Below are 135,557 nucleotides of genomic sequence, written 5' to 3' on the forward strand. Positions count from 1 at the left end.
TTATGTAGAATGTATGAGGTAACAACACATATGAATGTTAATTATTACACCTTTATCTATTAAAAGGTAATACGAAAAGGATTTCGTAAAACCATTGCTTTCTTCCAGAAATAAGGTATATTTTAAAATGTTCCGGAAGAAACCTAAACAAGGCCTTTTACTATACTACTGACACGAAAAAACCTTAAAATTAGACGCTATCACCACTAATATCAAGCTTTGTACTCTAAAATGTATTTAGTATTTAGAACATATTATTATTATTTAGAACATAAATATATTTAATTTCAACAGCTTAACAGTGATATTGATAAAAAAGGTCAATGAACTCGTCCGAGCGTATTATTTTCGTAATACTTTAAGATAATGGAGCAATAATAAATCAAACAAACAGGAAATTATAACAAACAGCTGAGAGTCGACCTTGGAAGTTATCTTCGAACTGTAGTTAGGCAGTGTACTAACTACTGGTTATTGATGCAACTAATAATAATGCTCGATTTAATAGATTATGTTATTTGAAATGCAGGTCTTATTTTCACATTTATTTTCTTACTAGATACCACCATGACTCAAAATATAAAAAAAGTCTTAAATAGTAGCTTATATGTTCTACTAGATAATGTTTTACATGGTAAACGTTCTGGAGAAACAGCAACAAACAAACATCCATCCATCTATCCATCCAACATTCTCCAAGATGATGTTTATTAATTTACGTCAAAAACTGAAAAATTAATTCTGAAGTTTTTGTCAATTATCAAAATATATAATATATTTCTAATCAACTTTAAGTCAAAACATAAATACTGATTGAAAGGCGTTTAATAACTCCTGACCTTACAACATTAGAAATGTACTCGTAACACAATCAACGACCAAATTAACATCTTACGTATCATCGGTGACCCCTAGAGCACTGGCTTACTGACCCGCGGGTTACTTTCCGCTTGTATAATTCTGCATTACGCGTTCCCTAAGCCTAGTTGCATTACATACTTTGCCCTTTAAGAGACAGGACCTATCAAACCCACATTCTCTGTTAAATGCTCTCAAATAATAAATTTTTGGAGCCAGTATGCGTTCATAAACGTGTCAATATATGCACTTGTGCGATTATTATTTTTACTTCACGTTTTAAGTAGCAGACTTTATTTAGTACAACGTCGGCTCTATGCCTTATCCGGTTCTATATAATCAAAGATTACATACTGATTCAAGATACTCTCTATACAATAGAAGTTTCAAACGAGGCCGGATTATAAGAAGCGAGTTTCAAATAATCCTTCGATGACAAAAAGAGGCTGTCGTTACGCCCGATGAAACTTTTTCAATAACCCGATAACAATGGCCCTTTGGCTTTTTTTCTTTTTAAGTCATGCTAAGCATTGAAATTCTTATAAGATACTGTTGAATGTTGATAAATCTCTGTTGATTTATTTTTATTTGCAGATTACGATGATAGATCATAGAACGAAATTTCCTACACTTAATCAGCGCATAGAATATTACGAATGAAATATATTTTTGAAACTGCAAAATTTCTTAGAAACGTTGGTATATTTTTTTCTCATCACACATTGTTGTTCCCATTATTACAATTCATTACTTTTATAATATTTATAGATACTATGTTCATCGATATTATATTTTTTAGACGTTAATAAAGTTAAATAAATGTTTTCATTAATTATCTAATTATGTTTTTTTTTTTAAATAAAATTTGAATATTGGGAATAATAATGAAGTATATCATCGCATATTGCATGTGTTCTATTCGTTTATAAATTGAAAATTGGTGTTATTTAGTAACTCCAAAGATACTACAAACAAAGACTATAACTATCACCACGGTGCACTTTTCTTTTCAATTCAAACACACACACTCCTTACGCACACCGAACTAAACGACAGTACGAAAATAATCTGTATATTACGTCCCATATTCCGGCTCATCCCGTTTGCTCTCTCAGCGAGATTCGAACGAAACGCTATCCTCCATTGTCGGGAGAAAGTCGCTTTTCGCAGTGCATTTGCGTCGCTTTGGAAGGGCGGTCGCGTAAGCTACGGGCCACGTGCAACTCGACAACTTGCGCTTAGTTCTTCACGAACTGTGTGGGAGGCTAGTACGTTACATGAATTATACGCTCGAATGTCATGCGCTTTAGAGAGCGCACTGCGAAAAAGCTTTTTTCGCTCGCGACCGAATCATGCGTGTGTGAGTGTTGAGACCACGTGATTTTGACAGTAGCAACGTTTTAATGCCGGTTATTTGTGTATTAACAACAGAGCTATGTATACTACATAATTGACGACAGTGAAAGTGTTTTATTTTGCTGATAACGAACGAATACGATGCATTTTATGAAGCAATGACCGTTTGAATTAGAAGATATCGCGAACAGGGTGACTGAATTTTTTTGGCGCATTCATAAACCATGGAGTTTTTACGGTAAGTAAACAGTCTGTATTATTATTGAAATGGTTTTGATATTGACTTAATTTATCTTTAACTTATAACTTAAAATAACATGGAATTAATATAAAAGCTAAATATTTATGTGCGTATACAGTTTATTTTTTCGTACATCGATTAAAAATATGAGACATTAGTCTTATATATTTTCATTATTATACGTTCAGTTAGTAGACAGGAAGTTGTTAAATTTTATATGTTTTTTAGTAAACATTTCGACGAAACTGTGAAAAGAATTATTAGAAACATACTGATTGATGTTATTTAATCTTAATATAATATATATTAGCGAAATAACTCCTGTAATTAGTTCTTTGTGCATGATATAAATTATGTAGAGTAAGTATCAGAGCATTTCAATTTCTGTTCTCATTGTTTATAGATAGAGTATCCAGTGCGCATGTCCGTTACTATGTCAACAAAAATAACACACAAACCGATGAAGTTTATTATAGATGCGAAATCGAACCAGTTTTATTTTAAATAATTAAGCGGATAATTCTATTTTGTAAATTTTAGCAGATTATGCACATTTGTCAAAATGGAAAATAATTGCGTGCGTTTTACTTTAGTTTCATATTCGAATAAACAACGTGAAACATTCTTTTACAATGATTTTTTTTTTGTTTCCTTGTAAAATTTAAATTGATTTGGTGCATGATAATACGACAAGAAAACTATGTATAAATTGGTTTATTTTTATAAAATAAAGTTATTCGGTAATATCTTTTATTTTCAAAAAATTTAATTTTATGTTGTTGAACTATGTTGAGTGATAATATATTATAATGTTTTATTCTGTTATGCAAACAGATTTTGATAATGTCTCATCGGTTGATTTAAAACAGACGCTATTATCTTTGCATAATATATATGTATAGCGGGCGCACTCACTCGTTCCCAGCGCTCCTTGCTCAATAGTTCGAATAATCAATACCATCGGTTGTTGACTTGCCTATAGATTTAAACAAACATACTCGATTTAACAATCAAAATCTTGATTCGAATCTGAACAAGATTTCTTTCGTATTTTAATACCGCAGTGTTATCTGAGTAGTTAAACACTCTATGCACGTTCGAAATTCAATTTCATTTTGTTCAACTTTTTTTTTATCAACTGCCAGTAACCTGCTTTTACTGCAACAGCTATAAGTTCAAATTCTTTTCCATTTCAAAGGTTTTCGATTTGTTAGAAAACATTTTAGGTGAACGCATCGCTTTAGATAGCTCATTATTAATTTAAAACGTATACTAAACTTATTCAAAACACGTCATTTGTAGATCAAGAGAGATGATGTCAGGGTATTTTTGCATAAGTCTATAATTAAACGTGCCATAACGGTCGGCTGCGAATAATTGCGCGGGCGTTGGATTATTTGATATTACTATAATATCGTACTGTATGCGGGTTTGGAGTGTACAGAGATGAGAAGGACACATTCAATGCTACTAAGATTTTTGCGTACAAACGGACAAGAAGGACAAGTCGGTGAAACTATACTAATTTTAAAAGTAACATTTAGTTTAGTTGTATTGATACAGACCTGTCCATCTAATTTTAGTCCTCTTTTTCTTCCCACACTTTTCTTATAATAGAAGGATGGTAAGGGAAATTGAATTTGACGGAGGAGGGACACATAGGAAGTGAAAATATTCTCTTTCTATTTTACTTATCTTTTGCATTTAGATTACGGTTGTTAAAAGGTTATTAGTGTAACCGTACCTTTATAATGCGCATGTCTGTGAAGCTTCACCAAACACTCAAAACACTCAGACTAATAGCGTGGCTTTATACAGCAGTACAAGGGTTGAGGGGAACCTTGACTCAAGAGTACCAAACATGACCGAAATACGACTTTCATGGTAAGAATGTATTTTATGAAAGAGCTTCGAAAACGTATTTGGATATTTTTGTGTTTTGAAGCGTTTTTGTTTTGCGATTGTCATTAATTATTTTGATGAGCCTAAAATATTTTAAGCTAATTATAGTTAATAGCGACTTATAAATCTTACCATTTCTTGATTTTAAAATGTGTTTTAAATAATGAAAGGTAAAAATTAAAAAAAAAAACATTACTAGGCGTACACACTACGTTAAATTGTTAACACGAGTCCATTCGGTCAATTTTGACGATTAAAGAACAAATTGTCGGCGACGTGTGTCTTTGTACGAACGTCTAAGACATTGTATTTATCATAATCAGCTCACTATACGTCCCCACTGAGGGCCTCGGAACCTACCCTAAGTGGGGTGAATAGGCCATAGTCAACTGCTGGCCAAGTGCGGGTTGTTTGACTTCACACATATCTTTGAATTTTCCTTTACCGTAAGAACATCGGGTAAATGTACATAATATGTAAATCAAAACTCGAAAAACACATTAGTACATGGCGGGATTGGAACCCAGGACCTGCAGATTGCAAGTGAAGTGCTTAACCCCTGAGCCACCGACGCTCTACATTGACACTGTATTGCGTAAGTTAAGACTAAAATTGCATGGTTTCGAAGATTTACGTTGCATTGTATACGGAGAGAGGCACAGTTACAATTTCTTTGTTATAAATGTAGTTTAATTTATCATACTTAAAGTTAAAAATATTTTGATAAAACAAAGTAATAAACATTTTATGATGTTAAATAAATCAATATTAATAAACGAAAATAGTCTATAACTTATGGTAATAAAATGAAACAAAAACAAACATAGTTGATGCGAGCGAACATTCCGGGATCATAATGATTCATTGAATGTGACATGGGATTTAAATTATTATAAGAAACAAGGATAAAGTGTGAACGTGTGCTTGGGTGGTCCCTATCCTAACTGAAGGCCCTGGATCTAATCCTGTCAGGCGTAACCTATATCTGATTCACTGGCAATAATAAAAAGAACTATGACATGAACTGGTCAACTTCTTACCAAATATATGTAATCACAGTTAAATATATTAAGCATACCACCATCAATTCTTACATCTTAAAAGTCTAGCAATGTGATTAAAGTACTTTTATTTACTTATTTTTGTATTTATTAATTTGTTGACAAATCATACGAAAACAGAAAGTGAAATATCAAGGACGCGTCACATTAAACCTTTCGTTACAAGACAAAAACAAATGATATAATTCAATGAGAAATGAAAGAGATCAATTCACTAACTTAAATTCAAAGGAATTCAATTTTTTTATCTTATTTTAATTACTGGCCAGTTGTAAAAAAACTAACATATACTAACTACATGGTATAAATTTTACTATTTTGTATCGCAAAATTTTTCGTATTGCAAATTCAAAATTACCGCGGGATTCCACTGCCGATGCTCCTAAAGACGAGATTAGAATAATATGCTTTGTACGTGTCTTGCGACCTTGAGAACACTAAAAAATGCACCCGTACGTATATTTATTCCCATAAACTACCGACGTGTAAAGATGACGTGAACGCCTAAGATATTACATGAACTTGTTATCTCATCATCGGTTTAAAATCTCTTTTATCTATTACTGAAACCTGTTCTGGTTAACAAAGAAGCTTCTAGTAAGTATAAAAATAAAAATTTCTTTGACATAGTGTCACAGTATTAAGAAAATAAATTTGAGACACATCATAATTACTAAGAATGGGTTTAAACAGAAAAATATTATTAGAAACCATCTTTTATAAGTTAACAATAATAAGTTAGATAAGCTTCCAACATAACATTTTCTAGTAGTAAAGTAAGCCACTAAGCTGCTTGGACAAGACATGCAGGCTATATGAAGCAGTATTATTACCATAATCACCATTGTGCGTTCCACCACAAGGCCGCTCCCTCAGTCATTATAAGAAAGATTGCAAGCCGCTCTCACTGCGAGCTTGTAAAATGGCATAGGCTTAACTTTTTTATTAAAAATAAAAAATTATACAGACCTATTAAATCAAAAGACCTCAAATCTGTTAGCCATAATGTACGGCAGTTTTTTGACTTCCATTTATGACTTACATTAATTAAAAAAGTAAATAAAAAGTCACTTGCACATAAAGTAATAGATTTGGAATAACCGTATATCTACGAATACCTTATTTGTTAAAACATTACCGAATGGAACATATTTATTTCTGATCTAATTTTATCCGTACTCAAGTCCCCAGTCAATCCCAACAGTATCGTAAGTATCGTTTGATATATGTAACTATTGTAGAAAAGACAAGAAAGTTTTTTAAAGCAGTTAACTAGTGTTATTTCTAAAGGTTTTCTACTTTAAAAGAATTTAGGAGTTTTACTTATTATCAAGGGAACGATCTGTTCGCTTTGTGAAAATTTACTTTAGTCGGTTCCCTAGTCAGTAAAATTTGTTAAGCAATTTTACTGTCGTAATAAAATGTGAAGCGTCCGTAACTAATTTATATAATTCCTTTTTTCTCCTTTCATTGTATAACTTTTTTCTACAGCCGTATCAGATCCTCGTTACAACATTAATAACGGACGTCTGTTTAAATTTAGATTTTGTTTGTTCTTTTATTATTATTATTAAAAGCAATCAGTTAAAGATATGTTTCATTAAATTAATATTAAATTTACAATATCTAATATTAAGTTATTGTTATAAACTATAATACAGTTAATAACAATACACAATACGTTATAGGTATACGTTTAGTAAAGGTATTTGTTATGATTATCGCTTTAATGAAAACGCACCTTAAATTATGCGTACGGGCGTAATCACCCGTTAGGCATGTCACTGTTCTATGATATTACGTAACCATTATAGTCACCTTATCCTTTGTTAATCTTCATATTAACGGACGAATGGTTTGGAATGATTTGCATAAACCTACTTTACTGTTACCAGGCGTGGTATTTAACCCACTAAGCTGTTGTACTTTATGTTAAATGTAATCAATACAAGTAATGTTAATTTAATAGTATTCATTTGTTAGAGTCATTAAGTTTGTAAACTATTTTGGCACAAGCAAAAATTTTTTATAAACGTTATTACCGTGTTCGCTATGTTCCTTATCGAATATTTGATATTGTAGGTCAATCATCATTCATAACTATATTTATTTGGTTTTATGTCTGGTGATGAGAATTGATTTTTTACACGGCACTTCTAATGAATTCGTATAAAAATCACAGCAACATAAGATGTGTACGTACTTTACGCAAACAATAGGCATAAGAAGTTGACGTGTCATTGATGGAAGTGAACTTACCAAGGAACTTTCCTTAATACTTAAAAGAATTTTTATATACGATGTTTCTGCATGAGTCAGATAGTTCACTGGACGTGACGGGTATTTTTATTTATTTTACTATTAAAAGTAGTGAAGGGGGAGATCGTTTTAAGCCGATTTAAGAAGTAATGCGGAAGTATACGATATTTATGTCAGTACGGTAAAATATTACACAAAATATTTTATCGACGGCCATTAGTCAATTTTATGGAATGTTTAAGTTGTAACAAATTTTAACTATATTTGAATAGTGTCTATAGACGACAGTGTATTAACGTTGATAATGCAATTTATGACCGCACTAGCTGTCGCCCGCGACTCTGTCCGCGCGGCTTTAAAACAAAACTTAATAAGTACTGTAGTGTTTGTGTCTATGGAATAGATACAATTCACTGTCTCATGTACCACACTGGAAGGGACGGCTGTCTCTGGGTAGTTGAGTGACGAACGCGGTACGAAGCGGACGTGCGCCTGCGCTCCAGTGCGGTAGTGGTGAGCCAGTGTCTGTCCTTAATCATCTTTAGGGACCCTATGGTCCTACAAATGGCGACGAGGTGAAAAAAAAAAAAAAAAAAAAAACAACAAAATAGAAAATTGGTAACTATGTCCGTATTTTGTGCCCTAAGTAATAAAATACTTGTGTGTAAATTGAAACATTTCAATCAAGATATTTAATTTTATGCCTAAAAGTAGAGTACAATTATTACAGATTTCATAATAGAAGAAAGATGACAATATGATATGGGGAACATTAGTTTACAGTATTATCCGATTTTATAAGTTGTATACGTGTAAAATAGTAATGATGATTTATTGCAAGCATGCGATATCACTTCCGCCGTCGTTATCTATTTATTATGATGAGTAGGAATATTTGTCTATTAAAGTTTAGTTCACAATAATATTAATTGTCAATAATATTTACAAATTATTACAGCTAACTTTAAAAAATTAATTGTAAAAAAAAAGCGATTGAAATTATTGTAAATTATTATACCTTCGAGTACTTACAATATCAATCTTCATAAGTGTAAGAAACGTCAATAAAAGGCGGGGTCAACGGGTGGCCTGATTTATTTGTAAAGATGTTTTAAATCTGTTATATTAATCTACTCACTATTTGGTCATCAAATATTCTCTGTAACGAGACACATCAAATGCAACACATCAAATTAAAACAATAAGTATCAACTGACATATTTATTTTGTTCAGAAATAATTATATTTCTGGCAAAGGTATTTGTGAATCTTCTTCAACGAACCGTTCTAGGATCTAAGACAGTGTCATACGAAATATGGGTCTATTATCTATTAACTGCAACTAAGTATTTCACGTAAAATGACAGGTACAGGCCGTATTTTGAAAATCGGCTATCATTTTAACTAAAACTAGCTTTTACCCGCGACTTTGTCCGCGCGGAATAAAAGGATAGAAAACGGGGTAAAGATTATCCTATGTCCGTTTCCTGGTTCTGAGCTGCCTGCCCACCAATTTTCATAATCATTATAAATGGTGTGACTAATACGACTTTCTTTTATATATATAGATAATACAGATATGTAGTGCTCTGGATTTCCATTAAATTGGTGATATATCTTCGTCTATTTTGGATGTCCATTAAATTGGATATATGAATGCGTAAATAGGTAAACCTAATAAGGTAAGGTAAAATAGTATTGAAAAGTATACATTTATAATTTGGATTTCTATTACATTAGAGATATTCTAAACTATTTTATTACATTGTACAAAATGAAATTCATTAGATTGAATTTAATGTGTCTCGGACTTCTTTTAAATAAGAAGCATTAGTAAAAACAAAAGAACTTTTATTAAATTGAAGGTATTTTAGATTTTAGATTTAAATCGAACATTTTCAGTAGGAAGCAGCTGATATTGCAACGACTGCTAAAAAGAGACGTACATTATTACAATAGCGAAGATAATTTGTTTGTTTACAACAAAAAAAAGTATACGCTAAAACGAGAAAAAATGAAGAAAGAGATAGAATAATTGTGTTAGTGTAATTATGATTTTTGCGTATATCGAAAGATTGTTTTAAAATTAATAGAATGTCGTTGAAAATAAGTCAAAACATATTCTTACTAATTGACTATAACGATTTATAGGTGATAAGAAAGATAGAAGACATCACCCGCAATCGGTTGTTTTCGTTATGTCGTGGTCATGTGACGTACACTCTGTACACTGAGAGCAATTTAACTTTATTTAACATATAACATTAGATCCGACGATATATCATTAGATGCTAGAAGTTATCGATGGCATCTCAGTTGTATAGTTTGATGCGTTGAGATGTATCACTGGATTGGTTATATAGTTTATTTATCAATGTTACAATAAGTTCCCTCTGATGTTAAGAAGTGTTATTGATAAACCTATGTTAATAAATAAAAAAGTAGTTAATACTAAAGTCTGTTCGTGGGTCCTTAGCAAAAAATATATATATTACCAAATTATACGTAAAAATTAAATGTTCAATTGTTGGAGTATGAGCAAATGAATATCCGGGTGCAAAATAGTAACAGATACATGTAAATACTGCACAAAAGTTTGATTATTTTCTTTTGAATATTACCAGGTCTCACAGTTTAATAGAAAATTTGTGTTGTCTAAATTTAGTTAACTCTAATTCCGTGACGTCGGAATGTCGATAAAAAAAATGACTGAAAAGGTCATTTGTCCATCATTGTCAGCGTAGTATACAAGTGTGTGTAACTAGTGCACGCTGTCATGTGTATTGTACAGGCAGTAGGCCCAATCGTCTAAGTTTTATTTGAATTTAAAATATAACTAAACTATAGATAGGTTTAGCGTTCGTCCGTGATTTCGTAAGCGCGGAAAAAATATAGCCTAGGTTCTATTGATAGTCTCGACAAAATCGGTCCATGCGATTCGGAGATTATTCATATGGCCATTTGCCTGATTGTCCCTTATAATATTAACAAAAATTAACTTTAACTGTCAACTTTAACTTGCGTTAAATTTTCATCGATTAAAGGCTTTAACGATTAACGAACTTACATTTTTATTTAACGACTTAACGATTAACGAAGTTAACTTTTGATTAACTGTGCCCACCTGTGACCAGGACCATAACAGGTTCACAAATTATTAACATCCTGAAGGAACTCTTTAGTCGACTGGGTTATCCACATTCAATCACTGCAGATTGTAAATGAGCTAGCAGTTTGTAAATGAAGAGTTTAAAACTTTTTGTGAAGATTGCAACATTAAACTTTTAGTACTGTTCCATATTGGCCGCAAATGAATGGGGAAGTCGAGCTTCAAAATAGGGATATCTTAAAGTGCCTTAGAATAAGTGCAAGCGAAAAAAGAGACACGAATATAAGAGAAACATTATATTAGTATTTTATGATGTATAACTCTACTCCTCACTCAGTAACAGGAAAGACCCCTTCAGAACTTTTCTTTAAACGAAAGAATAGGGTTAAGATTCGATGCTACATGATATTATTATTATTCGGGTTAGTTTCAACATACAAAATTTTTCAATTATTTAATTCAATATTTTATTTTGACATTAAGCTTGAGTGTTGTTGATACGCCGGCTTGATAATACATCATGGCGTCGGCCGGAACGCTGAGTGATTAGTGAATTGATACATACTTAAACCAATGATCTTATGACTTATGATAACATTGATACTTAGTAAAGCAACAACTGCAATTCAAAAAGAAAAGGAAATGGATTAGCTAAGTGTGCATTTGACTAACACATAATTATCGTGATTAAATAGTAAATACTTTATTGGCATGGCCGTTTGGTTTATATGAAATTTATGCATAATAATGCATATTATTATGCAAAATAATGAGAAAAAAAATTTAGATTTCAACTTAATTTAAGGTTAATCTATATACTTTTCTTCGTACTATTCATGGCGATCATAGTATATCTTCGAGGGGGAGTTCATTGCAGCCACTGATAGTGACAATGACTCACACTTTTGTTGTTTTGTTTTGTATTTTCTGTACTACAAAATATATCTAAATTATACGTAAAATGTTTGTTAGAAACAAGACCTACCGTTCTCCTATATCAGTTGTTAATTATTGCAGATATCCATTAAGTTGGTTGTACAGTCACATGCACGGAAATGTAAACATTGTTCTTGTTATGACGACATGACTTCTGATGGCGTTGTTCGATGAGTACATCATTTAATCAGATGATGTAAATTTCTTTTAATTTAATTAATTTTTATGACTACCATTAGGTATAAAGATCTTAATTTCTCAAAAAAAAAAACACAATGCTTCACTTACAATGAAAAAAAAAAAAAAAAGGAGTAGATATGTTCGGAACCATACCGCCGTGCGTAAACAACTTCTGTAAATCCGTGCTCGTAATTTTATTTAAAAAAATAGTTATGAGTAATTGCATTTATTTAAAGTAATAGTTATAGTTTTTCTGTGCGTTGTAAGGAAGGTGTAAGTTTAAAGCGTTTGCTATAAACAAATGTTTTGTGAAGTTTTTAAATGTTATTAAACTATGCTGAACAATTATTGATATACCCGAAAAATAAATATGTATATCATACAGGCTTGCGGGTTAATACGTAATATAGATACAGAATACAGGATGAATATAAAGCAAAATAAACCTTAACACAACTATAGAAGAGAATCTAACTTGACAGAAATGACAAAGTTATATATGTAGAAAATATTGAGAGATTATTACAGTTCAGCGATGATTATGATTTAAGTTTATTTTTGAAAGCATTAATATTGTTACAATTCTTTATCTCGTCTGACAGTTGTTAAACATTTGAAGGCCTTCGAACGAAATAGTTTTATTCCATAGATAGTTCGCGGAGTAATAGATTTAATTTGTGTTTGTTACGTCAGTTATGTTTGTTATCTCTTTTTTCGAGTTTAATGTTAGACTTAATGTTTTTATTTGTTATGTTCATTATGAGAGTACAAGTCCTAAATTTAAACATTTGAGTGACATTAAGTAATTTTGTTTGTTATAAAGTTCATTAGTTGGAGTTCGGTAATCAAAAAATTAAATTGGAAACACTTCGGTTACCATTAAATTGGAAACACTTCGGTTACCATTAAATTGGAAACACTTCGGTTACCATTAAATTGGAAACACTTCGGTTACCATTAAATTGGAAACACTTCGGTTACCATTAAATTGGAAACACTTCGGTTACCATTAAATTGGAAACACTTAGGTTACCATTAAATTGGAAACACTTAGGTTACCATTAAATTGGAAACACTTAGATTACCATTAAATTGGAAACACTTAGATTACCATTGAATTGGAAACACTTAGATTACCATTAAATTGGAAACAGTTAGGTTACCATTAAATTGGAAACAGTTAGGTTACCATTAAATTGGAAACACTTCGGTTACCATTAAATTGGAAACACTTCGGTTACCATTAAATTGGAAACACTTCGGTTACCATTAAATTGGAAACACTTCGGTTACCATTAAATTGGAAACACTTCGGTTACCATTAAATTGGAAACACTTCGGTTACCATTAAATTGGAAACACTTCGGTTACCATTAAATTGGAAACACTTCGGTTACCATTAAATTGGAAACACTTAGGTTACCATTAAATTGGAAACACTTCGGTTACCATTAAATTGGAACACTTCTATTGCTGACTACAGAGAATTCCATTCAATTGGAATTGAGGTTGCCCCAGAGGACTCGAAATTTATGTTAAAGAATTATATAGGACAAACAAACTTGCAAGTACATTTATCTCTACGCCTCATGTAGTCGGAAAAACTACATGTCACGGTAAGGAATGAAGAAACTGGACAAATACTAAGAATGAACGTTACACATCTAAAAAGAGTGGAAGGGGAATGGAAATGTAATGGAAATTTAAATGAAGATACATCAAACATTAATGAATGAAACAATCTGGTTGGAAATTATTAATTTATAATTACAGTAAAAAATATATATAAGATGTTGATTGAGTTGAAAATAATAATAAAATAAAACTTGTTAACAAGGAAGGGATGTAGTGTTTGTGTCTATGGAATAGATACAATTCACTGTCTCATGTACCACACTGGAAGGGACGGCTGTCTCTGGGTAGTTGAGTGACGAACGCGGTACGAAGCGGACGTGCGCCTGCGCTCCAGTGCGGTAGTGGTGAGCCAGTGTCTGTCCTTAATCATCTTTAGGGACCCTATGGTCCTACAAGTACCCTATGCGTTCTTTCAAATTATGTTCTACATCTGTTCCAAATTTAATCAAGATCCATTGATCCGTTCCGAAGATATCTTCAAACATCCATCCATCCATCTATTCATCTAAACAGTCGCATTAATGATTTTAGTAAGAAGTAAGATTATTGAGAAGTTATTGAAGTCGATATCAAAATACTAAAAAGATATGTTTATGAACATATAGGTTTAGCCTATAAAATATCATATAATTTTGTATGTATATATTAATAACTGTTACTACCACCAGAACGGACTAACGGATTAGGATGAAATTTGGGACATAGATATATTATATTCTTGAATAGCGAATAAGCTACTCAATTTATGATTAATTTCTCGCGGATGAATTCGTCGATTGATACTAAAACATTTGGAAACATTTATCATTCATTAACCCGTTGTTCCTTTACTCTTCTTCAAACAACTGAATTAACTACTAAAGGATGTAAAAAGCAGTAAAACGTAGGTACAAATGTATACGTTTCAGTTTTAAAGCCTAAGTCGGGAGCTGATTAAACTTATTTGAATTCCGTGCACCCAGGAGTGGTATGAAGTTATAACAAGCAAAGTTAACGATATAGAACTGCCGTCTGACAAATGACGCTAGAGGCACGCAGTATTTTAATAAAATTTTACCCCTTTCTTAACGAGAAATAACGATGTTCCTCTTTGTACTATTTTTAATGTAACAGTTGCGAATATGTAAAACAAGTCATTTGAAATACATTTTCTTTTAATAAGGTATAGGTATAGGTATATATATTGGCAACGTCAATAAATAAATTTTATTCCATTATTACAGTTCCTGTAAATGTGGATCACGTTAATTCATCGATTTTTTTTTCTATTATTTTATAACGGGTTTCAATGATTAACTAATTAAAAATACTTAAAGTTCAATTGGTTTGCCTTTATCTCTAAATTAGATCCCATGCACAACCGTATTTTTTATCTTAAAATCTCAATTATTTGTGTTTAAATATAATTTAACATGAATCTTTTTAACTAGTAAATTTTTATTCACTACTCCACTACATTCTCTGTGCCAATTTATATTCCTCTGATGCACCAAGTGGTCAACGTACAATAAACACTGTGTAAGTGAGACAGCGCGGCGTACATTAACGCTTTTTGTAAGCGACGCGCCAGTATAACCTCGCCGTGCCACTTTTTCTACAATCCAAGCTTCACGAACCCTGTTTACTCAGGTAATAAAATATACATATAATATATATTTATTACCACTGTATATTACATTATCATCGTATACATTTCCATTGAGTTATTGCATTCAAGACAATGATTTATTACAAATGCTATTAGAAGAAAAAAACGTAGTAACTACTATAAATTCTTTTGAAAATGGAACTGCAAGCTCCTACTTATTTGAACAGGACACGTTTTATTCGATAACTATTTAACATTTAAATTGGGTAGTCTCTATCACAGATTATACTCTGGGGCTTACTCACAAGCATTACTATTTAGCTTAATTCCCACATCTCCGACTTTGTTTAAATATTTAAGTTGCAGAAAAATCGCGTCCGAATAAAATTATATATAGCGTTTATTTTAGATAGAGAAGAAACATATTGTTAGCATCAATAGTACCGTCTCATGGTGTAGGTAAGCTTTATAAGAGCTAATAATCTTACTAATATTATAAATGCAACTGTGTGGATTGATGTATGGATGTTTGTTGGGAGGTATCTCTGGAACGTCTGAACGGATCTTGATGAAATTTGGCACAGATGTAGTCATACATAGTCTGGAAGTATACATAGACTACTTATTACGTTTTTTTTCTAATTCCGCGCGAATGAATTCGGGGGCGAAAACTATCGAATAATAATATTTAGATCAACTTCAAAATAAAACTTAATTGCCGGTCGTTTAGGAATTACTTAAACTTTCTCATACTAAATTTACACTAAGTGTTTCCCTCAGTGAACACTTAAGTACGTTAGTAAGTTCCTTGTAACAATTTAAGTGAATGTACACAAATCTACACTTACTTGATGGAGGTTATAAATAAATACAGAGTGATTATGTCTCATTAAGGTCAAAGGAAGGGCGAATATTGTGCCAAATGATTGCAGCCGCGATAATCACAATGTGACATGTGAACGAACTGATGAGCTGCAACTGCGCTTGGGAAACGATATCATTATATTTTGAATCAACTCTGGGTATACATGATATAACTACGTAATACGCATTTCCCTGATTACGAAACGACCAACTGTATTTTTTTTACTGGCGTAAACAAAATGTATTTTGATGCAATGTTTTTGAATATATTCAATAACTAGCTGTCGCCCGTGACTCCGTCCGCGTGGAATTAAGAAAAAAGCAATAAGTAGACTATGTATTCTTCCAGACTATGTTCTACATCTATGCTAAATTTCATCAAGATCCGTTGAGAAGTTCTTGAGATACCTTCAAACAAACATCCATCCATCCGTCTAAACATTCACATTTATAATATTAGTAAGATTTGCAAGTGGTTAACTTTATCATCAGTGGACGTAAGATATCAGTTTATTTAAAAGGCGTCTATGGTGTGAAAAGTACTAAGTTGGCGGCGGCAGCGCCAAAAGTCCGCTGTCATCTGTTGTTTGTCAAATATTTATACTTCATTCTCAATTTTTTTTTTAAATTAAAATTAAAATTATATATGCAGTTGTATATATTCCTGGGCAACGGTCGCTCCGCTATTTCGAAAAATCCAGGTTCAAAAAAAATTGACGAAAGTTGTTGCTACAACAGACTACAGTCCACGCATTACTTTGTGTATAAAGTGTTTTTTTTATATCTGTAAGAAATAGAGCTACGTCATTCTTGAACATGCTGACATTTATACAAAAAACGGAGTTTTCATCCCCATTACTTTCTAACAAATGTATTTAATGTCATAGCCAATATAAATTAATACAACAGATGCTCAGTAATACAATATCTTATTACTGCCGTCAATGACGCGTTTAAAACAAAAATCTGATTCAAATCTGCGCATAGACGAATCAGTGACAGCCAGTTGGGTGATGTGCATACTTTGACTATAGAAAAACGGACTAGACAATAAGCTCTCGTTGTACTAAATCAATTCTGCGACTTTTCGCACTGGATCAGGAATAGATAACAATGACACAGGTCATGCTGACATTTGAGTAAAATTGGAACGTCTTTATGAATCCATACTGACCTAAAATATTACATACAAAACGAGAACAAACAAAACAAAAAACAGAACAAGCAAATTTTGAAAATTATTCGTTTTTATTTGACAGATTTTCATTAAACTTTTTGGGAATGCGCGTTTGTCAAGTCCTGTCGCTTAAAAGTCAAAGTGTGCAGATTACAGCTTGGCATTGAAAGCGTTTGGACAAACAAAGTTTTATAACCCGGCAACGTACTGAAAAGACCACAAAACAGGCACGTGACGTACATGTTTTAATTACAACGCAGGTCAACGATTTGTATGTTTATCTCGGACGGTATTTTTTTCCGTTTCGGACAGATTCAATGAAAAAAAAAATGGAAAATTACGTGTTAAAATATTTGTTTTAAAAACTAGTGCTACGGTTAAATAAATAATCATAATAATCTTACTTGTGCATATAACATCACAAGATCCCGCGATTACTTCTTAGGAATGCAAGGTTTTTTAAAATTGACTGACGGCTGATGTTTGAAATCATCTTAATTTATTCCATGCATGAAGAACGAGTGAACACAATAAGCACATTTCTTGTTTCTTTATAATTCGATAACGATTTCGATTTGTACGCTCAGCTGAGTTGCCGATCATTCCTTTTATTAACAGTAGATCGGTATCGCGTCCAAACACGTTGTATCTCGAGGGAGCACTAGTTAACAATTCGTTCTTTAATCGATTTAAAAATAAATCCAATTCGTACTGAGTTGGACTAAAAAACTTGGAGTAAAACTTTTTAAAATATTAAACGTTAGGAGCTTGTTTTATACAGTTTCTTTTTACAATTAGGATTATCGGTTTCGTAAACTTATTAATCAGACGCATTCGCTAGGCATTGGCATTCGAATATTATAGGAATTGAACTTAGGTTTGTCGATAAGTATGAACTTTATTATAGATTTTGTATACATTGTAGTATTCAAAATAACAGTGAATAAGGATTTACTAAACTACTGTGTACCGTCTTTAGATAACAATAACACTAAACTAAAAATAATTCAGATATTCGAGAAATAAAATAAAAAACCATGAGCATGCTTGACGATCTCAACATAATCGTGAGCTTCATTCCACAGATATCTCGTATTATAGTTAATCCGATTTAAGATGTTTGACATATCTACGCTCAGAACAAAATAGACTTCTCTAAACAATAAGTGAAGAAGAACGGACTGTTTGCAAAAAGCTCCTTTTCCACTGGCTAGTCGCGCGCAGCAGCAGTAAAATTCTTATAAAGTCAAATTTATGGTTTGTATGAAATCTCATAAGTTCTTATACGAACGTTGTAATTATAACTTATTAATAAACATTAACCGTTGGTTTCTGAGACAAAAATCTTTGTTTAAAACATATCGGCGTCCCAGTCAGTATCTGACAAAAAAAAGATTTGTTGTTTTAAACGGAGATTTTTGGTTCAGGAACTCACGATAATACTTTAATAGTATAGGAAAAAAATTGGTTTAAAACGTGTACTATTTAGTTTTGACGTTGAGCATAGTGGAATTTTATAGAAATAGTGTTTGCGCACGAATTGCAGGCAAGTGGAAAATGGATTTAGTATTCTATGATTGACAATAGGAGACATGTCTACCGTCATACATGTGAAGCGCTTCCAATACAATCAGTTGAATCATACTAGCATATTACACAATGGAATTATTTGTAAATAACGTCCTAAATTGCTATTGTATTAATGTTTTGTGTAGGATATTACAACATCTTATACATATTGCAGATGCTTACAGTTTTTATATCAATTATTGTGTTATTTAGAAAGGAAAGCAATTGTATTTGTGTTGCATTGGAATTATAGTTGAGCAATTTCTGTATTGTATAACTACAGCTTGTTCTTGATTACACAGACACTGTAAAAGGAGAAGACTTTAAAAAGTATTGTTTGTAAACGCACGGCTTTTTTAAGCCTTAGCATAATAGTGAACAAGTCTATAAAATTTAATTGTACAAGTAATTCCAATAGTACTAAATAATAAAAACGCGTTTTTACATTGTTTTGAATTTGCGAAATATCTCTGTGGGTTCTACGAAATTTTTGCTGTACTTTCCGCTACGTTTTTTGCTGCACAAACTTTAATAAAAATTCTGTCGATGATGATACGATGGCTCACAAATATTCGAGATAGGTTCTGTTTTGTTGAAAACAAAAGCTTAGAAGAGTCCAAATATTATATGCCACAGAAGACATCAAAATGTCAATTTCTACAAAATTATAATAATTTTTAACCTCACTTAAGCATATATCTATGAATGTGTTAGAACAGCCTTTAAGTATACGTATTTACTTAGTTTATTTTTAATTTACCTATGAGCGTATAATAAGTGGTGGTTACCTCATTTACATCAATAGCGGACGTTCCATTCTTTGTCTTTTAAGTTGCAATTAATTATTCTACTTTATGTAAATACTTGAGACGTCGCTCGTCCTGCGCGGCTTTTTGTTATTGCGGTGTGCTCGCTAGTCACCAAGACAGATAAATACTTCAAAGTTTATTCATGTAAATAAATAAAACATTTGCAAATAGTATTTGCATTTGTAAACCTACTATTATACGGCACGATGAAGTTTATATGATGAATAACGAGTTTAAGTTTGAACTTATAAAAGCTTTGCATTTATCATTGCAAATTGTAATATTGTTGGGAAATTTATCGTTCATTGTTATCATTATTATGTATCATTATATAATGTAATATATTCACTTTAAGTTACATTTATCATTGAAAATGTAAATAAACAACAATAATATTAGTAGTATACCAGATAATTATTGTAGAGTTTAAGAAATTTAGAATATTAAGCACGATAAAGCAATAAACAGGACGCCAATTATACTATTGAAAGTTATAAAAACTCTGTTTCAATTGTGAGGGTTACGACGTATATAGATATTAAAGTGTTTATCAACATTTTTTTATTTTTAATAAAAGTAAATGACAATAATTGAGCCAAACACTCACTGAGTCAGGTTCATGCTGTATCGATCCGAGTCTGTGGCATAATACGAAGGTCGGTGACTCCTCGATAACCAGACACTAGCATCGGCAAATTTATGATCGCTCCTAATTATTTAACTGTGATATCGCTGTGAGTTATTGCAGGAAATGGTACTGCGTTTGATTGTTGGAACTGCTCTATGGATTTACCAACAGTGGAACTCCACCCTGATTTCGAACTATGCCGCGTAAAATAATTGTATAGATATACACAGATTATAAAAAGTAGTTTAAAAAATAATAACATTTTTGTAATACATATCTGATTTTATTTGTTTCATCATCATCATTTTAAAAGATAGTCTTTTAGCTTTTACCTTTTTAGGATACCTTTAATAACGTTTCTCATATTTCCGTTTACAAAACTAATAAAGTATACCCCAATCTTTCACATGAGCAACAATTTCTGCAGATGAAAATTGATTAAAACTTACATTTTGTGTTTAATTTGCAGCGAAAAGAGTTTTTATACAAAGTAGTGATTACGAAAATACTTTGACTGGGCCAAAGAAATACGGATGTTTACGTCTGCCGTCACAAACTGAAGTAGACCACCCATTGTGTTTGTAGGAACCGCAGCGTGTCTCGTGGAAGTAACGCGTAAGTTCTCAGTGTTGAATGAAGTCTGTCATTAGATTTTCATCGAGATATTTTTGTACATCTCAAATAGGCACTTCTTTTATTTTGGTTCGATAGGGAATGAGGTTGTAACGATATTAAATTTAAATTTATTGCTCGTTGATAATGTTTAAATATTTTTAGAATAAAACAAAAACATACCAATGTTATAAATGCGAATGTTTGGATGGTTGTTTGTTTGAATGTTTTAATGTATGTGTCCGGAACGGCTCAATGGATCTTAATGAAATTTGTCATCCATGTAGAGCATAGTCTGGAAGAACACATAGGCTACGTTTTATGTGTTTTTTTTTTATTTCGCGCGAACAGAGTCGCGGGCGACAGCTAGTAATAGAATGTAACTAAATTTGAATAGTGAAAAATGTAATACCGTAAATTGAGAAGTCTCCGCAATCTCTCGCCTCCTCTCAATGCTAATCAATTTTGTAAGTCACCCATTTAACATATTTAACACAGGGTACTAAATTACGAAGTATTTTTTAAAAGCTCCATAAATTATGTTACAGCGGTATTTTAATAATGTTTCGCAATGTGATAGAGCAATAGTTGATGTAGAACGTTATTTTTGTGTAGTTTTTACTAATACTTTTAAGCCAATATCCATCCCTTGTAAGAAAAAAGTAGAAAGTCCTCAATTTTTTTGAAGGTGTCTCCAGAACGGTTATACGGATATTGATGAACTTTGGCATAGACGTAGATCATAGTCTGTAAGAACATATTGATTACTTATTATTTTTTCTTTTAATTCCTCGCGGACTCAGTCGCGGGCGACAGCTAGTTTTTTAATAAACAAACAAAGGCATTTTTTACCTTTAACGTAAACTAAGCAGGCCTTTTAAGACACTGTCGCTGCGGTAGCTCTTTGATAATATAACGAGAGAATGAAACCATTTAATATGTCACTCAGCTAACCTCAATAAATAAATTGAAGCCAGTCATGAATCTTCCAGCGCCGGGGAAAGAAACCTGTTGGCACTTGGCCAAGTTGCGGTGTTCGTTTAAGGCACAATTGTGCATGAAAGAATTTCAATTACTGCAGTTGCAATTTTTGTAGAATACACAATAAAAACAACGGAAAAAAATATTTTGCAAGTACCAATATGCAAACTAAAACGACTAAATTAAACCCATTCTAATTATAAATATATGATTTAAATTTTACTCCTAACGGTATTTCATTTTTAATATGTTCAGAGAAAAGTTAATACATTCCTCAATTAAAGACAATAAAATGATAATCAATGATAAATTACGTGTAAAAATCTTGTAATTAACACTGCGAAATGCAACCTTTTTATTTGTTTACACAAGAAATACGAAAATTAGCAGCAGATCGATAATTTTGTGTCGACATTACATTGTACACTTTGTCAACCTGTTAGCAGTTAACCATTTACATTTCGAAAATACTACGAATTTAAACAACCTCATTCATAAGTTTTTACTTTAAATCGACTAAGGATTTACTTCAAGTTACATCAGAACTTTTATCTCTTTTTCTTTGCCGTCAAAGCCTCACTTCCATTGTTCGTTGCTTAGTCTGTAAAGCTCGCGCAAAGCCTTTTCCTGGGATCTCACCTAACGGCCAGAAACATTAAAGCTTCTTTGACTTAATTTTGCACTTATAAATATATCAGTAGATAGTATTTAACTAACGTATAATGTAGTTGTATTAAAATACTCATAAAATAAATCGTTTAGATTTTACAATAAAATTACTCTAAAACAAACAAAGCATTATTTGATTTATTGGGTTTTTTATCCTTTTTTATAGCATAAAGTGGCAAACGAGCAAGAGGTCATCTAATTCCCTGAAATAACGAAGCGACTGCTGCTCATAGATATCCGCAATTTCAGATGTGTTACTTACATTTAATCGACGTAGGAAGGGTCGCCGTCCTCAGACAAATCCCTATCCCATTCCCATCCACTCCTTTATCAGAAAAAGGAAGAATTCTAAAATGAGGCCTCCAGCACCACACTCATTCGATAGAACGTGGAATAACTTCCACTTCACGGCTGTTATGTGTGAGTTATGTGTGGTCGTGGTATTGCACCGGACGAGCCGACCCATTCGTCCAACAGATGTTTTTGTTACTGGTATCTACCACTGCTAAATCCTTAATAATTATATCAACGTTGTAATGTCCCAAAATTGTGATAAAATATCTCACAACAAATTTTTTTATATAAAAGAATTCAAATTCCTTATGTATTTGCTGCGCATGTGTATAAGTACTTAGTTTGAAAGTATCTAGTCCTTAAGTGACATAGTACTATATTAGTACATAAGAAATTTAATATAAATTTTATTATACATTTTACTTCGAAAATTCGTAAATAAAGTCTTAAAGTAATTTCTGTATCGGGTAATGGAAATCTCTTTATAATAAATCCACTCTTTTCCTTACCTTAATTTGCATGAAAAGTGTTAGCGCTCAACAGTTTTCTTCAACGAGAATTTAATATTCCACTTCATTCAAACGAGCCTTGTGTAGAAGGTAGGTATGGCTCTTTTGAAATACATTTTCTATTAGATGTATTATAGGAACTTTGGATGCAAAAGGAAAATTTAATACTTTCCTAGTTAGTTTATAAAATGGCTTTAACCACCTCACTCGTTTAACTACACTGAAAGTTATAATTCCTTATACAGATTTAGAGTAAAAATCTTCACTAAGGGGAGCCTTTAATGATCTATAAACAACTGAGGGTAGCAATAATTTATAATAACAAACAAGAATAGGTAACCTTCTAAAACTTTAGTATACTGATTTAACTGTCGAGTAATGTTCATTTTATTTTCATTAGTACTCAATTGGGTCTACGACTACTTTCGCACTAAATTCTTTTTTCATTATAAACCTCAAAAATACCATCATTAGTAAGATAATCGTAGTGCAATTTTTTCATTCTTCATTCCATCTAATATTTGTATAACCTATTTGCACAGTGTATTCTATTCTCCAGACAGGTTGAAAAGATTTAATCTCTGCTACATTATCTATGCTATTACCCTTGAAAGTGGATAAAAAGATTGCGTGTCTCGACTCTTAATATCCCTCGTGACTAAGCCGTTGCTATGACTTCTTATATTATATAGTCCAGTTACATTTTGCCTTCGTTGAAATCTGAAACTTTATGTAAGATACCTCAAATTAAGAAAAAATTTAAGCACCTGGAGCCTGAGAGCTTTTAATTTTTTTTTAATTATGTACCGTCTACAGATAACTCTTTCTAAGAATAGTCTGGTGTTTTTATATTTGAATTCGTACTACAGAGGCCATTAATAAAACGTATTCCAAACATTAAATTAAACCGCAGATCCGGAAGCAGCTTTTTAGTTCCGTACACATCTGTAATACTTATAAATGATTTAATGCAAATGGATTTTTAAAAGCATTTTTCGTACAAAAATAACACTACTGCACTGTTCGCAATGGCGGATATAGCGGTCAAAGAAAAAAAAACAAGCACCAGCTTAATCTTCATTGGCTAACGAGAATCTTTTTAAATTATTTTATTATAAAATATACTTAAATGATAATTAATAACTCGTTCAGTGAATTCTACTGTTTATGTATATTGCAAGTAAACATTTTTCCCTTTACAAATTATTATTAAGTTTGTGTATACTTTACACAATAATAATAATAAGAAAGAGGATATGCGTAAGAAGGAGGTAAATTCAGAAATGACAGCTGATAGAGATGTATGGAGGAGTAGTACATAGTGTGTCGACCCTCCATAGGGAGAAGGGCAGGTTGATGTTGATGATACTTTACATAACCCGTTAATTTGATCACAATAACAAAAATACAGCATAAATATGCTTCATTTTTGTTATTTGAAGTTTTAAATACTATTTTCTATAACAAAAAATATCTATCAAACTTGGCCCTGTAGTAAAATCTCCAAAAAGTATTTGTAGTAAAGAGGATTCGTTATAAGCTTTAATGCTATCGTAAATCTAATCGGGTTTTGAGTTCAATCAATGTTACTTTAAATGGTGGATTGACAGTCATTACCCTGCCACATTTGGAGTGGCAGGTGGTAGCGAATGGCTGGCCGTTTGTGGCAAGTTGTGCACTTCATGAGACGGCTATTTATTTTAAATTGCCTCTATACTGTGATTATTCTTACTTAGAATTGGCCCAAGTGATTAAATAATACAAAATAAATAAGGACAGATTTCTAAGCACACTAATATTGAAGTAGGTTCATGTAATTGTAATTGACAAGCGTATAATCGAATAATTGGACTTGAGAAATACTTGGAATTGAGATAAATTTTCAAATATCTATTTGTTTGTTATTTATGCAAAATTTGTTAATAATCCGTCAAGGCGTGGAAAAAATTGTATCAAGAGAATTCGACAGCTAGCTTTTCACGATGCTTTACGAGTTAATGGATATATAACTATTACCTACTGACGGGATTGTAATGTATGTCGTGGTATGTCTATAAGTTAGTTATATTTTTATTAATCAAGCAATTCTAGTAGAAATTGTGTAAACGAATTTTCTATTTTTATAACAATAGCATTAGAAAACTAAACGCATGTGAGTATCGTATAACTTGTTCCATTTCTAGAAAACGGTTAAGAAGTAAACTAGGAAGGGTTAAAGAAAATAGCACACAAGCGCCACCTAGTTGTTGAAGAGATAAATAATTCAAACATCAGCCATCGGTCGATAAACGCATCCACAACTGTAATATTTGAGCTTATTCAGGAATATTGCTTTAATAACCTAATCCGTGACTTTCAGAGATGATCGTTAAAAGTTAGATTGGCATTGAAAAATAAATCTCGAACGATAAACCATTTTTGATTTAACAACCGATTAAATAAAGGCCAGATATAGAACGCCCATATTTATTGACTTTACTGCGAGGAACTCTTGAATTATAGCGTATTTACCGAAAACCATTACGTTCTTCCTTGAAGTGTTTGAATAGTAGATGTGCTTTAAGTACATAATAAATATTGAAAGGATACGGACTGGACTAATGTTAGAAAAGGTATTATTAAACAAGTGAAATTTTTACGCGACGAAAATTTGCCTAAAGATTTAACTTTTTTTCTTAGTTATCATAAGTAAACTATAGTGTATTATATAAAAGAAAGAGTTTTTTTTTTTTTTTTTTTTTTTTTTTTTTTTTTTTTTTTTTTTTTTTTTGTGACTGAGTAGTCACTGTTTGCCTTGAGGAGGCATTTACAGTTTCACCGGGCTTGAGGTGGCCGGGCGCAGATGGCGCTTAGCCTAAACCTCGTTTAAGAGTAACTAGGCTCGAGGGCTCCCTCAGGAGCCTCGGCTCGGGCTGTTACTTCGTTATTATTACCGGATTGGGAGGTCACCGAGCTCTTAGGTCGCTTCGGTGGACGCTCCATGGAGTGACTGGGCGCAAGGGCCCCCGAGAGGGGACCTCGGCTTGGGCTGTCACTCATTACGCGTTTAGCATTCCGATTCAAGGGTGCCCGAGAGGGCCGAACCTCGGCTTGATCGGTTGCTATTATCTGATTGCTATTATTAATACAGCTAACATTACTACCACTTCGGAAAGCGTTAGCGCTGGGAGAAGAAGTGGCGGAAGAAACTCCAGCAACGCTTCTACTATTAATAGGTGAAAACCTGCCTGCTATGAGGCCGTATCGCGAGAATGATTGTCGCAGCCGACAGCGACTGCGACGTGTGATCTGTCTGTGATGTTTAGCCTTAGTCTGAGCTATAGTTATTGCATCGTCTTGAAAGTCAAGAGCGTGCCTAGGTCTACGATAATCCCGACGAAACTTACCGAGCGCGATTGGATTGTAGGTGGCGGCACCTACAACAAGCGGATTAGGATGACCGACGGCAGAGTCAAAATAACGACGCGACGCCAACTTCAGGTGTTGGGCAATGGTGGGCAAGTCCAAATCTATATGAAGATTGCTGTTGCGCATGTACCACGGGGCTCCCGTGGCTCTACGCAAGAATCTATTTTGAATAACCTGAAGTCGATGTATTTGTTTCGGGGCGATGTGCGCGAATACCGGACTAGCATATGTCATGACGGGACGAACTACTGATTTATAGAGTGTCACCTTGTTCCGAAGGGACATTTTACTCTTTCTATTAATCAACGCGGAAAGACGACCTAGGATGAAAGCCGCGCGGTTCCTGACCCGGGTCACGTGAGCGGAGAAGTTAAGTTTAGAGTCAAGTATGACACCTAAGTATTTAACCTGGTCTTCCCAAGGTATTGGGCTGTCCATGAGTTTAATGGACGGAAGAGCAGTACCTTTCTGGCGTGAAAAGTATAGCGCCGCGCTTTTGCTAGGATTAATTTCGATCCTCCATTTCCGAAACCAGGCACCTAACGTGTTGGCAGCGGTTTGGAGACGTCGACATATAGCATCGGGGGAACGTCCAGATGTGTATACGCAGGTGTCATCGGCGAATAGAGCTAGCTCTACACCGTGTACGCGGGGAATGTCATTGGTGTATAGGGTAAAGAGAACTGGCCCTAACACCGAACCTTGGGGCACCCCGGCTCGAACGGGGTGCAATTGTGAGCACACTCCCTCGACGCGGTAGCGAAACGTGCGATTACTTAGGAAGTCTCGTATTATGCATACGAGACGGTCGGGTACTCCGTACTCATATAGCTTGTATATAAGCCCGTTGTGCCATACTTTATCGAACGCTTTCGCTACGTCGAGGAAGATAGCTCCGGTGCTAAGGCCACGTTGGCGTTTGGCAAGTATGTGCTCCGTGATGCGGTGCACTTGATTGGTGCATGAATGTTTGGCGCGAAAGCCAAACTGTTCTGCAATAGGCATGCCTTTTGTGTCCATAAAGGTGCGAAGGCGTGCTAATATTAATCGTTCGTAAATCTTCCCAAAGGTTTTGAGAAGGCTTATGGGGCGATAAGACGTGGGATTGGAAGGCGGCTTTGAGGGTTTGAGGAACCCTATGACTTCAGCGTCCTTCCACTCGCTGGGAAAGACGCCTTTGGTCATTGCCGCATTATAAATGGCTACGAGAAGTTGTATAATGGCAACTGGAAATAGTTTCGCCACCCTATTGGTGATGCCATCTGAGCCGGGAGCTTTGCGTGGACGTAGATTTTTAATTAGTTCCTCGACTTCGTCGCTAGTAACCGGAGGAATTGAGTCGAGAAGGGGTTCGTTTTTCCTCCGGTCGACCTCGCTGTCCACCCGCCGTAGGTGGTCAGGGTCGACCGGTAGGCTACTGGGGGAGCACTGGGCCTCGAGGCTGTCTGCAAGACATTCGGCTTTCTCTTCGTCCAGCATAGCTGCTGTTGTATTTGGGCGCGACAATGGCGGCATCGTTGAGTACGTGTCGCCTTTAAGTGACTTGGGAAGCTTCCAGAATGCTAAATGTGATGGCTTTATATTTCGAAGCGTTGAATCCCATCGTTCGTTCCGGATGGCAGCTATGCGTGTTTTTACTTCACGCTGTAATTTACGTAGCTGTTTTCGGTTCGATTCAGTGGGATACAAATCGTGAGCTCGGGTAGCCGCGTTCTTGCGTCTCAACAAGTCTCTGGCATCTGGTGGTAGTGCCCAGCGTTGATTGTCTGACTCTGGCATTTGCCTTGAGCAGTCCTTGATGGCGGTTTGGATATGACTTGTTAGAGAGCCGATCGCGACGTCCATATCGTTATCAGAATTAATTATGTCGGGGATGTCGTTTAGATGTGGGGAGTTAATATCTTTGAGTCTGGCACTAAGTTTGTGCCAGTCAACGACCGTCAACGTCAACGAAAAGAGTATTTAATTGTTTGAGCCTATTTATACTATGTACATTATCGCGAGCGTGTGTTGTTTTGTTAAGTTTTTTCTCAATTAAAAAAAAAGGGTGTGTGAAAGATGAGAAAAGAAGATGGAAAGATTAATACTAGTATACCTTTGGATACCATACCCATCAGTTTATACTAAAGGGATACTTCTGTACGAAAGCTTTAAGTTTAAGAGCGAGAGATTGATTTAAGAGCTTTTGAGCTTACAGTGGATTATATTTAAAAAATCAACTATTACATAAAATATACAAAGATCCCAATACTAGAATTTTTTTTTTCATGAATTATATTTAATGGACGGTCGTATCATGTCGTTATAATTTAATACGCCGTCACTGAAATCTTGAGCATGAATTGCTTTTTATGCGATTTATATGAAATTTCTCGGATTTTAAGAACTCAAGTATTACGATTTTAAGGAAATATCATAAGATTTCCACGAGCATTTCCTCGAGTACATACAAAAGCGGTTTGACGTTTTTCCTTTTAAGCGTATAATTGCTTAGACTTTAGTTGGCTCATGGAAAGATTTAAAAAAAAGATTACTTAAAAATATTATTTTTAATGTTAAATAATGTACTAACTCTAGTTTTTTAACATTATTGTAACAATCAATATGTTTTATGTAAATTTCGACATACCATGAATTGACCACGATTAACCGTTGATTTCTGAGACCAAAATCTCTATATAAAACATTTATCCCTGTCATTATCTTTGACAAAACTGAGATAAAAATATGTTTTAAACAAGAATTAGGTCTCAGAAACCCACGATAAGTAAGAGAAAAATTGACCGAAATATAAACTTCCAACATAAATAAATCTCGCACTAAAATATATGATTAAACGATGAGGTGTTTTATAAAATCAAAATTATAATTAAAAATACATTTACTAGATTCAGCCATGTTCTCGAATTACAGCTTACGCGTAATATAAACATTAGCGGCCACTAATTGTCCGGGGACTGCGTGCAGCGTCATGTTTGAATTTCAATCGAGGCCTATATTTGCGATTCACCTAAATATCTGATTTACGATTGTGCCTGGCTAGCTTAGATGTACGGTCATATATTAAACAAATAATCCTGGCCTCAGTGCTTCAATAAATATTTATATTTCTAACAGTGGGTTTCCACAGTTGACATACTTATATTAATACTGAATACTCTTTCATTCTACTTTGACCAAATAGAGACCAATTTATGTTTTAAAAATAGTTTCATGTTAGTGGAAATCGACGGTACTTTATATTTTACAGAAACTTTAACTACGTTTATTTATTTTATACATCGCTATGTACAGTTTATTTACTTAATATCGTAAAGACTTATATATTATCAACACATAATAATGTTTTTGCGTGTTGTTTAAACGAAATTGCTATTTGATTTTCGTCTATTACAAACTTAATTTTATAACAAACATGTAAAAACACTATGTTTATAATGATCGTTTATTATCATTATTCTGTCAAAATATTAATATTTTAGGAAGGATATATTTTTGCTTACAAAGATAAAATTATTAATTTAAGCAACATATAACCCCGGTATGGGGCATTAATTTGTACTTAGGAAACATAGTGAAAAATATAGGTAATAATTGTTTTGGCGTTTTGTAGGTTTTTCTGGAATGGATTAAGAAAATATGAAAAAATTTAACATTGACAAAATAATATTATTTCATGCCATAATAATTAAATTTAGGTATCACGTCATTTGCAAACTTAACCTATTTCTTTTTAGCCGACTTCAAAAAGAAGGAGGTTATCAATTCGACTGTATTTTTTTTTTTATGTGTGTTACCGCGAAACTCCGCCCCTGGTGGTCCGATTTTGATGAAAAATATTTTAATCGAAAGGAAGTGCTTGCAGGTGGGTCCCATTTTTTTGTTTTTTTTTTTAAATAACTAGAAGACTAGTAGATTTTGAATATAGCTTCAAAATTTGTTGTGAAGATTAGGGACATTTTTGCTTTCAGCGCTTACGTAGGCTAAACTATAGGACCTACATAAAAATGATGTATGGCGAATTGTAGCTCTTTAAATGTGCTAAATAAAAGTCAGCGATAGCATATATCTATCTTTTATAGTTTTCTCACAATAACCATTTTTTTCTTCAGAAATATCAATTAAATTCATGCCCTATTTCCGACGCTATTATTCGAGTTCAGTATTAACCCTTATGTAAATAAACATGTTCATTATCAAGAGAATTTAATGTAGATTATATTTGCAATTGAAACTATATCATTCTGTCTAATAGTTTAGGAGATATCGTAAGAATAAAATTACGCGGAAACGAAAAATGCTACACGAAAAGCACAATTTTGCTTTCTGGGCTTACGTAGGTCAAACTATATGACTTACATAAAAATAAGTATGGAGTAATTATAGATCTTTAAATTTGCTAAATAAAAGTCTTCGGTGGCATATATCTATCATGAGGATGTCTCACAAAAACCATGTTATTTTGAACAAACTTCGATTAAAATGCACACGAAAAACAGCGTCGTAAGCTTACGGCGCTATTATATTACATTCGATATGAATCCTTATCCAAATAAATATGTTTGATGGCTAGAGTAATAAATGCAGATTACATTAGCCTTTAAACTATGTAATTCTGATCAATAGTTTGGGAGATATTAAATAATTAAAAACTACGCGCATTCGAAAAATGCTAGTGCGGCGCGCGGCTGGACAAAATTAAAGGCACGCTACGATGTATTAGTTCGTTAATTTTCAATTTGTATACCGATTTTGATAATTATTTCATTGTTTAAAGGATAAGTGGTTATCTGCTGCATTCTAAATTAGTTTTTGAATTGAAGTACACACATATCAAATAGGAAAGTCCTTTTCTTTATTTGTCTTATTTATGTCTTTATATGTATTAAGGAAATTTGTAATTGAACTTCAAATTCACTAAAAATTGTGAAATAAAACAAAAATTTTAAGAAAAAAAAATAGCCGACTTCAAAAAAAAACAATCTCAAACAAAATGCACTCAAAAGTAACCTAAAAAAACCAATTTCAAACAAAATGCACTCAAAAGTAACCTAAAAAAAACAATTCAAAACAAAATGCACTCAAAAGTAACATAAAAAAACAATTTTAAACAAAATGCATTCAAAAGTACCATAAAAAACAATCTCAAACAAAATGCACTAAAAAGAAACAAAATAATGACATGAAACTTCTTTCTTTCTTTCTTCTCTCTTTCAAAAACCCTCTAAACTCTAAAGAAAGTTCTCTTCTTTCTTGTAACATGTCTATATTGTATAATTATTGTTATTTTGGAGTCGGTTTCGGCCTAAGTAGGGACATAAACGTAAGTATGTCTCATACATCTCAAATATAAAATGTATAATATTATATTTACTTCGGCCGACACCGACTGCGAAATAACAATAATTATACAATATAGACATGTTACAAGAAAGAAGAGAACTTTCTTTAGAGTTTAGAGGGTTTTTGAAAGAGAGAAGAAAGAAAGAAAGAAGTTTCATGTCATTATTTTGTTTCTTTTTAGTGCATTTTGTTTGAGATTGTTTTTTATGGTACTTTTGAATGCATTTTGTTTAAAATTGTTTTTTTATGTTACTTTTGAGTGCATTTTGTTTTGAATTGTTTTTTTTAGGTTACTTTTGAGTGCATTTTGTTTGAAATTGGTTTTTTTAGGTTACTTTTTACACCGAATTTTTATTTACCGGAAACGAATGAAATTAAAATTTCTATTACGCACTGATCTAATTTTGAATATTATATGTTAGTGAGTTAATCTTAATATAAGTGGCGTATTGGTTTAGTTTAGACTGTCCTTGTTATATTTTTAAATATAAAATAAAATGTTATGACTCATATTAATATTACTCTAATTTAGATACACTTCAGTATCGAACTGGTATATGAATGGGATAGACGTCGATTAATATACTCTTTAACAGATTTTTTTTCTATTTTTTAAATAATCTAAATTTCCTCATGACTTTGTTATAATAACTATATTGCAACTTTACATGTTTATTCAATGATAAAGATTAAAAAAGATTGTTCATATTTTTCATAAACAACTACATGATTGTTATTCTTTTTAATCCATTAAAAAAGTTATTTTAGGTGTTACAGTGAGTCAGTTTACGTAAAAATCTTCACGCCCATCCATTTATGTCACTAAAATAAGAAACTATATATTTAACAAGCGTGATAACTAACGATGCGGTGACAAGATTCAAAGTAAACAAAAACATATCACGTTTAAAACTATTTCAATATATTTTATATTGGTCTTTAAATTATCTGAATATAAACTTTAATGAAAATACTAATAATTCTTTAAGCAATTTCCCTCTCTTTTTTTTTACTTTTAAAGATTTGTATTCATTATATCTTCAGATAGAATTACGATTTTAAGAAATTGTAATTTTACTTTATCATTTTCGTGTTACAAAAAACATCCACCACAATTTCATAAACCATACAGATTCAACTAATCAAACATTAGCATTTGACTGTGACGCTTTTACTTTATAATCCCTATCGTGACTTCAATTAAAATATTATAGGATCATGAATAGTCAGCAGAAAACTATGAATGCATTAAATATCTTGCTACAGTCCATCGGATCAACTTTCTATGTAAACATTTGTCTTCATTTACCGGATATTGAATTAAGTGAAAGTTATAAACGATAAATGCTGTGTGGGATTGCATATTCAATCTATAAACAAATTAATGAAAAATCTTTCTTTATTAATTTAATTGTTTATTAAGAGACTATATATACCTATATATATATTTACTATGTACTATGTAAATTTGTTTGTTAGTTGTAATGAATCGATAGAGACTTACATTGGACAGTTAGTCATTTTAATATATTAAACATTGAATTAATTTAAATTAATCCAAATGTTATAAATTATAATTCTTATTGTTTACTATATTGTTATTATTGATCATTTTATTTATTTAATTATTTACTATTACGTGGAGTATATTGAAAAATGGTGCAACATTTTTAAGTACAAACGATTAATCTTCGTTTAGTTTAAAATTGTAACAAAGAAATTTAGAGCCGAACATAAACTGAAGTTAATGTAAATAGGACGTGTTTTTACAATCCACTGTAAGGACGGCGAATAGAAAGGAGCTTGTTGTGACTGCTTTACGAGCCGTTAAAATGTCTATAAATTGTTTAATGAGAATGTTGAACAGTCTCCTACGGAATTGCTTATCGGTTTTGTAATTGTAGCTACTTGGGCATAATATGTTTTACCATGAGACCGTATCTTTCTAATATTATAAATGCGAATGTTTGATAGATGGATGTTTGTTTGAAGGTATCTCCGGAACGGTTCGACGAATCTTGATGAAACTTTCCACTGAAGTAGAACATAGCCTAGAAGATCACATAGGCTACGTATTAAGTTTTTTTTTTAATTCCGCGCCTTGTGCCTTAGCTTGTGATAGATATATGAAAAAGTTAATTTTAGATAATAGTCACTAGAAACTATATATTAAAAGTATTATAAGTATTTATTAAACGGTGATGTTTTTTAATAGTTTTATTCACTATTGGGGTAAAAATCTGGTCTCCATTTATCTATTCTTGAAAATAAAAACATAAGTGAACTTTTTTATTCCAATACAGTTTCTGAATAGGAAGAAAATTTATCTCGATGTAAAATAAAAGAAACCCTTGACCGAAACGTCATCTGTCAGAGGTTTTATTTTTAGATCTGTAGCTCATTTCATCGACACGTATAAAGACCTTTCGGATACTAGGGGGAGAAATAAAATTTTATTACACCATTTTCTCATTCCCCAGGACGGTGCGTTCGCTGCTTTTCGCGACTCGTTTTTATGTTTTAGGTCTAGAGACCTGACACAAAGCGAACCAGACTCGAAGCGAACATAATTTTAATATGAACCTGGTTTGGATTTTTTGCTAAACTAAGCTAAGCTTTTAGAGACAAACCGAATGAGAGGTATGGACGGTGGAAAAAACTTCACATTCTATGTCGCTCTAAGTTATCATATCTTTCGCGTTTTGGTTCGCTTTAGCGTTAGTGTGCTTCAGGCCTGACATAGTTCCTCTCTTACCCGACACGTTTTCCACATTCGACGTTACTTATTACACAGGGCTAAGCGTAAAGTGAACTTAATCTTGTTGGATTAAGTGGCGGAACACATGGGCGGATGATACGCGATCAGAATATAGTAACGTATACCACATCGAACAGACGACGATCATAAGCTTCAGAGAAAATGGAATATTGAATTCAATTTCATATAGACTGTGATTCGAATATATTAGACTATAAAATCGTTACATCATATTCTTATGTTAATGTTAATACTAAAATGCATTCAAATTTACATGAATGAAACTAGATGTATAACATTTCATTTGAGGAAGATTTTATTTGGTAGAGTTTGAAAAGCACAAAAAGATATTTTGCTTTAAAAAAATGCAGGACTCGTGTTCTATATAGAATGATGTGAAAGAGTGATGCGGTATTCGTAGACGTTATAAACAAGGTAGTAATCCCGCACTTGACTCTCACCACACGTTCGAGAGTCGAGATGTGATGGAATATTTTACACCTTGATAACGTACCTCCGCGCGCAGCCATTACATTTTTCAAAAGATTTAAAGAGAGATTGGGAAAAGAATGATGTCAACGTATAACATTAAATGTTTAGTTTTAGATTAGATAACAAAGAACTAGCCTCATAAAATATAGGTCAAAGTAAAAGCATATTGTGGACTACTCATGCGTTAGTTTACAAACTACCAGTTGTATTACAAACTGACAGTGAATTGTAAACTTAACAAGAGCTTCGCCGAAAGCTAGTTAACATCATCCTTTAAAATGAACGTTCAATTTCAATTATTGTTCGCAACTAAGTTTGAGTTAGGTTCATTCATTCACAGAATCCCATTCAAGTGTAAAGTGTTCCGGCACTAATACTATATCACTATCGTATTCTCACGCCTCCGTTTCCATTAAACTATTTACATTAATGGTTTTTACCGCTAAAAGAAATTGTATACAAAACCACCACAGCGTGTTTATATTGTAAACATTACTTTAATGTTTGGCCGGTACACGTGTCGCTCTCCTGGTACACCCATTATATTGTCAACTTGCACGATAACCCGCATTCTTCGCGACTGGTACTTTACAATATTTGCCTTAGGATCTACTTAACCTAATTTCCATGCTTGCGGGAATTTCTCCAACCGGCTTAAGTTGATCTGTATGATTAAAGTTACGTCATTAAATACCTTTTGTTTTAGCCGATCTTACTGTTAACAAGATCCAGTCGGTCGGTCCAGTCGGTCCGGTTGACATAGACGGATGACCTCTATAAGCAAGAAACTCGAGTTAGAGCGAAACCTCTATAAGCGAGAAAAATATGGCGGTCTCTTGGATTCTTAAGTCAACAATATCTAATAATCTACCAGGAGAGCGACACGTCTTATTGTTGATATGCATTGTCACAAAGATGTCACAACTATCTAGTTATTATAACTACCGCAACCTTGTCGCGGTCTATCTTATGGAAAGCTTCCGCTTACTACAGGTTGACCGTTTTCCCAAATACCCTAGATGATAAATTACCTTTCCTTTATACAAGTTTCAGATAACGACTTACAATACTTCTCAAAAGTATACGAGTTCTCGTTCAGGTTACTTTTTATAATTTTTATCTTTAAAATTGAAAAAAGTTAGTACCACTCCAAGCAATATTTTATTTTTATTATATAAAAAGTTTGGTGTGTTTAGGCGTAGCTTGTGTTTGCCATCGGCCCGGCTAAGACCCGCATCGGAGCCCGGCTTTTGCTTACTTTATGTAAATAGTAGTTGAAACGTTCACGGTGGGGGATAACCTCGTTATTTTTTCGTTTTATACACATTTACTTTCCTAAATCGTTTTCTGATAACGTGTTACTAAAACGATACCTACTATTTCCGAAAGGTTTTTAATAATTTTGCAGTAGTTTAAGAGATAAATTGTTCATTCATATACTAAGTTGCTTGATCGGGTCAATTCAACTAAAGATCTCAAAGCTTAGTGAACCCCAGCGTATAAAAGTAATATTTCGATGGGTTCAATGCAGTTTTTGTTTGCAACTCTTGCAGTCTTACTAATATTATAAATGCAAATGTTTAGATGGATGCATGGATTTTTGTTTGAAGGTAGTCTGGAAGAATACATAAGCTACTTTTTAAGATTTTTTTTAACTCCACGCGGACGGAGTCTTGTGCGTCAATTAGTCTTTAATAGTATTTCATAAAAATGAAAAACAAAATTCTATATTTTACTGAAATAAAGTAATTGCTATTAACGCCATTCTGGAAAGCAATAACAGTTTCGGGCTGCGAATGTAAATACATTCACTACTTAAACTGGAATCAAATTAACTTCCAGAATAGTTTTCAGTCCATAATAATGTTTGGAATGAACTGTATGTGGTCGGTATTTCTGTAAAGCTAGTTTCACACATGGGCATAACAGTGTGGCAGGGTAGAAGGACAGTGGAGTATGGCAGTACTGCTATTATTTGAATGCACAACGCCGAAATAAAGTAGTACTGATTTGGTAGTCGCACTGCACTGTCTACTGTTCTGCCCTTGTGTGAACCTAGCATAACGTATTCAGCGGAGGCCATTCCACGCGCTCGTGGTCGTGACATTGCACTGGATCTAGCGATTTTATTACACCATTAAAATAACAATTAAATACTTTCTTTAATAATATATTTTCCACGGCATTATTATGTTCAACGTTCCTTTTAAATTGCTTCGAAATATTCCAAGATTTATGCTTAGATAGCATGAGATAATATTGAGCAAAAACCTTTTTATTTTAAATACGGAATTGTATCAAATTTATAAATGTAATGTAAAAAATTAAGACATAACATTTCATTGCTATATCATGTTTATTGAAACCTCGAGAAAGATTTGATGTAATTTCCATTGAATATCAATATATAAAAATCCAAACGTAAGTTTTTTAGCAAGTAATCTTACTAATATTATAAATACAAATGTTTAGATGGATGAATGGTTGAACGGATGTTTGTTTCAAGGTATCTCTGGAACGACTCAACGGATCTCGATTTAATTTGACATAGATGTAGGTTATAGTCTGGAATAACTCATAGGCTACTAATTAAGTTTTATTTTAATCGCGCGTGGACGGAGTCGCGGGCGACAGCTAGTATTTTTATACAATGAAAAATTCCTTAGTAGACGAAAGATTATGTCACAATCGAGTTTTCTTAACAATTTATTGTCCCTGTTCGGGTACGCACGCTAATACTTATTGCTGGTAATAGTTTACGGTGACCATTACAGAAGGCACTAAAACGTTTTGCGGTTGTTAAAAGTTTATTGTGTTTATCTAGTGCATCCTTTTGTTACGTTTTATGCTTTAGGTTTTTTATTTTATTTCACTTTATCGACATTTAAAATTTTACAATATGTTTGTAAAATTAATTTCAAAGGAAAAAGTCATGGTTCGACGAGCAAAGTGTACTGGTCTTAGATAGAACGAATATTACATTTCACGTCGTTTAAGATACGTCTTTGCTCTTTCTTAAATTGTTACTTTATTACATCCTACAAATTATAAAATCTCATTGTACTTGGTGATATGAAGCAGTATCTAATTATCTTGATATTGCACACTTCACTTTGTAATTAAAACAAACAAAGGTAAAAATAGATAAGCCTAAAACAAACTTTGACTCGCCTCACCAGTGTTATTTGAATTAATTATACCTTTTTGTTGGTATAGACTCAAAAAGCTATTGGTAGTTTCAATAATCTAAAATAATCCCTATTCACGATATAGCTTAAAAAAGCTGGAGCGTTAAGTCAATATCTATTACGTCTATAAAAACGATTCTCTACACGAATTTATGTTGTTTTTGTAATCAGGATTTATGGTACGTTATATTTCGAAGTCGGTTCCGAGAATGAAAAGGCTAATGCAATTTCAACTCGTACGTTATCGCTTCAAGTAGTTTTAACAAGCGAGAGTCGAGCGGCGCAAATATTTGTGCAGGCGAGACCCGGGAGAAGCAGACGCGGAATATAACTTTGTTTCCTTTAGCTTCCTCAGATATCTGGGGTTCAGTAACACTAAGTACTCGTTACCAATGTTATTTCAGTATTTCTGACCGCGTGGTTTGGTGGAATATTAGTAATGGAAGCAAATGAATGTTTGTGTAGCGTATGTTTATCTTTTAGATGTATTGATCATTTTCTAACACCATAATTTCCATATTTTAACTTTATATGACTTCATATTACATGGACGTTTTAATACAGGTCTTTTAACAGTGGAAACGCTCGATAAGATGGTATTTATTATCACCACTATCTTGTAATACATGATGCAAATTATGCGATAATACGGCAAAGTCGGCGCTATTACGTCTTCCTAATTAAATTTCCTTGTTGTAATCTCGGCTAAGCAAACATTTTGTAGTGGTGTCGGTAACCTCGGAGTAACAGATGTTGTATACATATTTTGTTTGATATGATAAACGATTAATATAGTAAAAATGTGTAAAAGGTGTTTAAAAATATTAAAAATAATGTTTTAAATTTATGCTGTCCTTTTTTAAATCCTTTGAGTTTGTAAGTGGCGTTTTTCTGACGTACATTAGAATTTTTATTTACTAACAATGTGAAAAAATAAATACTTGCTTTTAGCTTAAATTGTCACTGTGATTCTATGTTTAACCGGTCGTAATATGCTAAATATGTCATACTATATACGAAGTACTAAATAATTCAGAGCTTCCGGTTTAAACAATGAAATTAGTATGAAAGCTCGGAAATTAGCATGTCAATGTGTGATACATATGTCACAAGGTCGATAATTGGTCGAAATATTCGGCCACAGACCGGAAGTTTTATGTAGAGCATCTTTATAGGCTAGTCGAGTGTTAACATGGGAGAGCTTGAACTACGAGTACATTAATTAATACAACATTCACTAAGTGAATAAACCTGTTAATTGATAGGAATTCACACTAAACATTAGTAGTGTTGGAATTTTACCTTTTTTATTTATCAGACAACTCCGTGGAGTATCCCATATGGTATGGTACGTAAATACTAGTATTATTAGTTGTTTATTTTGCTTTAGTGAGTATACTCAACCAATCCTCACTAAGCTAGCGTGGTTGATTAAGGCGCAATGAATCCTAATTTTAGTAATTCCAGTGAAGGAGACGTATATAAGACGTACTCTGTCTGTAACTCTGTCTGTCGCGCTTTCATGCTAAAACTATAGAACCGATTGATATGAAATTTGCTACACAGATACTTTAAAGTCTAAGAAAGAGCATAGGCTACTTTTTAATGCGAAATAATGGTTGTAAGGGTTTGAAAGAATGTACGAAATGTTGTATGGTATTATCGTTATTTTTAGAGCTTAAAGCTTGAAACTTATAACGAACTTAAGAGGAAGTACAGAAATATCTAACATAGAAAAAAAATGTAAAAGCTATGATTTGTAACAATGAAATGGTATTAGACAAGATTATTTTTTTGAGAAGATTGCATAGCTCCCGTCAGTCGAGTTAGGCAAAGAAATCATTCCCAAACTGCCGGGTCTGATTCAATACGCCCCCAGCGGAACTGTGATTGAACTTTGGATTTTCATTTAATGAAAATCTCTGCGGTAACATATTAAAAAACTTTTCGTATAAAACAAGTTATAAGTTCTGCGACAGAATTATTTTTTAATATATTTATTTGGTATTTTAAATCTCTTTTAGAATAAATTATATACTTGATTTTTTTTTTCAATTAGCAATATTTATTTTCAACTACTCACGAATGTATATAAATAAATATAGATTAAAGAGGTCAACAGTAAAAATGGAAATCTCGAACAAAACTTTAGTAATAACAATGTAACGGCCGGATGCTACTAGAATTAGTTTTTAACTAGAAAGCGTGAAACGACACCATACCATTGAAAATTGTGATACGAATTCATAAGAAAATTTTTAATGTGAATGAATACATTCTGTCATTATTATTAAAATATATTATATAAAAACTAGTGGGTATAAACTAGAACTATTTAATTGCACACGACATAAACATTGACCGCTAATTTGTTTAAAAAATAATTTAAGTTTAAACTCGTATTCGTAATTTGTACTCTGATACAATAACAAGTGTATAGATGTAGTCTGTGACTAAGCAACTCTTTCACTGAGTCTTTCACATTAATCGAAGTTTCATAATAACAGTACTAAAAGAGAACAGTGTAACATAAATGATAATCAAGTGCGCAAAATCATCAAAATAAAAGAGACACTCCACTGTTATCGAGCACTTCTAAAAAGCCATTTCAATTCCCTCTGACCCTGTTCCAAATGTTTTTTTTTTTTTGTATTTGGAGAGGCTTGAATTTTATCAAAAGACGGGTCCAAGTCCCCGAAGTTGAAGCTACTTTTAAATTATAATACGGCCAGATCAAATGTTGGTCAGCAAATATTGATGTCGAAGTGGAAACTTTAACAAACTCTATTACATTTAATATCGGAAGTAAACAGCAAAAAGTTATTTAACAAGATCTCATTTGAAATATATTGAAGTTTTTAATTCAACTTTATTAATACATCGCCAACATGATTTAGATTAAATATTTAATACATTTTATATCGTTAATCAAAAATAATAGGTTGCAATTCTTTTTAAATGAGTGTTTTTATTTACACTGAGCCTAATTACTTCCATAATCGAAATTGACATTAAGAAACGTGAAACAACTAATAACTTAGTATTTATGTTTAAACATTGGTAGAAAGTAAATTGGTGTACATCATCTTCGACCCTCTAGTGCTCTAGACGACGAACTCTAAATAAGTAATGGCTTTTAAACTGAACGTACAAACGTTAAAATAGATTGTACACACGCGCCCGATGCTATCTTCAATCAGGATTAATAATTTTATAGCAGCACTGTACTTATGAACGCCCATGTGATTTTATCGGTTTAATGTTCATTGATGGTGCAACAAATGCATAGTAATTTTATGACCCCATTAGCTGTTACATGACAATATCATTATTACTGTTTACGGGCACAGCTGTTTAGCATATTACACGGTCTTTAATTATTAATTACTATTTCTATTGTTTTTTTTTTAATATGATAAAGCAAATGCCTCGTACAGGACGGGAAGTATTTAAATAAAAAATACGGCAATGTGTAGAACTTTCATGTATTAAATAATCTATGGATCTTTGAGATTGAATCTCGAGCAGTTAAATATTGTTAACCAATATTTATATGTCTTAAAAATGTTCTTAAAATTACTTCGTATATTTTCATAGCCCACTATTACCGATAATTGACAGAGTAGTCTGTTGTTTTATAGTCATGTCTAATTAAATTCTCAGTTGAAAGAACAATATGGATTAATTTTTAAATAAAATTTATAATATTATCACTAAGTTAATACATAAGGAAAGTTGGCTTAACAATCTAAATACAGAGATTTCAAACGTCTTGTGTCAAAAGAAAATTATTAAAACAAAATAATTTCTTGGCCTAATAACTATAAAATAGTCACAAACTTCTAAAAAAAAAAAGTTTTAGATCACTTACAATTTAATTTAGACCGAGGACAGGATTATCTCTGAATCTACCGTCTCCTTCAACGACATTTAATCACATTGAATTTGATCTCCGTCTTTATTGTGCTCGCAACAAAATCAAATAAAATCTTCATTAAATGGACGAAGAAAAAAAAATAGACGGACGAATAACTAGATTCAAATCAGTATTGAATACAGAAGTATATCAGAGTATGCTTCAGGAAACATTCCGGTTCGTTTATTATTAATGAAAGTACAAAATACAAATAGCTTTTATGTAAGCAAAACGAATTTCGACGTAAGAATTTATTATATTATTCTTCTAAAACTACTCTTGTGTAGTTGTTCTGAATATACTGTTCGTAAAAAACGGGATTCTTACCACGATTAGGTTGTTTGAGCTCCCGATATTTCGGCACAGTTGCATGCGCCATGAGCGATACAGCTATCTTTAACAATTTTTTTTACACTACCGCACAACACCAGTCAACCCGTGAACATGGCGCATACAACTGTGCCGAAATATCGGGAGCTCAAACAACCTAATCGTGGTAAGAATCCCGTTTCTTACGAAGAGTATATTAGTAAAAACCACGAAAGTTTGAAGTTATATATTGTTCTGAATATGTTTTGAAATGGATCTTAATGGTATCATATACATATTGTTGAATTCAACACATTCTTAACATAAGCTCAACTATTTCTATTCCAGTTATATTAAACATTTAGACGCAAGACTAATGAAAAATAAAAAAGTGTAAGCCTTAAAGTCACCAGAAAAGTTGTCAATGGTATGTTAGTGTATGTACAATATACTTTTCATTTACAATATGTAATTAAACCCTATTTAATGGAGAAGAACATAAGCATGCTTTATAACATAAGTAAAAAATAATTCCTTCCTAATAAGGTATTTAAAATATGTATGTGCGTGTTATTATTTCTTGAATGTTGACAATATATTTTTAACAAGAGGATCAGGCTTGGAATACGAAGTTTTTCAACTAATTAATATAAAATGCGGAATATTGGAATGACGAAGTCTCGCTCGAGGCGGCTCGTCGGTGCTTGAGGGTTGCTACTTGTGCACGCATTGTTCGACTAACTATTACCTACAGAAGCTTTTGAAGAATCCTTTTGTTACCAGACTGACAAGAGGGTAATGTTTTGATATTTTTCATTGTATTTTGATTGGTAATTTTTTTTATGTAATTATTTGCTATTATTTTATTTTTAAATTTTTTTGTTTTTACTGTGGTTGCAATTCCTTTGGTTATCTTCCTCGTTTTCGTCCTTTAAAATAAGTAAAAATATAGTTTTTAAATTTTTTATTTATGTATGAATGTAGAAAAAGCCTGAAAACTGTGTCAGGACCTCGCCAAATGGAGATACGTTGTCTCTGCCGACCCCTCTGGGTCACAGTCATGAGTATGTTGCTGTTGCAGTAAATCTAACCAATATTATAAATGTGAAAGTTTAGATGGATGGATAGATGGACGTTTCAAGGTGTCTCCGAAACAGCTCAACGAATCTTGATGAAATTTATCACAGATGTAGATGATAATCCGGAAGAACACATAGGCTACTTATTAAGGTTTTTTTTAATCACACGCGGACGGAGTCGCGGTTGACAGCTAGTGTGGTAATATATGTGAAATAGGTCGACGATAAAGAGAAAAGTAAGTATTAAGGGAAATAATAAATAATATGTAATTATTGTTATCTCGCACAAAACTACACACTTCTAGATTAAATCGCTAATGTTATTATAGTGATTGATTGGTGTATTAAAGTAATAACTTAATTGGACTTAGGCGTAGAAAAATCACTGCAGGAAGTTAAATAACGCTTTTAATAACTGTAATTTTACTTTACGTTCATTGAGAGAAATCTTGAGTGGAAATGTCGAGGGAGATTAATATTAATCCTCATCAAACAATTTCACAATGTTTCCTTATTTTAGGATAAATATAATATTTTTATTTCGAATTCGTTATATTTATTTATAAGCTTTTATTTTTCTATTTTTCCCTGATTCCTCATAAATCTTCATTTCATTTGTGAATTACTTCCTATTAATTTATACAAACTACTATATAATAAATTTCAATTTTTTAAATTAATAATAAATAAATAAATAAATAAATAAATTGTTTAAACTTTCGTAAGATATAATAATTAATTAATTAAGATTGGCTTAACTAACGTGTGATCGTCCGGTGACGGCACCGACTAGTTTCGGACCCGTCGAGGGTCCATCTCCAGGGCTAGTGTTTATTTTGAAGACTTCGCGGTCGCGTCGCGTCCCGTTCAATTTTTTATTCATGAAGTTTTTATTACTGTACATCAAATAAGTTTCTATAAAATCAACCTACACAATCCACCCACATAAATATCTTGCTTTATAAAATGTAATCTCATTAACATAAATGAAATATTAAAAAATGGATGATCCATTTGTTGTCGAAAAAGGTCTATAATTTTCTCTTTTGTAAACCGTATCCATCACAATTGAATGAAATACGTGACCGCAAACCAGTAGCATACAAAATGTTCGTAATCATTCTGAGTTATTGTTATTTATTTATATATAAAACTAGCTTTCTGTTCCCAGCGTTACTTGAGTTAAATATAAAATCGACCAAATTACAAAATGAAATGAAAGATAATTTATCTGTGTACAAAATTGTATTACAAAATGACTGCAAAAAGCCAAACAATTGATGACATTATAAAAATCAAAGATGGTGCTGACATCTACCGAACGTAAAAATAAACATTTCTCAACACGAAAATCGATCCCGAATTACGAGATTGTAAAATCCCGGTCCCTAACATTGAATTTTAATACGGTCCATAAATTTTCTTACATTTCAACAGCTTACCAAATACGCATCTAAGATAGTTAAAAGTGGCTATTAAAATAATTTAAAAGACCATAATAAATCGATAACTTTATTTGAACTATCGGAAGTGGATGCCATTAAAAATGCGACGTCAGAGGTTGAGTTGCAGTGTACTGGCTTATTTGAAGTCAATTACAACAGTAACTTGGAATGAATAAAGGCAGTCTAAAAATCATGTATCACTGCTTATCAACGGATTACTTAAGAGTCACTTTTATATGTATTTTTATTTAAATATATCTCGTTTAGTTAAGTAGCTTTTTTAAGTATCCGGGGGGAAGGGGATTTTAAAAAAGATATCCTAGATATACGCGCGGAATTAAAAAAACACTTATTTATTGCCTACTAGCTGTCGCCCGCGACTCCGTCCGCGCGGAATAAAAACTAGAAAACAGGGTAAAAATTATCCTATGTCCGTTTCCTGGTTCTAAGCTACCTGCCCACCAATTTTCAGTCAAAACGATTCAGCCGTTCTTGAGTTATAAATATACATCTATTTACTACTAACACGACTTTCTTTTATATATATAAAGATATGTTCTTCCAGACTATGTTTTCCATGTATGTCAAATTTCATCGAGATCCGTTGAGCCGTTCTTGAAATACCTTCAAACAAACATCCATCCATCTAAACATTCTCATTTATAATATTAGTAAGATTAAAGCCACCGTTCTTTAATATTATTTGAAATGGCGTTGATAAAGTTAACACTACATAATTCTGTCGACTATTTATCTCTCGCTGACAACTTTAACAGTGTCGGCCAAGCGAGCGTGAACCATTGCTGTTGTAAGTAAATATTTTACATTTAATACTGTTCTCTATTAAGATAACCAAAGTTTTCGTAGTTCGTTCACTAAATTGTTTACTTCTAAATATTTTTATGAAACGAATTAATAATATTTAAGTTAAAAAACTCACAGACGAGAATTATTTAATTATTAAAAAGATCAACCGAGTAAAAACACAGTTTTGATATTGTAGGAAAAATTAAAAATTGTATAAATATTTTTTACTGTAATCAGGTTTAAAACTTGACTAAACTTAAGTTTTAGTAACTTTTATTTTAACTTAAATCATGTTCGTAAACAAAGCTTCGTAGACGTAAGTGCACGTAGAAAACAAAAGCTATATAATCAAAGCTCACTTCAACTTGGTAAGTTTCAGCGACGTTGTTTTTGTTGTATTGTAAAGAAGAACTTTGTTAATAAATGATAGAGAACTCTTGCTGATTTACCAAAGTCTCTAACTTACGAATTTTACACAAACTAGCTTCCTTATCTAATAGATTTTATGCATGGGTTACAAACAGAAACATAAATTTTGATTTACATATATACCCATAAAAGAACGAAAAAAATATAAATAGTTTTTTTCGTTTCGATTGAATATAAAAGAACTGCGAAAACTATTTTAAAAATATTTTCTCACAGAAAGCTTTTTATTAGCATAAAACCTATACTATGTTTTCTAATCGTATCCGAGCAAATACGAAACTTTTAAGTGGTCTTTCATAATTGGAATTATAAATATTTTTAAAATACCACGAAGTTTTTAAGCGAATTATTTATGCGATGAAATAAACCAAATACGTGAAACAGGGTAAATGGAAATCAGTGATACTGTATATTTGCGGAGAAATTAACTGGAAGTTCTGTACAGAAAGTTGGGAAACTTCGAGAACGTAACATAATGGACTTAGCGCCTCCGCAACGATCTATTAGTAAAACAATGGTAGCTTTTGTTTCAAAATACATTGTATAGCAATCAATCTAATGGATATTGGAACTACTGACAAATCGACCATTTTCTTTTAAGCTTTTGTCTGTACCACTCAATTTTGTTAATGTTATCTAGAATCGAATGTATTTCGAACAACATAGTACTTTGTAATTAACTATGAATGGTAAGTAAAACGTAGTAACAAATAAGGAATAAAAAGCTTAATGCATTTGATGCACTTGTTTAGATAATAATCCTTCTATTTGAAGTCGGATAAAAAGGAACATATTGTGGAATTTTAATGACAAAATTTAACGCTAGTAGCGGTGCCTATGGAAATGCAAAAAATCTTTAATTAGCTTCATTTAAATATTACACCGGTAGAGGGCGTCAATCAGTAGGCTCCCAGTCCCTCAGTGGGACATATAGTGAGCTGATGATGATGATGTAATTTGCATCTCGGAGTTAAATTCAATTAAATGGAAAAAGCAATAACATTCACTTCAAACAAATCTAATGTATATTTAAGGTAAAACAAAACCACTTTTCGAGATAATTATTATCATTTGATATATAATTTGAACTGAAATAAAATATGGCGGTACACCAAATGGGAACATCTGCGGGCGATTCAACGAACATTTACAAATTAGCGGCAGCTGCGCTCTGGGTACAGCAAATACCAGTAAATACATAAAGTGAACAGAAATATTGTATTGGAAACGTCAATAAATTGTCGTAGAAAAGGTCCTTCTGAAATTAAATTGGAAATAAGTTTGACATTTCAATTCGCGGTTAACGGGTTACCGAGGAGCGTTTCTATTCCGCATCCATTAAAGTTGAATGCTATTTATAAAACGTGAAATATCGTTTGAACTGAAGCGTGTTTTAAAAGTCGCGCTCAAATAAAATATACGACTGTTTGTTTATTTTACGAATAAAAATTTCATTTTTAAATTTGTGACAATAAAAACCTATGTAATCTCTATCCACCAAATCACAATAAACCAAATATTTTTGACAATATATAACATTGTTTAATTTAACCTTTGGACAAAATAAATAGTTTAATTTAATGTAACTACATATTTTTCGTTTCGATAGAATTGGTTACTCCTTTGTTCTCCTTCTCTTTCAGACTCTTCTTATTCTATTTTATTTTCTGAAAAACCTACTACTAGTGACCACTCGGTCAAGAAGTTTTATTTGTTAGACGTGTATGGGGTTAAACGAATAATTTTTATGTCACACTAAGAGACGATAAAACAATTAAGACTTAATAAAGTGATGAAGGATAATGACATTTAAATTACCAGATATAAACCTAATGAGGTTGTTGTAGACCACTAAAATTGACGTTGTTTAATTGTTCATGCTATCGAGACGCTTTAGGAGTCAAATGACTCCAAGTCTTTCTAACTGATGGAACTGGTCAGGATATTACATTATGCAAAATAGATTATCACTTAAAAATTCTGCATTATATTTATATAATGCAGAAAATTTAATTTAATATAATATTTACATAAAATTTACTTAGTTAGCTTCAAATAAAATCATCTTCGTATGACTTATTCAAATTATCCAAAAATTCTTCCGCTAAAATGCCGCCTCCATAAAATCTCTCCATTTCATTTGTTTCTGTACTCTATGTCGAGGAATGATTCATATCCACAGAGTGTACAATTAACTTTACGAATGTGTTCGTGCCAAAACAAAAGGCAAAAGTTCTTTGAACATTTGTACAGTCGTATGAAACGCCAAAAGAGCGATTCGGGTCGCAACAAATCAATGTCCTTCCGGTATTCATAGATAGATAAAGTCCGACCGTTTTCAAATCACGATATCGAGTCGATATTGAGTTTGACATATCCCTATTAGTTACACGTAATGAAAAGTCACAATGAAAATCGCTTATCATAAATTCTTAAAGACAAATATTGGCATAATATTTAGTAGCAATTCGAAAGATGACATAATCTTGATTTTTTAGCCAATTTAAAGTAATTACACAAAAACATTGACCTTGGCAACTTGCAGCATTTTGGCCGACTTCAAAAAAGAAGGAAGTTATGAATTCGACTGTATTTTTTTATGTGTGTTACCGCGTAACTCGGCTCCTAGTGTTCCAATTTTTTTATCTTATTATCACCTTTTTTTAGTATTAAACAAAAGTAACATAAGACTATCAAAGACGATACCTACCACTGAAAGTTTACAAGTCACTATTTCATAGTTTATGCGAGATTTATACGCCAATGCGTCGAGATAGTACTCAACATAAGACATCCTTCTAAATCCATTGTTAGTAAATTGTAAACTATCGGAGATGATTCCTTCGCTACTTAAACAAATTCGCTAATCTGTATTATAATAATGATGTAAGTTATTGTGTAAACAATTTGTTAAACAAACTAAGAGATACGGTTATATTATTCAATCTTCTTACATCATTTACTAAATATTAAGTCATTCTAATTCAAATAACAGGTTGAAGAAACATAAATAGATATATTTCTCTTGAGATAACTAAGCTGAAGAATATTATCTTAATACGTACTATAACAATTGTTATAGTTGTTTATGTTTTAGTTTATTAAAATGTCAATTACCAGAGCTAAAATCGATATCACTATTGTAACTGTACCTACCCTTTCCTCAAGTTATATTTTATTACAGGTTATAAATAATGACGTCATCGTTTTATTTAAAATGAGATTCTCACTATCATATTTCACTTTAATACAAATAACTTGGGTTTATAAACACTCTAAATTATGTTTCATGATATTATATTAATTAATGTAATATTCGCCGCAGAGCGCACCTCGTGTTTAACATGAAATTTGCATTATTAAGAGAATTTAATGCATGCATTTACTACTCAGGTAATATAATAGGTAGGAGAAATTTTTTCACCAAATGTATGAGGCAGTAATAATTTTATCGCGGCGCGAACCATCGCTATCGACTATTTGTTACTGCTTATTTAGTTTCGACGATATTGCCATCCTTCCATTCCTATGCTCTATATATCTATGGTGTCTTTATATATATCTATGGTATTTTTATGTCATTTTCTATGCCTATATATGTAGGTTTATAGTCCCACTAACTGTCGCCCACGACTCAGTCTACGCGGAATTAAAAAAAAAACATGCCAGATTTCATGATTTTTTTCGGTAAATATAATCTTTTGTGAAGCTTATCCGATTGTTTTGCTGGTATAAATTGTGCAGTTCATTTTAATTTTGTCACTGAAGAGCAACCTGAGTTTGAACAGTTGAGCCAACATTAATGAAATTGTCAATTGCAATACCAAGTGCTGATTTTCAACGAGCAATGCTGCAGAAATTCGCACTAATAGACATTTTATAAAATTTCAAACGTAGCATTTTCGTTTTTTTTTTTTTCAATTTGTTATTATTTTAACACGAACATGCATTTTAATGGTAAAATATACACACGATTTTCATTTATCATGAAAATGTAAACAGACAAAGCCGAAGATGTAGGACAAAGCCTGGAATACATAGTCTACTAATTATTTATAATTTAATCTCGGACGCTCAGAGTCACGGACGACAGCTACTGTTAAATAAACTCATCGAAGAGAATCCGAAAAAAATCAATATTAAATTTGATACCGATTATGATAGAAAAGATAATAATCAAGCTTCAACATGTACGTTATCTAATGACTTCTAAATTGTAACGTGACTATTGTAATAATAGGAAAAAGCACTTATGTAACAAAAAATGTCAAATCATTTTTTTCCATGTGCATTAATATAGAGAGTTTGGTAGCATAAAAGACAGGTAATTACATACACATGTTCGCATTATTCACAAAACAATAGAGTCGTGTATCTGACAGGCCATTAGGGCAGGCCCATCAAACATGACAATGGATTTGGGTGTAAGTCAGGATAATTAACATTTAAAACACGCATCTAACGACATTTTTATTTGTTTATTGAGTTATTTATCTTGAAGAAACCTTTACGATACAAAGATTCAACTAAAGAAAATTCATATTTTAAATTCTGTTGAAACTTTTATAAAGCCTTTTATTATCATTGGTGATAAAGTGATAAATGACAGTGTATTTTTTATTGACACAAATTGTAGCGGATGTTTTTTTATTCGCCTCGATACATGAAAATGTCCCTCTCTTTTCGATTAACACATAAAAGCATTTCATCGCACCTGAATTCTTCAGTATTCGCGACGTTTACTGAAAACAACGAAGCTAATAAAAAAAATATTCAAATCGGTTGAACATTTCATTGATTTCCATTTTGTTTAAAATACCTTTTGATTGTTGTCTAGAACACAGAGGAGCCCTAAAATGTCGCTGTTTCACAATCTGTAGTTATCGTTTTTGGATTGTATAACCATAATATTATATTCCTTAAGCATATTTTTACATAAGGTTGTATAAAATTACTATTATCATTTCCATTTCACGTACCAACTTTTTTTTATTATCAGTATGTTTGTTAATACAGTATCTGTTTGGAGAACATAAAATCTTGACCTCACAAAGCGATATCCTATTTGGAAAAGAACCACAGAAATACAATTCCGTACAAAATACGCTTACGTAGCGGTTTGAACATTTGCATTGAGGATTTTCCTTCAATAAAATCCAACGGCTTCTTAAGCCCGGGGGAGGCACCGACAGAATTTCGTACGTCTAACGCTATCCCTATGCCGCAAATGGAAACTGTGTACTTATGTAATACAACCAGTCTCTTCGGAGGCCTACGTGCGAATAAAATAACTGCCACCGTCATATAAATACAACGCATTGTATTTCAGAATGTCTGTAAAAACAAATTCTGGATTTCTGAGACCAAAATCTGCGTTTGAAACATATTATCTCTTTTGTCAAAGATAATTATAGGCAAGGCTATATTTAAAACAGAGATATTGACATTAGAAACCAACGATAAATGTTTTACATATATAAATTTATGAACTTACTAAACTGGGAACAAAAAAGGCCTTTGTAAAATAAAACTACTCGTTACTCGTATTACAAATAACTTGTCGTAAATAGAGTTGATTTAGAGATTTAAGTGAAACAAAAAATAATGCGGCTCTAAAGGGATCCATCAGTACTATTAATGAGCAATGATAAATCATGTGGGCCATAATAAACACCACACATGGCAGCTGCCTCTAATTTGGCCGAACAATTCACTCTGAACACTAAGCTGCATACTTATTAGTGGAGTTTGTGTATTTGACACAAACTGGACATTAATTCTTATTTATTTTAATTGTAGCACGATAAAGCACAGCTTCTAGCGATAGACCAAATTATATACAACATTTAAAAATAAAAATTATTTGAATTAAAAAAAAGGTAGAAATTACACATATTAAATGTAACAAACGAATAATAAATCTCCACTTTATTAAAGTTGGTAAAATATCAAATTTATAAGATCATGTTACCAGGTGTTGGGGACCTTCAACATATTTAATATGAATTCCTTTTTATTAACGAAGAAAAAATATTTCCAATCTTATCTGTAAAAAAATGTTATTCATTGGAAAGTTAATTGAGTTCGGAATTGTTATAAAACAGAAGAGCAAAATTAATATTGGCAGAGTAAATTATAAGAAAGAAATCATTTTATTTATTCCTATTATACACATTGTATGGAATCAAGATGGAAAAAAGACTTCTTTCATCCTTTATATCTATTCTAATATAGATTTAAGACATCCTGATTTTAATTAAAAATGGCAAAGATAAGTAAGTCTAAATAACGTACTAAATCTATACTTCAAGTTGTAATGAAGAAAGATTTGATTGCTTGTTTGTGTGTTTGCGTTGGATAGGTTTCAAAATTACTCAAACGATTTGAAAAATTCTTTCACTGTTGGGAAACTATACCACCCCAGGTGATATAGACTAGAATTATTAATACATTTTTGAGAGCGAGGAGAGTTACATGAACAACAGTGCGCCTCAGAAACGTGGGATTAATGTATAAACTTTGTTACAAAGTGTATGTTCGTAAACCATATTACGTAAAAAAATATATCCACGCCATGCCACGTCAGTGTGTGATAAATCAAATGTAGAGGCGCCTTTATGATCTCGAGTAACGATCTCAACTCCCTTTGCTCCTTTTGCCAATTAACAACTGAAGATTGTTCTTGTCGGAGAATTTTTCAATGAGGCAATTTCTTAGTATGAAATAGTGAGTCACTTATAATGGAGGAGTGAAATATGATAAGTTCTTATTAACTCCTCCGCTGTCGTGGATTGTGGACGTAATTAACGCTTCAGTTCATGACCCCTCTTCAGTGATACCTCTTTATTTGACTTTGTTGTGCTCTATGAAAATTTAACGTGATCATTTATAAAATACTCATGCGTAATAGAATGAAACTTAAGTTTGATGACATCATAACGATGTGCTTGTATGGTGTGCAAAAAATGACTCCGATTTGATAATACGAACAAGAATTACTAAACACTTTAAAAAGAAAACCGAAAAGTTTTTTGCTTTATAATTCTATTTAAATAGTATCTGAAGGATCGATTGAACGACAGAACTATTTTTAAAGCTATTCGAATAAGCAGTTCTTAGAGGCAAGGAGCCTACATACGAGTACAGATTGAATGTGTAAGTAAATTTTTTACAATGAAATTTAACACCTAATTAAATAACAATTTATATCGAAGTCGGTAATAGTTTTAAACAATCAGAGTTCAAGTTATGATTGCCACAACATCATTGAAGTCCCATATGTCACATAGGTTCAATTAGCTGTCGCCGTCGCTTAACAACGCGTCCACTATAACAGATATCTTCAATTACTGTAGAGTTGCTTCCTTGTCCCGTTGTCATCAGATATTAAGTTCAAACATCTATCTGATATTATCCATTTGAAAAATAAACATTTAACACGTTTGTGTGTAAAAAAAACAAGAGAATAATTGTACAAAATTCCAAATTAATTCGAAATATACTATTACAGGTGTTTGTACTGTGTTATATGAAAAAGTAATCCATCGTCTCGTTAAGTATTATACAATTTTAGTGGTATGCTCGTTATACACTCGTTATACAGTGACAGTTCTCACCTAAAAAAAACTGATTAATTTGAAATTTTGTTATATCAAAAAATTAACACAAAAATTATGGATAACAAAGATAATATTCCTACTTTATTGTCTAATGAGTATGAAACAAAATGTGAGAATCATTTAGACCCTTCCTAATATTAAAAATGCGAAAGTTTAGATGGATTGGTGTTTGTTTGAAGGTATCTCCAGAACAACTCAACAGATGAAACTTGGTATACTCTCAATGAAATTTGGTATAGATGTCGATCATAGTCTGGAAGAACACATAGGCTACTTATTATGTTTTTTTTTTATTCCACGCGGATGGAGTTGCGGGTGACAGCTAGTATCGCTAGCAGAGCTAGTATAGTTGTGCTGTAAACAGGCAATGATGAAATAATGAATCTAGATAAGTTAAATAAATTAAGAGATACATTTAAATGTACTTATGTTACTAGACTCATAGAAACTCATAAACAGTTATATTCGAGTACTAAAAAGTTCAATAAAGGACCTTACAAGTCATTGCTCACATTAGTTACAATAAGGTCTAAGTCAGTAATAAAGCAAATAATATCTCGCTCCTTAATTTATCTAGACAGAGCTAATTTGTATTTGACAAATGAGTTCTGTCTGTGAAGTAATTGGTCTGTTAAATATTAGTAAGACGCGGAATAATTTAGTTGACTATATTTTCTTGCACTCTTATATTTTTTAATATTATAAGATTCAAGTCAAGAATGAAAACTACTACAAAGATTTTTTTACAATCAGTGGACCTAGCACGTATCGTATCGTAATCGACAAAATTTGTATTACAAACTTGTGCAGCGTCGTTATTCTATAGTTTTTTTTAGTATATATACAGTTAAAAAATAAAAAAGGCTTGAATGTGCACCGTTAATTCGTAATATTAGCGTTCGTTCTTAATATATTAATTATCCAAGAAATTTAAGTCAAATTTAGCAATAGGTAAATAAAATGTAAATCAATGCGCATGGCCTAGTTCCCAGTTCCTAGAAAATCAGTCATAAGTAACGACTTGAACCAATTACTTGCAGCGCTCCACGTCTCGAACGTGCCATGTTGTGCATGTCAACACGCAAAATCTAGATTGCGGGCTTTTGCTAACAAACTAATACTATTGACAACTTTAGACGTAATCTGTAAGACTTATTACTTCAATATTAATAGTGTTTTAATACGATTGAGTCACGAAGTCCCTAGAAGAAGTTTATGAGTAATGCTACAAGAAACAAGGTCCAGGATACTTCGGATTAGACGATTAGGTAACCTTGGTAATGTAGAAAACCTACGGAGGGTAGTAACATGGTCGTGTTTTAATAACACTGTAGATTTAGCAGACAGCATTCAAGTAACCATCTTACATTTCGAACAACCTGGCTAAATGTTATGGCAGCTTTACTCGACAGCAAAACAGTGAGGCAGAGCAGTATGCATTCAAAGAATAACAGTACTGCACGGCCTCACTACTATGCTCTAGTGAAAAACTGGCATTATTGTTAAGTGACACTATATCTAAAAGAGTGCAGGTACATATCTGGCCTTTGATGCGGGTAGAATCTCAAATCGAGAGCTTCTAAGTAGCGCTTCAGAAAAACGAACAGCGCAGATTTTTCAATCGCGCTTGATAACCATCTTGTCTCGAGGTCAATTAATTTTATGATACAACGTAATTAAGAATATATTATTACATCTCTTACTATCTCACGTCGTTAACTGACTGTTAGGACAGTCCCTTAGTTTAGATTTAGTAAAGTAAATAGTTTAGTGTGCTTCAAGTAATCAGCAAACGGTTCTGTGCAGCGCTTAGTTTAAAAGATCAGTGTAAAATTAATTAATTAAATAAGTAAAAAAAACCATCGTAATTAGAATTACGAAAAGTACAATTTTCAATTCAAAACAATACAAAACATTTTAATAAGGTATATATGTATTAATATTATAAATGCGAATGTTTCGATGGATGGATGGATGTTTGTTTGAAGGTATCTCCGAAACGGCGAATGTCGACGAAATTTGGCATAGAATTAGAACTTAGTATGTAAGAACACAGGCTACTAATTATTTATTTTTTTATTCCTCGCGGACGGAATTGCGGGCGAAAGTTAGTTATTAAATAAAATTTGATGATATTTGATTTAAGCTTCAAAATTAAATTATTTTCATTTATTACATGTTTTATTTTCATGACTAACAAAGTTTAAATTCAGTTTATTAAAAATACTCCTTAGGGTCAGGGGATGGCAATAAGGCATTTGAGAACAGTTTGCAACCTTAAAAATGTAGCGCCTAGTTATGTCAACATCTTACAAAATATTATTGAGTTCAATGAAACTATATCACATAAAAAGGGGCAATGAAACATGAACGGCGTTACGTTTTGTTGTCTGAATTAATTCTCAATTAGTATTCAAAGTGTTACGTTTTGAGAACACTTGGTTCACTTCGTAAACAATGTGCGTCAGCCGATACACTTATGCGCGGCAGTAAGGTATTGAACAATGGGACGCAGCGCAGCTCCTTCGCTTGTTTTTATTTCATTTCTTGCATTCATATGCAGACAATGTAAGCCATGCCGATATTATATCGCTTTCAATATAATCGTTCCATGAATTATTGTATCAATGAATATTTAATATCTAAGGTTGAAAAATATTAAAATATAATAAGTTACATTTTTGTAATGAATCTCATTTGTTTTACTTTTAATAATATTTAATATTCAGTATTCCGAAGTCTACAATTATTTAATAAATCAAAACATAAAAGTAATATAAAATAGAGTGACGGTGGTGCAGGCCATGGGTTCGGATCCCGCCATTACCAATGTGTTTTTCTATTTACAAAATATGTACATTTAAGAAATTCAAAAGATATGTATGAAGTCAACCAATCGACACTGGACCAGCGTGGTTGACTATGGCCTAGTCCCTTGGAGAAGACGTATAATGAGCAGATGATGATGAATAAAATGTAACTTCTACATTCATAATAATCTAAATAATTTTTGATCAGCATTAAACAAGTTAATTGACTATTGCGTGTTATTTATGACAGATGTAAACAGAAATTTGCATTTATGTAGAACGAGGTGCATAAATAAAACAAAATTGTGCGACTGCACGACGTCAATTATGCCTCAATTACGCGGATATCCGGAGCAAGAATTAAGTCCATTACTTTGTTAGAATGAATAAGTACGCGTTCCAATCATTCGCTTTTAGAAAGTTTTACTCGGAAATTGTGAATACTAAAATGGTAATTTATTTTGTTGTGTTGCTTTAAAATTACATATTATCGCATTTATAATATTAGTAAGATAAACTATATGTTAAGTTGAATAAAATTGTGTTTGGTTAGATTTCATGCGTTCTTATTTTATTTTTTTATACAAAAAGCTATACTCTCATCTCCTTGTTCATTTACTTTAATAGAATACCATTCTGTTGTAATTCAACAAACTTTTGTATAGACGCTTGCCTACGGCCTACTGAATTACTCGTCATTTTATGAGTATAGCCTAGTTTACGTAAATGTCTCGGAAGACTGTATCATTCCCGCTACAGTATCGCACCCGTGGGAACACTGGAGGTGACATTTCACATTTTTGTAAGCCAAGTGGGAAATTTCACGATGTTAATAATTCATGAATATGTCGATAGATATTTTTTACGAATGCCTTATGAAACAACAAGAGTAAAAAATTATGGAAAATGTTAATACAATAAATATAAACAGAATATACGAATGAATACTGGATTCGGCGGAGAAGTGAGCCAAAAAGTTGCTCGGTGACCAAGATCTAAATTAAATCAGTGCGTACTGCAAATGATTGGAACAAGTTGCCGGCGTCAGTTTTTCCTTCTAAGTACGATGGGGCTTCAAGAGTAGAGTGAATAAGCATTTACAAAGCTAGCGCGTACCATCTTTAGACCACATCATCACTTCATCAGGCGGCTTATTCGATATAAAAAAAAAACACGGGAAAGGGTTTCTTGGGTACTTGGGGCATGACAATGCCCTCGACCAGGCGGGTATTTTTTGTAATTTGAAAGATAATGCAATAAGAACGCTACAGGAAAGCAAAAAATTGCTTCTTATAAACATGTACATTTCAACTAATTGTTACAATACATGAGTCAAGGTCTCGTACGATCTCTAAGTTTACAAATAAATTCAACTTAAATATTTATCTATAACAAAAATACTATAAGTTTAACGATCATCCAGTTCGTTTAAGACAAGTCGTTAATGTGATCGTTTATTAGGCGACCGTTTCTTTAAGTTTCCCTTTGCCAGAACTTTCAATTGTAGCAATTAAGGGCCTTTTATCTAACTTTAAACATTACTTGAGTGCACCTTAGACTTGTTTTCAAGTCACTAACCCGTGTACGATGTTTTCGCTCAATGATTTGTTTATTATACGAAATCATTCTTTCTGTCAAAATGAATATTTTTTATAATTAATTATTTCTTTATAATTAAATTATTGTATTTCAAATTATCATTTATTAAAAAAAAACATTATTACGAGTTGCGTTCATAACACGATATTTTTTAAAAACTAAGTGACTTTTTCTAACTACGAAAATGTAAACTTACGAGTAAAAGTATGACAACCAATAAATAAATAATATATTCCTATAGTTTAACAAATTAAAAAATAGAATACTTTATTTTACGGCCTTTGGTATCTGGAAAATATAAATATGCATAGGTTTAGCGTCTAGTTCATACTAAAATGTAAAAAGCATAAAACATAGGAAAAAAATTAGATAAAATTAATAACTAATGCTTATTAACAATAAAAGTTTCGTTATAAAAAAGCAAGTCTTCTAGTTATGGATAATAACAGCATACAAAATTATGGGTCCATATTAAAAACCCTTATATTTCTCATTTTCATATGACCCGCGGAACTACAATGGATTTTATTTTCCCATACATAGGGAAACCATGAAAAAATATCCGACTAAATTTTCTAATATATTTTGCTGTATTGTAAATTTTATTGTATTAATTTAATTTACATATAGGTAAAAAATATTCAGTAATTTAAAGTTTGCCAAAGGCATAACTTAATAAGATATTTTATGTCTCAGATATTCTTCAAACATAAATATAGGCAACTACAAGTAATAATGTCCCCTTCCCACCCTTTACTTATAAGTAAAGGATGGGAAGAAGAAGTGGATTTAACAGAGGAGGGGATGTATAGAAAGAGGTATATCCTTTTTCTGTGCGTCCCCGTTTTCTGTCGATTAAAGGTAGGCAACGCATCTGCAATTTCGGATGTCTATGAGCAACAATCGCTTCGCTATTTAGGCGGAATCAGGTCACCGCTTGCTCGTTTACCAACTTATGTTATAAAAAATAAATATATAAACATATATTTAAAAAATATAATAATATATTATTATCAGTAGATGCTTCGATAATTTAAAGGCACATTCACAATAGATACAAATGCGCGGCAAGGTGAAAGTTCAAATTGTTCGATTCATCGGCGCACCTTTCTTTACCTGTGATATAATACTTTTTAACCCGTTATTCTCGTTTGAAGATGCCCTAATGCTATTCAGCCCGATCAGAATATTGATTGCTTTGATTGTAGCTTGTATTATCTATTATTACGTTTTCAATTTAACATTTAAACGGTAAATATAATTTTCATCATTACGTGCATTTTCTCTAGTATTCAAAACCATTTTCGAAGTGACTTGGTGCTATTACTTAATACGGAGTTAATAAAATATTACCAAAGATAAATTGGTATTAATATATTTGATGTACCTATACTAGTAATTACGCGATATGATAATTAGTTACCGCCAAGTCAAACAGTTAAACGAGACTCGCTTTTTCATGTTAATGACTTCTGACTCTAAGAGCACCATCACACTGCCCTAATCGGATTTGACCATTTAATTTGAATTTTATTTTCTTGTCTAATTTTGTGTTATAATAAGGATTTATCTATACATTTATTGGATTAGAAAGGTATCTTAGACGGAATGTAAGACACTTAACTTTAGTAGATTTTAACATCTCTTTTTAAATTTTTAATCCGGTATTCTTGGCCCATAATTCCACATTTTAGCATGACTGAAATCTTATACTTAATATATTATGTAAATTTTAAATATGGATATGTATCCGAAATGCGTAATTCAAGGTCTCAAGAATCTATGAGAATTACAAATAGAAATAGATTTTAAGCATGAAGTGTGTAACTGTGTCTGTTTCTTTTTCAAAGACAACGAGAGACAACAATATTTTTTATACAGATGTTTGCTGAAAACTAACTGTATAGTTATGATGACGAATGAAAAAAATTTGAAAAACTATTTTTTTTTAAATGTCTAACGCTCGTATGAGGTGGCCTTATCTTTTCCGTTGAGAGTCACGTATCGGAATTAGCACTCGTCACGCAGTGCGTATCCGCAGTCCTTTGTGCACCGCAATTTACATAAACATTTAAATAAAACGAATGTATAACAGATATTTGAAGAATGTTCATAGATTCTTTCGTTTAAAACTCTTGTTAAGAGCTTCGACTTAACTCGAAGTTACTAACATAAGAATAAAAATAAACACGTAGAAGCATAAATAAAAAAAACTAGTTATAAAGGTCATAAATTAATGGACACAAACCTAAAAGCCTAAATATGAAGAGTCATTTAAAGTGATAAAGATATAACGCTTTTTTATTTTATCGAAAATATACACCAAAGGAAAGTAATGATCAGAGAGTATTTTTGATTGAGAGGGCGTTACTCGATCTGATCATACATTCAGACAGTCTTAGTGAAAAATGAGTTTAAGATAAAATAAAAAGTATTTTTGATAGTTGATTCAAGAATATTAATGTGAGAAAGTATTATTTTAAAACATAACGGGAAGAAATGCATCGCAGACTTTATAAATAAAAAAAATGCACTTACATGTTAACAGTACTGATTACGAATATTGATTACAATAATTTTTATAAATATACAGGATGTTACAGAATTTTCTTTTCATTCGAGACGTATTTTATCCAACTTTTTGGTACAATTGTACATTTTGAATTCATACTTTCAAATGTACCATCGCTCGCGCGGTAATTGAGAGGACCTATAAATATCGATAGATTGACAAGATAGTAAAGGCTGTGGGCGTAACACGAATATTTACGCCCGATACTCTGTACAAATTCTAATACAAATGTCGATGACGATATGATGGTGATTCTCACAAATATTCGTGCTAGACCCACTGTTCTCAAGTTATAAGTCATCAGTACTAGAACACGTTAGTAAATGAAGTCGTGGCTCGGCCTACTAATCTATTGATGTTCATTATCCCTTTATGAATTGGATAAGGAAGATAAAGTTATTGGTAATTCATAGAGCATAGACCAGTTCAAAAGTGTGTCTTGACTATACTATATTAGTTTATGCTAGCTGATAAGTATGCTTTTCACTTACGTAACATTTCGATTTCCTCTCACTGTTATCCGTTTACTGGTTAATCGAGATAACATAGTATTGGCAACTAGATACATAAGTAAAGAAAGAAGCAAAGATAGTTAAACTGAAGCAAATGGTAATAATTTTATCATTTAACATTAATAGCAAAATTAGTTCGAGATACGACGATATTTAACGTAATACTGTTCAGGTATTTCGTATACTGTTTTGATTGCTAGTATTAAATAACATTATCGTGATATTTTACCGTGGTAATACTCGTAATTCCACATGTTGATGTCTCAGTTTTTTTTTAAAGATACTGAAAGGTGTGTTTTTGTATAAGTTGTTTGACAGTGGGAACCAATAGTTAGTTAAAAAAAGATCGTAACATTAAACAATGATTTAACGCTTAAAGTATGATTGCAGGAATGGAATATTAGATCAATTAATTATATGGGTAGTAACACATTTGGAGCAAAGGAAATGAACCGCTGTCCAACCCATTTCAACGATTCGGTGATGGATTGGCAACCCTGACTTTTGTTCCGCACTCTCTAATTAATCTCTACCGCGACTAGGCGAAAGCAAACTGTTGAAATTAATTAATTATTGTGGAACTGACTATAGGTATAAGACAGCGGTTCGGCTTATTTGATGAATAATTTCCGAGCAATATCTGTCACCAGAGTCAAGTACACGGCCTTCGTTTAATTACAAATACGATGAATTAGTAATTTGCTGACGGGAATTGTATTCAAACACGTGTTCACATTACCTTTCAAAATATAAGACATGTTTAACTTCATTATAATACAATAAGCTTTCAAGTCGATAGTTAAAAGGTAAAATTAATTCGAATTATTTGTCGATTTTTTTTTTCGGAACACAGATTTTAACTATATTTTAAAACGGATCTAGCAAGCTGTCACAAATTTTATCAAAAATGTAACACACAATTTGTTTAAAACTTTAAATTCTTTCAAAATGCTTAGTAACGCCATTTTCAAACATCCTTATAAATGTTAGTCTTTCTACATCTCTAAGGTTGACATATTAAATAAAATTCCATGTTAAAGTAACAGCATAAATTATAATTTAAATAAACGATAATGCTTGAATTAATGAACACTTACCGATTTCTTATTGACAAATTATAATGGAAATTCCTTATTAATGATAAAAGGTTTGTGCCTTCGAGTGGGACGTTGAGAGACAATTATTATTCATATTGTAATTTATGTTATAATAGAAGGGCTGACACCGACGAGACTCGTTTAACGATTTTGATTCGAAATCCTGCTAGATTATTTAAATGACCATTTAATATACACAAAACTGTATTTTTTAATACTATTTTTACCAAGCATGGCTTGTAACAATCGTCATATATTGAAACGAGCGAAATCGTAGTTTTGTTACGTTACATTTTTAAAAATAACAAACTGTTTTTATAAGCTAAGTATGAAGCGAGTTTAATGAATGACACCAACGTCACCATAGCAATCTCGTTGGTACACAAACAATGATAAAAGTGGTAATAATTTTATATCTTTTTCTTCTCTATTTAAATGTAACAAACAAAACACGATTTTATATAAATATGTGCTTTGAAGATTGTATCACGGCATTATTGTATGTACATTTGTTAGTTAATGCGTTGCTCAATTTTGCCTTGGAGCTTCCAGTCAGTATCCATTGCATCAAGCCTAAGTGTTACGTAATGCATTAAGTAAGTATATTTGTGATGCGTATTCCACGATTTGTTACATGTTAATTGTGGAAATTTATAAAGTTCTCTGGTCTTTGAACTCTAGGTAGAGAATATTATACTATCTATATCTCTACTTACGGCTACGGATAGTCTCTATATTTTTTTCAATAACTAGCATTCGCATGAAGAGACTTTAATCTTGGAATGAAGTTATTAGTTGCCGATTTTAATTATTTTAAATCCGTTCCACTTCCTTCCTAACATCAAAAAAAATATATAAAGAAAGCTTTCTATCTAATTACATATGTACGTGACAAAATAACTATAGGGACTCGTCGGGATAGATTAGCGCTAGAATCTAAACTTTTTCCAATGGATTCATCCAGGAATTTGACCTTGAAAATGAATTAAATTTAAATTGTTGAAAATTGGCACGATGCAAATTCGAGGAATTAACGCTTAGATGTTATTAGACATTTGTCAAGTGAAACAACAATGTCGAACATTAATCTTAAATACTTGGGAACGATGACATAATCAAAGAGATGAAGCTTAGTATTTCTTATAATGTATACCACAGATTATTATTATTGGCCAGCGTGGTTGTCTATGGCCTAGTCACCCCTAAATTGGGGTAGGCTCCGAGCCCCTCGGTGGGGACGTATAGTGAGCTGATGATGATGATGATACCACAGATTAGCTAATATAGCATTAATAATTTGCTTCGAAAATATATATGTAAAAGTGAACATTCATATATAATAACAGTCTTATTCCGGTGAAAGATAATTTACTATAGCAAACCAAACTATCTTTGTTAATTTCTGACTAAATTGTCCTTGAAGTTACCAAATTTTCACATACTTGTCTCACTAGCAAATTATTATTAATTCAATGGAATTAAATTTATAGTTATGAGAACATTGACAGCAAAGGGAATTACGACTATACCTTGACATTTATGTACAAGGAACTCCATTTGCTCCTGGGAATACGCCCACTTAACATTTTCTAATGCTTATAAATGAATTCTATGCACGAACACTAATTCAGTGTTTAACATATGCTTGATAAGCTACTAGTGTACCTTACGTAAGGTCTGCAGTGACTAATGTTCAGTCAAAGTTATTCATAGGACTATCGAACACCGATAAAACTCCAATATTCGTTTCAATTAAAACTCTCTTCAGTCTAACGTTTACGAGAATCATCTGAATTGCAAATTGTCGTCGTATTTTCAGTCGTTGTGCTCGTTTTGAAACGATGTAATTGGAATTTCGACTGTTTTTTGTTAAACGTGACATCATTCCAAATTTATTTGGCTGTAATACGTTTCATACTGTTATATCTAAATAATTATTAGTACATTTATGATGCTTAATATTTGAATTTAATTTTAACACTGACCGCAGAAGTTTCTCGTCAATTTTTTAAGTTTATAAGTCCGCATAAGAAAGTCAGAATTTCAACAGTTGTGGTTAAAGTATCATATTTATAAACGTATATTTCCTATTTCAGGACCCTTTGGTGGATTATATTCTTCAGTTCGACGACTTGCTCAGCCAACGAAGGACTATTCGGATCGAAATTTCCAAACGGTGAGAATGTGTAATTAACATATTATATATCGTTTGAAATTTCATTTAAAATAAATAATTGTGTAAAGGTTGCCCTGAAAAGTATGTCTTGAAAGAAAAATATGCTAAAAAGATATAAGAAAAATTTAGTGAGAAACCATCAAACGCCTGTACAAAAATAATACTAAAACAACAGCATTACATGATTGCTGCTTATTGTGAAGAATACGTTTGTAAACACCTGATTCAAGTCTATTGAAACGACAGAGGTGGAGTCTTTTGTATTTCAAACTTCGACTATTCTCGATTTTAGATACTTACGTTGTGTAACAAATGCAAATGTCTTAATACTACATCCTACACTCCTACAATTGTGGCAGTCTTGCATCCATTAGACAAAGTAGGGTGGGAACAGTATACTTTATGTATGCAGCATGCTTTCCTAATAGGTTTGTTGTAAGGATGACATCTGTTTTTAATTACCAGTTTTATTTATTATGGCTTTATTGTATCTTAAATATTTAGAACAATGAAATTATTAACTAATATTGTATAGGTATCAAGATGTTTGCTTAGAACCTAGTTTGAATATCCTCTTTCGAATTTCGATATGTAAGTACATATTTTATTTATTTAAATAAATGAAAAATCAGTTAACACCAAAGGTATCTTTTAAGAATACGAGCTAAAGTTCGAGTACTCATAAAAAAAGGACGAAACCTAACCCAATCATTTTTAACAATGTAGATAAAATTTTAAATCACCTTATCTGCACCTCAGTTAATGGTAATGAAATGTAAAATTAAGAAAAGAGGTTAGTTCTTGAGAATTAAGTTAACGTATTCATTAATTTAAAACTTCTAAAAGGTTAATGAATATGAAACTGTAGAAAGTTAAAAGTTAGTGAATATGCTATTTTTATATATTACTATAATAAACTATTTTCTCTCAATTCCAGACATACCTGAGTACGATTTGCTGCGAGCTATCGGCGTGCCTTTCAGTAATCCGAAGACGCAGTACTTCGATGAGGGACTCGACGGATTTCCTGCGTACGGCCTCAAACCGGGTTCAGATATCAAGTCACCGTATCGACTTTTCATGCCCGAAAAGTTGTATGCCGAATTCTCGATAACTGCAACCGTTCGACCGGCGAACAAAGATGGCGGCTTCCTCTTTTCCGTCGTTAACCCTTTAGAAACCGTCGTACAACTTGGTGTTCAACTAATACCGTCAGGCCCGGGACTGACTAACATATCTTTACTATACACAGACGCTAACGTATACGCTTTATCACAGACTATAGCGTCATTTGTGGTACCATCGTTCGCTAAAAAATGGAGTAGGTTTGGTATGAAAGTTACCACAGATAATGTAACTTTGTTTTTAAACTGTCACGAGTTTGACACATTGGCGGTAAAGAGGAACCCGCTAGAATTGGTCTTTGATTCGGCGTCGACATTGTATGTGGGACAGGCTGGGCCTTTGATCCGGGGAGCTTTTCATGTAAGTACTTTTTTTTTACAGTTTTAATTACTTTTATTTATTTCAAAAACCAAATTTAATTTCGAAATTTCGAAATTTATAATTATTTTTAACTAATCAATATTTACTTACTTTGTGTTTAAAAATATTTTACACGATGACTGGCAATTTATCGATCTCACTTTTTTTGTTTCCAATGCCTTAATAAATTAAAAAAAAACTTTTTTGTTCTAAATTTGAATAAATAAACCCTTGAATATTATTATTTGCTTGATTCGTATAAATAACAAATATTGATTGTTAGATATCAGTTTCAAACATCGCTAAACAAAGTTATCTGTCCCGGAAAGTTCTCTAGTACTAACGATCTATTACTTAGTTGGTAACATTAAACTGTCATTTGATATAAACGTTTGCTTCATTTGCTGCTAATACTCTAGAGACAAACATATCTAGAACTGAACGTGAAATAATTTATGATACAATTTATAAAATAAATTAAATTCAATACACGATTTTGAAAATGTTATAAAATAGACCAACGTAAATAGCGTTCAATGTTTTGATATACTTTTGGTTTGAGATATAAGCCTGATGTCGAGAAATGATTTGACATGAAAATATTTGTTACCCTGGCAACGTAAAAGTATTTACGTTGTATATAGTACATATAATGGTAGTTACTAATTTTTAATTATCGTTTTAAATTTAATAAACTAGCAGACACTCTTTTTAATAGCGGATTCAACTACAGCTTGGAGTTTTTTATTCTTTTGTCATCAGAAGACAGTAGCATTTACAGGCAATTTAATAAATTTAATCAAAATGTGAACAACAGAAGAAATGCATGACAAAGATATATGCAATGAACCTTCATACATGAATAAATAAAACCTAACCTGAAAACAAATGTACAACCCCATTTGTAGAACGATGTTACGGCACACCATTAAATAATTCGTTGCATAACAAACTAGCGAACTGCTAACCAGAACAATAACACCATCAATCATAGGGGCGTTTGTGTTACAAATATTCCTTCATTTCCGTCCCATTGTACTATTCGCATAAGCCCACTTTCCACTTGTTTCTAACATGAATGTTTACATGAAAGGACGACATTTGTTCTGATGTATTTGAGAGAGGAAAATGTTCTCTTGATCGCAACATTATAATCGCTTATGTACGATGATATTTCTTCATTTGAGCAATTTTATATATGTTTAAGTTATTTTTTAATTAGAAGACAAGTTTATTAAAACATTACTTGTAAGATATAATTTGCCTATTTCTTCCCAGGTTAACAAACTCAGTGTCTTGAATTTTGATGTGATTAATTTCTTTGTACTTATTTTACCGTCATGGAATTCTAATATTCAATATCAACCATCGCCTTTTGGTACTACTGTAAATCGGCATCTTTATGTAAATTGATTGTTCGTACTTTTTAGCCGACTTCAAAAAGAAGGAGGTTATCAATTCGACTGTTTTTTTTATGTGTGTTACCGCGAATCTTCGCCCCTTGTGGTCCGATTTTGATAAAAAAAAAAATTATCGAAAGGAAGTGCTTGCAGATGGGTCCCATTTATTTGTTTTTTTTTTAAATAACTAGAAGACTAGTAGATTTTTTTTGATCTACCGTTCCGCTATGTAAATAGCGGTAATCATTAAATATTCATAAAAATAGTAATCATTAAATATTTTATACGTTAATCGACATAAGTCGTAACTTTTAATCTTCATACAATACAATTTACTCATAATTTTGTCTGAGATTCGTTATTAAAAAAACATGTTTAGTTAAAATAATAAAAGCAGAAAGATACACGCATGTTATACCAATTTAACAAATAACAAAAGAAAACGAATAAGAAACACATGAATTCCTTGTCTTTAATCCAATGTAAACGCATTGTTATAAAGGATGTCAGCCGAAGCGTGCGATTTAGGCTCGGTCCCTTTGTAGACAAAGCCCTTTTTGGTGAGAAATAAACAAAATCTAGCTTCGTAAATCCGATTAACAAAACACGTGAATCCATGAGGAACATCAGTAGAAACATTTCCACTTATTTATGGAATTTCCAGAACAAGATTACGAAAATTATTTAGAGAAGATAATCGTATTAATGTTACAAATGCGAATATTTAGATACATGGATGGATGGATCTTTGTTAGAAGGTGTTTGTAGAACGGCTCAACGGATCTCTATGTTATTTGGCACAGATATAGAACGTAGACAGAACGTACTAATTAGGTTTTTTATTAAATTCCCCGCGGACACAGTCGCGGGCGATATCTAGTACAATATATTTATTTCTAGTAACATAATAAATAACTATGTAATCAGCTATAAGTAAATCAAATTTACATTTAAATCTATGGTATTTTTTATCGTTCATTGAAATCTTAGGTCTGACATATTATACTAACTGCTTCAAGCGTTCAGAGTACTAAGATCACTGTGTGACACTTGACATACACGCACCGCTGTTTGCAGCCGGCACAAAAAATGCTATCGGCCTTATACCAGTCGTTTCGACTAGTCGAAATCGACAGCTATCTGTTGCTAAGTCAAAGGGTCCGTGTATGTCGGCCCTTACAACAAAAACTTATAAAATCTATAAGTTGAAAAAAAATAAAAACAACGAAGTAAGCGGCTAAAGTAAGGAAAGCTGGCTTTGTTACTAACTTGCTCACTTTACAACTTGTTCTACATCTGAGGTGGACTTAATTTTCTACTTATTTTTTTTTCTATTTAGAATTTAAAAAAGTATATTACAAAATTAGCTCCCATTATATTTAATTCTAGTAAACATTTTCTTGTAGTCTATAATTTGGAGCTTGAATTTAAATCGGTATTCCATTGTTTTTTTTATATATCTATTAATATTTTTGCTCAATTGTACACTAAATATACGATTTAATTACACTTATATTAAAATTTTCATATAATTTAAATATCGTTCATAAAATAAAAAGGAACTGATCAAATATTAATAAACGTTACTGTGTAAAAGTTCGCGTAATCCTAAGTATTCAAATATGTATGCGCAAGGAATTGAATGCCTACCGCTTGTCTAGTACTCCATCCCGCCCACCCACAGTATACGACCACTCAGACTTTGTATACGCTGCGGTACTTTGAAAAGTTGATGATTAGTTCTCCTCGCACGGCTGAGATGTTTGAGCCACAACAATGAAAACTTCTAGACGAATCTTCAAGACAAAGGCATTTTTATAAAAATACAACGTGTAAAAGATTCAAAGACTTATGTGACTGTCTTTAAGTTAGACTACGTACATTTTATCATGTAACTGAAGAAGAAAAGAAAATGCTAGAAAAAAAATACCATAATTGAATTTTGCTTGTCTCTTTCTTAATATTTTCTTTTTTAATATTATTTGTCTATAAATTGTAACGGAATAGCTGTGTTTTTAACTTAAAAATAAAATTGAAAAATAAATTTAAATGGGTGCCTTAATGGACCATAAATATCTTTAGAAGCCAACGTTAAATTCAAACAAAGTAGAGCAAATTGTTGACGATATTTTGCATTTAATTTGAAATTTGTATGAATCAACTAGGAGGGTGATAATGGTGAGAAATTATTTATTAAACACGCTTCAGCGGGGGATTAAGAAATTAGATTAAGTTAATATATATTTATAAATTTTATTTAAATTGTAAGATAAATTATTTTATTTCGAAATTAATTAACAAAGTTAAATTAAAATAATTTGAAAATTTAATAATATTATAATTGTGCGTATCATGCCAAGTCTGTGATGACTTGTGAGTAAAAATCTTAACAACGGAAAGTTATTAATTGCCAATATAGCATATATGTTATATTTTGCTGACCATACCAAGACTATAGTACTATAGTATGTGGCGCCATATTACAACTGATCTTCAATAGTAACTCACTCACTTTTATTGATGCACTATTTTGAAACGAATCCGATAAAGCGTGAGTTTACATTTATATTTTAGTACTCAATGTTGCATTTGGCAATAACTTGTAAGTGACGATCGAGGTCAGTTACAACTATCAGTATTGCGATCGATAAAACTACGAACTAGTTTCAAAACACTCCCAAACAAATCCCGAAATATTTAAAACCAGTCGTAAGCGCGAGCAAACAAATCTTAGTTCCATTTGTTTTGTTTAAAACGTGTAAGACTTTGTAAGCTTTTGAAAAGTTTAGATTTGTTCGTCATCTTACTTACAGCTTACTATCCGTCGTCACTATATTACTGAGGGGCTCGGAGCCTACCCCAAGTTAGAAGTGACTAGGCCATAGTCAACCACGCTGGCCCAGTGCGGGTTGATTGACTTCACACATATCTTTGAATTTCTTCTCAGGTTGCATCACGATGTTTTCCTTCACCATAAGAACGTCGGATAAATGTACATATGTAAATCGAGAATCAAAAAAATATTGGTACATGGCGGGATTCGAACCCAGGACCTGTAGATTTTAAGTCAAGTGCTTAACCCCTCAGCCACCGACGCTCATATTTCTTCAGCTTAGCTATAACTTCATTATCAAAGATATGTGGGCTCAGCAGTGCCTTTAATCAGGCGATTCGAGTCGAATAAGTTTTTCTCGAAGCGACTCAGGGCCGTTTCGGTATACCCTAGATATAAGAAGCAAATATATTTTTTCGTGAAGTACTTTGTAATAGTTATCTTCTATTTCGTTAAAATTCTAAGATCACGTTCATCGTAATTCACTACAGTTGTCATTTGCTGAACAGCTTCGGCTTAAAAGCACCCATCACATTAAAAGTACCCTTAAAACCCTCTTTACAACGGTTAAGGATTGTAACTTTTATATTTTACTACACTTATCTACTCATTAGTCTTAATTTGAAGACCTTAGTCCTTAGTTCTAACATTTTTAGGATGGTACTTAAACAGTACCCTTCTTTATACGAGTATAATTAAAAAAGAGAGACTATCTAGTTGAGTACAAAACAATATTATCTATATATATAAAAGAAAGTCGTGTTAGTTACACTATTTATAACTCAAGAACGGCTGAATCGATTTGACTGAAAATTGGTGGGCAGGTAGCTTAGAACCAGGAAACGGACATAGGATAATTTTTACCCCGTTTTGTATCTTTTATTCCGCGCGGACGGAGTCGCGGGTAAAAGCTAGTTAAAAATAAAATTCATCCTTCAACTAAGATCATTTAAATAGAAATTCGTGGGCAGTAATTATCCCCGAGATCGCTCGTGTAAATATATATAGTAGCTATACCTATATGTATATAAGCATTTATGCTCCTGTCAAAGTGACATATGTCACACGTCCCGCTTGTCCAGTCACAGGAGTGACGTGACGAGATTAAATGAATATTGGAGCTTCGGTACCGCACGGACGTCAGACATGCGGTCACGCGAATGACGTCACGCTCGATATGAAACGACATCGCACGCATTCGCATTGTAGAGTAATAATTCACCCCACGACTGTATATGAGTGTTAACAAGTTTTATATTCCTTTTCTTCATTTGCTATTGGAGATTGTTTCGAAAAAAAATTTGGAACAATTCCTACTACCGTGTTCCCTCACTGCACGACAGGACAGGCTGTCAGATACCATACTAATTGCCGCACTCAGAGACGGTTAATGGCTACTTAAATATTCACAAGAATAAAATTCTAGGCAGCTTAATCTCTTGGTAGCTTTGAAACTTATTCACTTGCATGTAGTCACAGATTTCTAACATTATTAGAATTCTTTGTATAAATTACATTCTTGCTTCTTTATGATGAGAATGGAAAACATTTTTTCTAGAAATATCTTTATTAAATTTTCTCAGAATTCTATTTCATTATTCGATTATTTTTAATATTAGTGCTATTAACATTTTAATGTAAAAAATAGTACTGATTTCTTTTGAGAATAAACACATTATCATTTTCGAGGCACTCTATACGATGTAAGTTTTTTTTCGTCGACATACATATATGTTTATTTGAATAAAAACTTCAGTGCCAAGTATAAGTAGACCACTGCGGAGGTTCAGACAATGAGGTCAGGTCCGCAGACAGGGCGGCGCCATTATGTCGTCAGTTAACAAGGATAATGTCTATCCAAACAAATCAATAAAAAAATGAAACTAGTACTGCCTTTTTATACCAATTGTTTTTTTTTCTTCGTCAATTCAATACTTAACTCCCGATTAAATGTGTTTTAAGAGCTTACATTTTGTTTTGTTTACTTGGTTAATGTTATAAGATTTTTTTCCGAATTTATTTAATTGTTAAATAATATTCTTAATTTAAATAGTATTTTCTAGTTAATGTGTATTTTAAAAGATTTAGTATTTATTATTTACATTACTTTTACAATGTAATGTTAAGTTGTCACTTAAACGAATTACTTACTTAATTTTTTTCGTTTATTTTGTTTGAAAAAATCATACCAATCGTATTATCGTAATTCGATATTCCAAAGCGATCTGGAATCGCATATTGGCACGTAATCCTACACAATTTCCAGCTTCTGATACAAATAGACGCCAAAAGGCTTTCGTAAGGAGGTCACGGTGGCAGACGAGACGACGCCTCTTCTATCGACTTCCAGCAGCTGATACTATCAGAATTTTAGTTGTGAGTTAGCTGGCGACGCGTGTTAAACGTTCCCAGCATCCCGGTACATCTTTGATTTTTAACTTGAGCGTTCGTGTTCCGGCCAGTTTGAAATTACATTTGCCGCGCACCGATCCTGTTGGATTAGTTTGACAGTTTGAACGCGCTTGTGTTAACAACGATGTGCTGAAAGTGTCGTACGAAAGTTTTAACGATACTATGTTTCGTGTTCGTTAATTTTAACTTTAAAATTCTGTGTTTATAAATTTGTACAGTGCATATAAGTGGCGAATCATTCAATATCCGTTTGTTATTTATTAAATTACTTACTTACTCCGCTGGCGCAGCGACCCGAAGTGGGTCTTGGCCTCCGACACAAGAGATCATTAAATTAAATCATTTATTAAATTAAATTTCATAAAATCTTTAGCAGTTGATGCTACTTTGTTTGTGTAGAAAAGGGCATTTTATCCGTACTATGTAGTTATTTCGATTGTTTAATCTAGAAACGTAACGCCTATATTTGTGTCAATGCAATGTTTCAAGTTTGCATTGCGATAAAAATTGTGCAGGCGGTTTAATAGTTTTAATTAATTTAAAAAGTTACAATAATATATCCAACATATTAACCGTTTGAAATACTAAAAGTTAGTAAAAAACGCTATAAAACACCTCGTGATCCTCGTATGAAAATTCATAACAAGCAAATTCGTTGACTCTTCAGTGAATGGAAAAAGTTCACCTTTGTATCCTAACAGTTAACGTTACTATAGAAATATACCGTCGGAGCAGTCGACTTTGTCGCGTCATATTATAGCCGGCTTTGTAGACGGAAATGTTCACGTCGCTTCACTCCTTCAATAGACGCCCATTTTGAATAGAATATGCAGTTTTCTGCGTAGATCATTGTGTTGCGTTATTTACGCACAGCATATTAGTACTGATAACAAAAGACACAATGAGAACTTGACTTTGTTTCAGTTTGATGGTGGAATTGTAGCTTTGTTTCTATTCCCAGTATATTGAAATCACCAAAAATTTCTTACTCGTTTTGACAAATTTCATAAAATATATTTTATTCTCAAAGTAAATAAAAAAGAATGACTATTCCATCTTGATCATTACGGCACTTATGCCTTTTTAACATCGTTATTAATTATTACCAAAATAAAAAAGGAAAAGTAAAAAAATGTAATATACATAATTGTTATGTAAAGATAACTGTTTATGGTATAAGGTGACCTTGAACGTATACATAGTAAACCGGGTGGAAAAATTTGAACTATTGTGAACAGTAAATAGTGTGAAACATTCAAAATGGCGATGGTGATGTCAAATAAGTCTAAAGTTTGTGTATGTACATTGTTCCTACTGGTTATGCTTGGGATAAGTTTGGCTGTAGTTTCTACTATGGGACTTTTGGAACCGAGTGAACACCATACCGTTGGCACCGCTGAGATGTATAGTCAACTGAAATCTACGCCGCGTGTCGTTGATAGAGTAAGTTGATTATGTTCTTTGCTTATCTCTTTGTTAAATTAACAACTGTTTATACAGAAAGTAATACAAGGTAAGTGTCGGTCACAGATATGTTATATGAATTAGAGCAGTCATACACGCTCTACCGTTATCAGTCGCCGTTAAAAATGCAACCGGAAAGTTTCTTCGTTGTATCTTGAAATAATTTCTGTATCTACTTGTCTGTCATATAAGCAATCTATTATGAGCAATGATTACATATATGACTAACGCACTCAGAGTTGTTAAGAGGTCATTATTGGAGTACACTAATAGCTAGCCACATTTATAGCCAACAGAGCATATTTAAAAATATTAAATTGTTTAAGCTTAAAATTTTGTACATTGTTACACGAAAATTTAATGAAACAACACTAACAATTTAAAATTTTCCCAACTTGTGACAACTGCTATACGACTGAGCACTAATAAATTTGATCACGGCAATTATTGCCTTTGTACATGTTGCAAGCCGTTACGAGTGCGCACTCCACGAAGTACGCCTCACGTGCCGACAACTTTACAACTGCCACTTCATGTTTATACGAATATTTTTGGAAAATTATATTTTAAAATTCTAAATAAGTTTTTGAAATCGAATAAATGCCGACAAATAATAAGTTTTACGTATATATTGACTATCGATGCTTCGATAAAAGCGTACACAAGCAAAAGAAATAACTGCAGATAGAACGAATGTAAGGAAAACAATTGCCTGAAGAATCATGAAAGAAGTTTAATTTGATGAAACAAAACTTCAGAAAATTTTCCGTTAGTATGAATTTATGAGAACATAGAGTTGTCTCTCTCGACACACATGTTCGAAAACTTATCACTATCTCGTATCTTTCCAAAGAGAATGAAGGGGACGACAACTATAAAAAATTTCTGACACCAATGTTATGAACTACCTTTGTCCCCTAATCTGAATTTTTGTCGAAAGGTATGCGAATACCTTTAACTTACAGATGATTTATTAAACGATATTGGAATCATCTCGATGTTGTAATGTATGTCGCAAATGCCTGTCTTTCTAATGAAATAAAATAATTTCTTTATTTTTCCGATTGGAAAACAAAAATAATTTCTTAACACTTCAACAACTTACAACTTCACTTCAACTTTTTACACATCTACCACTATTATCGACAAGAGCATTCATCCTAGCCGTTACAAGGTGGCTTATAGTTTTTAACCTAAACCGTACGGACGCTTTGACAAGAGAGGTCTAATTATTTATCTTCCCCTTAATATCACAGGGTAACAGTTGATTCAGTTTATCGATTATATATTTTTTGTGGTCAATGTAAAGTGATAAATATTTTTAATTGTATGTAAATTGCTATAACATGCCAAAATCTGTGGCAATAAATTTTAACACCGATTCCATTATCGTCACCCGAACGGTTCGCGGTGGATTTTTCGATTCAATCCGGTCGTGTCGGTGAAAGAATTAATGTCCAAATCCCGGTGAAATTAAACCGACATTTATTCGCTTTTATCTGTCTGAAGTCTTTTGTGAATGAAAATTTTATTTCAAAAGTTTAACCTAGATTTTATCTTAACCAACAATTACTGTATAACATTTACTAATCTCAAACTTCAATCAAAAATTATGAATTATCTAGTAATTCTAGTTACGTAAAGAAAACAAGCTAACACAAAGGATAGATTTATTGTAACTTATTGTGTGCAAAAGAAAACATTTACAATTTTTCGCATCCATATAACCAGGGGGTAATTTCTAACACATGGCGCCCTTGTCGTAAATTCTACGAAGAACGGAAAGAACAGATTTTAATTTATACAAATGTATTTTCGAATGAATTGGATATTGTATGTTTAAGAAAGAGTTATCAAATTCATGTGTAATTCATACTGTCAAAATTAACTTTTTTATTTTTCGTATTCCTCCCAAAAATAATGTTTGCAGTTCTTTTATTTTTCTGCAGTATGTATTATGGGTTAGTAACATAACATAATCTTTATAATGTATCTTATATTAAGGTAACTATTTTAATTCTTCTAAATGATTTTTTTCAACTTTAATATTATTCCTATCCTGTTTATCATTTTAAAAGATCTTTATAATTCTAAAACTTAATCTAGACTAGAAATCTGCTCCGAAACATCTTAAAATTTATAGTCGAACATAATACAAGACTTACAATGCGTTAAAATAAGGGTTACAATAACCTTAACCCTTTTGTGACAGTGATTAATTCTGACAGAGGTGCTGAGAGGCCGAAATCGTCGCAGTTAGGGAATAAATTTATTACAATATTAAAAATAAATGTTACTCATGTATTTACGATTTTTTACTGAACTGTGTATTTAATATTTAATACAAAAAATATGTTAAAGCGATTTTAAAGTTAAATTAAAAACATGTTTCATTGAAGGTTTTCAAAAAAATGTAAAACGAAATGAGCCAAAGCTATATAGAAAAATATAAAATATAAATAAAATTAAACTTTTGAAGTCGTCGGAATTAAAAATCCCGGTGGCGGTTAGCAGAAATCATCATGAATTTTACTTATAGACAGTTGCTAGCGGCGTTATAAATGTTATAAATGTATGTAATAATTAATTCTCCGTTCTGTTTATCATTAAAAGTAGCCTGTTTCTGGATGAGTTCTCTTGCTATAACATTAACGATAATGAACGGTTGAGTGCCAAAAACCATCTAAAGTCTTACAGGATTCGTTACAATTTTAAGACAAATTATTCTTAATCACTGTCTCGTATTTTCTAATAAGAACTGTCGCCTTCGACTTCTTCGGAGCGGAATTAAAAAAGTAGCCTATAACATTTCTGCATATATTAAAGCTACTTTCCCGTGAAAGTACCGTCAAAATAGGTTCAGCTTATCCGATGATTACCTGGAACAAACGCGGTGTTGCCGACAGACAGATAAACATAAAAAAATTGGTTTTTAGTTTTCAGCAACACAAATACATCACATATACTAAATATGGCTTTTGTTCGATGTTTAAGGCGGAACGACTATCTTAGTCATTAATAAAAAATTACTTTCGTAGTTGACTGTACATATTATGTAGTTTCTTATGCCAGGTATCCACTTTAGGCAGTACCTTCTGTACCTGTATTTCAAATATATCATACTCATGGAAAGAAGCACAGATAACAATGGTGTTCTTCTAGATGATTTGAAATTAAAAGCTATTAAAAGAAGTAAGCAACCTATTTTTATAATTGCAAAAAATATTGACTGAAAATTATTTCATTCATTCATTCATCCATTTATTTATTTGCCATAAATAGGGTACAGTTATTAAGGTGTTACAGAATCTTTGAGTGCGGCCTATTTGTTAATATAATATTAACATGCAAAAATTTATAATAATATTAGGTACAGAAAAAATAGTGAATACATAATTATAGGATTTCATAATCATTTAAAGTAATCAATGTCGCTTAATTTATTATTAGTAAAGGTCAAAATTTATTTATTGAATAAAATTGTTTACTAGTCAAATATATAGAAACAAAAAAGAAAACACAGATATAAATTCCATATGAAAACAATTTCCAAAAATGATCAGAGAAATGCATAAAATTTAGTCAAGTACTGTATTAGACATTGCTAGTATTTGTATTTAAGAATTCGTCAATTGAATAAAATAAATTTTCCATTAGCCAAGTTCTCAGGGTGGCGCTGAACTTATTTTCAGATACATTTTTTATGGAGTCTGGCAGCTTGTTATAAATTGTTCTACACATTGCATAGCAATTTTTTTGAAAACGAGCGCTTTTAGGCACTACCTCAAGTAGGAGTTTATCAGGGTATCTAAGAGTTCTGTCTCTAAAGTCTTTTGCCTGTTTAAATAAATTGATATTGAATTTCACAAATTTGCAAACCTCGAATATGTAAAGGCAAGGTAGTGGCAGTATATGTAAAGTCTTAAAATGTGGGCGACATGACTCATGCGGCGCTATACCTATAATAGAGCGTATACATCTTTTCTGTGCAACAAATGCTTTATCTTTGTCAGTACTATTGCCCCATAAGAGTAAGCCATATCTTAGTACCGAATCAACATAGGCGAAGTATGCAGTGATAGCAGTTTTTTTATTTGCAACTTTTCTTAATTTACTTTCACTTCAAATTTCACTCACTGACATGCTAATAATGTGACAAAATTGCCTTTAAAATCACGTTTTCGCATAATGCATAACAAACGGGTCAGAGCTGTAATAAAACGCTGCCAGGTTCGGGGAGTGGACCCTAATTTTCGACGTTTATACTGATTTTATAACAGTCGTGATGTTTAATTAAAAAGATATTCACGTATGAACCCACATTAATTTGTGTACAAATCCAATAAGTAATGAATTTCGCTCAATGTAATAATAAACGAACGAGAATTTGATTTGGTCACGAAAGTAAGGGCAGTTACAATACGGAAATTTGTTATTGCGGCAACTATAAAATTAAAATTTCCTTGAAGTTGCAATTAGAAATTAGAGAGTTGTTACAATTTTAGCAATGTTATTGTTTTACGAGTATTTATAGTTTGGTTTACTATTATTTTTATTTCATATATATTTTAATCTGTTATTTAAATATCTTAACATTAATTATTTTGTAAATTTTCAGATTCATTGCGGGTGTTTATTTTAAGATCTTAAAGTAAACATTCGCTCTGAATATGGACCCCCGACGGGTCCGAAAGTAGTCGGTGCCGTCATAATGTTTAAACAATTCAAATTTTCAGTTAATTATTAAAATTACTCTTTCATATAGATGCAATACAAATGTATAAACAAGGATGGTTAATTGAAATATCATTTAATATTGTAATGTCCGTCTGCCATGAATATTCATTACGGTCTCAAGAAAGTCATTTGCGACGGTAATTTAAATCGACAAAGCAGTTTCAGACCAACTGAAACTCTATTCCTGGCGACCGAGCTCAAACTTTCTTGATTTTGTTTTCATTTATTATAAATTATTCCATGCATTCAAATACTGGAACTATACTGAAATTAAAACTTATATACGTACAAAAGAAACTTATTTTAATAAAATTAATATGTGATAAGGAACAGTTTGTTGGAATTTCGACTAAAATAAATAAATGCAGTCCCATGTCACAATCTTTTCTGTATAAAAGTTTGTTCCGAAACATGTCTTGTATTTTTTAATTTGACATTTAAAGTCTTTTAATGTAGAGTTATTATGAGAATTCCAAACTAAGTTTCTCTCTTAATGACTGATTAAGGACTGTGAGAGCGACAGATAGTTGTTTTATATTGGATTTTGAGGCCATTAAATAATATTTTACATAGTAGTGTTATAAATATCTATCAGTTATGCCCAGTTTGCACTATTCCAATCCAGAGATCAAATCCAGCGTTGCATTAAAACTGTAAACCCATACTGAAAAACAATGTGAAAGTTCTAGCGTGGGTTTACATGTTTCTAATTATAATCCAACGCTGGATTCGATCGCTGGACTGGAATTATGTAAACTGAGCATTATTCTCACGTATCTCTAATGATAATAATATGGACGCCATTTTACTCCTCAGCCGAAAATGTGCACATAAAATGCAAGATGCAGAGAAATAGAGGACGGAGAGAGAATTTACTGTAACAGAAACTTCAGGTGCTAAAGTTAGAATTCCGCCTTTATCAGTCGCCTTCACAAATTATGGTCTCGAAATGAACTAAAATAGTGCCTTTTCAACTGGGGAATAGCTTAAAGGGAATTCCTATTCCCAAGAGTTATTGAGTTTTACTAATGTAATAGAAAATAAAATTGGATTACGGACATTTCTATTTTTTTACGGTCAATAAAATGTAACTTGTTTATAAAACTTAATACATTATTTACCAAAAAATATAATAGATAACATATCTATTTTGTATAAACAATGTACGTTGTATTGCGTACGTTTACTGCGTTGCTTAGGAACACAAAGGGACGTATAGTCCCCATACGTACAAATTTTTACCTATACAAATCCAGCTGACACAGTTTTTTAAATATACTTTGACCAAAAGTAAGTAGTACGGTTTTGAATTTCTTTACAATATCTTCTAATTACCTAGTATTTTACAAAGCATTACAGCTTGGCGAGATAAAATTGTTTGTTAAATCTTTTGTATAAAAAAAAGAAACTTAGTGTTTAGAAATAAAACTCTTAAGCAAAAAATGTTTTATTTCAAAGCTCTAAGAACAATATTTTAGAAGATATAGCGATTTTAAAACTGTATTATTTAATTTTGACGGAAAGTCTAGTTTGTATTGATTGAACATGACATTTAACGAGCATAAATTAAATCTTACTAATATTATAAATGCAAATGTTTGGGTGGATGGATGGATGTTTGAAGATATCTTCAGAACGGTTCATCGGATCTCGATGAAATTTGACATAGATATATATCATAGAAGAAGAACGCATAGGCTACTTATTATGTTTTTTTTTTAATTCAATACAATTAATAAATTAAAATCTTCTATATCAATTGTTAAATAATAAAGTTAATTACGTCCGCACGCTTTACGCTTTTCACGGAAAATAATCTCATTTGCTCGTTTTTCTTAAAGCGGTTCGACTTCAAGGAATTTAGTGCTTTTGCAGCGCACTTTATTCATAAAGGAAGACGCTGTTTTTAATTTAAACTTTTTTATTCAAATGTTATATTTAAATAACTTTTTCTTCTTATTCTATTATATATTTACTCGTTCTCGGATTATATTAATTGCATGTTATAACAATTATGTACTTGTATACAAGTACTTTACTGTAGAAGGCATTGGGAAAGGCCTACGCCCAGCAGTGGTCTGATAAAGGCTGTTGATGATGATGATGATGATGATGATGATGATACAAGTACAAGCACAATATTAATAAATGGTCTTCGATTGTATAAAATTCACAGGTGTTTAAATATGAAAACAATTCATCATCTTCTCCCTGACCTTATCCCACTAAAGTAGGGTCGGCACAAGAGGTTATCATTCTCCAGATTGATCTGTCTTTCTTCAGTCGTGACCCAGTTCTTATTCATGTCATATTTTACGCATTCCATCAGTCTCTTCCTAGGCCTAACCCAACCACTTTCCTCTCCATTTTCCTCGTCACATGCGATTCTTCCCTCCTCATAACATGCCAATACTATACTAAACTTTGCTTCCTTATTTACCTACCACTGATGCTACTTTATCCAAAATATATTTATGGTAACTATTCTCTTAACTTGATGTCAATTAGGCAATCTCAAGTGCCATCAGTTAGAAGCACAAAATAATTGATAAACTGTGCCAATTAAAAGTTTGCTTGCAGCTTAGTTCGCAGCTAGGTTTTTTAAATTTTGTCATTTAAATTTTTCCTCACAATTTTATACATACTTTCTACTAATCTAAACTTTAAGAAGCATTAAGTGTTAGTAAAACTGCAAAGTTCGACTTAACCTATGTTATAGTTGACATATATTCTTATACAATTTACTTCTTTAATTTTAAGTCACTTGATGTGATTTTTTTTTTATCTACAAATTCCAGAATATTTTACAGTGCACAAATTGTGCTCTTAATTAGTCCAACACCGTCTACTTTGTAGTACCTAATTAGTATTTTAAAGCAGAGACTCCTGCGAAGTTTTAGCGCAATCAATTAAATTGCTTATAAAATAGTTAAGGAAAGTTCTGATACAGCTGCCCCGAATTTTCTAGAAAATTCACCATAAAGTCCATGCAAATTATACTGTATTTTATAAAAATTAAATGATTTAGAGGTAAATATTATATGTCTCTCATCACGTAACCATCTGTTTACAGTGCTGAAGCAAGTGTACAAAAACGAACTGTCCGTGTTATATAAATATGATAGGAAACATTACAAAATGGGGTCTTTTTCGGTCACTGATGTCCGATCGGTCCAATGGAAAAAACATCGGCTCAATCGGAAAAAATTCCAAAATTCCGATGAAGGATCAACCTAGCATGTACTCTTCCCTATATTTCTATCAGCCGTCATTTCCAAATTAACTCCCTTCTTACACATCCCCTTTGACATAATCCGTCCATACTTTCTTCAGTCTTCCTCTCCCTTTTATAAAATTTTTACTACTTTAAATAAGTTTTCTAAGAGGCAGATTATAAAGTAGTAAACTAGAATAGTTAAAAATAAATTTAAAAACTTTCTCAGCTTCCTTTGAAGTCCCCTTTAAGTTTGCGTACATTAGATTCCACTTTACGTCATAAGCAAACAACGAAACATGTAATGGTTTTCAAAGTGCTAATTGCACACTTGATTTAATACTAGCAACCAACCGCAGCTTCTCATGGATAAAAGACCTCAAAATAATCAAAAAATATTAGAATTTATAGAAATTAATGCAGTGTTTACAAAATTTTTTAAATTTAAATTACCAACAAAAGTACTCAAACGTTAATATTGGAACAAAGTTCCTTATCGCGCGTTGTGAAAGGGGGCTAGACGGAAAAAATTCTTACGAAAAGTTGTCACGACACTTTTTGCTAGATCACCATGGCAACGACGTGACAATATATAACGAAAATTCATAGAAATAAAATGTACTTCTTGTGAAGACTTAAGTTTTTTATTCATAGAATAAACATTGGTTCCTTCACTAATTAATTGAAAGGAACTTCGTTCCATCCGGATGTCCCTTGACACCTCTCAAGTTTTTATTATATCAGATATGAAAATCTATGCTTCCGTATAGTGAAATAAACATCTGAGACTACGAGTAAATGTAACAACATCTTAACACAAAGCTGTTTCTGAAACTAAAGATAAATAGATACGAAAATTCCTACTGCTAGTTTGAGAATAGAATTTGCTACAAGACGTGTTTCGTTAATTAAACAGCTGGATAAGAAGTTTTAAACGTGCTTGTAGCAAAACTTTCTGGGTCTTTGATGAAAGAATTTAAATTGATCTTCGTACTGCCTACATCATTACAAGAATGTAGGGAATAATACATGTATATATGTACCTAGTTTTAAACACATCCGAATAACATATCTTAACCCATTTTACCTTAGTTCATAAATGCTAAAGTTTGTAATAACAGCAACAAGTGAAGTGGAAGTGGATTTGATGGAGGAGGGGATGCATAGGAAGGGGAAATATCCTATTTCTGTGCGTCCTCTCCTCGATCGATTAAAGGTAGGCAACGCATCTGTAATTGCAGATGGCCATGGTCAGCGATTGCTTCGCTATTTCGGAGAATTCAGGTGGCCGCACGCTCGTTATCCACCTTATAATACAAAAAAAACAACAAAAAATAACTCTTGCCCGTAACGCAAAGAAGTAGGCAGTGACCACCGACTTTAATTTGGCACGGTCCCGACACATCGCTATAGATAAATAACAACTTTTTTATTATAATTAATACCACAAGGAATATAGTTTACATAAAAGGTACGATTAAAAAAAGATTGACCATTGAAATTATGAATGACAGATGGTATTGAAAGATAAAAACCTTTTGTGTTGACCCTACTTAGAGTGTTATGATTATTATGATAAAAAAAAATATGAAGTGTTTTCCTTACCGTATCGTTACCCATAAACGAAGGAGTAAAAATCTTAAATATTATGCTGTCATAATATTATAACGTATAACAATCACGGAAGTACAGAATATTTAGCGATAAATCTTCATTCATTTTTACCTAATTATTTAAAATTACTCAGACGTAATTAATTTCCGGCAAACCTACGTTACGGTTAATTTCATATAAACCAAGATTAATGCTATATTTAAGTTCACATACAAGAAAGCTATAAAATACAATATTGGGTTTCGTTCTGATATCTGATCTGACAAAATATTTATTAAATTATACAAACTTTCATGAGATATTATTATTAACTAATATACTCGTAGAAAACGGCTAAAACACTCACGTACATTTGCTTAGTATTTAGTGTTGGCAAAGCATTTGTTTAGTGATTTAATTAGACAGAATTAAAAGTAGATTTTGGAAAATTAATTGTTTTAAAGGATTAAAATTAGCGTAATCTATATATATATATATATATATATATATATATATATATATATATATATATATATATATATATATATATATATATATATATATATATATATATATATATATATATAAAAGAAAGTCGTGTTAGTTACACTATTTATAACTCAAGAACGACTGAATCGATTTGACTGAAAATTGGTGGGCAGGTTAGAACCAGGAAACGGACATAGGATAATTTTTACCCCGTTTTCTATTTTTTATTCCGCGCGGACGGAGTCGCGGGTAAAAGCTAGTTTCATATAAAGAAGTTATATCACAGATAATAAAACCTTAAATATTACAAATTACTTACTGATAACGATTCAGTTAGAGTTAAAAAAGTTTTTAAAATTTAACAGATGGTTTAACAATTTTAATTACAAAGGCCTCGACTAAACAATTATTTAATTTACAAAGGAACCGGAGTTGAATTGATGTAATACTTCAAAAATTCAATTAAAGCGAAACACTTATAGCGTCCAACGTCTTAGAAAATATTAATTGGACAATAATTATTTGTGACTCTCTTTTATTCATACCTCAAGTATAAATTGTATTATGGTTAAATATTTGTATTTGATATTATTTTGCTTTTAGCTACATTGAAATGTTTATATCTTAAATTCTTCAGGAATTTCGATAGTATGTACATACTTGCCATGAAATGGTTATAAGGCAAATTCTTAACGCATACAAAATGTTTCGCAAAGTTGGTTGTGTCCTAAATGAACATAATTTGTGTATCTACTGTATTGATAAGGCAGAAGAACGTAGACAAAAATATTTTATGTTATGTTGTTTGTAACATATTAAAGTTAAATATTAAATTGATGCGTCTCAAACGTTTATGCCTTAAAAGTAAAACAAAGCATTTTGGTAGTCCAGGTATTGCTATCAGTACGACCAATTTATAGTGAACCATTAAACATGAGTAACGTTTAACAAAAGCAGGCTTACGGGAGACCTAAGATTTCGGACGTAGTGGTTTCAGTGTTCGTTTTAAATTTAGTGCATCGCCGCGAACGGGTTGACTGACACGCGCGCGGTGCGCCTGCGCACGTGTTCTTTAAAATTTCCGGCCGGATTTATAGGAACTTAAGCTAAAAACGATCTCTACCAAGTTAGTTATAAAAAAAAATTAAACAGAAACAAATGAAGGTGCACGATATTTAATTTCACTTAATTTCCAACTAACACGAGATTTAGTGAGTCGATACTAAAATTTTATATTGTTTCTCTGATTAAATAAAAAATATTTACAAATATAATGTAAAGCAGTGCTTGTCTTAGGACAATATCTTAGGTGGATCGATAAATTGCCAGTCGTTATGGAATCGCTTTGGCGATGTGTGTTAACCTTGATCGTGGTACAGGGAGCGTTTCAAGAACTCAAGTTGTACGGATCATCTTCTCAAGCTGAAGTACAATGTGTCACTACATTTGAGGTAAGATATATGTAAACTATACGAAATCTCAGTACTGTATCTTGATCATAAAATTTTATTTCGTTTTAATAAATCACAACTTCATTTTTAATTTTAGTTTAATTTAAGTAAGATCACAATTGTAAAAAAATCTTACAGGATTGTTAAAGATTTTTTTCTTTTTTTTTAAATACATTTTGTTTATAAGTTATTTCTTGCGAATGACATAAGATGTTTTATTATTTTTCTTATCGTTACATTTTAACAGGAGATCGGTAACGGCAGCGGTGGAGACGAAATTGACATTGACAATTTTTTGGTGATTAATTTAATTTTTTTTTTTTTCTGTTTAACACAATCGCTTTATATCACATTATTTTTGTGTACTAACATTGTTTTGTGATGTCTCCTAATGCACTTTGTAAGAACGGGGATAAAGTATTTTCAAAATGATTTAACAACAATGTGATTGTCGTTTATTATTTTTTATAGCACAAAATTAGCTTGAATAAACTCATATTCAATTAAATTTCATCGAAGGATTGATATTTTTTTTTTAGATTAACTGCAGCACTCAGATTTGTTATATGAATGTAGGTTTCTTGAGCCTACGCTAAGCTTAACGATCCTTTGTGCGACAGTTTATTTTATTTAAGAATTGTTTTTACTTTTCCCGTTTGGTTACCGGCGATAGACGTCTTATTTAAACCCTAGTCATCTGAATAAAAAGTGAATCATATCTTTGTAAGAGACGAAAGCTTTTATGACTACAATTAATTTAGTAAATGTCAGTCTAGACAACTAAAGTCTTCATACCATTATCATTGATGTTCGTACAGTCAATGACCGCTTTACGGTTATCCTTACAGAATGTATTTTAATGAACGTCAACAGCAAATGCATCATAATATAACTCGCCAATTTATGTAATCTTAGATATGATAACATCTCTTAATTTAGATCATAATGATGTAATATTTGATAGTACGTGACAGACATTAGGCGTTACACATATTGTATTCGAAAATATTGTAATAAGATTGTTAATCAAGTACTAGTAAACAATATGAAACATTCAAACACGACAGACAGCAAAAGCGAGAAAATGTAGCCACTACTTAGTAAATATGTCTAAAATTTAAGATTATTAATCATCATCAATTCAATATACGTCCCCACTGAGCGGCTTGGAGCCTCCCCAAGTTAGGGGTGACTAGGCCATAGTCAACCACGCTGGCCCATTGCGGATTGACTTCACACATGTCTTTGAATTTCTTCTCAGATATGTGCAGGTTACATCACGGTGTAAATCGAAACTCGAAAAACATATTGGTACATGGCGGGATTCGAATCCAGGACCTGCAGATTGCAATTCAAGTGCTTTACCCCTGAGCCACAGACGCTCTTTACTCTGTTATAAATAATGCCAATAAACGAGTAAAAACACAATGCATGATGTTTAATTAATCTTACTAATGTTATAAATGCGACTGTTCATATGGATGGATGGATGGATGTTTGGCTTAACGGATCTTTATGAAATTTGGCATAGATGTACGAGTAGAACGTAGTCTGGAAGAACACATAGGCTTATTAAGATTTTTTTTTAATGCCGCGCGAACAGAGTCGCGGGCGACAGCTAGTTGTAAAATAAATTAGTGAATTTAGTTAAAAATACAAACCCATTAAAATGTAAACGACAAATGTGAATACTGACAAAGGCATTTGTAATTTAATTCTATCCCGTTACGAACCCAATATGAAATTCCTCATACCATTTAAGAAATTTCGTGTGGATAAATTAGTACTTACATACTCGCCTTTTCAAATGTCTACATCCTGTGTTATATCGTATGATGTTGACTTTTCGAGTTAGATACTGAAATTTATCGCCACCGAACCCTCTTTCTGATAATCGATGGTCGTTGACCTAATCTAATTTACACGATACGATACGTCCATTTACGAAGGTCACTGTAATAACCGTTTAATTTCTCAAAAATCAATGAAAGGAGTGAATGAGGTGATACATCGCTTTCGCTATTCACTAAGTCATGCGCAAAATGATGCGTCTCTAAAAAAAACAAGATCAAACTATAGATATTGTTTGATAGTTGTATGTCAAAGACAGCTTAGGTAAAGAGTACAATTTTATAATTGGGACATAACATTGTGTCCATCAGTGAACAATGAGCAATATGGCTAAGAAGAATTCAACCATGAAATTGACAAACCATTATCAAACAATATGTATCTTGGTATTATCAAAGGTTCGTATTAAATTAGGTACTTATTTGCGTTCTATTTGTATTCCAAATTGATCATTTCCTTAATAAATTTGTGTTTATTCCGTACATTTATACGACAAAAAACTAAACCAGTACTCGAAAGGAATATTTCGTATTTCGTAAATCTTATTATTTTTTCATTTCCTCTTTTGGCACACAAATAACAAGGCACTTGATTAGACGCACATGAAAAGAGGGTTTGAAACTCGTCGACCTTACATATATTCGAAAGGCAGACACACAAATTACGTATTCGTCTTGAGTTCTCTGTTTCCGATACTGTAATCAAACGCTCAAGAAGCTCTTGGTAACATAACCAGGGGTACATTATGTTACTCGTATGTTTTAGAACCTTTGTTCGGTCGAGCAAACATACAAACACAGGCGTTTATAACGTTCGCTATATTCGCGCTATATTATATAGTTCGCTTTGTATCACTTGCGTGTATAACGATTTGATGTTCAGGTTTATTTTTATTTAATTAATATACTTGTTTCATTTTTCGAATATAAAAATTGTTTATTTTGATGTATGACACAATACGATGTAAAAAATGTAATAGAAGTAAGTTTCGATTATTCGATCTCATATAAAAATACTGCAGATGCAGATTCAGAAATTGACAAAAAAAAACATTTAATTTGTTTTAAAAAATGTATCGATATTAATTATCAATTTAAATAAAATAAAGTTAAATCTCTCAGTAGTTTATATCAGGACAAACAAATAAACGTCAATCAGGACTATGTAGCATTATTATAAAGTTCATTCTAAACCGGGATAAAAGACAATGCCTCAATTACTGAACTAACGAGACATAGTACCAAGCTAGTTAAGAGTTAACACAAATTGCGACTAACATTTTAAATATTTCAAAAGTCAATGTGTACTCTATTGTCACAAGTATCTTCGGAATTAATCTCCAAGAAGACTAAATTAATCATCGTGTCTACTATCAGAAATTGACATGTACTAAACCATTATACAGGTTTTGGTTATGCGATATTCGAATCACAATTTTTTCGTTTAATTAATTGGATAAATTAATAGGAGGATAGGAGGTAGGCCTAGGAAGAGATGGATGGATTGCGTGAAAGATGACATGATCAAGAAGGGGGTGACAATGGAGATGACGGCAGACAGATTCATTTGGAGGACGGGAACCTGGTGCACCGACCTTACGTATGTGGGACAAGGTCAAGGAGATGATGATGATGAAATTGGATAAATTAATGAATGTGAGCAAGCAATACCTGCGTTATTGAACTAAAACATTTGTGCGTTTTTAACCCGATCCATACAAATTATGTAACAGACGGCAATAAATAATATAATATGGTTAAATTATATCGATAAGTTAGTAAGGTCCATTGTAATTATCTTACTTGTTACTAATTATTAATATTATATATGCGAAAGATAAGATGGATGGATGTATGGATGTTTGTTAGAAGGTATCAAACGGCTCAACGGATCTTGATGAAATAGTTTTTTTTTTTTTTTAACCGCGCAGACGGAGTCTCTTGCGACATCCAGTGATTTTATTAGTTAGTATTTATTATACTATGATACTATATATATAGTATCATACAATCAGTCAATCGTAAATTAAATTTCGTAATGAACGTGGCCGTAAATTGAATATGATTTCTTTGCTAATTTTGTGCTGAAGCGTAGAAAAATTATTACTTTTTAAATGTATAATTTATTCATAAAAGTCGGATCTAATTTGGGGTCATCAATTAATTACATTTGATTCAGGTGGACCAAGAGGAGGGGGATGCCGAGGGGTCCGGTCGCTATGGTACCATGCCGCCGCCCTTTCCGCCCCTACCGCCGGGACTAGACGGTGCGACTGATTACTTTTCTAAATTTAACATAATATTACTGAAGACGGTACTGCGATCTTCACTTATTATAATCAAATAACAATAGCTCCGTAAATCTTAATCTTAAGTGGAATTTAAAGCAATGGTGATTAACAGCGAAAAATCTTATCAGTGATCTATCTTTTTGTCAATACAGTCAAAACCGTTTATGGCAACATCGTTTAGAACAACATACCGGTTAAATTGACCAAAATCAAAGGTCCTGGCTGAATGTTATATACATATCTTTCCTATTAATACCTGTCACCGGTTGTTACGACTATCGGTTTTTATGACTCAATATGAGTAGTCCCTTCGATGTCGTTATAACAGATTTTGACTGTATTAATATTGTTTGTTAAATTGTTTTATAGTAATCTATGCAGAATACTCGTGGATGGACAATATTCTTGAGCACAATGAACAATCACTATAAATTAATTTTTTAAAACAAATAAGAATATTATCTGACCAAAATCGGATATGTTATGATCGAAAAATTCATTTTAAGTGTTATACAATATCATTTTGGTATAAACCTTACCAATTTATCTTTGAAATATAGTACTTCAAATGAATTATGAGTTAAAATGTTCGTGAATTGCAGTAAATTTTTAAACAAAGTTGTTTTCATGTTGCCACAACAGCCCCTATGGCATTATCAGATGTGATAACTGTGCTTTGGTATTAAACTTTCACGTTTCAAATTTAAACATTTCAAAATGTTTCTGTGGAATAATTTTAGGATTATGTTAAAAGAACTCTATGTTTAATTACTAAATTCATTACTTAGTATGTATACAATTACTTCAATTCTCGTTATATACTTTAACAAAAGTACATAACACATTGTTTAAATTAGAACAGCTTACAATTTTTATTTACACAATTATGAATGACATAAATATAACAAATTCGTGTCAATGCTTCTCTTCTGATTTCAGGATATTCACCGCGACTGAGAGGAGAAAAAGGAGATCGCGGACCAAGGGCAAGAAAACAAATCTTGATTCATATTGCACACTCATAGTCATAACACCGTTCTATTAATAAATATGTTTGAAAACATTTTATTGTTTCATATAAACTAACGTTTTCCACTGCCAAAACACACGTACATGAAATATATTACTATTGTGCAAGTACTACATAGTACATTAAATATTGTTCAAATAAAAAATACTATGATCTGTAAAGGTGTTCTGTAGAAATATATGGTATTTTCGACTTATGTTTTATTACGATTATTCAGTAATTTATCAAGATTATATTTACCTATACAAGTAGGTATATAACATACAATCAGTGTGTTCTTTATACTTGTTTGTTTTGTTTAGGGGCCGCCTGGAGAATCGATCAGAGGCCCTCCAGGACCACCGGGACCTCCGGGCCCACCGGGGACCCCTGGGACAGTGCCAGTACACGAGTTTTCTGGATCAGGAGATGGCGTAAGTATATTTTATATTTTCTCTTATTCTATTCTAACTAAAATCCTAGTATTACGTTATCTTGAAACATAGTACAGAAGTTGTATTGCCCAATAAACTAACTGCATTAAGGAATAATTACTGTTTACTGTAATAACTATAACAGTCTGTTAATTGCTAAAAGTAAAGATACGATTGGACAATTAGTTTCAGTTTTAACTCACGTTTTCAGTGTCAATTTCTAGGCGAAGGAATTAATTGAGATTGCAATTTTGACAAAGCGATTATAGTCAAATATGCCTAAAATAAAATGAATTACCTAATATTAAGACTATATCACAGTCTTAGTTTAATGCATTTCGTAGAAGTATTAGCCACTTTGTGATATAGCTAGCAAATGTTTGTACCAAATTAAATTATACCAATATTTCTCAGAACTACTGCTTCACCATAACTTCTATTAGTCGTTACTGAGCTCTGCTAGCACTTATGACGTAAAAGATATAACAAAATATTAGGTCAAGCGACTATTTAGATGACTCTTGTATAATAAACAATGTCACAATTGCCTCTACAAGTGCATACAAGCCAAGGCTCTTAGTGGTAAAGTTTGATTCGATTGATTAAGAACAATAAATTTTTATTACTCATTTTATTGAATCGAGATATTGATTAATCAAAGCATGCAATATTGCATATTCAAGGCTGCTTTTATTTAACTGTGGTAGAGGCCAGCACACAACAACTTCTGTTTCTCGATATGGCCGACTCGCTCTCGACTGTACAGAAGACAGACGTGAAATTAAAGCAATTCCGCGTTTCAACTGATTAGTGTTCGTTCCAGAGGCTAATTCTAGTCTCCTTTCCCTTTCCACCCTTCTTTATCTTGTAAAGAAAAGATAGGATTTTGACAGAGATGGGATGATGTGATGATGAATATGATTTAAAAAAAATCTACTGTCGAAACACTCATCACGGATGACAATTGTCCCTCTTTAAAGAAATTAAATAAAAAATTTGCACGGTTGTTTGTGTCTTATATCATAAGTACATCAAATCGTGACAAGTAATGAAAACTACAGCAGCCATTAAAAGACTTGAAGGGGATGTGAAGAATGAATTCAAAAACGAAAACTCAATTACGGCGAACAAGTTACTTGAGATATGACTACGACTTAGGGTTCTTCAAGAAGCGACCGTGCCTCTTTCTTAAAGGGTGTCAACACATCAGCAGTTCCTCTGATATTGTGAATGTTCATTTGCGGCGATGATCACTTCGGTGTTCCCGCTGCTCCTTTGCCCACTTGTTACATCAAAAAACAGGTGACTACCAGAAGAATTCTGAACTACTTCCGAATACAGTGTTGCTTAATGCTATTCAAGTAGGTTAAATATAAAACTGCTTTCAATACCAGTAAAAATCGATAAATAGAACTTATATCACCTATTACTGCTTTTGTGAGATAATATCCGTTTATTCCAATTTCATTATCGATAAGTTTTTATCTGATCAGATAGAAGTAAAGTAGGTTAATATAGTAAATTTATTTTCAATTATATTATTATTCGCATTCTCATATTTGTAACTACGTTTTAAATAGGAATCAAAATTAATTTATTTTTAAATAAATTTAAATTGACTACTAACTACTAATGTATTGTTATTCTGAAAGGAAAGATGCCATTCTTTTGTTTGGGCGATTGAACTTTCACGCTTACTACTTGGAACCTACCTGATTATAATCCTATATATTTTAGAATTATATTGAAATCTAGACGCATTGTTCCTAATCATTATTAATGACTTATTATTATATTTAGCGCCTGTATATTTGCGATTAGCAAATATGACTGACTGAAAATAGTTAACAAATTCTTTAACAGGTCCTTAAAATGTTCTAATAATTCAATTAGACGGAAACTTGGTGTACTTCACATTGAGAAGTGAATTTAACGTTGAGGCTCTAACAAAGTTTATTAAGCTCTTGGCGCGGCTCCAACGCTCGTTTTGAGGTATTGATTTATTTGATTTCGCTCACCGGCCACATTTCGAACCGTAACAGTCGTGTATGACATAACTTTTATCTGTAATTTGTCACTTGAGGGATGGAGTTAGTTTCGTCAAAAATATTATATACTACTTGTATATATAGGCCCCTCGGACAGAAGACAATGTAAAACTTCGTCGAAAAGAGTCGTATATATATAGTCAATAAATTTGATCTGCCATTTTGAAAATCGCAACAACTTTTTTCATGACGATCTTCACAAACAGGTTGCAAGCGACTTTCTTTGGCGATCACAGATAGAAATGTCGGCGACGCGCGTTTTGTACTAACCCTTTAACATAGTATTACGTGAATATCTTAGCTAATAAAATCGTCGAGATTCGAATATTACGAAAACTAGCTTTAAATTTTTAATATTGTACTTTTTATCATAAAAAATTTCTTATAGGGTTGTAATTTTGCATAAAAATTAAATCGAGTATTTTAAAATTCATTTTTAACATAATTCAAACGTGATGATCCTGAACTGTTTTAAATTTCCGATAAAACTTATGGAGCGGAACCTTTAAAGTTCACAATACGAGATACTTTGTTCGTCACGCTCTAATGATTTAAAACACCTGTTTATAGAAGCAATTTAAAATCGACTTTAAACGCATTGTTACCATAAACGTGGTAGCGGAGGCTAATTCTAGTCTATCTTCCCTCTCCAATCTTTTTTTATGAGGGAAGGTGCAATCGACGATCTAGATTAATAAGAAAACATAGTAAGGTATCGTTTTTCAGTTCTTCCTCACACAGTCCAATATAAATAGGCAACGCAGTTCTAATACATAATGCTGTTGATGTCTTTGGGTAGCGGATATAAAAAAAACTACTGACTTAGTTCAAAGTCAATTAAATCATAGAATTCCATGAATCTTTTTTTCCCAATTTTTTATGTATAGTTAAAATTAATATAATATTCTTATTTAATATTTCATCCGAGGGACGTTTTAAATTAAATTAAACAAAAACTGTTCGTTCAACAGTAGTTTTTTTTTTATAATTCCTTATATATTAATAAAAATTATGTTTCTTTTAAATGGCTTGCAGAAGACCGAAGTTAAGGTATGTAATTTTTATCATGGTTGTATGATAAAAATACACAATTGTATCTAAACCTATTTATTAAATTGTGAGTTAAGTTGTTGTTTACAAAAAACCGAAAAAAACATAAAAAATCAACAAAGTAAAATAAATTTGATATGATACGTGAATTCGATTTTCTTTTATTTATTTTATTACAGCAAATCTTCGGGGAGCATTATGTGTCCCCGGGACAGTGCAGTTGCAATGCGAGCGTAATACTGTCACTGTTGGAAAAGGCTCCAGAGCTCCGAGGACCTCCCGGACCTCCCGGCATGATGGGTATCGAAGGCAGGATCGGTGCACCCGGCATCGCGGTAAGTTTCCAATGTTACTAAAGAACTACTTGAAATCACCAATCGAAGAATGTAAAGAAAGTTTATCAATGTTCGAAAAAAATGTGCTAAGCAATTGGTATTACAAAAACACCAACAATGGTAGACGCCAACATCTATTAAATGAATTGGCTGGCTCGACTGGTATTATAATATGACCACACAGAAGACATACGTAAAGTGGAAGCAATTCCACGTTTCGTCTGTGTGCGTGCCGGATGGTGGTGCTGTTTCTTTAAAACTTCCTTCTTATAAGAATTCTTATGAAGTAACAACATATACATGATATCTAAGTTCATCTAATTTACTATATTCATTTTTACATTCTGATATTATTTTTAGGGCCAGCCAGGGATACCCGGTGAAAGAGGACCAGCGGGACTGCGAGGGGAAAAAGGGGAGAGGGGGGATGTAGGACCACGCGGTCCTGAGGGTCAACCTGGACCTAAAGGGGAGCCGGGGGTGGACGGGAGAACGGGTAACCCGGGCCAACCAGGCCCACCCGGACCTCCCGGACCTTCGGACTATAGTAATTTCGAGGTAAGTAGTAACATATATCTTCCATAATTTGTCTACAATATCGTACTATTATTGATTTATTTTTAGTATCGTATTATTGATCTATTTTTCTCAATTATATGGGTTCTCAATTTATACGTTAATATTTTTCTATCCGTTTTATAATAATATTCCTACATAGATATTTATAACATGTATGAAAACTATTGTATTTGTTGCTTTATATAACAGAGCAAAAAAATATTTGGAGTTAAGCTGCTTTTATAAAACAATAGGTTCATAAAATATATTAAATTTATACATATATTCAGGTAATTAATAATAAAGTATTCTTATTAGTGATTCCGTTACACGCTGTTACAAAATTCGCGGATGAAAACATTGTGACCAATTCCCGAATTCACGGAAAAATATTTTACTATTCTCGGTTTCAGACAATATATCCTGTCTATATTAGTGTCTTGTATTACCGATTCACGTGTGACCTTCTTACCAACGCCGCCTTTTTTTAATTTCTTTTCATTTAGCACAACAACTCCTACCAAAGACTGACTGTAGTAATTCTAATGTATTTTACATTGTTTGAAAAAAATCTGTGTACATTAATCCCATCTCAAATTCACTTTTTCTCGACATCTTGCAAAGTTAAGCCACAGTTTAATACAAATTGCTATTACACATACGTGGATTCCTGGATCGTGGCAAATTTTTGGAACGTAAACGCCGCGAATAGTGGGGTCTTACTGTACAATCAAATTTCGTGGGCTCATAGCAAGTGGATGGATCGCCGACACCTCGCCAACCGGACGCTACGCGAGCCGGTACCGGATAGGCAAGGAGTTTTCGATTCCGTGTTAACCTTTATTCAATGTATATTATGTTAATTCTAGTTATTTATTTGTCTTTTATTCAGTCAAACTGGAAGCCGAGACAAATTTATAAGGTAAGGCACAGAAACTATGATAATATAGTTTTCATTAAAAGTAGCAGTTTGTTAGAACAAATCTTACTCGTATTTAGATACACGGGTAATTTGCTTTGAGTTAAAATGTGTCTTATTTATGCTAATTTAAATGAGATTTCTTCTTTAAGTAGGACACAATAAATAATCCGAAATAAGATCTTTCAAAAAACAACCATCATTTTTTTGATAACTGTCTCAAAAAAAGTTGTTCAAGTTTCAAATGCGATACCGAATAACTTTTTCCATTGAAAGATTGTCTTAATGTGTAACTATGTATACTTACAAATTCCTCACTTTAGCTAGGAGACGTCTACTGCCAAAATACAGAACTGAAACTTCTCATAATAAATCTTTGAAAAATATACCATAGGGGGCGTCCATAAATTACGTGAGGTGTTTAAAGGGGGGAGGGGGTCGAGTCAAATCTCATCTAATCTTACGTTGGAGGGAGGGGGGGTCTCGGCAAATATCACGCAATTTTTTTTCTGATTGAAACAAAAAAAAATTATACTATTTTGGTCCATTTAATCCAGATTGTACATGCATAAGATTTAATCTTAAGCGTAATCGTAATACGATAAAGATCATTCACTAATTCGTTCAATAGAAAATAATTTCATTCATACTTCGACGTTATACATTTACTTACTGTCAAACCACCATATTTGTTTTATACACTGAGAGAAAATTTTATTTAACAGTAATAAAAAAGTTTAGTTAGTTTACTTTGCATCTAGCACAAGAGCTGCAGAGCACAGGCGATCAGCCCACATTGTACCAGCTAAGCAAGCGCGTATGTTCCGAAAAGTGCGACCCTCACGGATTGTCACAAGACGAGCTAATGAATTACTTTGTGCAAGTGCCAATGGCTTAGAGTGGCTAGATCAGAACGAAGTTGAAGGATCAGATGATTTTACTGAAAATCATATGGACATGTTGGTTCCAATAGTCTCTCTTGAGACCGTGCATGATTCTCCATTGACTGAATTAGAGTAGATACTCTTTTTTAATCTAAGTAGTTAAGATTTAAGTATTCTATTGTTAAATTTTTATTACACTTATAATTAAACTCTCAGCAACATTGATTACTAGTCATAACTAGTCGTAAATAAAAGCACGAAGCAAATTTGTTTTTTTCTTTTTACAATGACAATCCAACGCGTTTACGTAAGAAACTCACATTTTGAAAAATCTCACGTGAGATTGGGAGATGGGGGAGGGGGTTGAATAAAATCTCACGACATCTCACCAGGGGGGGAGGGAGGGGCAGAAAATTAAAAAAAACACCTCACGTAATTTATGGACGCCCCCATATTTGAAAATATACTGTGCAGGTGTTTCGGCTTTGGCAACCGACCACTATTTTTTTACAAAGTTTGACTAGTTTACATTAATTATAGTTCTGTAATCATTTGGCATAGCTGTACAACTGAAGCTGTGTAAGCTGGAAAAACACAGAGGCTACCAATTAATTTTTTTTTCTCCGCGCTGACGGAGTCGCAGGCGACTGCTAGTTTGTTGATACCTAACAGTTAGCTTTATTTCCATAAAACGAGTATTATAACTTTGGCTAATTTACAACCATTAAATCACTATAACCATCACTAATAGTGATAGTATACAATTAATAACCATTATTCAAGCTATAATTACTGGCGCGTGTAAGAAAGAAATATCAACTTCCTTGTATACTTTGTTGCAAATGTATGCTGTACAAAGTAATAATAACGTTAGTGTTAATTGTATATGTTAGTTGTGTTTGTATATATTTTTTGATCAAATTTCTAGACAAAGAAATATTAACATAAAATGTTATGACTCAAACTATTAATATTATGACTCGTAATACTTGTAGAATGCCAGACGAACCCAAGTTTTTTTTTTTATCCTTGTGCGATTTTCATATGATAAGAGCGTTAAAAACAACAACAACGATGACTAACAGCATTTAATATTTACCTTTGTATGGAAATTTGACTCGAATTTTCTTTTTAACTTTAAAGAAGTTATTGTTTTCAAAAGGAATCGCTGATGGGATCATACGGCGGAGTTCTTGGTCGTCCCGGTGCGCCAGGACCTAAAGGCGATGCCGGTCAACCGGGTCCAATGGGGTTGCAAGGAGAAAGAGGTTTCACCGGGCCCAAAGGTGAACGAGGACAACCGGGTCAGAACGGAGCTAAAGGTGACCGCGTAAGTTAATTTTACATGTTAGTGGAATTTAAAATGATGAATTAGAATATAGTAATTAATTAGTTTTTAGCTGAATATTCGACTTATTCATAAAGTGCTTCTTGCGTTATGTCTACTTACTCTACGTCTTCTTGTATGTTTACCGTTTTGTGTCTTTATTCTTTATTAGTGGATAATATTGCGTTTCTCTAGGGGCATCCGGGCCCTCAAGGTGATCGAGGACCTAAAGGAGAACGTGGCAGTCCAGGTCTCGATGGCCGACCGGGCTTACCTGGGGCAAATGGTCGATCTGCTGAGAAAGGGGAAAAAGGTAAAATTAATTTCTTGAGCAATCATTATTCTATTGAAGACGTAATCAGAGAAGAATTACATTTTTTTAGGTGAACGAGGTTTACCGGGCCCGCCTGGTCCACCCACACCGGCCGTCGATAGTTTGACTGGACGCAGCGAACATTTATTCACTGGTACAGAACATACATACATTTTTCTCATTAACAATATTTAAACTACAACACCTAATGATTTTAAACGTATTTTCTTTTAGGGCAACAAGATATACAACTGGAAAAAGGTGTAAAAGGTGAAAAGGTACAATTACCAAACAATAATTTTCTTGTTTTCTTACCTACAGAATAGTATATTTGCAGAAATTAGAATATTTCTAGCATCGATAAATACACTAAATAAAGCAAATACTTTTGACAGGGCGAAAAAGGGGCCCAAGGCAATGATGGTACTCCTGGGTTTCCTGGCAAAGATGGGAAACCGGGTGAAAGAGGGGACATCGGACCATCAGGGATGCCGGGAGTTGCCGGTCCTCCAGGTGTACCGGGACTGAAGGGAGATAAAGGGGAGAGAGGACCTCCGGGGCCAGTCAGCGTCACAACATCAGGATCCGACATAATAACTATAAAGGTAAACACACTAAAATTTAGAATGCGAAGGTAAAATATGTATGAATTAATTTGTAAAACAATTGTCCCTTTTCATACTTTTCTGCATAGAAATTCATACTTTAAGTGTAATTAAGGAATTACGTTGGGTTTTAAAACTGCTACCTTTATTTGGATGTTATTGAGTAAAAGGATATTGGATAAAATAAAACCTTAGACTTAGATGATAATAAATTAGTATTTTAAGTTTGTGATTAAATAATTAAATGTATGTAGGGAGACAAAGGAGAGCCTGGTCTTCGTGGAAGAAGAGGAAGGCCGGGCCCTCCTGGGCCTCGAGGACTCCAAGGTATCCAAGGCCCTCCGGGAACCCCGGGACGGACAGGCGAAAAGGGAGAAATAGGCCTCCCTGGGTGGATGGTGAGTGAAATAACAAATGATTTAAACAAAAAATCTTTAATCTTAATTTACAAAGTATCACAATATAAACAACATTGTTAAGTTTTTAACTAATATTATAAAATTTATCACACTTATATTTTTTTCTTCACGCCTCCAAATAAGAATGTCAAGGTAATAGGCTATTACAAATAATAAATATTGTATTGTGTTAATTATAATACTACGTAATTGTCTCATTTTGATTTATGTTTAGGGACGACCAGGAACACTTGGTCCCCCGGGTACACCTGGACCTGTTGGACCCAAGGGTGAAAAAGGGGATCCTGGAGTCAACATTCTCGATGTCTCAATGGCAAGTAAAATATTTAAAATTTATAATTACTTTAACCAGAAAAGTACCTAAAGCTTAAGCATTACTTTCGTATTAGTAATCCTGTTAACATAATATTATGATGCTCTCTTCCTTATTTTAAGAGGCAATCCGCCTACAAAACTTTCGGCAACAATCGCTGTAGGCTCCGGCTTCGGATATCTCACGCTACATTTTGCAGGTTCCACGGAAAACTTCTGTAAAACTGCTGCAAGTCCTGCCATGGACTGCATCTGTCCCAGTCTTTCACCTATAAAATTAAAAGAATATATTTTTTAACAACCTAATAAAAATACGACTATGCGAATGAAAGAAATAACATCCAAAGCTAATAAGCTATATCAAATATAACTAATAAGTTATTCAAAAAGGGTCTTAAGAATATGCTGTTACTGTATACCAACTTTATTAGGTCACTAAGTTAAGATAATGTCAGCAACCAAAAAGCCATATCTGTCCAGTATACGAATTCTGTACCCACTAGAGTAGCTGATTTTAATAATAGCAGATGACAAGACGTTTATCGAAATACTAGATAAAAAATAACAAGTTTTTAAATGGCATGCCTCGTCGTTTACCACGAGACTCATAATAATATCCTAGCAATACGAGTATTTTTAAATACCACATATAACATAGATTTTACGTCACAACTAAATAGCGTGTTTTAGAATTTAAAACTGTGTAAAACTAAAAAGGCCGTTATGTATATAAAAACGACGACGACAATTTTGTAGAACGTAAATCTTTATTCGTCAATTATAATTTTTTTTACACAAATTAGTAAATAGTAATTAATTAAGTATAAGTAATATCCTAAAATCATTATCAGCTGCTTCAATCTAATCTTACATTGCGGTAAACGATCGAGTATGAACAATGTTTTAATTGAATCCGATTTGACTCTTGTTAATTCTTCTTATGCTCATTAGGTTATTTCTTACATTAGGTTCATAACTCTGCCTCTGATTTTATTGGTTATTACTTAATAAAAGTTGCATAATATCAATACTTACCGACGCATGCTCTTGGACCTTCACCAAAAGGTAAAAACACATTCTTAAATTGTTTTCTTCCCAAATTAAATCTTTCGGGGTTGAATTTTTCCGGGTCTTCAAAGTACTTCATATCGTTATGCATAGCTTGTATTGGAATCATAACTTTTACACCTTCGTTTATTGTAACACCAATTTCAGGAATGGTATATTTTGGTGATGTACACATTCTAACAATATAGGCTACCGATGGGTACATTCTCATTGCTTCATAAAAAGCTTTTTCTAGATAAGTCATTTCATTTACTGCTTCATAAGTAATTTTATTATCATATTTTTTTAACACTTGATCAATTTCTTCTTGCACTTTTAATTGATATTCTGGGTTAAAAGCTAATTGATGCAATGTATAACTGGATGCTGTAGATGATGTCTCGAAACCGGCTCCAAAGAATACAAAGACTTGAGCTATCATTATCATGTCTGTCATTTCCAATGTAACTACTTTCGGAGATCCATCGCTATTTCTTCTCTCAATAGATTCACCAATTATTGTACCTTTTTCTTTTAGTTCTAACATGAGATCGATAAAATCGTTTTTACCCGAGGGCTTATAATTTCTATCTCTCATAACAGTTTGAACCAAGAGAGTCATAGATTTTTCAAGTTGTGGATCTAAGAAATGAAGATTTTTGCATAATTCCGGAAATAATAATTTCAGAGCTGCATGCAAAGCATCTTTAGGCGTTCGTTGAAATATTCTTTTACCTAATCTTCTGAATTCGGAATTTTCATTGCTCAAAGAATCCATGGATATTCCAAAACCGCAAGTCCCAATAAAATCAGTGGTATATCTTGCCATTAATTCACGAACATCATATGAATCTAAATGGGAGACTTCCTCTGTGATGATTTGTAACTTTTCTGCTCGCTCAGTAATAATAGGAAACATACCTTTTAATTTAGCCGTACTGAAGGCCGGAGTGAATCGTTGCCTTATTAAACGCCATAAGTCACCATCGGCAAAAAATAAATTTTTCAATAGTGGCTCTATAACAGTCTTATGAGGATTAAAGCCTCGGGCATAAAAGTGTTGGAAATCACTTACGAGAATTCTCTTTGCTATTTCTGGATCTCTTATTACCAATTCGGGTTTCATACCTCTAAAGAACCCAACTACTTTCTCATTTGGATATTTGTTGTAAGCTTCTGTGGCTAACATGGCCATACTTGCTTGTTGAAAAAACTGTCGTAAGTTATTCCCCAAAAACGGTATCGGAACATCATGTTTCACACCTCTCTTCTTCCAATAGTTTAATGATCTAATATTATATAGATATAGCACTATCACAAATACAAACAAAAAATACCACATTTTAAGCAGAAACTTTTCACTGGTCTCGTTAACGTGCGCTCTGTAGCAGAGCAACAGTGCGAATAACCCTTATCCACATCGCGGTAATGATAAAGTAAGATAATATCGTTGTAACGTTATTGGGTTCATTATATTTTTACACAATATGTTTGTTACAAAATGTAAACGCTTCCATTAAAGTTACTTTTTAGGCTTAATAATTTTAATACATAAAAATAAGTATGAAATGTCAGTAGTTTATCTAAATAGTTATTTTAGTAAAAATAAATATATTTCAAAGTTTTCAACTACAAACCTGTTCAGTTAGATCTATTTACTATATACAAAATTTAAAAATATTACAATATTATTTAAAAATGCGATGTTTACGTAGCGTGCAAAATTTTATTCAAAACATTTTATTTTTTTAAATATATTTTAAAGATAATATTTCTACGAAATAAACATGTCGGATATTACGTGCAATAAATCTTTTCAAATGTCGATATATTAAATGACGTAAACATAATATATTTAAGTAGACAGAGTTTTTTAATTCTCTACCGAATCCTAAAATTTTAATAAAAAATGATTTGGCGGTGACCAATGAACGATGGACAATATCGGACCAATAATAACTACTTACGTAATAAGTATGCTAATAGTGGCAAAAAATTATGGAAATATCTGTATTGTAACTCCAATATTGGATGCCAAAAAATCAACTAACTCACGTCGAGTTAGTTAATTTTTTGGCTTGCATTAGGTTTTTTTTGTTAATGTTAATTTCAAACTGGTGATAGATTATACTGTGTATTTCGCTTCGAAGCTTATCACTACACTCAACAAGTTTTTTTAGCCTTTGTCACTGACGTCTTCTTAAAGCATGAATAAATTTTTTGACACAATTATTGACAACTTAAAAATGACTTGTCACAAAATAATTCGCATCATTTATTTGAAAGTGCGAACGAGTACCATAACCAGAACAGGTTATGCACACTCGTAACTAGGGGTAAATGATCAAGATTCCGTTGCATTCCTTTACACTTACCGTTGGTTTCTGAAATCTCTGCATAAATTATCCTTGTCAAAACAGATAATACTATGTTTTAAACATGGATTTTGGTCTCAGAAGCCCACGATTAAAGATTGTTTATGCAAATTCGAAATCAATAAATTCCTGTTTATTTTTCCTAAAAATATACCCTACTCCATGGTATGCAGTTTGAATAAATAAAAAAATCAAAATCACAAATTTGAAGAAAAAGTACTTTAACTTGAGTGGATGAATAAAAAGTAAAAATAAAATTGAAGTTTGGAAGGCAAAAAAATCTCTATTTTACGTCTACTCTCGTCTATCTCTACTTGATCTTTTTCCCATCATTTCAAATTTTTTTAATTTTACAACATTTTTAATTTATGTTTTTCTACAGTTTAAAGGCGAGAAAGGAGATCGCGGTGAAGATGGAACGCCGGGTACCAAAGGCGAACAGGGGCCACCAGGTCCCCCTGGTACTTCAGGGTTGAGGACTGAAGCTGTGCAGTACGTACCTGGTCCACCAGGACCACCAGGACCTCCCGGCTCTCCAGGCGTATCTATCGTAGGACCAAAAGGCGAGCCAGGGCAAAGCTATTACGAAGAATATCCAACTCACGGCAGCACCAAATTTTATGGAAAACCAAGTATGAGCATACTCCACTTTTTCCGTAAACAATATTTTAAATACTCATTTAAAATTTATATTTATAGTTATAAAGATTTCGGACTTAATAATAATTGTGTGAAAAATTCCATACAATTAATCTTTAAAATATTTGCATGTTATTAATTCTTAGTAAATTTGCGTTTTTTTTTTTTTTTTTGTAAAAACGGGTAATTGGAGGCTCTTTTTGGGGACTAACTTTACGAATAACACTTTACTGGTTTTTATTTTTAGTTTATATTGATCATGTGTAAGAATAAAATATTAATATATAAGGCGAATTATTTTAATACAATATCAATAAAAGGCATTATTAGAAGAAACTGTTTAGCTGTTACTAAAGGTTACTTGACAAGGAACATTTCCAAAAAAAATTCACTCTCGCTCTCTCTGAAAAGTGTTCAAGAATTACAAGATGTTTTCTGTGAATGCTTTAGTAGTACAAACAAATGATGATGCGCTAATGTTTATTTTCCATGCTACTTGGAATAGTCGCAAAGAGTCCTTTAGATGAGCTTAAAGCTTTGCGAGAACTCAAAGATCTCAAAGACAGATCTAGAGATCGTGGAAGTAAGTAAAATTGTCAATATCGATATATATTATTTAGAGATACGAGTACCTTATAAGTATTAAAACTGTAAGATTGTATGTTTACTACTCAATAACCCTTTACAACTGAAGCAATATAAAATTGCACAAAAGCATCCATGTTAAAAAATACTATAAAACAAAGACTTCGAAAGGAACCTTTTGGTAAAAACATAGAACTAAATTAAACTTTCTAAGTGTACATTTAAATCTTCTTTATCATTATTAAAAAAGAAAAATCTTAATTTGACTTTTGATTTTAATATGATGTTTATTTGTCAGCTTTTGGAACTACGGAATCAAGGAGTCATCATGAAGAAAATAATGCGAAACCCGCTCCGACAGTACCAAGCGCTGCTGTATTCCAAACTACTGAAGAAATGATGAGAGTAAGACATATTTGCAACTTTCTATTTACACTGTCAAGACATCTGGATAACATATTGCAGCAGAACATAAAACACCAGGGTAACGCAAATATAGCGAAATTTGGAATAAGTTAAAAGGTTGCAGATACATTACTTTCTTTTAATGAACAGAGGACCCCTCCTCATATATATACAGCTGAACCTGGATAAGCGAGAAACCACGATATTTTCCCCGCTTATACAGAATTCTCTTTAACTCGAGTTTATCGCTTATGGAGGTCGTTCGGTCCCACCGGACGAAACGATGATTCTCGCTTGAGGAGGTTTCTAGAATAGAGAGCTTCCTAGAATATGATGAAAAGTACAAGTTAGGTCTATGATAATGAGTGGGATAAAATTATGTGTTTGTACAGTTGTTACGGGAATACATAAGTAAAGTATAAAATACTAAACATGGTGTTTAATTTCAGCTTGCGTCAACAAGTCCAGTGGGAGCACTGGCTTATGTCACTGAGGAACAAGCGCTCTTCGTTAAAGTTAATTCTGGATGGCAATATGTTCTGGTAAATATTTACCTACTAGCTTTTTCAAGATAATTGAAGTATCCTATGCTTTCTTTCAGACTATATTCTACATCTGTGCCAAATTTCATACACACGTTAAGCCATTTTGGAGAAACGTAATAACAAACATCCATCCATCGATGGATTCAAATTTTCACATTTAATGTTATATGTAAGAAGTAAGATAAATTTTAATTTTTAATTTTTTATACGTAAAGTTATTAATAAGTAAAAATGAACAATTTCATTATTTTCCAATAAAATCTAGAATGACATTCTTAATCATTGTCATTATTTATTACGTGAAGTAGTACTCTCACTCAGCAAAAAGTATACAAATAGACCTTAAAAGACATAAACACGAAACGAATATGAAAAATAATTAAGTTGACGCGTTGGATTTGGTTTTGTACTTGTACGTCTATCAAAATGGTTCATTGGAATTAAGCAAACGTATGCTAGGTTAATATTAAAAATGGGTTTGATTCAGCTCTGGTTCGAATTGGTGGTTGCCTCACTTAGTTTATTTTCCCACTAGCTCGGTTCGTTGGTGACACAATCGGCCCCGTCGCCGCCCGCGCCAACGACGCCGACGCATCTGTTGCCAGCTGCTAGCCTGGTCCACTTGCCCATTCATACCAATTTAGTTGAGAATTCCCCGCCTGCGACATCACTAGGACCCACTGTAAGTATTATATTTGATAGATGGTAGTTGTTCATAATTACGCATGAAAAATCATCCCCTCCCCCTGTCCCTCTTATGAGAGATGTAACTATTTCTGTCCAACGGATCCGTATGTCTTTTACTTTGTGCACCACCCTTTAACTCGAACGGTTTTACCGATTTTGAACCCCTCGGTGGGGACCTGTATGAGGTGATGACGACGAATTGATGATAAAATTGCAGTTACGACTCGCCGCCCTTAACGAGCCGCTATCGGGCGACATGCACGGCGTGCGGCGCGCGGATTATGCCTGCTACAGACAGGCTCGCCGCGCTGGATTCAAGGGTACATTCAAAGCTCTACTCACCAGTAGGTAAGATGCATTCAATCAGTATATAAATAATATTAGTAATTCCAAAAGTTTTGAGGTGAGATTAGTACTGGTGTTACTAAAATTTGGTGTAAAAGGTGTAGCTATTTCACCAATTTGGTGGTGTTAGCTAAAACTTTAGTACTTTATAACTAAGCTGTTACAAACAGACTACAGATACATAGTGGTAGAGCCAACAACAACAACATCTGTTGCATAAACGTGCCGGCTCGCCCGTCGTGAAGTAATTCTGTGTTTCGTCTAATGCGTGTACATTCCGGAAGACTGTTTACAGCACTGTTTTCTTTCCCCTATCCCATTTTATGCTTAAAACGATTAAACGGGAAGAGAAATAGGACCAGGCGGGGGACGGGACTTCCCCTCTTCTATCTATTTATGGTATTCTATAAAGAAGCTAAATTCTTACAAAAATATTGATTTGTCTTTTAGATAACATAGATTAACAAACCTTTTCAATTTCACTATATTTGTATCTTTTTTATTTACATACACATTGTTTAATTCAAATAAGTAACAAAATAGAGATGTTTTTTAGAATCCAAAACCTAGACTCGACGGTGCGTTACTCGGACCGTCACTTGCCTGTAGTGAACACGCGGGGCGAGATGTTGTTCAAGTCGTTCGCTGAGATTTTCGATGGTAGCGGTGGTCTCATGTCTGGAGCGCCCAGGATATACAGCTTCAACGATAAGAACGTAATGGCCGACTCCAACTGGTGAGCATAATGTACTGACTGACTGACAACTTGACTTTGACAGTTAACTACACAATTCGTTGCACACTCAAAGACACCTGAGGGAATGCAAATAAGCTAAAGATCAACAAGCTAACTTCAAGTCTGTTACTAAAGTATATTTTAAAGTGTACTGTCTATATTTTTTGCCAATAGGCCACAAAAGTTCATATGGCATGGTTCATACATGAATGGAGAACGTGCCATGGAGACCTTCTGCGACGAGTGGCAAAGCAACGATCCAAAGTCGCGGGGCATGGCGGCTTCTCTTTACTCTCACAAGCTACTCAATCAAGAAAGGTATGCTGGAAATTAATTTCAAATGTTAAGCTAAAATACAATACAATCTACATATCATATTATTGTTTACATTTTTTTTAATTTAAAGCCTTAATTGCCCTAATGATTATTATGAAAAAGGATAAAGGATTAGGTTCACAGTTTTTAAACTACATATCGTTTCCTGTTCTTATCCGACTCTATATAAGGTCAGCACAACAGGTTTTTGTGTTCCAAACCGACATTCCTATTTTTGCAATATTACCCTTCTCGCAATACTGGGTGCAACAAACACTTTCTTCAATAATCGTTTAAAGTGTTTTTAAGGTGCTAAAGTTTTTGTTCTAGTTTTCGACTAAATGCTACGTTCGTTAATTTAAACATATTCTTTGCAGATATACGTGCAACAATCATTTCGCTGTGTTATGTATTGAAGCAACATCACACGTTAGTAACAGAAGAAAAAGAAATACACGAAGGTAATAGTTGTTAAAAATAAAATTTTCGATAGCTATAAATATGATAATAATGTAATTGATAATTCGCAGATAAGAATGTTATCAATAAAGTAGCAAAAGAATGTAATTATTAAAAAAACAATTTGAAAACATAACTAAGAACAATGGGTTATCAGATATAGAAAATTGTGTGAATAAAATTATTATCTAAATAATTTATTTTAAATTACTTATTACCGAGTGAACATAATTTGGTTAGTCTATATAAATAACTTGTGAGCGTCAGTGGCTCGGGGGTTAAGCACTTGACTTGCAATCTGCATGTCCTGGGTTCAAATCCCGGCATGTAATGTGATTTTCGATTCACATATGTACATTTTTCCGACGTTTTACGATGAAGGAAAACATCGTGATGCAACCTGCACATATCTGAGAAGAAATTCAATGATATGTGTGGGCCAGCGTGGTTGACTATGACTAGTAACCCCTAAGTTAGGTTAGGCTCAAAGCCATTCAGTGGGGACGTATAAATAAAATAGAATTAATCTCAATGAGTTAATTTTATAATTTTCAGATACAACGGTACAAGTTTAATAGACGACGAGGATTATCTTTACAATGCGGAAGAGTATCAACAATTATTAAATGACATTTTTGCTCAACCCTATAGAGAAATTTGAAACTAGATACATGTTTACAAGTGTTCAGTGCTAGCTTAAAGATATAATTAACATTTATTTGCAATCAGACGTGTAATTATGAGATTAATTGAGTTGCTTAGTGTTCAAGAGATTCCTATTAAAGTTAAAATTACGATACTCAGAGTTTGGAATAAAAACGTGGTACGGTAGATGCTTGTATGATTTTAAAACATCAAATTTATACATTCTTAGTTTTATAATATAACATTCGATTATAGTTGTTTAATTGATAAAAGCATAGTATTTCGTCATTGGTTGTAATTAGTTGAAGAATGCGAACGAATTTCTTGTGATATGTATTCCAAGAATTTAATTTGAGACTGTAAATATTGCTTTTATAATGTAGCTTGGTAATTTAATTTAAAATTTACTTGTATTAAAAAACACCGTTATTTTTAATAAGGGGAGTTGCAAACGGCTTAAGAAAAACAATATAGTGTTAGAATATTTAAATAGTTATTAGATAAATATTATCGTCGAATGACAATTAACATAATTGACGAATTAATAGCTTGCACATCAAAATCTCTCACGTGTATTTCTGTTAACCAGAGGATAACCTAAAAATATGAAAAATACTAAGCGAGTAAAAACATTAATTCATATAATTGCCGGTTTCTATAAACATGTCAATATTTTTTGCCAATTACCATAAATTTTACGATGGTTATTCAAGAAATCTTAATACCCATGCCCCTTAATATTTCTATTTAACCATTGAACTTCACTGCGGGACACATATAATACATATTGTCATCCCTTTCGTTATCTATGATAAAACAAAGACAACAATATGTATTAATACAAATTACTGCAGTCACAGTAAGACCTCTCAATCTTAATCATCAAGTTTGAGTTATATTCCTTACACAGAACATAGCTTTGAATAGGTACCGTTAGAGAGGTTATGTTTTTATACTAGTTTTTGTGCACTGGTAACCAATAGTTAGAAAACGTATCTGGTCATCTCTTCTGTTATTTCTATTTCCCTGTAATATTCTGTCATTACTGTGTTAATTCAATGCGAAGTTATATCATTCAATTTATATACCTGATGAATTTTTCAGTTATCACAAAAATTCCTATTTATATTACAATTAAAATCTTCTGGAATAACTAAGTATTTAAATGTAACTTTAAATTCTGAATTGGAAATTGTATGAACAATGTAATAATAATATATATTCGTCTTGTTATATATAGTATATCTTGATGCGTATGTTTGATTAGTGCTGTTTTGAATGTAATCTAATAAACTAAGATAAATTAATTCTGATGAATCACCTTGAAAATTGGAGGATTCAAGGGAATTAAAAGTGGCTGAGATCCAAAATTATGAGAATTTTAAATATATTTGAAATTCATTATTTTGTTAAACATTAACTTTCCGCGCTGTAATAGGATTTTAGTCACTTGATTTAAACACGCAAAAAGGTTAAACGTATTTTTTTGCTAAAATTTACTGTCAGGAGCAACTTCTCATCCTCATTCACATTACTGGACCCGCCATTTTGTTTTATATGTGTGATCTTATTATGTTAATAATAGACTAAACGTGCCATTTGGGGTTATTGTAAACAATATAAGAAAGTCTGATGTTTGTCCTAGAAATCAGTGTTCTTAATAAAATTATAATTAGCTCTATTAATAAGTACTTATTACAATAGAAACATTTAAGCTATTTTACCACTAGTTGTTCTTTATGTTTAATTAACTAGTCTTTTTTTAATTAGACACGTATGTATCAGTTTGTAAAAATAACTTAAATTTATATTAAACCAAAGAACAAAATTTTCTGACATTTTTTTTTATTTTGACGGTGTAATTGGACTGTTTTATATTAAGTAGACATTATTGTTATGAAACCTGACATACCAATCAGCATTTACGAAAATGTATTTTAGTACACTAAGTTTTTCGACATCGATGAATCATTGTATTAAAACTACCGACATATTTATACAATTTAATAGAACTTTTTTGATGACAATTGTTTTATTATTCATATCCTTAAATCTTTTTTCAAATAGAGTTTAAAATGGCCCAGACTGGTGCACGTTCAAGACAATTAGTGTTATTACATAAGGTAATATCTGAGATAACATTATGAATATTATCTTAATCAGAAATCTTCTGAGATCCGCTTTAAACAGCTACCAACTTCTAAATGTCTTGAATATCAAATTACTCCTAAAGTCTTGACCCATAGGTGCCCTGGGCGCAGGACTGCAATAAACAAATTTCAGTACATCAAGTCAATTCCTACTTAATCACTGAATATCTGTTGTTCAGTATTCATATTTGATTCTCTTGAGAAAATACAATTCAAATTAATCCGGAAATTTAGGTTCCAGTGATACGTCATATCTCTATTGCCAATGGCATTCGCAAAGCCGTGCTGTTCACTGTCAGAATTTATGAGTCCGCATGGCAATAAATAGTTTGTTGGTAAATACCTTTCACTTTGACTAGTTTATTACTGGCCATTTGTTACCGACTCGGTTGTTGCAGATCAAACTGCGTCGAGTAAAATGCTATATATGTTGGCAAGTGTTTGACACATTGCCAATCAAGTTACTGTTTCCTACTGCCATAGTTGGTTTATTAATAAACCTAAAGTTACAAAACATGGATAATAATCAAACAAACGATTTAAAAGTAGTTTTTTTTTTTTACGTCAAATTCCTTAGTTTTAATTTGAAATGATTGAAATAACAAGTGATTTACAAGATATTTTTGTAAAAAAAGAAAATGGTTTAAGAAAAATGTAGAATTATTTAATTTATAAGCGGTTGCCCGCAACTTAGTCAGTGTGCAATTAAAAAAACAACAATAACTTAGACTCTCGCATACATCGGTCACCTTCCAGTTAAAATTTCGTAAAAATGGGTCCAGCTTTTTTGGTGATTACCCGAAACTAACGCGGATTTGGACAATTACACAAACAAACAAACATAAACAACATATAACCGGTTGAATATTAACGTTTTTATCCGGTGTCGACACCGACTAACGGAGGCCCTTCATCAAGGTGATTGGGACTTGTAGTTGGTACCGACACTGCACAAATACGTGAGTGTTAAGCCGTTTATATATTAGTTTATGATAATGTCTTACGAAAGTTTAAATAGTTTAATGGGAAAAACAGACAAACATAGTTTATATATTGGTTTTTCCTTATAAGTAACGCAAATACATAAAGTGTACTAAATATATTAAATATTATAAACAGTATATTATATTAAGACACTATAATTTTATTAATTGTATAGATACTTTATTTACACTTGACTGTTAAGTGTAAAGTGAAGTCGCCTGCAGCGTCATTGAATTCAGATAAAGTTATCAAACTTCTTAATGGATTTTCGCTACTCTGCAGACTTCTGCATTAAGTTTTAAACTAGTTGCAATGGATTAATAACTGTAAAATATATTTGGAATATAAAATAAAATAGAAATATGATTTAATAAATTTATGAAATATATATATAAATGAAAATAAAAGATCGAAAGATTAATAGAAGTTGCGCCCAAATAAAAATAAAAATTACATACTTTTATATCATAAAATGTATATTTCAACATCAGGCGACGACTGAGATGAAATAAGCGCAAAATACTTCATCGGTAAAATGTGTTTGTATATTTAAGAAAGGTACTGTTGTGAATTTGTAAGAACAAATAAGAAATGGAAATAACTTTTCCCGTCTATCGATGCGGATATTTTCTATAAAAGTTATCGACAGTAAGTTATTGTAACAAGAAAAAGAGTGGTTCAGATAACGATCTCCGCTTGAAAATTGATTTCGATTTGGGTAACTTCGTTTTACGAATAGCAATGTTGTATAAGAAGGGGTTGCCAGCTTTTTCCCAGCGGATCCCCAAAATGAATACGTAATATTCTCTTCTATATTCGCAACAGTACGCCACTATATGAATTTAATATTTACTTCAACATAGTGCTGTGCTACATAATGCTCTCAAAAAAACAAATAAATGAATAATATTTCTGATTTAATATTTTCAAACCCATAGAAATATTAAATTAGGTATAATTAAGTAAAAGAGAGTAAAGAAAAGTCGAGGTATTAGAACTGGCTTTTGTTTTATGTACCTTCCATTTGTTTCCATGATCTGTATGTAAAAAATCTTATCAAAGTTCTTGAATAAATATTCTCTAATACTCATTGTATATGGATAATATATTGGCCATTATTCGAGCCAAATTCCCACTCGAGTAGGAGGTTGAATTGTCCAGAACAATTGAAATGGCACAACGCCAACAAGAAATCAGTTGTATCACCATCAATTGTAAATTTCTACAACCGCGTCGTAAACGTGTTCCATCTACAAAGTACAAAGCACTTCGCTCTTGTGGTCGATTGCAAATTTAATTTAAAAAAAAAATCAAAATAAATTATAACAGATCAGTGTCTCATATATAAAAACATCGCAAAGCTTTCTAACTACCCCCGTAGATAACGGTTTATTATGTAAGAAAAGCATCCATAGCAGTACAATGAATATTAAATTCTCAGCAAAAAAAAATTAAGGATAGACAAATTAGCGATGTAATGTTGTGCCGGAATATTCAATACACGTATAGAGACGTCAATCAAGCTGTCGCGTTATAAACCTAATGAGGCACAAATAAGCCAAAATGTCTATCAATATGCAGATAAATTGGCTATGGATATATAGAATGGAGGGGAAATAAGTTATTTATGAACCGTCTTTGATGTCACTATCTTTTTATCCCTTGCATTTGCTTTGAAAACAGACTTAATTAAATGTTTCCATGCAAGTCTTAAGGTAGTCGAATTACACGGTTACTTAATATTGTGTTTGTGTAAGGCCCTTCGTACACAAAGCAACGTATTATAGCCGGCGATTTTAGTCGCTAAGCGACTTATGCAATCCAATGCAATGCAATAAAAGTTAGTACACAGAAATGCGTCGCCAACATTTAGTTTTTTCTTAGCCAAAGCCAGTCACCTGGTGTTTTTCAAGATCGTCATGACAAAAGTCGCTGCAATTTTTAAAATGGCGGAGCAAATCTATACAGTTGACGTTTTGTAAATTCGTGTTAGCTGTGTGGTCGTTATACCTGTACTGACCAAATAGACGACCTGCTTTAATGATTCAACGTTGTGTGTACGGAGCCCACGCCACGCGATTCTCGCGACGCAAGCATTCAAAGTTAGTTTCTAAGATTTATGTTTATTCGTGTACGAAGGGCCTTAAAAAGAGAGTAGATTTTCCATAAACTAAAATAATGATACAATTTAGCTAATATTTTACAACGGTTAGTATAATAGTATGAACTAATTAATTATTAAAATTTGACACTGATCGGACATTCCGCAGTCTCATGGGTATAGAAATGACACATGCCCAAACCAATTAATTAGACATACGAAGGCTCTATCCAATTATTAAATGAGACATCACAATAGTGTATTCAAGATAAACGAACGATATTAATTAAATTAAACCGATTTTTTTTTAGATTTTGCGTTTACACAAAATTATCACTACTTCATACGTACATACATCTTATACGTAATGTCATCTTATATCTAGTGTCTTATTTGTTATGTGGTCTCCATTAATAAGAAAAATCTAAACTAAGAGCTTACCGCTCATTTAAGTCCTCTGCGTGCGGATGTAAGTGAAATTATTACTTTAATAATTTCCAAAATCTGAATCCGGGATTTTGGACTATGTATTTATTAACAGTGTCGAGCTTAATACAAACCGCTGACTCAGTACCTAGCTAAAATCTGAACACGTAATCACGACGTCTGTTGCTGTCATAGAACAGAACGAAATCAGAATAATGGCGCTGAGGTCGCGCAAACGATATTTGGCGCGGCTTAAATTGTCACATTTCACGGTTTTCGGATGTCAATTTTTGCAGATTAGGAATTATTTTGTTGGGTACAAAGGTCCTCTCACTGAGGCTAGTCTAATAATGGACCAATGACACCGATCAAATATACATATCGTGGATTAAATATTATAATAGCAACAGTTATTTTGTAAATAACTAGCAAAAATAACACCTAGTATTTGTAATAACAGTTTCTGTTGTTTTATTGTTATAAAAATTACAATAGAGAGAAAAAAATATCGAAGTACTAAGTCTGTAGTTAATTTCTCTGGAGACAAGGCATTTTTACAGTGACAGGTACCGCTTAACGTGATTGAAATCCTTTAAAGAAAAACACTCTCTGTTGATATAGATAATTGTTTTTTTCTTAGAAAATAATCATTCCAATGGATTATGAAAGTTTATGAATAAGAAATTTTAGTTGAATGTTATCTGGGTCTGTAATCATGGATGTTGATGGTTTTGGGTCCCTCAAGTATTGAGAGCACAGATATAAATTTCTGTCTGGTTACTTTATTAAATTTTCTGACACTTACAAAAGTTCATTTTGATCGCAAATCCCGTGCCCACAAATTCAACGAGATCCTTAATTTTCCTTGTCATCTACGCTGATAATGTTACAAGCTTCGAGCTTATTACGCAGGCTAATTTAATAAACTTTGTCTTTAACAAAAATTTATTAATTTTTATAACATTGCTTTTCAACTTATTCTTGTAACTTGATAAATATGACGTTAAACGCCTTTTGTAACGTTCGAAAGATTTTTGTCGATCATTACTTTTATGTTAAAACAAAAATAGGTATATCAAGATTCTACCTAGGAAAGCAACATAATTTGTAACGAGATTTATTTTGTCCTACTTTCGAGGGTCGGCAAAGTATGTACTACTCGTCCATACATCTCTATCAGCCGTCATAACTGAATTTACCCCCTTACGCATATCTTCTTTCACACAATCTTACTACTTACTTGCTTTTTTCTACTCTTGGATACAAATAATTAACAACTTTTTAATCATAGTTTTAAGGCATCCTATGAAGACGAAGTCGCGGGTAACGGTTTAAATTTATTTAATCTGAGAGAAAAATATTATGCCTAGATTTTCATGCCTAGATGCAAATGAACTGTGCATAAAAATTGAAATTGATATTTGTTTGTATATTTCCCTCGCGTTCGAGTAACTCGACGCCGGCGACTGCCGCGACTACTTACCATGATTGCAATCAACGCACGCTACAGAAGGGGCTTACTATGTCTAACAAGCGTACATATTTCATATAAAATAATAGATTTCTATTGTTAACTATTTATTGCCAACGTCTTCGTCCGTGGAATAACATAGAAAAGTTACTTACCTGTACATCTTTATTATATTTTCTTAATACTCTCACAGAATTTATAAAGTAAAAATTATTGAATTAGCACGAAAGTAATTGTAACGTTTTATTAATTGATGATATCACAGAAAAAATATAAATAGATTAAGAAGTGGATAGATATATGTAGTAACTTGCATTTTTATTTAATTCCAATCGTATACTGTTTAAAAGACATGAAAAAGTTTGCGAGAATCGTTATTCCGTGGAGAGTACAAAACGATACCGCTTAAATTATGCCGTTTCCTACAATTTTAAGCAGAACTTCGGAAAATGCTCGGGAAATTGTCTGCTTATATTTACAGTCGAACATGTTCCTAGGAAATTATTTAAGCACAACTGTATTTTTATGGAAATTTCAATACGAACACTATAAATGCAAGATTCTAAATTGAAAAATTTCAAGAGTGAACTAGTTACTTACATTATCCAACTTTATTCTACTAACATTTCACCAATAATTTACTTTATCCAGTATTTTAGACACATATGCACAAACATACAACTTAGATTTTTTATATAGAAAGTTAGTAATCCATGTTCAGAAATTTGAAATACTAATTTAATATCTCAACTCTTGGTGGTATCTTAATTCTTTGGAGCTATCTAAGTTCAATTAAATGCTACTTAAAATCTTCAGAACAGTTTTTCTACAGAACACGAAAACAGAGACGATTTTTCACATATATTTTTACTTAGCTAGAACACTTCAATGATTATACAAATACATTTTATACAAGTTGCCGGTAAGTGTGTTTCCGTCCAAATATGACGTAGGGACCTTCAAGAGTAGAGGAAATAGGCACTTACTAAACTAGCGCGTGCCACCTTTCGATGACATCACCACTTGACATCAGGTGAGATCGTGGAAAAGAGCTTTAAAAAAACAAGCTGTCGCACACGACTTTGTTCGCGCGGCATTTAAAAAAAGCTTGATAGCCTATGTGTTCTTCCAGAGTATGTTCTACATCTGAGCCAAATATCATCAAGATCCGTTGAGCCGTTCCGGAGATACCTTCAAATAAACATCCATCCATCCAATTAAACATTCGCATTTATAATATTAGTAATACATAGAAATCGCTCTCGTTATTGTTAAATGTTTAATAAAACTTGTTATTTCAATTGGTCAAAATTCGATCATAATTCATGACCAATTTTTGTTTGTATTAAAAATATTTTAATGCACTTTTTCTCCATGTCTACTTTAACAGTGTCAAATTTCACGTTCAACTGTTTTCGCAATTTCCTTACAATCATTAAAAACATTTATTTACAGCCGCGAAAAATATCGCGCTTTGAATCGAGCAAATTTTTTTTTACAATAATCTTACATCTTAATCTTACTAATATTATAAATGCGAAAGTTTAGATGGATGGATGTTGTTAGAAGGTACAGGAACAGCTCAACGGATCTTGATGAAATTTTGCACAGATGTAGAACATAGTCTGAAAGAACGCAAAGGCTACTTATTAAGTTTTTTTTTTAATTAAGCGCGGGCAAATTTATTATTTGTCTTCTAAAATATATATTTATTTTTTTAATGTAAATTCATCGTTTGTTCAAGCGTTATTAAAATGTACCTCATCTAAACGTATTTAAGAAACGCTATTAATGATATTCACGCGTTTAAAAACACAGACGGCCCGTTTGCCGTAGGCTAAGCTGCTACCACAATACACTCAGTTAATTTCCCAAAGGATTTGTATCAAAAACAACCTTTTAACACATGTCTATTTATTCGTTTTAAATGTGATATATTAATTAACGCACGCAACATTTCACATTTCATACTTTGTACACACGATATATGTACTCGTATTTACGTTACGAATAAGGGCTCTCCTTATTCGTAACGTATATACTTAATTTAAAAAAAAATACCTGTCTGTCTTTCCGCTAATCCACTTTTGTTTCGGGTAATCTCCGAAATGTCTGGTTTCATTTTATTGTGACTTTGATGGGAAGGTAGCTGATGAATGCAGGAATTTTATTCCTGCGCTGAAGAAGTCTCCGGCGACCGCTTTAGCAAAAAAAACATAAATACATATTTTAAATTATTTCTTAATTTATACAGTTAAAATACTAATCAATGAAAATATTTATTAAATATTTCTGTATCCCAGTACCTGCTAATAGCCACTTATAGTCTCCGAACTTCTACAACGAATAGTTGCCAACTATAGTTTTCAACTTGCACGTAAAATTAATAGCAACTTCGTATTTTGAACTGCAACTTTAATGTAGCGAATAAAATAATTCCTCCACTAATTTTCGACAACCCGGCAACATTATTAATGGAAGATAAATTATTATTTATACATATAATTCGTTAATAAAGTACACACACTTAAGGCAAATTATTTTCAATTTTTTTTTTTGTTCAAAATTTCATGCTAGTTTGCTTGAATATATAGAAATAATGCATTTATAATGTGACAATAAGCAACAGAAACAAAGCGTAGATGACGAAATTCTATCGCCCAGATTAGAAACATACTAAAGAAAGGCAATACCAAGAGTACTCGTAATCGAAAATATAATGTTAATATAATACGGATATAGAAAAGGCGAGAAAAATATTCGAGCGCCGTACAAAATAAAATTTCGGATTCGATACCCCTTGGGATATGGGTATGAGCATTCTTTATTTATTTTTCTTGTTCATTTTGATAAAAGAAGAAAATCGCATATTGTGGTTGGTAGTGGGAAACCCTTTATTTTCTTTTTTTTTCAGAAGGGAATGCTTTATAAAATACATACTCCGCGCCCCGGGGGGGACGCGGTAGTGATGTGGGATTCTCTTCCCCATGGGAAGCATATCCACTAAACCCTTCTGTGCCTGGGTATTGGGAAACCCAATCCTAGTCCACAGCTGGACTAGGTCTGGTCCGAGCTAACAATTATGATGATGGTGGTGATGATATAAAACAAGACTTTCTGTACATTACTTAAATAAATGTCTGCAATATTTCTTAACAACTTAAGAAAGAAAAAAACATAAAGTAGAAATAACCAACGTTCCAAATACGACAAGTAAGTTTCTATCGTACAAGGGCAGTTTGCTATCGATTTATTATTGTTTGAAAGGGATCGCAGAGGGCCGCTTGAAACTTTTATTACACTTAAGCCTCGTACAAAAAGCTTACAATAAATTATTACAATTAAACGTATTTTTCATTTTTTTGGACCTGATTAAATAAACGTTAAGATAATACTATTTTATTTTCGTGGTTTATCTAACTTCTATAATATATTGATTTATATTAAACATTCAGCAAAATCATTATTAATATCTCTAACAAAAGTTACGATTTATCCATCCATCCGATAATTATAAATGCGAAAATTTATGGACATTTGACACATAGATAGATACAGACAATTACAAATGAAGATGCGGGCAAAAGCTAGTCTTACGAGCATGTTAGAAGTCAATATACTGTTATTCTCTTTCCATCAATTAGATAACATAATATTTCCCCATCGTGGGGCTCGGAGTCTATGCGAGTCAGAGGTGTTTAGGCCATAGTCAACCACGTTGACCAAGTGCAGGTTGACTTCACGACGTTTTCCTTCAGAGTAACAATTGTTTTTATAAATACTCAAGGGATATCTAGTATTCTACTGTTCACAATTAACTAACTGTTATGAAACAAATTGATTTCTTAACAATGTACTTAGACTAACTCAGTTGAAGTATTTTAAAATTCTTGTTAAACAAGTTTGCCAATTAACTTTAGCTTCACTTCAAATTGCTTCGCCCTAATGAATAGAGTGAGATGTTTATAAGAACAAATTATTCCTAGTATATTTACTTGTTTCGCAACATCGAGGGCATTTTCGTTTAATATGCTTTAAGTAGTTTGTAGGACTTCAACGAAACGGATAGAAAATGCTGTTAACTTATTATCTAACAAGATATAATACTTTATCAGTCAGTCTGCGTTGGTTCGCACACTCACCGTTGGTTTCCACTGTGACATGTACAAAAAACATCCAGCAATTAAATTCTACCATTTCACATTTCTGTAAATCGTCATTTTTGACCAGATTTTTCTTATCTGACAAGGGAACACCGAGAAGATCATTGACACCCCGAATGCGTTACCGGTCTATGAAGAGGTACGCTCGCTTCTTGATTAACCTTAAGTCGTACTATTTTTTGAATACACTATACACTATACACTAATGGATATTCTTAAATTGACAATCGATGTGTAAAATTAATTATATGTATTCATTTAAATCTCGGCTTTGTAAAGTAACGGAAACAATTACAATGGCAGATTAAGCTGGCTTCCGCGAGAGTCAAATTCAATTTGCATTCTGAAATCTTTTAATCCCAATTTACGAATGTTAAACTAACAACAACAAGTTCCAATCACAGACAACAAACTCGTTTCTGATTTATTATGTTATTGATATTCCCTGTTATTACTTGATTAACAAAAAAAATGTTCTCGCAACATAAATTAATTATTACAATTTATCGTCCCAAATAATCTTTGGTGATTCGATTAATCTAAAGCCCGCGACACACTATCTTACAGTTTTAACTGGACAGTCGGACTATTCAGTTATATTGTGCAAAGTATTTGTTTTTTTTTTTTGTGAATGAGTAGTCACTGTTTGCCTTGAAGAGGTATATACAGCTTCACCAGGCTTGAGGAAGCCGGGCGCAGATGGCGCTTAACCTAAACCACGTTTAGGAGTAACTAAGCGCGAAGGTCTTCAGGAGTCTCGGTTCGTGCGGTTACCTCCATTTAACTGTTCAATTTAAACGTGCGTAGCGGTCCTAAATTTCATACTCAGTCATAGACATTATCAAACTCGAATACAATATTCAAACCCACGAATTTACGAATACGAACATCATTAGTACTTTAAAAGTATTTACACGATATGTTTTGTTTTATTTGTGTTTTGCGAATGAATTCCTTTCCCACGTAAAATGGTAAAAATATTTTTTTAAAACAATGTGTATCCATTTCGTGTTTGAACGTAAAGCCTAAATATTATTTCGGCTATCCATTTAAAAAAAAACTGGCAGACCGTTCTGTTTATTTGACATTGGTATTCGGTAAACGTGCTGACCCAAATCCAAATCAATTTATACAGAGGCCGTCCACTGAGTCAATGCTTTTTATACAAACCAATAGTTTTGTACAAAGCGTTATTCGAATTGGCGCATAATTATTTTCGATTTATCTATTTTTTACATACAAACATTAATTTTAATTAAATGTAACATTTATTTCCGACAATATGAACAATTGCATATTTAAAATATTATATTAACACCGTGGGTTTCTGAGACCAAAGACTTTGTTTAAAATTGTTATCTCTGTTTAAACAAAGATAATGATAGGGATAAGGATATGTTTTACACAGAGCTTTTGGTCTGAGAAACACACGGTAAATCTACACTCGCCAACATTAGTCGAGCAATATTAAATAAAAACGAAACACATTAATCTTCTGTTAGTCGGGGAAAAAAATAATGTACATAAATACATCATAAATATTTATACAGGAAGTAACGAAATAATTCGATATAGTATGAGTAGCAAAAACAATTAAACTTAATCCATCCCGGATTTAATCCGACCGCGGAATCAGACTTCAATTTGCACAACGATATGAATACATTTTCATGTCGAATGGATGAATGGTACAAATATATGTCCACACATAAATGTTAAGAAAATAAGATTAAGTAGATAAATATTAAAAGTTAAATATGACCTTTAATATTGATCTACTTAACTAGCTGTCGCCAGTGACTCCGTCCGCGTGGAATTGAAGAAAAAAAAACTTAAAAAGTATCCTATTTGTTCCACCGGATAATGCTGTACATCTATGCCAAATTTATCAAGATACAAACAAAATTAGTGACAACGACGCGACCCATAATCGTTAGAAAGGTTGGATAAAAGTTAAATTTATATCTCAAAAGGCGTCAAGCCTTTGATTGTTTTTAATTCATCTATTATTCCATAAAAATGTTTATTTGTATATTGTAAAGTTGGGAGTTTGTCCATTTTAACTTTCTGTAACATTTGGGCAAGTGTCACATTGAATTTACACCTTCCTGAATTTATTATACTATCCTTACTTGAAAATGTAAGAGGAAAAACAAACGCTTGGTCTTAACACCCTGTCATATAAACTTGAAAGTGTTTTTACAAGGTTTTTTTTTCATATAAGCAAAAGAATTCAGTTACGGTATTAGTAACACCAATAATTAAGTTCTGAAATTTTCAAACAAACTAGTTTCATTATTTTATTATTCAGAAAAAAATATTAACGCTCGCAATCGTTGTAAAAATAAAAATGAACATAACGTATTATTATTTGATTCCAGAGACGTACAAGCAGCATATTTGGCCTTTATTTATGTTTCCCTCTACCCGACCTAGTTAAGTTTTAATACCACTGACAACTCGTAACATCTGTGCCACATCACTGAATGTTAACTACGTACAAAAGAAGTAAATCCTGATTCAAAACTATACTGTAGGTCTCTAGGTTGGAAAACATACATGTTCGTAAAAAATAAAAATTGCAGCGATCCCAGAAGACTACTCTTATGGAAATTGCGTAAGTTTGAATGGATCAATGTTTGTTTCCATTTAATTCTAGAAAGACTGAACTAATTTTGATAAAATTCGGAACAGACTTAGATTACAATCTCAAACAGTGCATAGGCTATTAACTAAATTTTTTATTCCACGCGTACGAGGCTAATTACATATTGTACATACTAATGTTATAAAATGGAAACATTTGATGGTTTATTAGTTTGTTTCTAATGAATACTACCGAAAACCACTAAACCGATTAAATTTTTTTCCACAGTTGGGAAGATATTTATGTGAATGATATCCTCGCGTGACATAGGCTAGATGTATTACTTAACTTTTTTAATTCTGCGCGGACGAAGACGTTGGAAACTGGTAGTGATAAAATTATTATAAACTTTATAATTACGATATTACCTTGTCAAAAAAATTACAAATACCAGTACAGAGTAATACCAAATACGCCTGTTTTCCTTAACTTATAAGTTAGACATCTCATTCCAAGGGATTTTCAGTTTCAATAACTTTGTAACACAGCCTGCAGTTTCCAATAACTATAATTAAGAGTTTGGCCTTGTTATGAGACAATAACTCACAAGTCTTGAATTGATATAAATATAAGATATTGTTTATAAAGTATAACTATTTTTTTATAAAAGTTTTATCTTATTCCTTCAATTTTATATTTCACTGTTTTAGTTCATTGGTACATGGTCAATTTTACTATATTTTCATTTCAAACTACCATTTTCCTTTTAACTACATTTCTTTGTTATGTTTTTTTTATTACCATAATATTTCTGTTGTCATTACTCATTTAATTTATACTTTCCTTAATTTTATTTCAATTTAAATTAACTTAACTTGTTTACTTTTATTTTATATTAATTTAAATTAAAAAATATTTTTTGATCCTACAGTCAAATTATTTTATATAATTTTTCGGGACATATGTAGTTGTATTTCCAAGGTTAACACTGTATTATAAATAAATAAATAAATAATAAATCTTATAGACATGACGGAAAAGCTTTTTCCATTTTTCAAATTTCAAAATTAAAAAAATAAGCTTATCACAAATATTATGATAATTTTTTTCTTAAGATAAAAATTAATCGAAATCTAAACATTTTCAATTACAATACGCTTTTGAATGAACAATTCATTTTGTTACAATTCATATTTTTAAGAATCTTTTCGCTTTAATTTCTGAGAAAAGCTATGCTTCATCGCTCCTTTTGTTTTAATTGGTTATTGTTATTCTAAGGTATTCGTGGAATGTTCCTACAAGTTATTGGAACAAGATGTTCACTAGAGCGATCAATACACTGTAGAATAATGCTACCACTAAATTTAAATGTGGTGTTTGTCTTTCAAATATAATTTTATGAAGATGAAGAAAAAACATTATGAATTTATCAAAAAACCTATTTAAAATCATGATGTAAATCGTAATGAACATAAAACATAATAATAAAAGCCATGTGATTTTTTTTAATGAAAGTAAAATATTAGTATGGAAATAAAATTGATAAATACTACCAATATCTATCTACCCGACTTTAGTATTCGGTAAGCGACTCAACCCAAATCCAAATCAATTTACAGAAAGATACTTTATAGACCTTGGGTAGGGTTTTTTCCATCAAAATAGGGAATTGCCTAGAAACTCAATGTTTATAGAAATATATAAACAATCAACTTCCATAGTCATTTTTTAATTTAAATTAATTTTATTAATACCCAAGATAACGCTCAAGTTAACACAGCAACAAACTTTTAAGATGGTTAACAACTCTGCTTTAGAATTAGCAAACAACACTATGTACGCCTACCAAAAGCAATTAGCAAAAGTACAATATATTTAATTGCTAGTTTAAATTTTCTGAAATAGTTCCACCAACAAACGTAAATAATGCATGAATCTAAATTGTAATTTCTATTATATGCGAATTTCCACAATTCAAATTCAGGACACGAAACATAAAGGTTTTTCATGAGAATTCGTCTCGCGTTCCGTTGATCATAATTTGATTACACAAGGGTCGGGCGGACTTCCGTTCGCGGCGAAAGGTTTTCTTGCAAATTTACGACGACATTCATAACACTAAATAGGTTAACGAGTACAGATGTGCCTTATTTTATTTCATTTCCTTCCCTTACATTTCACTTTGTTTATTTTCCAATTTTACTTGTGTAATTGAATCTGTAAGTATGTCTACATGTTTCTTAAAGAAAAAAAATGATTTCATACATAAAATATTATGTTCTAATTTGCTACTTTCAATCTTCTTTTCGTGATTAAGTCAGTCTATATTAATTATTATTCAATCAAAAGAATCCCAAATGAAAATGTGGACTAATTCTTGAGTCATTAAAATTGTCGATTCACTTTACAATATTTTAACGTTGAACGACAAAAGCAATATAATTATACATCATATTTTATTGTACAAAGCCTTCAAATGTTTAACATTTGAAAAATCCTTTAAGAGTACAAATACAAAGGTTCTTTCATCGTTGTTGACCTCTCTATGAATGGAAATAAAATTTCTACGGACAAAAGCAACAGCAGCGAGTAATAAAATGCAATAAGTAAAAGCTTTCGTAGCGTAACAATATTGCGCAGACGACTTGACCCGAATCACTGTCCACTCATACAACGAGGACAGTACGTAATTACACAAAAATCTTTTCAGACTAAAGGACCAACAAATTATAATGCTCTGATAACGATGAAATTATATTACAACCTACTAGAATTTGTTTACTAAAAGCTTTGTTAATTTAATAAATAATTCTCTTCATGATTAGGATAAAAATATAGAATAATGTATCGATGTTTGATACGATTACAAACCCCCTTTTACTTTTCCCTGCACCCTGCACTTTTCCTTGCGGATGGTCAGCACAATAAGTACTTACATACGTACGTACTTTTTTTATATATCTCTATAGGCCGTCGTTTCAAAAATCACTCATCAGTTAAAAATAAATTTAAAGAAACTATATGAATGAATACTTAATATATTTAAAGTAGGTACACTTAGTAAAAACATCAAATTGCTCGAGATGCTTGCAACATTCTTCAAGAGTTTTGAAAACGACTTGCATATTTCAATGTCAAAATGAAACTTATATTTCTCGCGTAGTGTGACACGCCGCGCATTTGGACCGACACCTCGGTAACTCAACTGAGGCCGTCGACTTGCAATTCCGAAGTTTTCAGCTGATGGAACTTTCTCGAAGCTATACTCATTTCTTAGACCCTTTTTATTATTAATAATGATATTTTCATTTTCTAAAATTATGAAACTAGTTGTAATTTTAAATAATCAGGTAATTATATAGCCCCGAAAAAGTAATCGAATGATATCCTTGTCAATAGCTTACTTAGTACCTACCTGTTTTTTTTTTCTTTTAAATAATAGCATAGGATAAGATAATGCCTGGCATTTGTGTGCTTGCAAGTAAACACAAAATCGTTAGTTCAAAGTTATGTTGTAATAACCTTAATTGTTCTAATCCTACCTTTGTCATATAAATGATGGTGATATTTTGTAATAATTTGGCTTGTGCTTTAGTTAAATTTGATGCTTTTTACAAGTAGTACTTAGGATTAAATGTTACGTATTATGTTTTTATGTTCGACCTTCCCAGTAATGGCTTGTAATAAAATATCGTCAAAGGGTAGATTGCTTCCATTATATTTAAGTAAATGGTTGTTTTGTTTTAAAATATTATGGATAACCACATATTACTCATTAATCGTGAAATTTATATATCTTTGTTACTGTTTTGAATTCATAAATATTGTTATAAATTCTTAATGGTTAATGTTTCGAACAAAATATAGATAAAAAAAAATTATATTCCTTGTATAAGTAATTCAAGATTTAATTAAATAAATATATAATATAAGCCACTAATATGTCATTAAGTACATTAATGACGAAATGTACTTTTAAAGGAAGAAGCTATTTCCTTAGAAGATGTAATAGAAATATCAAAGCTATTTTCAGTTTGGTTCTAACATTTTATTGTGTTGAATTAATTGCGACATTGCTACCAACCTTTATGAAAAATATCACAATTTCAGATTCCAGAACGTTCCACGTATCTTAACAATCAGTTTACTGTTCCACCTTCTATTTTGATGCATATTTTAGAAGATATATAAATTCATAATATAAAACAAGAAGCAAAATCATATAATATTATTTTTTACAGAGTATTCACAAATTATATGTAAACTTTTGCATAATGCAAAAACATCTCTATTATATTGGTCCTAGAACTTTTAAACACAAACAGTGTCGCTTCAACCCATTGTATTCAAGTTTATAACAAAAAAAAAAAAAAAAAAAAGAAACTTGAGAAATATTATTTTCTCACGAGGGCACCATTCACGGTGGTAGAACATTGTCTCGTCTCAGCTCAGATTGCAGTACTGTTCTAGCTCACTGTGGTGCTCTCCTGTGAAAACAGCATCATGTAGAGGACACAAGCCGCGTGCATTTCTCTACCGTGGCGGAGACTTATTTCTGTGGCGGGCGTGACAAATGGCACGCCCGCAAATACAGTCACAGCATTATTTTATAAGTATACGTGACAGTTTTCTTACGATACTTCGTCTAACGTTATTTTTATTGATAGTTTATGCATCTTGGCAAAATAACATGAATCACAGCAAAGTGACTTCATAGTCAACCTTCTAATATGTGCGTTACTATGTCTAATGCATTCCTCTGAATTATAATGTTCGTCCTTCTACTCTCTTCGACCACAAATCGATGGTTACAATTTTCTGTTAAAAGTCTCATGTATTGCAGGTTAAAATCACAAGTGGCAAGATATCGTTTAAACGTATCGGAGTGTCAACCGCCGGCTGACTTATTGTATCCGTTTTGATAGATGGCCAGGGGTATCGTATCGCGCGGATATCCTAACTTGAACGTCGATTTGAAATTGAGATGGCTTTTCTCGTTTATATATCTTTGTTAAGAAATTTTGCAAGATACGAAATAAATTTAAAAGTTGAGAATACGTTCAATTGTTCTTTTTATTCGTATCGATTTCTTTTCGTGCAAAAATAAAATACAAATTCCATTTTCTAAAATGCGTTGTATTACTATTCTATTTCAGCAGAAGTTTCAAACCTTTATCTTGGAGATAATGTGTCGAGAAATAAAACAATTGGAAATAGAGATTCATAGAAGTACTTCTCAAACTTTGCGTATAAATTATCGTGTCCTGATTAATCTTGACTTTACCTAACAAAAATAAATAGAAGTATGTATTATATTACTCAACTAAATAATTACACTTGAGTAGCAAAATAAATTGAAGAATGGTAGTCACAAAAGCAATTAACAATAGGGATTATGCGATCCGACCACGGAATCGGACTTCAATTTGCAAACCAATATATTTTAATCCCGATTAACCCATGTCGAATGAACGAACAGACCAAATTTACATCTACAATTATTGGAACATGTTGATGAAATTATGTCTTCATTATTATATCACGGTGATTGGTAATTCATTTAGAAGTCGTGATTACTCTTTGCTCAATAATGATTGGTCAATGATTCTATTTCAATGGAAATTTATATAAATCATTACTATATTATAATTAATTTGTAAAATGCCATATCAATCATTAAATAGTTAAGCACTATCATGAAATTATTTTCTTACACAACTATAGATATGGCCCAGTTTTCAGCCGACTTATTCTATGTTATTAATATTCCAACAATGTCAAGTTCCAGTCACGTGTCAAGTAACAAAATGATTATGATATATTTATATTTAAATTTTTAAGCCATTTGCCATTGATCAAAGTAATTGAAGCTTTTAATTAAGATGTTTTCGGATTTTGGAAATCAAATTAATATGAACTTTAATTAAGTAGCAAACTTAAAACAGAATTCCTCTATGCTATTGGCGAAAATCAACGAACTGAGCTTGATAATGTTACGAGGCCTAAATAAACTGACGCTGCATGAGCATGCATCAATCAACTAGGATGTCAATTAATCTGCTCGTAATGAGGCAAGGCTTACGTCACTGCTAATTTAGTTTGGCTCTAGAATTTCGAGCGAGTTTTCGAAGCGAAAGGAAAACAGAGTAGAGTTGTTGTCCTCATTTCGGATGCATTTTATATTCTTGATCCATTATTTCCAATAGGTTTGCATTATGCCCGTTTTACAATATGCCAGTACAGTTAATACTGTCAGATAAAGTTCCTACTGGACAATTGTAAACACTAACTGGCGCCAGTGAGCTCATATTCCCCGTGCCAGATCAGCGCCACTGTCCTACTGTACTGGATATGTAAACAAAGCATAACATCTGTGATCCACGTTAGGTCATAAGTCTAATTTTCTTCAGTATTCCATAAAATCCATCTTGCTAAATTAATATCACCGAATATTAAAAGAAAATTTTACATTTTCCTCTCTTTATTTTAACAAACGGGACTGTTTTGATGAAATTTATATTGAATAACTTATAAATGAAAACTCATTATTACATACTAGCTTTTACCCGCGACTTCGTCTGCGCGGAATAAAAAATAGAAAATGGGGTAAAAATTATACTATGTTCGTTTCCTGGTTCCTAATCGTAGAGTTACACTGTTGTATTAATTATTATTTTTGTCGCTTTTTTGTTCAAATAAATGAAAGGGATGATAATATGTGTCATCGCAGTGGAATTATATGTTAAAATTTATATTGATAAAAACCGCGTTCAGTTCATGCCATATCAATACGTACGAATATATATTTTACTGTGAAAATGAAGCAAGGTACTTTTAATTAAAAATAAATCTGAAAAATCTCAGAACCGATCCGATTAAAAAGCCATAGAAATGTTATCAAATTAAATAAATGACTTGTTCGTGGATGGTATTTCTCGCAGCACGAAGTAAATTGAGAAAATTTAATAGATAATGTTACGATTTCTGTTTATCTGAACTATTACTAGCTTTCGCCCTCGACTCTTTCTGCGCGGCATTAAAAAAAAACGAAATAAGTAGCCTATGTTTTCTTCAAGACTATGTTCTAGATCTGTGCCAAATATATAATATATAAAAATGTTGTCATTGAAAAAGTTAAAAAAAATAGGTACGCTCAGCTTCTTTAAGATAAGCAAATGGTAGGTTTTTGCTCTATTTGTTAAGATCTCAAACAAATTCGTAGGCAAGGAGCGTAAACTGATAAGAATCAGTGCCGTCCCTTCGAAAGCGTTCTGAGAGCACTTTGTACTTTAAGCGGTCGTAAAATATCTTTGTACTTTGAAAGGCGAGACACTTTTGAAATGTCCCCTTAACGGTTTCAACTCAGACGTAATGATTTAGAAAAGTGGCTGATAGAAAATATGCCGCCGTTCCTATCTTTATGGCCTCTTTCTGTATACCGTAAGATCAACCCCTTTCATTATTTAAACGGATTTTCTTATAAGTGATAAAATGACGAACCCATTAGCAAAGAGCTGATAAAAAAATCAATGTTCATTACGCTTGCTATAGTTACTATAACTAAGAGTGCGATCGGAGATGACTGGCAAATCCAAACTTAATTTTGAAGGTCTGGTCGCACGGCGCAACTGACCTGAATAATCCACCTATGAGGTAGTACCTTGGAATAGATGTGGTATTGTGTGATGTGGAACTGAGAACAATACCAAGATAAAAGTTCAACTAGAGTTCAATTCTAGTCTGTTCGATTCAATTATGTCTCAGAGAACAGAGAATTATTTAAATTTAAATATAACAGTTCATAATAATTAAGTGTATATTCGTCTGCAGATATGTTTCAACTATAATAAAACAATTGAAACATTCTGTCACAAAGCGAGAAGAGAATCGGATAGCGGACGAGCTGCAGCTGCAAACTTAACAAAGGCCCGGAATTAGCGCGCGAATGTCTCGCGGTTAAACTTTGTTTCGAAATCCTTCAACAACATGTTTAGCACAAGTTGTTGAAAATGATAACTTATTTGAATAAACACCTAACAAACCGAGCTCATACTGAACTAACTGTTTCACCCCCCTTTTTAGACCTTTAGGGGATGAATTTCTGAAATTCTTTCTTGTGCTCGCCTAAGTGATAACAGAAATCTACGTGCAAAATTTCAAGTCCCAAGCCTGAAAAATTTTGGTTGTGCATTGATAGTTGAGTTAGTCAGTTTCATATTATCAGTCACTTTTATATTATACTCCCTGTAGCCCGCGACTCCGTCCGCGCTGAATTAAAAAAAAAACTTAATAAGTAGCCTATGTGCTCTTCCAGACTGCGTTCTACATCTGTGATAAATTTCATCAAGATTCGTTGAGCCGTTCTGGAGATACTTTCAAACAAACATACATCCATCCATCTAAACATTCGTATTTATAATATTAGCAAGATAGATTATTATTATTCTGATTCTGTATACTAAATACTAAAAGTATTAAATTAGATTACTTATTTTTAATTTTAATTAATAGGCTTTATGTCAGTGTGACCACACTGCCCAAAATAAGAATTTTAAAATGGTTCTTTCATTAAATTAATGTTCCGAAACGTATAAAGAACAGAGCTTCTTATGCGAATTAAATATTTATTCTTTTTTTAATATTATACGTAAAAGACGCTTCGATTTTTCTGGTTATTCCAATGTAAAATAGTTATAATATTAATTTTGTAACTATAAATAAAACGCAATTAAATATTTTAGAAATTCAACGAAAAGTAATTACGTAGTATTAACAACTACGCGGAAGAGGAGAGACGAATTTTAATCACAATCCCATTACACCAAAGCTTGGAACTCATTTTAAAACTAAATTTCATATGACAAAGTTAGATGAAAGTTCGAGGCGCTGGAGTTACGCTCGAGAGTCACATTATCGTGTTACGGCCTGCTTATAGGATTAGTTACGTTTCACAAATGACGCATACTTCATACAAAGAAACCTTAGTTACAAACTTGAATAAATTACTCACGAGCCTCTATGTATGAAAAATAAATAAAAAATTGACAGTCGCTTATACGGGTTAGACATTTTCATTCTTCACGTTCCAATTTAGTTTTTGCAAACCGTATTCGTTCGTCGTTGGTTTTTTAGTCATAAGTTCCAATCATCTTGACCTTTCACTTATAATACTCTTGTTTATTTCAATACATCCGTCGTTATTCACTTTAAGGACGAAATACGTACGAAAGTACGTGTACATGTGAAGGTACTTCCCCAATGTAACTTATTAATTCGTACAAAATCTGCATCAGTTCTACAACAGTTTCATTAGTAGTCTAAAGACATATGTTATTAAATCCTTAAGTATATAATGAGTAATATAGTTTACTACAACGTTTTGTATATATTGAATTTTGATAAAAATGTAGTATAAATTGCAATAAAACAAGACATGACAAAAGCGAAAAGATTTCCGGTTAAACATTAAAAACCTCTTACGTTGGAACTGCGAGCCGGGACGTACAATTTGTGGCGCGCGTGACAAAATTCAGGGATTCCCCTGAACACGGCACGGCAATATTTCAACTCCGCGGTGACGTCATATTACATTTATTTTACAACTGAACAAATCCCGCAGGCCGAGATTAGATCGGCTTTTTTTCAAATTTTACTTTTGTTCGGAATGAGCAAAACGTACTAGTTTTTAAATGGAACAATTGCTCATAAAAAGCTACAGGGGTTTCTTAAGTTTTCTATGTTTTATTAATAATCGTTATATCCGAGAATGCCTTCGTAAACAGCAATATATTATACTTTCCAGAATAGCTGTAAAAGCCAACTGAGGAATTTATCAACTTATTCATAATGCATATTTATCAACCTACACAATCGCATAGGTTCAGTAATAAGCTTAAATGCAATATGACTTTTAAAGTATAATATAAAGGTACTGCAAGAGCAGAACATTATTTTTTAAATACGAAGCTAAAGTATACAACACCTATGTATACTTTAGCTTCGTATTATATGTAGCTACAGTATGTTAAAAAAACAATAAATGTGTTAATCCTTGTAACACGAACGAGGAAGAATGCCATTAAATCTTCAAATCAATCTAGCCGTTTAGGCTACAGGAGGTAACAATGGAATGGAACATACGGTACATGGGTATGTAGAGTATGTTCCACGTTTATTACACCTATTTTTTTTAAATAATATCTGGTCATAACTCTGCTGCTAAGAGGTAGGATTATATTCTCGATCCTGCTCTCCTGTCAGTTAAAAATATCTAAATGCTAGAAGCGATCATCAGTTTGCGTGAAACATATTAATCAACAATATTAAATACTAGAGCGAAGTAATGATGTTTTACAACATACTTAAAAATAATACACAAAATCTAGATTTCAGGATGTATAATGGAACCTAATAATTTTATAACAATTCTTAAATGTACTATTCACCGATAATACTCCATATCTTTGATTCTTAATCTCTTGATAGTAACATATTGCTAAATATAATTGCCCATTTCGTTATTCGTAGTGAATGTAGAATTTAAGTATATCAATAAAGTAATTTTGATACTGCAAATAACCGGTACAACGGTATACGTTAAAAATTAAACTTTAGTTACTATGTTTGAAAAAAACAATATTTAAAATCGTTGGTAATTTTTGAATTCCTTTGTGTATTCTAAAATATGCTACATTTTTAAATCGTTTCACTATTTATTATTAATTTAGCTATTTGTGCAGTACACGACGGGTTCGGGTCCCGCAGCACAGCCTGCCTTAGACTACGCGTTGCATGAATGGCGTAATATTGTAAATAGATAAAGTGGCACTTACCTACTAGATGCCCCGTTCACCGCCTGCAGGTGCCTGATCACTCCGTCGGTGTCAGTCGAATCAAAATAGTCACTGACATACAGTCTTAAGCACAGGTGGGCACAGTTAATCGAAAAGTTAACTTCGTTAATCGTTAATTCGTTAATTAAAAAATTAACGCAAGTTAAAGTTAATCGTTAACAGTTAACCATACCAAAATTATACATACTAATTTCACACTTATGCGGCGACACTTGTTTAAAATAGTAATTTGACTATACATTTATAGAATGTACACATTAGTATTAGAGACAAGTATGAATGCATTATAGTATATTTCATTTCGAGTGCGGAAAGCCTGTCATTGCAAAGAGTTCCGACAAATGTCTACCCGAGCCAAGGCGCAGCCGAAGGTGAGGGTTGACACTTGGAACAAGTTGTAATGACAATTCCGCACGTGTACTAAACTATTATTTTTAAAACAGTTGCGAAAAAATGAAGCAATTTAATAGAATAATAAAAACACAATAAACTCAACTAACTAAAATGTTTGGAAAATGGCGCCAACCGTAAAAGAATACAAACAGAGTTTTTTTTTGTTTTCTTCACCCATTCTGGGTAGGCAAAGGGAACTATGCTCAAACAACCAAGTCTTCAGTAGATTATTTTTATTGATATGAAATGAAAATGAAATTTAATGAGACGAAATAAAATGAAAACTAACCTAAGTCATTGAATCAAATCATTAAATCTGATATTGTAACAACATAGGAGCTTCTTTTAAGAAATATTTGCATGAATCATAAAAACATCAATGATTTTTTTTTTGTAAAAACTTCGTAGTTAGTTTGTCTTTTTAACAGACATTATTTTGATAATTGGGAAAGAGAACGCACGAGTTTGGAAAAGCTAAAGAAAAAGCACGATTAAAAAAGTGTTTTAATACAGTTGCTCAAAAAGTGGCGTATTGCAGGGACGAAGAGCGTTCGGAATGTGGGCTATTACATACTCGTGCTTTTATATATTCGTAATGAAATATACTATTTCGAACCTTCTTTTATCCTGTCTATTTTGTCCTGTTGTTCACGTCTTTCCCGGACGCTTTGATGCATCACACTTGCACGCGAACTTCACATATATCAATTATCAACTCTTTCGTTCATCAATCAAGTCGCCGACAGTCGCCCTACATAGCTGAACTTAGGAGCGTGGCGTGGCGCGTAATTTAAACAAAATGACAGCACGTCTCCAAGTTTCTAATTTAACGATTAACGGACTTTTATTAACGGAAGTTGAGTTTAACGGAAGTTAACAAAAGCGTTAACACTTTTTGGAGTTAACTTAAAAGTTAATTCGTTAACCAAAATGTTAACTTCGTTAATTAACGATTAACGGATTAACGAGTTAACGCCCAGCTGCGGTCTTAAGACGCCAGCAATGCTGCACTTCTGATGCACCCGATGCACCACTTCCCGTAAGATACATAGATCCGTCGTTGTCGGATCGAACGCGGAACTGTAAACTTAGCGACCCTATACGGTAAATAATAGACACGTCCGATGTGCTCTTTTACTAACTCCCGTCGACTTTCGATGCAGATCGTCAACTCTGCCGGATCACCGTCTTTCCCGCACAAGCCACCGCAGGCCCTGCACCCGACCGTAGGTGAGAGGGATTTTGAAACTACCCGCTTGTGCGGAAGAATAAAAATGAGTCGACCTACCAACATTAAACCTGCATAGGGGAACGCGAAATTTAAAAATATAGTTCGGCATCGTAGATGATGAACACAGTGCATCTGTATCGAACACTATTGATTTTCATTAAATCTAGTGTTAGCTTTAAATAATTTT

The 135,557-nt window shown here is 32.3% G+C and overlaps 2 protein-coding genes across 2 annotated transcripts; one reads left to right on the forward strand and one right to left on the reverse strand.

The window, feature by feature from the left end:
* The first annotated feature begins 1,985 nt into the window (after window positions 1–1,985).
* Window positions 1,986–109,387, forward strand: LOC106713797 (collagen alpha-1(XVIII) chain). The gene is made up of 26 exons (XM_045680278.1): window positions 1,986–2,452; window positions 64,717–64,796; window positions 65,734–66,281; window positions 85,803–85,874; window positions 86,122–86,172; window positions 89,904–89,991; window positions 90,955–91,001; window positions 91,348–91,458; window positions 94,736–94,891; window positions 95,252–95,449; window positions 98,415–98,582; window positions 98,775–98,892; window positions 98,963–99,046; window positions 99,127–99,170; window positions 99,288–99,497; window positions 99,752–99,895; window positions 100,131–100,229; window positions 104,033–104,282; window positions 105,173–105,279; window positions 105,729–105,821; window positions 106,360–106,506; window positions 106,729–106,859; window positions 107,413–107,592; window positions 107,767–107,910; window positions 108,285–108,368; window positions 108,922–109,387. The coding sequence occupies exons 1-26, from the start codon at window positions 2,439–2,441 to the stop codon at window positions 109,025–109,027; spliced, it is 3,474 nt and encodes a 1,157-aa protein (XP_045536234.1). The 5' UTR covers window positions 1,986–2,438; the 3' UTR covers window positions 109,028–109,387.
* Window positions 100,259–102,666, reverse strand: LOC106713798 (cytochrome P450 6B2-like). Its single transcript, XM_045680279.1, has 2 exons — window positions 101,264–102,666; window positions 100,259–100,497 (listed from the first exon to the last, which is right to left on the reverse strand). Exons 1-2 carry the CDS (start codon window positions 102,615–102,617, stop codon window positions 100,325–100,327), a joined length of 1,527 nt encoding a protein of 508 aa, XP_045536235.1. The 5' UTR covers window positions 102,618–102,666; the 3' UTR covers window positions 100,259–100,324.
* Window positions 109,388–135,557: the final 26,170 nt, after the last annotated feature.

This window comes from Papilio machaon, chromosome 12, assembly GCF_912999745.1.
Source record: "Papilio machaon chromosome 12, ilPapMach1.1, whole genome shotgun sequence".
Classification (NCBI taxonomy): Eukaryota; Metazoa; Arthropoda; class Insecta; order Lepidoptera; family Papilionidae; genus Papilio; species Papilio machaon.

Bases quoted from the DNA above. Each gene is read 5' to 3' on its own strand.
- LOC106713798 (XM_045680279.1), bottom strand. From the start codon at position 102,617: ATGTGGTATTTTTTGTTTGTATTTGTGATAGTGCTATATCTATATAAT. The intron at 100,498-101,263 runs GTAAGTATTGAT...TTAATTTTATAG, and splicing joins AGGTCCAAGAGCATGCGTCG to GTGAAAGACTGGGACAGATG.
- LOC106713797 (XM_045680278.1), top strand. The intron at 85,875-86,121 runs GTAAGATATATG...ACATTTTAACAG, and splicing joins AATGTGTCACTACATTTGAG to GAGATCGGTAACGGCAGCGG. The intron at 91,002-91,347 runs GCAAGAAAACAA...TGTTTTGTTTAG, and splicing joins AAGGAGATCGCGGACCAAGG to GGGCCGCCTGGAGAATCGAT.